Source organism: Carcharhinus amblyrhynchos, unplaced genomic scaffold, assembly GCF_965287045.1.
Source record: "Carcharhinus amblyrhynchos unplaced genomic scaffold, sCarAmb.v2.hapA chromosome_291, whole genome shotgun sequence".
Lineage (NCBI taxonomy): Eukaryota > Metazoa > Chordata > Chondrichthyes > Carcharhiniformes > Carcharhinidae > Carcharhinus > Carcharhinus amblyrhynchos.
Window position 1 is genome coordinate 1 of NW_027650031.1, and position 115,529 is coordinate 115,529.

At 48.0% G+C, this 115,529-nt stretch overlaps 3 protein-coding genes across 3 annotated transcripts; 2 read left to right on the forward strand and 1 right to left on the reverse strand.

Moving 5' to 3' along the window:
• The first annotated feature begins 1,311 nt into the window (after positions 1 to 1,311).
• LOC145339025 (bridge-like lipid transfer protein family member 2) lies at positions 1,312 to 62,109 on the forward strand. Its single transcript, XM_080183451.1, has 34 exons — positions 1,312 to 1,369; positions 5,807 to 6,032; positions 8,121 to 8,241; positions 9,155 to 9,267; positions 10,245 to 10,312; positions 12,252 to 12,379; positions 13,313 to 13,431; positions 15,192 to 15,355; positions 16,577 to 16,868; positions 18,582 to 18,787; positions 19,396 to 20,434; positions 22,772 to 22,963; positions 23,046 to 23,248; positions 23,686 to 23,804; positions 24,662 to 24,882; positions 27,733 to 27,923; positions 28,052 to 28,151; positions 32,028 to 32,227; positions 33,049 to 33,319; positions 35,318 to 35,475; positions 37,351 to 37,557; positions 38,929 to 39,028; positions 40,773 to 40,952; positions 42,450 to 42,571; positions 43,644 to 43,799; positions 44,173 to 44,294; positions 45,306 to 45,486; positions 47,182 to 47,268; positions 52,204 to 52,314; positions 54,946 to 55,084; positions 55,328 to 55,461; positions 56,801 to 56,902; positions 57,698 to 57,832; positions 61,354 to 62,109. The coding sequence occupies exons 1-34, from the start codon at positions 1,352 to 1,354 to the stop codon at positions 61,543 to 61,545; spliced, it is 6,117 nt and encodes a 2,038-aa protein (XP_080039577.1). The 5' UTR covers positions 1,312 to 1,351; the 3' UTR covers positions 61,546 to 62,109.
• Positions 62,110 to 65,839: 3,730 nt separating this feature from the next.
• Positions 65,840 to 69,568, reverse strand: emc6 (ER membrane protein complex subunit 6). The gene is made up of 2 exons (XM_080183452.1): positions 69,483 to 69,568; positions 65,840 to 67,451 (listed from the first exon to the last, which is right to left on the reverse strand). The coding sequence occupies exon 2, from the start codon at positions 67,424 to 67,426 to the stop codon at positions 67,094 to 67,096; it is 333 nt and encodes a 110-aa protein (XP_080039578.1). The 5' UTR covers positions 67,427 to 67,451; positions 69,483 to 69,568; the 3' UTR covers positions 65,840 to 67,093.
• Positions 69,569 to 70,142: 574 nt separating this feature from the next.
• shpk (sedoheptulokinase) lies at positions 70,143 to 101,749 on the forward strand. The gene is made up of 8 exons (XM_080183453.1): positions 70,143 to 70,197; positions 74,258 to 74,419; positions 81,445 to 81,586; positions 84,830 to 85,013; positions 88,036 to 88,188; positions 88,996 to 89,171; positions 93,417 to 93,617; positions 100,459 to 101,749. Exons 2-8 carry the CDS (start codon positions 74,264 to 74,266, stop codon positions 100,851 to 100,853), a joined length of 1,407 nt encoding a protein of 468 aa, XP_080039579.1. The 5' UTR covers positions 70,143 to 70,197; positions 74,258 to 74,263; the 3' UTR covers positions 100,854 to 101,749.
• Positions 101,750 to 115,529: the final 13,780 nt, after the last annotated feature.

The following is a 115,529-nucleotide window of genomic DNA, read 5'->3' on the forward strand; positions in this document are numbered from 1 at the left end:
ATGGTGAGTGACTCGGAGCAGAACTTCTGGGTTGTGGTGTTCCCGGGTATATTCTGCTCTTCTCCTTTTAAATGGTAGCGATGGTGGGTTTGGAAGCTGCTGCCGATGGCGCCTTGGTGAGTTGCTGCAATGCATCTTGTAGATGGTGCACACTGCTGCCACTTTTCACCAGTGGTGAAAAGATTGGATGTTTGATGAGTGGTAGTAATCAAGCAGGCTGCTTAATCCTGGGTGGTGTTGACTTTCTTGAGTGTTGTTGGAGCTGCATTCATCCAGGCAAATAGAAATTATTCCATCACATTCCTGACTTGTGCCTTGTAGGTGGTGGACAGACTTTGGGGAATTGGGAGGTGAGTTATCCACTGCAGGATTCCTAGCCTTTGACTTGCCCTTGTAGCCACAATTTTTATATCACTGGTCAAGTTCAGGTTTCTGGGAAATGGTAACTACCAGGATGTTGATAGTGGGGGGATTGGGTGATAGTAATCCCATTGAATGTCAAAGTGAGATGGTTACTCTCTTGTTGGAGATGGTCATTGCCTGGCACTTGTGTGGTGCGAATGACACTTGTCACTTATCAGCCCAAGCTTGGATATTGTCCAGGTCTTGCTGTATTTAGACATGGACTGTTTCAATATCTGAGGAGTCACGACTGTTACTGAACATTGTGCAATCATCGGTGAATATCCCCACTTGTTATGATGTAGGGAAGGTCACTGATGAAGCAGCTAAAGTTGGTTGGACCTAGAACACTACCCTGAGGAAGTCCAGCAGTGACGCGTCTTAAAAATATTTAGCGAGGAAGTGGTGGAGGCTGCCTCGCTAAATATTTTTAAGACGCGGGTTGATGGGTTTTTGATAAGAGAGGGGATTAAGGGTTATGGGGAGAGGGCGGGAAAGTGGAACTGAGCAGCGACAGATCAGCCATGATCTTATTGAATGGCGGGGCAGGCTCGAAGGGCTAGATGGCCTACTCCTGCTCCTATTTCTTATGTTCTTATGTCCTGGAGCTGGACTTCCAACCACCACAACCATCTTCCTGTGTGGACTCTGACCAGCATATCTGTGTGTGCGTGCGCCGGACTGTGTGATTGTGCCTCTGAGTGTTTATGTATACAGATATTGAGTATGTGAGTGCGCACATTTTGAGCTTGTGAATGTCAGTGTCCACGTGCGGGTGTCTGTGCGCATGGATGTGGGAACTTCTTGATCTGTACTGGGGAAACTCAAAGGATCACCGGGGTGGATCTAACAGGAATTGTTAACGGCTGAATGAAAGGGTTTAACAAAGGGCTGTGTGTTTTTCAGCATCAAGTGCGAGAGCAGCGTGAGTAAACTGAACAGCAAGATAATGAAGAGCAGTGAGATGGTGAGTGCCAGCTGCCCACTGAGACAGAGCCCACAGCGAACCGGCAAACACTTGCTGCAAATACACAGCAGGACTGGCAACAGAAAGAGAAACTGAGTTAATGGGATGAATATTCCTGTTCAGCCCGCCACAGAAATGGGAATGGGCGAGGGACAGACCAGGGAAAGGTCCGTTGACCTCGGATAGGATTTGGGATGGTGCAGCTGGAAAGTCTCAGCCAGTGTTTCAGGCCAAGGTGACCTTTCAGAACAGTTTCCAGGTTCCCCAGCAGCAGCTGGGAGCTCTGTGGCTGAATGTTGGAACATTGGGATCCCAGCAGCTTAGCCCAGTGTGGGGGAGTTCTCTCTCTCTCTCTCTCTCTCCCCCTCGCTCTCTGCCTGTCTGTGTCTCTGAAACTCTCTCTTTGTCTCTCTCTTCCCCCGGCTTGCCCTCCCGTCTGTGTCCTCCCCCGCCCTGCCTCCCCGCCCTCTGCCCCTCCCCCTGCCTCTCCTGCTTCCCCCCCTCTCTTTTCCTCGTTCTCACTTTCTCCCTCTTATGCATTCAGCCTCTCTAATCCATCTTTCACTGGGAATAGTGCCGGTGAGTGGAGCAGATTCGAAGCTATCTGGAAATTTGGATTGTTACTCTTTATTCTTTCATGGGATAGGGGTGCCATTGGCGAGGCCAACATCTATTGCCCATTCCTAATTGCCCTAATACCGAGTGTCTCATTCAGCCGTTTCTGAAGCCATTTAAGAGTCACCCACATTGCTGTGTGTCTGGAGTTACATGTAGGCCAGACTGGGTAAGGACAACAGATTTCATGGTCACCATATAAAGAATTTATATTCCAGTAGTTGCCATGGTGGGTTTTGAACCCAGTGCATTAGCCTGGATCTCAGAATTAGTAGTCCAGTGACATCACCACAACACTGCCTGTGCTGTGTCAGCAAGAATCTCACTCGCTGATGGGCAGGCAGACTGAGGGAGTTTGAGATGGTGGATGCAGAGGCTGAGCTGGAGAGGCCTGTAGGAACACGCCTCAGACCAGTCTGTCACTCCGTACTCAGGGTCTGCAGCAGGATTCCCAATGGAGAACATGCGTCGCCTGTAATAACACATCTCAACTTCCCACCATATTCCTCTGCTAGCGTCCTGTCAGCTTGGATCATTCTCTGATGGAAGTTCTCTGTTTCTTTATTAAAACACGAAAGTACCAACCTGATGACCAGGAACCGATAGGCTGCTCAATGCTGTCTGGCTTCACATTGATGGTTGGAGCATTGTATCTGAACACCTCTCACCCAATCCTTCTAAACAAGTTACCCCAGTACAAATTCAACATTGGCCACCACTGGGGAATGTGGAAAGCTGCCCAGTCCTGTACACAGAAAACAGGACAAATCCAAACCAGCTAGTCTCTGCCCCATCAGTCTACTCTCAATCAACAGCAAAATGATGGAACGGGTCATCAACAGCACTTACTCAGCAATAACCTGCTCAGTAATGCCCAGTTTGGGTTCCACCAGGTCACTCAGCTCACTACAGCCTTGGTTCAAACATGGACAAAAGAACTAAATTCCAGAGCGAGGTGAGAATGACAGCCCTTAACATCAAGGCCACATTCGATTGAGTGTGGCATCAAGGATCCTAGAGAAACTGGAGTCAATGGGAATTTCCGCTGATTGAAGTCATGCCTGGCACAAAGGAGGATGGTTGTGGTGGTTGGAAGTCATCATCTCCGTCTCAGGACATCACTGCAGGAGTTCCTTCAGGGTTAGTGTCCTAGACCCAACTATCTTCAGCTGCTTCATCAATGACCTTCCTTCCATCATAAGGTCAGAAGTGGGGATGTTTGCCGAGGATTGCACAATGTTCAGCACCATTCTCCACTCCTCGGATACTGAAGTAGTCCATATCCAAATGTAGCAAGACTTGGACAATATCCAGGCTTGGGCTGATAAGTGGCGAGTGTAATTTGTGCTGCCCAAGTGCCAGGCAGTGACCATCTCGAACAAGAGAAGATTTAACCATCATCCCTTGACATTCAAACAGCATTATCATTGCTGAATCCCCCTCTCTCAACATCCTGGGGGTTACCATTGACCAGAAACTGAAGTGGGTCAGTCATATAAATACAGTGGCTACCAGAGGCTGGGAATTTAGTCGAGAATAACTCATCTTGTGATTCCCCAAAGCCATCTACAAGGCACAAGTCAGGAGAGTGATGGAAGACTCTCCAACACTTGGATGGAACATCCAACTCTTGCTGGGTGTAGCAGCAGCACTTGAAGTTCAACCCCATCGAGGACAAAGCAGCCCTCTCTATTGGTGCCCCATTAACAAACATTCACACCCTTTACCGCCTGTGTGTAGTGGCATGCACAAGATACACTGCAGGAACTCACCAAGGTTCCTTAGACAGCACCTTCCACATCAGTGAGCTCTGCCATCTAGATACGTGGGGACACTAGCACCTGGAGGTTCCCCTCCAAGCCACTCACCATCCTGACTTGGAGATATATCACCGTTGCTGGGTCAAAATCCTGGAACTCCCTCCCTAACAGCACTATGGGTGTACCTACACCACATGGACTGCCGTGACTCACCACCACCTTCTCAAGAGCAATTAGGGTGGGGTGATAAATGCTGGCCTAGTCGACAAAGCCCACGCCCTGATAAAGAATAAAAGAAATTCATGCAATCTCCTGGTGGGTGGAAAATCCAAGGGTAATAAGAGAAAAAACTCTCAGGGTGAATCCAATTCCATTTTGAAAGTTCCTGTTGAATCAGTTTCCAGACTGTAACACTACGTTCTCTACTCTCTCTCGTTTCCTTCTCTGTGAACGGTATACTTTGTCCGTATAGCGCGCAAGAAACAATACTTTTCACTGTATACTAACTCATGTAGAAAAATGCAACTAATATAACTAGAAAAATGGGCTGAAAAATGGCAAATTTAATTTAACGCAGACAAATGTGAGGTATTGCACTTTGGAAGGACAAACCAAAGTAGAACATACAGGGTAAATGGTAGGACTCTGAAGAGTGCAGAAGAACAGAGGGAGCTGGGAATACAAGTACAGAATTCCCTAAAAGTGATGTCACAGGTGGATAGGGTCGTAAAGAGTGCTTTTGGTACATTGGCCTTTATAAATCGGAGTATCGAGTATAAAAGTTGGAGTGTTATGGTGAGGTCATATAAGGCATTGGTGAGGCCGAATTTAGAGTATTGTGTAGAGTTTTGGTCATCTAGTTACAGGAAGGATATAAATAAGGTAGAAAAAGTGCGGAGAAGGTTCACAAGGATGTTGCCGGGACTTGAGAAGCTGAGTTACAGAGAGATTGAATAGGTTAGGACTTTATTCCCTGGAGTGTAGAAGAATGAGGGGAGATTTGATAGAGGTGTATAAGATTTTGATGGGTATAGATAGAGTGAATGCAAGCAGGCTTTTCCCACTGAGGCGAGGGGAGAAAAAGACCAGAGGGCATGGGTTAAGGGTGAAAGCAGAAAAGTTTAAAGGGAATATTACGGGGGGGCTTCTTCATGCAGAGAGTGGTGGGAGTGTGGAATGAGCTGCCGGATAAAGTGGTAAATGCGGGGTCACTTTTAACATTTAAGAGAAACTTGGACGGGTTCATGGATGAGAGGGGGTGTGGAGGGATATGGTCCAAGTGCAGGTCAGTGGGACTAGGCAAAAAATGGTTCAGCACAGACAAGAAGGGCCAAAAGGCCTGTTTCTGAGCTGTAAATTTTCTATGGCTCTTTTCTATGGTTCTATGTGACAGTAATAAATCAAAGCAAAAATCAAATAGTTCAGTACATTGCAGATCAGTCGCTGCATAAAAATCATTCACTGAAATTGTCCCACTCTAGTTCCTTTGTTGATTAGTTTAAATCTGTGTCCAACCTCCTGACGTTGGAAATTAATTAACCTTTTTTACTTTGCCTTTTATTTTGAACACCTTGATGAAATTTCCCTCTCTGCTGGAACGGGAACAATTTCAGTTTCTCTGGTCTCTCCACATAAATGAAGCTCCTCAACCCTGATCCTTCTGGTAAATCTTCTCTGCACCAAAACAGTGATATCTGAGGGCAGCACAGTGGTTAGCACTGATGCCTCACAGCACCAGGGAACTGGGTTCGATTCCCGAAATGGGTCACTGTGTGGAGTTTGCACGTTCTCCCCATATCTGCATGGGTTTCTTCCGGGTGCTCCAGTTTCCTCCCACACTCCAAAGTCAACATGGTTAAGTGGATTGGCCGTGCTAAATTCTCCTTTGGTATATCCAAACAGGTGCTGGAATGTGGCAACTGGGGGTTTTCACAGTAACTTCATTGCAGTGTTAATGTAAGCCTACTTGTGACACTAATAAATAAACATGAAGCTGCTTGCGTGATCGCTGAGGCCCCGCTGTGTCTTTCACTGATTTTGTTTCTCCTGCTGTGCATTGCAGGAGGATTTCTGTCTGGTTGACCTGTCTCTGAGCCTGACTGCCACAGTGGACATTGGCTTGGCAGACATGAAGGCCCTCGGAGCGGAGGTGGACGTGCAGACTCTGCAGACCGAGCTACATGAGGGTTTCTTCAGTGCAAACATACTGCAGGCAGTGTTGCCACCATCCAATTTATCATCAAGCAGCACCGAGTCACAGCGGGAAGATACTGAATCTGCCGAATTGGGTAAGAGAAAGCCCCACCCGAAACATCGCCGATACAATCGTGAACACCACCCCCTCTATCACTCACAAGCCTGAATATTGACTGACCCTGGTGCTCGTCCATACCCCCCCCCCCCCCCCACACACACACACACACACACACACACACACACTGCCTGCCCCCCCCCACCACCACCACCACCCACCCACCCCATGTACTGCCTTCAGGTTCTGATGCAGTCAATCCCCTTCACACCAGATCAGTTATTATAGAATGCAGCCCACAGCGATCAGTCAGCATGTGCTGCAGACACTGGGTGCACAGCAAGACCCTGAAAACTACACTGAGGCAAATAACCAATTCCATAGATTTTATTTGGTGAAGTAAGGGAAGAATATTGACTGCAGGACATCAGGTGAAATCCTCAGTATCGCCCCTCTGACAGTGCGGCGCTCCCTCGGCGCTGACCCCCTGACAGTGCGGCGCTCCCTCGGCGCTGACCCCCTGACAGTGCGGCGCTCCCTCGGCGCTGACCCCCTGACAGTGCGGCGCTCCCTCGGCGCTGACCCCCTGACAGTGCGGCGCTCCCTTGGCGCTGACCCCCTGACAGTGCGGCGCTCCCTCGGCGCTGACCCCCTGACAGTGTGGCTCTCCCTCGGCGCTGACCCCCTGACAGTGCGGCGCTCCCTCGGCGCTGACCCCCTGACTCCCCATCAAAACTAATTATAGATTTGAGATTAAGTTAAAACTTAACATTGTTTTTCAGACTGAAACAATTTATCTTTGATGTATAATGGGCGGTTTAAACATAAGTTTTTCAGCTAAAGCAGCTGTCAATCCCTGGTCATCTTAAAATGCTTCACCGCCAGCTATCCAAAATCACAGAATTATTGCAGGGCAGAAGGAGGCCATTCAGTCCATCGTGTCTGCATTGGCCCTCCAAACAAGCATCATGACTTTGTGCCATTCTCCTGTCTTTCCCCCAAAATCTGCACATTGTTCCTATTCAAATTATCAGCTAACACCCTATCAAACGCCTCGATTGAACCTGCCTTCTAGGCAGTGCATTCCAGACCCAAACCACTCGCTATATGAAAAAGATTTTTCTATGAACGGTATGCTTTGCCTGTATAGCGCTCAAGAAACAATTCTTTTCACTGTATGTTGATAGATGTGACAGTAATAAATCACAGATAGGTTTTGATTGATTGGGGAGTTGAGGGATATGGAGAAACGGAAAGGAAAGTGGAGTTCAGGCCACACACAGATTAGTCATAGAGCATGGAAACAGGCCCTTCGGCCCAACTGGTCCATGCTCACCATGATGCCCTCCCAGCTAGTCTCAACGCCCCATGTTTGGCCCACATCCCTCTAATCCTTTCCCATCCATGTACTTATCCAAACGCTCTTTAAATGTTACTATTAAACCTGCCTCAACCACTTTCTCCGGCAGCTCATTCCACATCTGCACCACCCTCTGTGTGAAGTGGTTACCCCTCGGGTCCTTTTAATTCTTTCCCCTCTCACCTTAAACCTGTGCCCTCTAGTTTTCAGTTCCCCTTCCCTGGCAAAAAGGCTCCGTGCGTGTATCCTATCTGTGCCCCTCATGATTTTGGACACCCCAGTAAGGTCACCCCTCACTCTCCTACATTCCATGGAGTAAAGCCCTAGCCTGGCCAATCACTCCCTCTAACTCAGGCCCAGTCGTCCTGACAACATCCTCGTAAATCTTTCCAGTTTCCCAATGTCTTTCCCGTAACACAGTGACCAAAACTGTACACAGATGGAGAGTGACAATACTGTGCATTACTGAGGAGTGCCCTTGGTACAGTAATCACCTTGAACTCAGCAAGCGCGGAGGCTGTCACACCCAATTTCAGGGATTCACTGCCATGATCTTACTGCATGGTGCAGCATGTTCAAAGGGCTGAATGGCCTTTTCCTGACCCTAAATTCTAGTATACCCATTGATTAGACAATGCTTTATAAAGCGTTAATGAGAGATGTTTTGTGTGTGATTGATCCAGCGTATAAGGATTCTGTTCCTTGATGTTTATGACATGTTTGTTGAGGACCTGATTCCTTACACCTCTTGTCTCCCTTGAACAGAAGGTGACAGAACAGCTGGTGTCATAGCGACCAGACCTGCCTTCATGGACTATTTACCACAAGTCATTTCCCTGCAGATGGAGGACACCAGCATCACCCTATCTTTGAACAGTCAACAGAGGTACAACGCTCAGGGCACCGCCTTGCATTTCTATAGCACCTTTCACAACCTCAGCACATCCCAAGGCATTTTACAGCCAATCAAGTATGTCTGAAGTCTAATCATTGTTATGATGCAGGAAACTCAGCAGCCAATCTGTGCACAGTCAGATCCCACAAGCAGCAATGTGATCATGACCAGATCATTTTGATATTTTTAAGGCTGAGTTAGATAGATTCCAGGAGTCAAAGCGTATAAGGGGCAATTGGGAATGCGGAGTTGAGGCAACAGTCTGATCAGCTGTGATCTTATCGAATGGTGGAGCAGGCTCGATGGGCTGAATGGCCTACTTCTCCTAGTTTGTATGTTAATATGATTTTGAGAGAACTGCCCTGCTCTTCCAAATATGTCACGGGTTCATCAATCCCCACCTGAGAGACCATTCAGAACCTAGGATTAATATCTCATCTGAAAGAGGTGGCACCAACAACGCAGCACTCCCCCGGTACTGCAGCGCCCCCACAGTATTGCAGTGCTCCCCCACTCCTGCAGCATTCCCTCGGTATTCCAACACCCACCTGGCGCACACCACACCCTCCGTGTGGCCGCTGCGCTGCCCCTGGCTGGCCCCCCCCCACCGCTGCACTGTCCCCAAGCCTGCCCCGGTACTGCGGCACTGCACTGGGAGCGTTGGCCTGGATTATGTCCTCATCAATGATGTGGGCATTTGAACCCAGCACCTGCTGGGGAGTGTGCTGAGCACTGGGTGATGGTGACAGGTTATTATCGATATGGATTATCCCGGTCTCTCTCTCTCTCTCTCCCCCTTCCTCCTCCTCCTCCTCCCCCTCTCCCCACCCCCTGGTGTAAGGGGAGTTTACTGTCTGCTGCCAGTGCTGTTGGATTTGATTTTTGGCTTTCTCCTTTCTCCCAGACACCTCCATTGGAACTTGAAGTTGCTTAATTTCCACTACGAGCCTGAAGACTTTTATCGGATAATGCCACATCTCATCCTGCCTCCTATAAGCATCCAGCTTAGCCTAGAAGGTGAGGAGCATTGTTGGAGCAGTAATCTGCCTCACTACATGGCAGGGCCTGCTACAATACCCACTGAAGGTGGGTCTTATCACCATGGACCCAGCGTGATAATATTTCCTGCTGCTTTAAAGCATCAGCTGGATTGGCCATGTGTAGGTTAGGGAAATTAGTGGGGTAAATACATGTGGTAATGGGATAGGACCCTGGATGGCATGCTGTGTTGGAGAGTTGGTGCGGATGGGATGGGCCGAATGGCCTCCTTGTGCACTAGTGATTCTGTGATTCTCAGACCCTGAGTGGAGGGGCTGGGGGGGGAGCGGTCTGTGATATTGCCCCTCGAGTGGGGCTGGCCTGAGGGATAGGAGTGATTTTCCAGGGGGCGGGGTGATCAGTGAGTGAATGCAGTGGAGAGCAGGCTGATTCTGTCACTAGCTCTGACTGATATCTGTGAGTAAAAGCCTGTATTCTTAAAAGCATTATTCAGACACCCTTTACAGGCAGTTCAGATTATGGATTTGTATACAGTTGTAATTTCAAATGGGTGGGGGTCCTTGATTATTTAAAATGGGTTCTTTATCCAATAAAGTTCCAGAACCACTGCTTTAAAGGAACAAGGCTGTTTATTGACTAATCCTCTCTTTCTTTCCTTCTTCCTGTCTCATTCTCCCTCTTCCTCTCTCCCACTCCCTCCCCCTCCCTCTCACTCACTGTGCTTCTCCCTCTCTCTGTCGCTCCCTCTCTCTGTCGCTCCCTCTCTCTGTCGCTCCCTCCCCTCCCCTTTCCGTTTTTCTCTACCTCTCTCTCTCTCCCCCACCCTAATTCCTCCCCCTGTCTCTCTCCCTCTCTCTCCCCTCTTCCCCTTCTCTATCTCGCCCCTGCGCTCCCCCTCTCTTCCCACCTCTCTCTCTTCCCCCTTCTCTCCTCCCCCTCTCTCTTCTCTCTCTCTCTTCCCCTCCCCGCCTTCCCCTCTCGCCCTCTGCCTCCAGATGGACTGCTCTTGTCCCAGAGTCGGCAGCGCATTGTGAGTCTGAGCCAGCTCAGCAGCTCTCTACAGGTGAGTGAAGCTTCTGGGTGAGAGCAGTGACTCACTGAGGCCACGGGAACATCCTGACCTTCAGTTCGTAACCTGTGCTGAGGCTGCTGGATTTTGCCTCGCTGAACTGGCAGCAACAACAAGCACCTACATTTATGTAGCACCTGTAGGGAAACATGTTACGGTATTTCACCGAGGGTGATCAAACTGGTTTTGACACTGAACCATTTCAGGGGATATTACAGTCAACGACCAAAAGCTTGGAGCATCTCAAAATTGGAGGGTTTTATGGAGAGAATTACAGAACCTAGAGCCCAGGCACGGTCACTAACTGTGGAGAGATTAAATCTGAGACACTCCTTAGAGGCCAGTGCCCTTGGGATACAGGGATGTCAGCGGGTTGTAGGCTGTGTTTACAGAGATAGGGAAGGGGTGAGGAAATGATTTAGAGATTCCTCCTCCTCTGGATCGGAAGGGGAAGTTGATGACCGCGGGCACCAGTTGGATTGCTCCATAATTATATCTGCAGTGGTTTGCCGTTTCCTTCTGCAGTGTGGCTGAGTAGGAAACTCTCCCACTCTTACCACCCCCAGTCAGGGCTATTAGCCATAGAGGTTTACAGTATGGAAACAGACCCTTGGGCCCAACTTGCCCATACTGCCCAGTTTTTAACCACTAAGCTAATTCCAATTGGCTGCATTTGGCCCAAATCCCTCTATACCCATCGTACCCGTGTAACTGTCTGAATGGTTCTCAGCCAAAAAGCAATCAGTTTGGCCACATTCTGAACACACACACCCCAAATGGCCATCAGGTCCTGAAATAGGACTCAGAGCCTCAGGCCCAGGAGTAGGGACACAAGACCCCCCCAGTTAGATATTACATCTTCTGAATATGACAGGGACAAGAGGGTGCCCAGACTGATTGTCCCAGTTTAATTTCTCCTGTCTCTTGAAGACAAAGTGAGAATTAGGAGAACAGTCCGTGGGGCAGCACGGTGGCACAGTGGTTAGCACTGCTGCCGCATAGTGCCAGGGACGTGTGTTCAATTCCCGATTTGTGTCTGTGCGGAGGTTGCACATTCTCCCCATGTCTGTGTGGGTTTCCTCTGGAAGCTCCGGTTTCCTCCCACAATCCAAAAAAATGTGCAGGTTAGGTAGATTGGCCATGATAAATTGCTCCTTAGTGTCAGAGGACTAGCTAGGACAAATGCATGGGGCTAGGGCCTGGGTGGGATTGTGGTTGGTGCAACCTTGATGGGCCGAATGGCCTCCTTCTGCGCGGTAGTGATTCTATGATTATTATCTATGATCCTTGGATAGGTTTTGAACGCAGGTTGGATGGCAGAATATTTTCTGAAGGGAAGCAAGTCCATTATAACATCAGCAGCTAAAACTGATCAGTGATCTCAGTTACTCCCTGCTGAGTGAATTGTGCAATGACAGAGCACATGTGGCCATTCAGCCCACATTGGCTGTGCCAGCTCTTTGTAGGAGCTATCCAGTATATCCAACTCTTTGTAGGAGCAATCCAGTATATCCAACTCTTTGTAGGAGCTATCCAGTATATCCAACTCTTTGTAGGAGCAATCCAGTATATCCAACTCTTTGTAGGAGCAATCCAGTATATCCAACTCTTTGTAGGAGCTATCCAGTATATCCAACTCTTTGTAGGAGCTATCCAGTATATCCAACTCTTTGTAGGAGCTATCCAGTATGTCCAACTCTTTGTAGGAGCTATCCAGTATATCCAACTCTTGCCAGTTGCCCCTACAAAGGTTTCCTTTCAAGCATCTCTGATCCAGTTTATCCAGTTTCTCTTTGAAAGGTACAGTTGAATCTGTTCCAATGTCCTTTCAGTCAGTGCGTTCCAGATCACGGTAACTCACTGGCTGGTTGCTGAGAGTTGTTCAGCGTGCACGGGAGCTGAAGTTGTTTCCTTGTTTTCTCTTTTGTTTTAGATCACGGGCATTGATCTTTCTGCTTCTGTCACAGTCCATACTTGCACTGTTCACTATCGACACTCCGAGTTTTCACATTGGCTGCACCTATCAGAAAAATCAGCAGATTCTCAGCTTACAACTGAAAGGTTTGTGTCAGCTCCCACTTAGCCAATGTTTCCATATTCTTTATTTCTAAACAACACCACCAACACACCACTCCCCCACCACCCCCCACATCCTGTCTTAATGACTGATGTTAATTCAGCTCCCTCACACTGTCACTCAGTAACCCCTCTCCCCAGCACCCTGTGTTACTGACTGTATCTCTGTTAATGTTAATATCCAGCTCCTTCACCCTGTCACTCAGTAGCCCCACTCCTCCAGCACCCTGTGTTATTGACTGTACCTCTATTGATGTTAATCCAGCTCCCTCACACTGTGGGCTGCAGGGTGTCACAGTGGTTAGCACTGTTGCCTCACGGTACCAGGGACCCTTGTTCGATTTCTGGCTTGGGTCACTGTCTGTGTGGAGTTTGCATGTTCTCCCCATGTCTGCATGGCTTTCCTCCCACAGTCTGAAAGACATGCTGGTTCGGTGCATTGGCTGTGCTAAATTCTCCCTCAGTGTACCCAAACAGCTGGCAGAGTGTGGCAACTAGGAGAGTTTCACAATAATTTCATTGCAGTGATAAGGTAAACCTTACTTGTAACTAATAAATAAACTTTAAATAAAACTTTAAGTAACCCCCTCTTCCCCAGCACCCTGTGTTACTGACTGTATCTGTACTGATATTAATCCAGCTCCCTCACACTGTCACTCAGTAATCTCTCTCCCCCCAGCACCTTATGTTACTGACTATACCTCTACTAATGTTAATCCAGCTCCCTCTCACCATCACTCAGTAACCCCTGTCCCCCAACACCCTTTGTTACCTACTATAACTGCACTGATGTTAATCCAGCTCTGTCAGACAGCGGGACTGGATAACTGCTCTCTAGTATGGTGCGATGTGACTGATCCCTGATGTGTTCTCTGGGAGTGCCCAGCTTCACTCTGGTTTTATTTGATGTTGAATCAGGCAGTTTCCTTGGCTGAGAATCCCTATCGCAATCACTTGTTCGTTGACAAATGTGAGCAGTACTCTGCAGTTCCTCGATGCTCCAGCTTTTGCCCTGGGCTTTGGGTCTATAATTGCAGGTAAGGATAATTGTTAAGATGCTTTTATTTGAACTCTGCTGCATCAGCCCATTGACCTTACCCCCTTACTAACACTGTCTCTTTGCATCAAATCAGTTAGAAAGGGAAATATTGATTTGTTTATATCTCAGAGCCTTTCATATACCAGTGGAGCTTCTTTATTGACCACAGTATATCCAGGGGCTATCGCTTTTTCCTTAGATGTAGTTGACAGGTCTCTTTTAATTCATTCGCAGGAGGTGGGTATTAGTGCCAAGACCAACATTTAGTGCCTTACCCTAATTGCCCTTGAGAAGATGGTGATGAGCTGTCATTTGTTAACCAAATTGAAACTTCCTCAGCTGCTGTTGTGGGTCTTGAACTTGTATCTCCAGGTCATTAGTGTTAGGATTACTAGCTGAGTATCATAACCGTTGTGCTATCATGCCGTTTAGGTGAACCGTGTTTGCCTGGGTTTCCCCCGGGTGCTCCAGTTTCCTCTCACAATCCAAAGATGTACGGGTTAGGTGGATTGGCCATGCTAAATTGCCCCTTAGTGTCAGGGGGACTAGATAGGGTAAATGCATGGGGCTATACATGGGTAGGATTGTGTTGGTGTAGATTTGATGGGCCGAATGGCCTCCTTCTGCACTGTATGATTCTGGATTGGGTTGAGTAAATGAACGCAAACCACACATTAATCCTCATTATGCTGCAAATGGCAGAGTCCACATTAATAATGGCAGCTGCCAATGTAAACTATCACACTATAATTACACTGCCCTATCAATAACAGCACTGTACCTTTGACAGAGTTTGTCAAGGAACAGTTTCTACTGGCGGGGCCCTGGCATGGAGAGATTTTTTTTTAAATTCACTCGTGGGGCATCACTGGCTGGGTCAGAATTTATTGCCCATCTCCAGTTGCCCCTTGGAGGGCAGTTGAGAGTCAACCACATTGCTGTGGCTCTGGAGTTACATGTAGGTCAGACTGGGTAAGGATGGCAGATTTTCTTACCTAAAGGTCATCAGTGAATCAGATGGGTTTTTCCGACAATCAACAATGATTTCGTGGTCATCAGTAGATTCTTTATTCCAGATTTTTTTTATTGAATTCAAATTCCACCGTCTGCCGCAGTGGGATTCGAACCCGGGTCCCCAGAACATCAGCTGAGTTTTTGGATTAATAACCTAGTGATAATGCCACTAGGCCATCACCCCTTGTTGAAATAATTTAGAAAAGAATCAGAGGGGTAAACAAGGAGAATATTTTTTCCATGAGTTGTTGTGATGTGGAACAGAACATAGAACAGTACAAGCCTTCAGCCCTTGATGTTGTGCCGAGCTTTGTCCAAAACTAAGATCAAGCTATCCCACCCCCTATCATTCTGGAATGTGCTGCCTAAAAGTGTGATGGAAACAGATTCAACTTCCACATGGAAATTTGTAAATATCTGCAAATTGCAGGCCTTTGGGAATGGGCTGGGAAAGTAGAGAGAATGAGACTAATTGGACTCTTTCGAAAGAGTCAGCACAGGCCACAATGGGCTGAATGGTCTAGTTAGTTCTCTGTTGTAAGATTGTGTACGCGGTTAAGATTAATTGGAAACACTGGCATCCTGAGAGAACACAGTGAATTGGTATCATGGGAGAGATACAGTGTGGATTGTGGATGGTTTGGTTTCTGAGTTTCAATGTTTAATGGCCTGTTTTTACCATCTGGCTTCAGTCTAGCCTGTGAGACCACGGTGATAACAATGGGTCCTTCTGTCACCACACAGACACCCAGCACCTGAAGACCCACAGCTCTCACTGGCGTGGGAACGTGGCGGTGAAGAATCTTTGGTGGCGGGCAGGGGATGGGTCACAGATCCCGCGAGCCCCCCCTCTGGCCAATACACACGTGTGGGGTGATGCCCTTTTTCTGGAGTCATTGAGTTTGCAGGTAAGCTGCTAAAGCTGCCTCCTGTGCTGGAACCATCCTTTCAGAGCAGGGTGAGGGTGAGCAGCGCAGAGTTCAGAGAATCACCCCCTCATTGGAGAGAGCACAGGGTGTGTTCAGTACATGATTGGCTAGTGACTGGGGGTATCACAACATGATTGGACAGTGACTAGGGGTATCACAACATGATTGGACAGTGACTGGGGGTATCACAACATGATTGGACAGTGACTGGGGGTATCACAACATGATTGGACAGTGACTGGGGGTATCACTACATGATTGGCTAGTGACTGGGGGTATCACTACATGATTGGCTAGTGATTAGGGCGTATCACTACATGATTGGACAGTGACCGGGCTATAAGTAAGTAAGTCCTGCCCTGGTTCAATCTACCAAAATGCATCACCTCGCATTTATCTAAATTAAACTCCATCTGCCACTCGTCAGCCCACTGGCCCAATTGATCAAGATCCCGTTGCAATTGGAGATAACTTTCCTCACTGTCCACTATGCCACCAATCTTAGTGTCATCTGCAGACTTACTAACCATGCCCCCTATAGTCTCATCCAAATCATTAATATAAATGACAAATAACAGTGGGCCCAGCGCTGATCTCTGAGGCATACCACTGGTTACAGGCTTCCCGTTTGAAAAGTAACTCTCTACAATCACCCTCGGACCTCTGTCAAGAAGCCAATTTTGTATCCATTTAGATACCTCACCCTGGATCCCGTGAGATTTTAATTTTATGCAACAACCTACCATGCGGTACCTTGTCAAAGGACTTTGTAAAGTCCATGTAGAAAACATCAACCGCACTTCTTGGTTACTCTTCAAAAAACTCAATCAAATTAGTGAGACATGATTTTCCACTCACAAAGCAATACTGACTGTCCCTAATCAGTCCTTGTGTCTCTAAATGCCTGTAGCTCCTGTCTCACAAAATACCTTCCAGTGGCTGGAAGTGATTGGGCGTATCACCCCATGATTGGCTAGTGATGGGAGTGGATCACTAATGATTGGCTATTGACCAGGTGTATCATGCCATACGATTGGATAGTGACCTGGTATTGCCCTCTGAGAGGTTGTGATTGGTGGATGAGTGACTGGCTACAGTGTGTGGCAGGATTACAGGGGTTGAGGATTGGATGAATTGCCTGAAGTTGGGGATTGTCCTATTTTCAGGGCCAGCCTCTGATTCTCCCGTCTCTGGTCCTAGGGCAGTTACAGTTACGCACAGTCCTTCAGTAGGGATTTTGCAACCACTCTGAACCTGGACGGCACGGTGAATGAACTGCAGGTGGAGTTATCGGATGCTGCGGTGGAGTGCTTGTCCAAAGTGCTGTCCCTGATCCATAGAAACTGGGGTCAAGATAAGGGAGAGAGGCTGAAGATCGAACCCATGTCTGAAGACATGGAATTGGATACCCGTATTGGATCAGAGATCAACCTGTATAAGACAAATATTAAGCTGGAATGTATCACTCTGTTCTTCCTTTCCAGTGTGACAGGTGGGTTGCAGCCGATCTCGCTTCCTTTATTGTCCATAGTTTGATCTTTGGGAAAAGGCATTGGCCATTTCATCTGTTCAACTTGCTCTTTCCTTGGAGAAGAGACAGTTGAGAGGAGATTTGATAGAAGTGTTCCAAATCATAAAGAATCTGACAGGCTAGGGAGAAACTGCCCTGTGAGTGGAAAGGCCGGGAATCAGAGGAAGACACAGATTTAAGGTGATTGGTAGGAATGGTGACATGAGGGAAACTATTTTAACGTAGTGAGTGGCTAGGGTTTGGAATTTACTACGTGGGAGGATGGTGGAGGGAGGGTTAATTGTGGTTTACGAAAGGGAATTTGAATTCGAAGACCATAAAGATCATGGCTACAGAGAAAGAGCAGCAGTGTGAGTACATTGCTGCTGCAGTGGGCTGAATGGCCTCCTGTGCTGTGAACAGTCTGGGGTTCTATATGAACATTCCCCAGTTAGATCCGGGTTAGCCTGTAGCTTAACTCTATGAGCAGGATTTTCTGGCCATGTTCGCCCCGAGGCTGGAAAATCCCACTCAAGGCCAGTGGACCTTTGCATGGCCCAGGTCCCACTGGATCTGGTTCCCGTGGCAGGCAGGATGGGAGAATTCCACCCAATATCTCATAGTCCCCTTACCCGATGAAAATCCACCCACCTCACTCCTGAAAGCTAGCTTCAGCAACCTGTCAGGGGTAAGAGTATGGTTCTTATTGTGTGATGAAGCAGGCTAAAGGGGCCAAATGTCCTCTTTCTGCCACAATATCCGATGTCCTTATGATCTTCTTGTGCTTTCTGGTTTCACCGCCTGTACAGCCAGCTCAAATTCCTTCTGGATTTACCCAACAGAAGGAATAGTTTCTCTGTTGAATCCCGTTAAACTCGCCAATCAGGTGATCATCATAACTCAAATGTTCCTGTATAATATAACCCTCTGTGCTTTGATTCTCTCTTATAATTCCATTCGATAATTCCATTCATTCCAGGAGGTCCCGTTCTGTCTATAGCAGGGAATGACTGGATACTGAGCAGTGGCAGGGACGCTGGCTGATTTCCCTCAGTCCTCAGCCGAGAGCCCTGTCTGCCAGTTTTCTTTGAGATAACATTTTGGCTTAGGGGTGTTCCATACATGGTCACTATTTATTGCCCATCCATAATTGCCCTTTGAGAAGGTGGTGGTGAGCTGCTTTCTTGAACCGCTGCAGTCCGTAAGGTGTAGGTACACCCAAAATGCTGTTAGGGAGTAGCAGGATTTTGACCCAGTGACAGTGAAAGAATGGCAATATATTTCCAAGGCTGGGGAGTGAGTTGGAGAGGAACCTCCAGTTGGTGGTGTCCCCATTGTACTTCTCATTGGTGGCGTTGGGAGATATTTCAGGGCCCTTTGGCCAAACATTGGGAAGATTAGAGAGAGTATTTGCCCCTGATCGCTATCCATTCACCCTGCCTGAGAGAACGGGTGCTCAGCCAGGAAAGGTTTGGGCTCAATTACAATATTTTCCCATCTTTTCTACTGGCTGGAAATAATCAAATAATCACTATTTGCTCACATCTGAATGAGGGGATGCCTGGCTGCAGCAATCTGACATCAGGGGAAACCAAAGCACACCAAAGGGAGGAAATGAGTCCGAGTCAGGGTGCCTGTTGGAATCTAGTGCTCAGTATGTGATCAGTACACTGTGATCTCTCCTCTGACACACAGGTGCCAGTATTTTACAGGTCAAAGCCTTATCCATTGACAAAGGCACAGAGAACTTAATTTGCGAGGTGGAGATGCTCTCTCTGATAGTGATGAAGACATTAAAAGACATCATGGATCTCCGGGCCAGTGCCTCGGACACTGCCAAGCCTGTCCTCACCATGTCTCACTTCTCCACAGCTTTCTTTGCCCACAGCTGGTCATTCGAGGTAAGAAATCCAAGATTGCAAGCGTCAGGTTATTTAATAGCTGACAAGCCATTAAAGTCAGGTACACAGGAAATTTATGAACTAAAGATCAAAACCATTGATAAAAGTGAGTTCGAAATTGTCTTTTTGGTTCATCCTCTATTCATGTTAGTACTGGCCCTCTGACAGTGCGGCGCTCCCTCAGCGCTGACCCTCTGACGGGCGGCGCTCCCTCAGCGCTGACCCTCTGACAGGGCGGCGCTCCCTCAGCGCTGACCCTCTGACAGGGCGGCGCTCCCTCAGCGCTGACCCTCTGACGGGCGACGCTCCCTCAGCGCTGACCCTCTGACAGTGCGGCACTCCCTCAGCGCTGACCCTCTGACGGGCGGCGCTCCCTCAGCACTGACCCTCTGACGGGGCGGCACTCCCTCAGCGCTGGCCCTCTGATAGAGTTTGAATTTGTCCTTGCCTTCAGAATGAGGTTGAAATCCCATTGTTACAGCTCGGCAACAAGTGAGGGAGTGTATGCCACCCATTGAGACGTTACTGACAGCTGGGGTTGGGAGGTTTGATTGGGGAGCCTGTGGAAAGTGATAACTTTTGCGTCTGTTTTCTGGGTTCTGTTTCAGCTGAGCTCCTTTGAGGACATCAGTGTGCACTGGGATCCTGTGAGCCACATGAACCTCTATCAGCACACCAAGGAGGCATTGTTACTGCACGAGACCCTGCAGAAGGCCATAGGGTCTTCGAACCGGAGTGGTCAGGTGCTGGGAGGAGAGGGGAGAAGGCCCCTGGACCTTGAGCTGGAGTTGAAGAGTGTGACATTCCGAGCACTCGTGGCTCCCAAGAAGGTGGTGCAGCTGCAGGTGGAGAACCTTGTTAGCTCGGTCAATGCAGTTCACCACACGCTGCAGTCATCGCAGCTGGTGCTCAACTTTGATGGGCATGACATCTTCATTTTGAAGGGGCTGAATGGACGTGTGGTGGAAGACCGGGCCCAGCGCGGCCGAAGGGATTCTCAGCAGTGGGCCAAGAACCAACTGTGGATCATCAAGATCTTCAGCATCAGCGTGGAGTTCCCCTTCCGCTACGATTTCTCCCAAACCTTTGACTGGTGTGTGACCATGCAGAAGTGGCTGAAAGCTCTCCACAGACCGAGAAAGGCTGGAAACCTTCACTCGACCCTGGAGCCGCTGCCCCCTGACCTGGAAATCCACATCACCCACTTCTCCTTCGTCTTCCTGGACAGTGTCTTTGAGGTTAAGCTGCGTGACGACTACGAGCTGATGAAGGACGAGAGCAAAGAAAGTGCCAAGAGGTTGCAGCTGCTGGACGCCCGGGTGACAGCGCTCAGGAAGCAGCATGGTGAATTGTTGCCTGCCCGCAAGATCGAGGAGCTGTACGCAGCCCTGGAACAGACCAACATTAACATGTATGTGCAGCGCTCACAACGACTGTACGCCAACACGCCCATGCGCAAGGCCCTGCTGACCTGGGCGGTGTCGGACCTGGAGTTCACGGCCTCTGTTGACCCCTTCGTGTATGGAGCTGAGAATGTGATGAAGCAGATGCAGACAATAGATCCCTCCAGCAGCTTCCCTCGGGATGGTCTCCAGCTCACCATCCAGTGGTTCCGCAACATTAAGTTTGCAGCCAGAGCATTTCTGGGTGAGTCCCGGTGGAGGATTGGGGTCTGTAACAATAAAGCAAGGCTGCACTTCTCATTCCGCACCATTAACCCACTGCTAGAGCAAGCTTTCTCTGGTATTTGAATCACATTAATAGGTTCACATCCCAAACAACGCATGGCCACATAATCCAGGATGGCAGTGTAGTACAGTACTGAGGGAGTGCCGCACTGTCAGAGGGTCAGTGCTGAGGGAGTGCCGCACTGTCAGAGGGTCAGTGCTGAGGGAGTGCCGCACTGTCAGAGGGTCAGTGCTGAGGGAGTGCCGCACTGTCAGAGGGTCAGTACTGAGGGAATGCTGCACTGTCAGAGGGTCAGTACTGAGGGAGTGCCGCACTGTCAGAGGGTCAGTGCTGCGGGAGTGCTGCACTGTCAGAGGGTCAGTGCTGCGGGAGTGCTGCATTATCAAAGTTGAACCGGGAGCACTGCACTGTTGGAGGGTCAGTACTCCCTTGGTACTGACCTGCTGACAGTGCGGCACTCCCTCGGTACTGACCCTCTGACAGTGCGGCACTCCCTCGGTGCTGACCTGCTGACAGTGCGGCACTCCCTCAGCACTGACCCTCTGACAGCGCGGCACTCCCTCGGCGCTGACCGTCTGACAGTGCGGCACTCCCTCGGCACTGACCCTCTGACAGTGCGGCACTCCCTCAGCACTGACCCTCTGACAGTGCGGCACTCCCTCAGCACTGACCCTCTGACAGTGCGGCACTCCCTCAGCACTGACCCTCTGACAGTGCGGCACTCCCTCAGCACTGACCCTCTGACAGTGCGGCACTCCCTCAGCACTGACCCTCTGACAGTGCGGCACTCCCTCAGCACTGACCCTCTGACAGTGCGGCACTCCCTCAGCACTGACCCTCTGACAGTGCGGCACTCCCTCAGCACTGACCCTCTGACAGTGTAATACTCGATTAATTCTGCATGTACTGTATCAGCCTGTATTTTGTTCTTAAACCTCTTGAATCCTCTGACTCCGGTGAGAAAGTTACTAGCCGAGCCTTGGCTGACATTCATACCCACATATATTCATATTGTTGCCATTTTAGATTGCTTTATTTGTCCTTGGAATTTGAGCCAGAATCCCAGCATGTGTCTAGCCGCACACTCTGGGAAGAGCTGCAGTTTGATTCTTGGCTACTGATGAAACACACAGGGGCATTAAGATGAGTTAGACAGGAAACTAAATCAGGCAGTGTTTCAGCGTTCTTTACCATTGCCCAGTGAGGATAACACCTTGAATTTATATAGCACCTTTATCACCGTGAAAAATCCCAAGTCCCTTCACAAGAGCAAAGTCCAAAGAAAGTTGACACTTCCCTGCCTGAGGTGATTTTAGGCAGGTAGTCAAAGTGACAGAAACAGAAAAATGCTGGAAAATCTCAGCAGATGGCACAGTGGTCCACACTGCTGCCTCACAGTGCCAAGGATCGGGGTTTGATTCCCAGCTTGGGTCACCGTCTGTGTGTAGTCTGCACATTCTCCCTGCGTCTGCGTGGATTTCCTCCGGGTTCTCTGATTTCCTCCCACATTCCAAAGATCTGCAGGTTAGGTGGATTGACCAGGCCAAATTGCCCCTTAGTGGCCCAAGACGTGTAGTTTAGGGGGTTTAATGGGATAAGTACTTGCGGTTACGGGGAATAGATCTGGGTGGGATTGCCCCTTAGTGTCAGGGGAATTACTTGGCGTGATGGGGATGGGGCCTGGGTGGGATTGTTGCTGGTGCAGACTCGATGGGCCGAACAGCCTCCTCCTGCAGTGGAATTCTCTGATTCTACGAAGGGACAGTATCTGTGGAGAGAGAAGAGAACTGTGACATAGGGTCACCCTGACTCAAAACGTTGGCTCTATTCTCTCTTCACAGACACTGTCAGACCGGCTGAGATTTTCCAGCATTTCCTGTTTTTGTTTCAGATTCCAGCGTCTGTAGTATTTTGCTTTTACCTTGGTCAAAGAGGTGGGTTTTAAACAGCTTCTTCCAGGAAGAGACAGAAATAGAGGGGCTCGGAGAGGGAATGCCAGAGCTTATGGATCAGGTAGCGAGAGGCAAAGGGAGGCTGCTCAAGAGGCCAGAATCGGAGGAGCGCCGATATCTCAGGTGGTTATAATGATTTTGGGAAATTCCTTCTGTGGAATTTGACAGATTTGGATTGTGATTGGATCTTGTAATGTCCTCACAGCTGAAAAGCTTTCAGGGAAGAATGATCGCTTGGTTGAGGAAGCAGACCGGACTCTGGCAGGTGGGGAGGGGGAGGAGGAGGGTGGGGGAGTGAGCAAGGCCTCCGGATCACTAATACCAGTGTTGCTTGTGTCTTCAGTTCGAATCCGGGATTACCCTCGCTACCTGTTTGAGATTCGGGACTGGAAGTTGTCCGGGAAACTGATCGGAGCTGAGGAGGATGGCCGCCCACTTGCTCGGCGGAAGGTGAAAATTTCTCTTGGGGAGCCCTGGGGGGACGTCCTGGTGGAGAGGAACATGCCCCCTTTGAAATGGTACCACGAGTTTGAATGTAAGTGCCAGCGTGTTTGGGCTGATGAGAACTCTGGCCTGCTTGGCTCATCCTCTTCACTCTCTTCTCCTTTCCCTCCCAGCCCAAATCTCTCTCTTCACCATCGTTTGGGGCCCCTGCTGGGACCCGGCCTGGACTCTGATTGGCCAGGCCGTTGACCTGCTCACCAAACCCTCGACTGACCCGAGCCCACCACTCAACTGGTGGGACAAAAGCCGCCTCCTCTTCCATGGATCCTGGAACATGGACATCGAACAAGCCAATTTACATCAGCTTGCCACCGAGGTACTGGCTGGAGAGGGAGGGAGGGAGGGGTGGGGTGGGGGAGAGAATGGGACAAGGAGAGGAAAAGGTGGGGAAAGAGGGCAGAGGTAGGGGAGAGGTAGAGGGGGATGGGGGAGGGAGAGGGGGAGGAGAGAGGGAGAGGGGGCGGGGGACCAGGGGAGGGGGTGGGCGAGAAGGGAGAGGGGGTGGGGGGCCTGGGGAGAGAATGGAGAGGGGAGGGGTGGGGAAAGGGGAGGGAGGGGGTTAGGGAGTGGAGCAGTGAGGAGGGGGTGAAAGATGAAACAATGGCGGGGAGAGGAGAGAGGGTACAGGGTGCACATTGGCTAGTGGGGAGAGGGAGTGGAGGGGAGGGTAAATGAATGCAGGGCAATCTGCAGTGATCAAAATGGGAAAGGCCCCTGTGGGCACATTGAACATTTCCTCTTGTTATTAAACAGGATCCATACAACACAACCGAGAACATGCACTGGGAATGGAACAAGTTACAATTCAACTGGACCAACTGCCAGTTTGTTTTCAAAGGTGATCTTGACGTCAATGTTCGAACAGCATCCAAGTGAGTGACTAGGCAATGGAGTATTCCTCACTGTCCCTTCCTGGAACACATGAAAGAGGTTGTGAGCTATCACTCAATGGCTCTCACTCTCACCACTGAGCCAGAATGCCATGGATTCAAACCATAAGACTTGATCCAATAATCCATGCTGGCACACTCAGTGCAATACTGAGGGAGTGCCGCACTGTCAGAGGGTCAGTGCTGAGGGAGTGCCGCACTGTCAGAGGGTCAGTGCTGAGGGAGTGCCGCACTGTCAGAGGGTCAGTGCTGAGGGAGTGCCGCACTGTCAGAGAGTCAGTGCTGAGGGAGTGCCGCACTGTCAGAGGGTCAGTGCTGAGGGAGTGCCGCACTGTCAGAGGGTCAGTGCTGAGGGAGTGCCGCACTGTCAGAGGGTCAGTGCTGAGGGAGTGCCGCACTGTCAGAGGGTCAGTGCTGAGGGAGTGCCGCACTGTCAGAGGGTCAGTGCTGAGGGAGTGCCGCACTGTCAGAGGGTCAGTGCTGAGGGAGTGCCGCACTGTCAGAGGGTCAGTGCTGAGGGAGTGCCGCACTGTCAGAGGGTCAGTGCTGAGGGACTGCCACAGTGTTGGAGGTGCTATTTTTCAGACATCAAGCTGAGGCTTTGTTTACCTTCCGAGGAGGATGTAAAGATAAGGACTATGCAGAAGGCATGAGCACACTTTCACAGAGGAAGAACCTTAATGTCTGGGTCATGGGTCATGCAGAGGGAAGGAGGTGGAGTTGGGGGTAACTGTCCTTGGCAGGAGGAAGTATTAGCCAGACCCCAATCAGATGGAGATGGGGAGCAGTAATGAGTCTCGGCTATCAGTGATACTGCTGCTCTCTTATTTCCTACCCAGATATGACGATTGCTGCTTTCTTCACCTACCTGATCTCTGCATCATCATCGAACTCCAGTGGATCTGCCGTGGCAGCCCCTACGACCACTACAGTGTCAGCCTCTGTTCCCCAGACAACCTGAAAAAATTGCCAGACACAAAGATACATGATTCCTACGAACTCTTCCGATCGGAGAATCTTAACTTGTCAATCACCATGGACCTGAATCGGTCAGGCAGAGGTGAGTGACTGCGTTGACACTGCACTGTGATTACACAGGGTGGGGTTCTGCTCTTACACTGAACTCTGTGATTGCACAGGCTGGGATTCTGTGCTTATACTGTGCCCTGTGATTACACAGACTAGGGGAATTTCACAATAACTTCATTGCAGTGTTAATGTAAGTCTTATTTGTGACTCATAAATAAAATTTAAACAAAGGGTGGGATTCTGCACTTACACTATGCTCTGTGATTACACAGGCTAGGGCTGGTGTTTTTATGTTGCGCTGGTTACACAGGCTGGGATTGTGTGTATTTCCACTGTCTTGCGTAGTTTACATTGTGCTGTGTGGTTACACAGGCTGGGGTTCTGCACTGGCACTGTGCTGTGTTTCACCAATAATTTGAGATTGGCTACCATCTCATAGGAAACACTCACACCTCACTGTGACAATGCTGTTTTTCTAAGAAATGTATTTGAGTCGTGTTCTTGTTCTAGGAATTGTTCTATGCACACAGAGCCATCCTGTCTATAACCAGCATCCTGTATTGTTGCTGCAGCAGCATAATTGTTTAACCTGAATTCATCCTGTTCTGCTATTTTGAATGTTTTCCCCTGGGAATTTGCAGAGTAGGACTTGGTTGGGATGATTGACAGGCTAAAGCTAGACTTACATAGAATATTCAAGTTTAGAGATTGCTTTTGAGTTGAGAGAGAGGAGTGCGAGCTCTTTTCCTCTCTCTGAAGTCTGAAGACTGGGAACTGCCAGACACTAGGTTTACTTCTGTGAAGTTTTACTGTCTTGAGGCTTTATCCTTCTCTGAAAACTGCTGTCTGGATCTCTGTGCAGAAGTATTAAAAAGGCTGAAAATCTAGCATCACACAAGCATAAGAACATAAGAACATAAGAAATAGGAGCAGGAGTAGGCCATCTAGCCCCTCGAGCCTGCCCCGCCATTCAATAAGATCATGGCTGATCTGTCGTGGCTCAGTTCCACATTCCCGCCCTCTCCCCATAACCGTTAATCCCCTTGCCTATCAAAAACCTATCAACCCGCGTCTTAAAAATATTTAGCGAGGCAGCCTCCACCACTTCAACGGGCAGAGAATTCCAGAGATTCACCACCCTTTGAGTGAAGAAGTTCCTCCTCAACTCCGTTCTAAACCGCCCCCCCTTTATCTTGAGGCTGTGCCCTCTAGTCCTACTGTTCTTTCTGAGCGGGAAGAGCCTCTCCACCTCTATCCTATCCATCCCATTCATCATCTTATATGTCTCAATGAGATCTCCCCTCATTCTTCTAAACTCTAACGAGTACAAGCCTAGTTTATTCAGCCTCTCCTCATAGTTCAACCCCCTCAACTCCAGTATCAGCCTAGTAAACCTCCTCTGCACTCCCTCCAAGGCCAAAATATCCTTGCGTAAGTGCGGCGACCAAAACTGCACACAGTACTCCAGCTGCAGCCTCACCAGTGCCCTATACAGCTGTAGCAAGACCTCCCTACTTTAATATTCAATCCCCCTCGCTATGAAGGCCAGCATCCCATTCGCCTTCCTAACCACCTGCTGCACCTGCAGGCTGGGTTTCTGCGATTCATGCACAAGGACCCCAAGGTCCCTCTGCACCGTCGCATGCTGCAGTTTTTCGCCACGTAAGTAATAGTCCTTCCTACCATTATTCCTACCAAAGTGGACAACCTCACATTTGCCAACATTAAATTCCATTTGCCAGTTCCTGCAGACTCTCCACACCCTCTGCACAATTTGCCGTTCCACCAATCTTGGTGTCATCAGCAAATTTTGACACCATACACTCGGTTCCCTCCTCCAGATCACCTACATAAATGGTAAATAGCTAAGGCCCCAGCACCGACCCCTGGGGCACTCCACTAGTCACCAACCGCCAATCCGAATAGCACCCATTGACCCCCACTCTCTGCCTCCTATTTGACAGCCAATCCTCTATCCACGCTAGCACCCTACCCCCAACTCCATGCCCCCTGACCTTCTGTAATAACCTCTTGTGAGGTACCTTGTCAAACGCCTTCTGAAAATCAAGAAACACCACATCCACCGGCTCTCCTCTATCCACTGCCCTAGACACATCCTCATAGAACTCCAGTAAATTCGTCAGACACGACTTCCCCTTAATGAAACCGTGCTGCGTCTGCTCTATCAAACAATTCTCCTCATGATGCCTCGCTATTTCCTCCTTGATCACGGATTCTAACATTTTACCTACAACAGACGTTAAACTAACCGGCCTATAATTCCCTGCCTTTTGCCTGCCACCCTTTTTAAACAACGGCGTAACATTAGCCGTTTTCCAATCTTCTGGCACTTCCCCGGAATCCAGCGACGTTTGGAAAATAACCACCAAGGCATCCACTATCACCTCCGCCATTTCTTTCAGAAAACATCTTTGGTTGCTGTGCTAACTGGTTCTATAGAAGGGATGTTTGTCTATGGAGGATATTGCTGAATTGGAACAGTAGATATAGTTAGCTTTTAAGAATTATATTTTATCATGGTTTACTCTTTTAATTGGTAAAAGTTATGCTAATTCTATTTGTTATATCCTAAATGTGTTCTTAAATGAAATTTGTTTTGATTAAAAACTTCCTAGTGAGTCAATGGAATCAAACCTGGAGTGAAACCTATTTTGATTACCCTAATGCCAAAGTTAAATGTAAACGTTAGGGCCTAGGCTAACTGCATAATATACTTCAGATTTTCTGGTTTGATCCTAAACACCATCCACCATGAGTAAACCATGGGCATGCAGATCTCTACCCAATCATTGCTGCTGTTAGATTGAGGTTTTGGAGTGTGTGTTGGACTGCTCGAAAATCTGGTCTGTTTCTCTCTCAGAGACCACAGAGCCTCGGATCCTGCTGTATAGCAGCACTCTGCGCTGGATGCAGAACTTCTGGGCCACGTGGACAACTGTCTCCAGACCCATCTGTCGTGGGAAGCTCTTCCAAAACCTGAAACCCAGTAAGAAGAAGCTAAGCCAACATTACAAGCAGGTGTCCTTTAATCCAGTTTTCCCTCAAATCCAGGTAATCAAACTTCCCCCCCTCCACTACGGAGCGCTCACTCACTGACACTTTCCTCCATTTCCTCTTCAGTTGGAGTTATGAGCCGAGTATCTCCGGATGTTCTCTGATCCACTTTATTCTCCCGTCAGGTACATTACTGGGCATCATTCGCACAGCAGCGTGGGATTGAGGTGCAGTGCACCCAGGGACACGTGTTCACCCGAGGAACGCAAAGATCCATTCCGCAAGGTGAGAAAGATTTGCATTTCTGAAGCAACTTTCATAACACAGGCAGCTTTCAAAGTGTGCTCTTTGTTTTAATGTGGGAAATGCAGAAGCCAATCTGCACACAGCAGTACCAAACAATCTTTCTTTATTGGTGTGGACTGGGCTTAAGGATTGGCCAGGACAACAGGTAGACACTCTGTATTCTTTAAACAGTGCTGTGTGGTCTTTAAACAGTGCTGTGTGGTCTTTAACAGCTATCTGAACTCTGTGTAAGGTCCTATTCAAACCCTTCAGCAATGAAGCACTCTCTCTGTGGCTGTACAGCAGTATTAACCCAGACTGTTATGAGGCTGCACTCTGTTGCTTTTTCATGGTAAGATAAGCTTACATAATGCCTCTGATTCCATTTCTGAGTCTTTGTTGAGTTAGATGCTTCAAGTAACTCACCTCCTGCCTCCCCAAAGCTTGTCCACAATCCAGAAGGTCCAAGTTAAGAAGCTTGACAACATCCAGGACAAAGCAGATCAGCACCCCATCCTGCACTGTCACCGTCCACTCCCTCTGCCACTGCCGCACAATGGCAGCAGGGTGTACCATCTTCATGACGCACTGCAGAAACACACCAAGGCTCCTGTGACAATACCTTCCAAATCTACAACCTCCACCAACTGGAAGATCAAGGAACACCATCTGCAAGTTCCCCTCCAAATCACACTTCATCCTGACTTGCAAATAACTCACTGTTCCTTCACTGTCACTGGGTCAAAATCCTGGACCTTGGTCCCTAACAGCACAGGGATTATAGCAGTTTAAGTAGCTCAGCATCATGTTCTCAAGGACAGTTGGGGATGGACAACAAGCATTGGTCTTGCCAGTGATGCCCACATCCTATGAATCATTTTTGAAAAGGCTAATCCGATGGAAGCTAAAACTGACCCTGTTTCCCCAAGTCCATGCTTCCAGCAGACCAGCATTTCCATAAATGTAGCTGTGGAGAACACTGGGTTACAGGGTTGTAAACTGGATAGTATTGCAGTTGATAAGGAGGATGTGCTAGATATTCTTGAGGGTTTGAAAATAGATAAGTCCCCTGGGCCGAACGGGATTTACCCTAGGATTCTCTGGGAGGCAAGAGAGGCGATTGCAGAGCCTCTGGCTCTGATCTTCAGGTCGTCGTTGGTCACAGGTATAGTGCCAGAAGACTGGAGGATAGCGAGTGTTGTCCCATTGTTTAAGAAGGGGAACAGAGACTTCCCCGGGAATTATAGACCGGTGAGTCTTACTTCTGTTGTGGGCAAGGTTTTAGAAAAAATTATTAGGGATAGGATTTATAGTTAGAGAGTAATGAATTGATTAGAGATAGTCAGCATGGTTTTGTGGAGGGTAGGTCGTGCCTTACTAACCTTATTGAGTTTTTTGAGAAAGTGACCAAAGAGGTGGATGGGGGTAAGGCAGTTGACATGGTATATACGGACTTTAGTAAGGCGTTTGATAAGGTTCACCATGGAAGGCTTCTGCAGAAAATGCAGATGTATGGGATTGAGGGTGATTTAGTTAATTGGATCAGGAATTGGCTAGCAGATAGGAGACAGAGGGTGGTGGTTGATGGTAAGTATTCGTCATGGAGTTCGGTTACAAGTGGTGTGCCTCAGGGATCTGTTTTGGGGCCACTGCTGTTTGTAATTTTTATAAATGATCTGGATGAGGGTATAGTTGGGTGGATTAGTAAATTTGCTGATGACACCAAAGTCGGAGGTGTGGTAGATAGTGAGGAGGGGTGTCATAGTTTACAGAGAGACTTGGACAAGTTGCAGAGCTGGGCCGAGAGGTGGCGGATGGAATTTAATGCGGAAAAGTGTGAGGTAATTCACTTTGGCAGGAATAGCAGATGTGTAGAGTATAGGGCTAACGGTAGGACTCTGAATAGTGTTGATGAACAGAGGGATCTAGGTATATGTGTACATAGATCCCTGAAAGTTGGGAATCAAGTAGATAAGGTTGTTAGGAAGGCATACGGTGTCTTGGCGTTTATTGGTAGGGGGATTGAATTTAGGAGCCGCAGCGTCATGTTGCAACTGTACAAAACTGGTGCGGCCGCACTTGGAGTATTGTGTGCAGTTCTGGTCCCCACATTACAGGAAGGATGTGGAGGCATTGGAGAGGGTGCAGAGGAGGTTTACCAGGATGTTGCCTGGTATGGTGGGGAGGTTCTATGAGGAGAGACTGAGGGATTTGAGGTTGTTTTCATTAGAAAGAAGGCGGCTGTGAGGGGACCTTATTGAAACATATAAGATGATTAGAGGTTTAGATAGGGTGGACAGTGATAGCCTTTTTCCTCGGATGGAGAAAGCTAGCACGAGGGGGCATGGCTTTAAATTAAGGGGTGGTAGTTATAGGACGGATGTCAGGGGTAGGTTCTTTACCCAGAGGGTGGTGAGGGATTGGAATGCCCTGCCTGCTGCAGTTGTAGATGTGCCTAGTTTGGGGGCGTTTAAGAGATCCGTGGATAGGTTTATGGATGGAAAGGGATTCGTTTACGTTAGAGGATCATTGCTTTTTAATTGGTTGGTGCAACATCATGGGCCGAAGGGCCTGTTCTGCGCTGTAATGTTCTGTGTTCTATTTCTGATCCCTCTGTAGCTGAAAGTTGAGAGAGTTCAGGTTTGGATTCAGCTCTGACCTCCTCCCAACTAATATCCCTCCAGCAACTCACACCTGTGCTCATAGGTTCTGTCTGATCATTGAACCCGGGCACACTCTGTGGATCCCTCAGCCCATAAGTATCAACATATGTATTTTCAAATTCCCTAAATATTTAACTGGAGACCTTGATGTGAAATGCTGCCTGTTTGTTGGTGAAATGGAGGATCCCACCTCATCCCCATTTAACCAATACTTTGTTTGGTCACTTACAGTCGAGTCTACAGCACAGAATTAGAGCATTTGTCTGGATGTGTACATGTTGCTGTTTGTGCTTCACATCAGCCTCCTCCCACCTCACTTCCTGTCACTCTGTCACCAAACCCTTCTATCCTTTTCCCCTTAAATACCAAAGGTCGTGAATGTAGCCCAATCCATAACACAAACCAGCCTCCCATCCATTGACTCTGTCTACACTTCCCACTGCCTCAGCAAAGCAGCCAGCATAATTAAGGATCCCACGCACCCCGAACATTCTCTCTTCCATCTTCATCCGTCGGGGAAAAGGATACAAAAGTCTGAGGTTACGTACCGACTGGCTCAAGAATAGATTCATCCCTGCTGCTGTCAGACTTTTGAATGGACCTACCTTGCCTTAAGCTGATCTTTCTCTATACCCTAGCTATGACTGTAACTCTACATTCTGCACTCTTCGTTTCCTTCTCTGTGAACGGTATGCTTTGTCTGTATAGCGCGCAAGAAGCAATACTTTTCACTGTATGGTAATACATGTGACAAATCAAAATATATCAAATCAGTTGCTCCCTGTGGGAGTGAGCCCTGCATCCTGCTCCCTTTCTGGGAGACATTTCTCCTGAATTCCCAATTGGATTTATTAGTGATTGTCTTATATTAATGGCCTCTTAGTTTTTGTCTCCCCACAAATGGAGACATTGGCCAGGATTTTACAACTCTGCTTGGGCAAGGCTCGTAAGATCCTGCTCAAGGCCAATGGAAAATTCTGGTCTGGGAGCCTCGCCTGCCCTGATTCTGGGGCAAGTGTGCTGGTAAAATTCCAGCCGTTATATCCACTGTATCAAATTATAAGATCTTTTTCAGTTCTCCTTGCTAGAGGAAATTGCCCTGGCCAATTCAGTCTTTCCTGGTAATTGTACGTTCTTGATTGTGGGCTCATCCTCCTGGATCTCAGCTGCCGTGTAGTCTAGCAATTTAACTGAGTATGGCTTGTTTTGCTAGGGGACACGGTTCTCCGACGTCCCATCTCTGAGTGGAACATCACCGAGATGCGCAGTGACCTGAGTTTGGTGACAGTCTACCTGATGACATCAGCTTTGGAGGAGAGTGCGGAGCAGAGGCTAAACACTCAGGTCACCAAGACGCACCTACTCAGTCTGCAATCTCTCAGCTACCAGCGGCAGAGCGACAAAGTGGAGGAGGTAATCCTGTGTGCTGAGTCATAGCCCCTACAGTGCCAAAGAGGCCATCGAGTGTGCACCAACTCTGACAGAGCATCCCACTCAATCCCTCTCCCCCGTCCTATCCCCCTAACCCCACGCATTTTCCATGGCTCATCCAACTAACTACACAACCCTGAACAGGCACTTGAATGTGGTAACTAGGGGATTTTTACAGTAACTTCATTGCAATGTTAATGTAAGCCTACTTGTGGCACTAATAAATAAACTAAAACATCATGAGACATTAAGAGGCAATTTAGCATGGCCAATCCACCTAACCCGCACATCTTTGGACTGTGGGAGGAAACCGGAGCACCCGGAGGAAACCCACACAGACACGAGAAGAATGTGCACACAGACAGTGACCCGAGCTGGGAATTGAATCCGGGTAAAGTCAAGTTTATTTATTAGTCACAAGTTAAGCTTAAATTAACACTGCAATGAAGTTATTGTGAAAATTCCCTAGTCGCCACACTGCAGCACCTGTTCAGGTCAATGCCAGGGTCCCTGGCAGCAGTGCTAACAGCTGTGTTGCCATGCCACCCACTGTTTGGGGAGGGTTGTGGGGAGTGGGTGAGATGGGGAATGGGGGGAGTAGATGTAATGCTACTAGCCATGGGGCAAGTTTCTTATTTGAGACCTGTGTTACATCCCACAGAGTCTCGGTTATGGGAGAATTGATTCAAGGTGCTGTCCTTAATTCCCTGAGTTTTGTGTATTCTGGGTGAGTGCGCTTGGACTCTGGTCCCGATAGTTTCAGGTTGATTCTGAGTTACTAGTTTTCTTTGTGCTGTGGACAGGAGGGATCGTTGAAGGAGGAGAGGAGTTACACCCACAAGCTGTGCCTCGTCGACCTGAGAGCTTCGTGGACACCGACCAACCGCAACATCGCCTTTGGTCTCTACGACGGGTACAAGAAAGCGGCCGTCCTCAAACGCAACCTGTCAACCGAGGCACTGAAAGGGTTAAAGGTCGACACAGACCTGCAGACTAAGAAACCAAAGCGACCGCCAATGGTCACCCCCCCACCCACACCGGAGGAGGAGAAGCCTGAGCGGAAATCACTGGAAGGTGAGAGACACAGAACTGGGAGAGACAGAGAGGGGTGAGCTGTCAGAGCTGCAGCTTTACATTGCTTTGATGTTGCTGCCAATCTGACGGCAAAGATATGGCAGGGATACCAAGGACAGCATCGACTTGGGGGAGATTTCAATAAGAAGCACAGATTTCATTCAGACTCACCTGAGGGTGCGGAGTAAAGTTTTAATTAATTGGGTATGAGTTTTGATATTGTCTGCATGGTTTCTGCTTCAGGATACAAAGCTTTGATTTGATTTGATTTAAACTCAAACCTCCTGTTGATAAACACTAACACACTATAGGCTTGAGTCGGTTGGTATGTGACCTCAGATTTTTGAATCTTTTTCCTGACGGAAGAAGGTGGAAGAGACAATGTCCGGGGTGTGTGGGGTCCTTAATTGTGCTGGCTGCTTTGCCGAGGCAGCGGGAAGTGTAGACGGAGTCAATGGATGGGAGGCTGGTTTGTGTGATGGACTGGGCTAGATTCACGACCTTTTGTAATTTCTTGTGGTCTTGGGCAGAGCAGGAGCCCAGACCAAGTGGTGATGCAACCGGAAAGAATGCTTTCTGTGGTGCATCCGTAATGCTGAGGGGGGCGGTGAGCTGGGAGATAGCAGGACAGGTTGAGCCAGCTGCTTGTCTGTCTCTCCTGGGCTCCCAGTGTGGAATTCGCTTTCGGACGTCGGGTCAAGAACTGATGAGGCACAGGTTTCTCCGCAAACCTTCTTTATTGCATCGGAGGAGAGATCGCTAGACCATGCCCATCAAGCATGAGTTCGTGAGTCTATGTCTGGCTTACAAAACAGTTTCACAGTATACATGACGGAGATACATCCACATACTTCTGTTAGCCAGTAAGGGCATAGCTGTATTGTTACATTTTGATTAGATTACTTTCAAGAACAAGAGGCGATAGCCACGTAAGGACATGGCTATTAAAGTTTCTGATTAGATTACTTTCAAAGACAAAAGGCCAATTGATAGGGCCCTGCCCTCCGATGCCAGATCCACAGTTACCGATTCGCAGTTTCTTTAGGGTGATCATTAGTTTGGGTGAGGCTTGTCGCCATCGCCTCAGGCCCTTTCCATAACCAGTTTATCCCTCAACTGATTTCTAGTTACACATCCCAATTTTAACCCTTTCCTCTTCTCTATCTACCTCATACACATTCTCACCAGAACATAACTGCATCATCTGTGGCTCAAAGGTTAACACACACACCTCATAGACAGAAGGCCATGGCTTCCAGTCCCTCCAGAGACAGGAGTCCAGACTCCTGGTCTGACAGTGCAGTACAGGGGGGTGGGGGGGTGTTGCTGTATTGTCAGAGGTGTGCTGTCTGCACTCTCAGGTTGATGTAAAGGATCCCATGTCCAGTACGTTCTCACCAGTGCCCTGATCAATATTTACATCTCAACCAACATCATGAAAAAACAGATCACCTGATCACTATCACATTACTGCTTGTGGGATCTTGCTGTGCAAAACCCAGCTTCTACGTTTCCTACATTACAACAATGCCCGCACCGCAGAGGTATTTCATTGGCTGTAAAGTGCTTTGGGATGTCCTGAGGTGGTGATAGGCGCTATATAAATGTCAGCCTTCCATGAAAGGGGTGGCACAATGATTAGCACAACTGCCTCACAGCGCCAGGGACCTGGGTTCAATTCCCGCCTTGGGTCACTATGCAGAGTTTGCACATTCTCCCCGTGTCTACGTGGGTTTCCTCCAGGTATTCCAGTTTCCTCCCACTGTCCGAAAAATAGGTGGATTGGCCGTGCTAAATTGTCCTTTGGTGTCCGGGATGTGTAGGTTAGGGGGATTAGCCGTGGGAAATGTGTGGGGTTATGGGGATAGGGTGGGTTATCGGCCTGGGTGGGATGGTCTTTCAGAGATTTGGTGTGGACACAATGGGCTGAATGGCCTCCTACACTGCAGGGATTCAGTGAAGATTCCTCATGTGGTGTCCTCTCTGCCTCTGTTGCAGGTGCCTCCATGTTACAGAAGCTGATTGAAGAGACGGACAGGTTTGTGGTTTTCACAGAGGAAGATTCCGGAGTGTGTGATCAGTTGTACGGGAGCGCAGCGTGTCAAACAGACGATGTGATCAACCGGAACTGGCTGATTGAACTGGTGAACTCCCAGGTAATGCAGGGAGCTGAGGGGAACGTTTAATATTACAAAGTAAATCCTGACTCTTCCAGCCAGTTACAGCAGCAACTGCCCAGCACTGATTAAACCAGGAAACACCGGGGGGCTGGAAATTGTGCTCCATGCCCCACCCCCCACCCCCGTCTGACCCCTTCCTCCCACTCATTCTCTTCCCCCCCCCCAACCCATCCGCTCTTCCCCCCCCCCACCCATCCGCACTTCCCCTTCCTCACTCTCTCCTCTCGCCTGATGCTCTCCCTCCCACAACTCTCCTTCCCTCACTTCCCTTTTCCCTTTTTTCCCCTCTGTGTTGCTGTTAAAAAGACAATCAGCCTCTCTCCCTATCACCCCCCCCTTCTCTCTCCCTATCACCCCCCCTTCTCTCTCCCTATCACCCCCCCTTCTCTCTCCCTATCACCCCCCCGTTCTCTCTCCCCATCAAACCCCCTTCTCTCTCCCTATCACCCCCCCTTCTCTCTCCCTATCACCCCCCCTTCTCTCTCCCTATCACCCCCCCCTTCTCTCTCCCTATCACCCCCCCCTTCTCTCTCCCTATCACCCCCCCTTCTCTCTCCCTATCACCCCCCCCTTCTCTCTCCCTATCACCCCCCCCTTCTCTCTCCCTATCACCCCCCCCTTCTCTCTCCCTATCACCCCCCCCTTCTCTCTCCCTATCACCCCCCCTCTCTCTCCCTATCACCCCCCCTTCTCTCTCCCTATCACCCCCCCTTCTCTCTCCCTATCACCCCCCCTTCGCTCTCCCTATCACCCCCCCTTCGCTCTCCACATCAAACCCCCTTCTCTCTCCCCATCAAACCCCCTTCTCTCTCCCCATCAAACCCCCTTCTCTCTCCCCATCAAACCCCCTTCTCTCTCCCCATCAAACCCCCTTCTCTCTCCCTATCACCCCCCCTCTCTCTCCCTATCACCCCCCCTTCTCTCTCCCTATCACCCCCCCTCTCTCTCCCTATCACCCCCCCTTCTCTCTCCCTATCACCCCCCCCCTCTCTCCCTATCACCCCCCCTTCTCTCTCCCCATCAAACCCCCTTCTCTCTCCCCATCAAACCCCCTTCTCTCTCCCCATCAAACCCCCTTCTCTCTCCCCATCAAACCCCCTTCTCTCTCCCCATCAAACCCCCCTTCTCTCTCCCCATCAAACCCCCTTCTCTCTCCCCATCAAACCCCCTTCTCTCTCCCCATCAAACCCCCCCTCTCTCTCCCTATCACCCCCCCTTCTCTCTCCCTATCACCCCCCCTTCTCTCTCCCTATCACCCCCCCCTTCTCTCTCCCTATCACCCCCCCCTTCTCTCTCCCTATCACCCCCCCTTCTCTCTCCCTATCACCCCCCCTTCTCTCTCCCTATCACCCCCCCCTTCTCTCTCCCTATCACCCCCCCTTCTCTCTCCCCATCAAACCCCCTTCTCTCTCCCCATCAAACCCCCTTCTCTCTCCCCATCAAACCCCCTTCTCTCTCCCCATCAAACCCCCCTTCTCTCTCCCCATCAAACCCCCTTCTCTCTCCCCATCAAACCCCCTTCTCTCTCCCCATCAAACCCCCCCTCTCTCTCCCTATCACCCCCCCTTCTCTCTCCCTATCACCCCCCCTTCTCTCTCCCTATCACCCCCCCCTCTCTCTCCCTATCACCCCCCCTTCTCTCTCCCTATCACCCCCCCCTCTCCCTATCACCCCCCCTCTCTCTCCCTATCACCCCCCCTCTCTCTCCCTATCACCCCCCCTTCTCTCTCCCCCTCTCTCTCCTCCCTTGCTTCCTTTTCTTCTCCTCCCACCATCACTCTCACTCTTTCTTCCTCTCTCTCATTCTGCCTGCCCTCTGACTGCGCTCTCTCTCTCTCTCTCTGCCGTTAGGTGATGCTACGAGGTGCAGAGACTGTGGGCTGTGTTTTTGTCAGTGCCACCAAGGCCCAGCTGCTGCAGTGCCTGCACCACCCGGCCTGGTACAGCGACACTCTCAAACAGAAAACTACCTGGACCTGTCTGCTGGATGGCATGCAGTACTTCGCTACCATGGAAACCAACCCTGCGGAGAAGGAGCAGTGTCAGCTATGGTTAGAGGTGAGTTCAGTGGTCATCTCCTCCATCATTGTCATTCCCAGGGGGCCTGGTCTGTTCCTGGGAATACTCTCGCTGAGACTCCAAGCCTCTCTCTCTCTCCTTTAAAACGCTTCTCAAAACTTTCCCCTTTTGGCCAGGTTTTTGATCACCTGCCCTGTTACCTCATTATATGACTCATTGTCAAACTGTGTTTGATCATTGCCTCTGTGAAGCATCTCGAGATGTTTTACTGCGTTAAAAATGCCACCTAAATGCAAGTTGTTGTTTTATATATAATGCTAGTGTAAAATAATAAAGTTTATTTACTAATATCACAAGTATGGTTTACATTAACACTGCAATGAAGTTACTGTGAAATTCCCCTAGTCGCCACACTCTGGCACCTGTTCAGGTCAATGCACCCTAACCAGCACGTCTCTCAGACTGGGAGGAAACCAGAGCACCCGGAAGAAACACACACAGACACAGGGAGAACATGCAGACTCCACACAGACAGTGATTCAAGCCAGGAATGGAACCTAGCAGCAGTGCTAACCACTGTGCTACTGTGCCACCCAATGGTTCAAGCCTGCTCCCACACAAGGAGTGTTTGTAGTTCAGCTATTGAGCCACAAAGATCATCGCAAAATGGCCCAGTCCCTCTGCATGTGATGCCCCTGTAGAGCGGTGCTCTCTGGACAGTGGGGAGGTCAGTCCCTCTTTCACTGGTTCAGTGTACAGTGTGCAACTGTGTACAGTTCTGGTCATCCTATTACAGAAAGGATATTATTAAACTAGAAAGAGAGCAGAAAAGATTTACTAGGATGCTACCGGGACTTGATAGTTTGAGTTATAAGGAGAGGTTGGATGGATTGGGACCTATTTCTCTGGAGTGTAGGAGCTGAGGGGTGATCTTATAGAGGTCTATAAAATAATGAGGGGCCTAGATCAGCTAGATAGTCAATATCTTTTCCCAAAGATAGGGGAGTCTAAAACTAGAGGGCATAGGTCTAAGGTGAGAGGGGAAGAGATACAAAAGGGGCAATTTTTTAACACAGATGCGGGCCTCTGGTGAGTGTCTGGAACAAGCTGCCAGAGGTAGTGGTAGAGGTGGGTACAATTTTGCCTTTTAAAAAGCATTTAGACAGTTACATGGGTAAGATGGATATTGAGGGATATGGGCCAAACGCAGGCAATTGGGATTAACTTAGTGGTTTAAAAAGAAGGGGCGGCATGGAGAAGTTGGGCCAAAGGGCCTGTTTCCATACTGTAAACCTCTCTGACTCTGTGATAGGGGCATTCCTGGTAAAGTTGCTGCTTGAAGCTCGTCCCTGACTACCCAGAGCAGGGACAGTGCAATTCCGTTCCTGACGCTATGACATGTCCCTTCAGGTCAAGAACATTGAGGAACATCGGTCGCGTAACCTGGACTCAGTGGCAGAGCTGATGGAGAGTGGACAGGCTGTGGGTGGGATGGTCAGCACTACCACAGGTAAGAGCAAACAGTCTCTGGGGGGTGGGGGGTGGGGGAGGCAGCGAGCTGGAGCAGTGCAGCATCGAGCCATGTCAGGCAGACCAAAACTCTGATCCCCCAGCCACTATCCAAATCATAACAACACCACATTGTCTCCAACAGCTAACTGAGCTTCCTAAGCCTGCAGACACAGAGCCAGTGTCAGGCACCCACTCCGGCTCTATGGCAGACACTTGCTCCTGATCTGAGAGATTCCACATTCAGGACCTGCAACTCCATCCTGGACTGCGCTGAGGGTGACTCACACGCAAGGACTACAGCGGTTGAAGAAGGCAGCTCACCCCCACATTCTCATGGGCATGTTAGCAATGGGCAATAAATGCTAGCCAAGCCAGAGAGGCCCTCATCTAATAAAAGAAGAAGGAAAAATCCCAGTCCAGGGATTTCAGCACAGAACCTAAGTTGCCACTCCCAGTACAGTACTGAGGGAGTGCCGCACTGTCAGAGGGTCAGTGCTGAGGGAGTGCCGCACTGTCAGAGGGTCAGTGCTGAGGGAGTGCCGCACTGTCAGAGGGTCAGTGCAGAGGGAGTGCCGCACTGTCAGAGGGTCAGTGCCGAGGGAGTGCCGCACTGTCAGAGGGTCAGTGCCGAGGGAGTGCCGCACTGTCAGAGGGTCAGTGCCGAGGGAGTGCCGCACTGTCAGAGGGTCAGTGCCGAGGGAGTGCCGCACTGTCAGAGGGTCAGTGCCGAGGGAGTGCCGCACTGTCAGAGGGTCAGTGCCGAGGGAGTGCCGCACTGTCAGAGGGTCAGTGCCGAGGGAGTGCCGCACTGTCAGAGGGTCAGTGCCGAGGGAGTGCCGCACTGTCAGAGGGTCAGTGCTGAGGGAGTGCCGCACTGTCAGAGGGTCAGTGCTGAGGGAGTGCCTCACTGTCAGAGGGTCAGTGCTGAGGGAGTGCCGCACTGTCAGAGGGTCAGTGCTGAGGGAGCGCCACACTGTCAGAGGATCAGTGCTGAGGGAGCGCCACACTGTCAGAGGGTCAGTACTGAGGGAGCGCCGCACTGCCAGAGGGTCAGTGCTGAGGGAGTGCCGCACTTTCAGAGGATCAGTGCTGAGGGAGTGCCGCGCTGTCAGAGGGTCAGTGCTGAGGGAGTGTTACATTTTAGTAGGTGTCATCTTTCAGGCCCCATCGGCACTCTGGGTGGATATAAATTATAACAAGGCCAGTGTTGGAAAAGACAAGGCACTGCTGTCCCTCTCTCTCAGGCAAAATTTATTTCTCAAACAACATCACTAAAAATAGATAAACTGGCGTGTTATGTCATATTCTGTATCTAACCCCGTGCCGTACCTGTCCTGGGAGTGTTTGATGGGGACAGTGTAGAGGGAGCTTTACTCTGTATCTAACCCTGTGCTGTATCTGTCCTGGGAGTGTTTGATGGGGGGACAGTGTGGAGGGAGCTTTACTCTGTATCTAACCCCGTGCCGTACCTGTCCTGGGAGTGTTTGATGGGGACAGTGTAGAGGGAGCTTTACTCTGTGTCTAACCCCGTGCTGTACCTGTCCTGGGAGTGTTTGATGAGGGACAGTGTAGATGGAGTTTCAGTCTGTATCTAACCCTGTACTGTATCTATCCTGGGAGTGCGAACATTGAGTTACATTCCCATGCACAAACACAGGGATGAAACCCTTTACCCAGTGAGGTGTAATTGGGAATTATGAGGTCACAGCTTGATTGAAACTTGCTTTCTTGTTTCTGTTCAGACTGGAATCTGCCAGCCCAGGGCCACCAGACACAGCAGGTTCAGCGGATTATCTCTCGCTGCAGCTGCCGGATGTACTATGTTAGTTACAGCCACGATATCGAGCCCGAGCTGGCAACACAGATCAAACCACCCGAGATTCAGGAGGACCAGAAAGAGGATTTGCTGAAGAAACAAAACGGTGGGTGTGAGTGCTGAGGCATTTGCAGGGGATTATATACTCAGGCTAAAGCCTGCAGACTACAATAGGGTCATACAATCCCTACAATGCAAAAGGGGGCCATTCAGCCCATCAAGCCTGCATTGACCACAATCCCACCCAAGCCCTAACCCCATAACCCCATACATTTACCCTAGCTAGTTGCTCTAATACTAAGGGACAATTTAGCACCGTCAATCCACCTAACCTGCACATCTTTGGAATGTGGGAGGAAACTGGGGCATCCGGAGGAAACCCACGCAGACACGGGGAGAACGTGCAGACTCCACGTAGACAGTGACCCAAGACGGGAATTGAACCCGGATCTGTGCCAGCCTAGAAATCATTCATATAAATGAGCGATATAAGGCATGTTGCAAATTTAGAACAGGAACATTTCTGTCGCACTCTTGTAGAGATGGTATACGATTGACACTGGATGCAGGTGCTGGATGTGGGGAGTAGCTGGTCACTTTCAAAGAGGAACTGCACAGAATTCTGTCGAGATAGGGAAGCTGCCTCGAAGATGTGCAGGTTAGGTGGATTGGCCATGCTAAATTGCCCCTTAGTGTCCCAAGATGTTTAGTTTCAGGGGATTTGCCATGGTAAATGTGTGGGGTTGAGGGGATAGGGCAGGGGAAAGGTCCTGGCCTGGGCAAGGTACTCTTTTAGAGAGAGTCGGTGCAGACTCAATGGGTCGACTGGTCTCTTTCTGCATCGTAGGGATTCTATGATATAGTGACAGGATGAGATGAACAGGGGGTGGGAGGAACATGAAACAGAAACCCTCTGTGTTGTAAATTCTATGTAATGCGGAAAAGATGTGCTCAAATCACACATTTGTTGGAGGCAGAATTGGAACTGAGGTTTTGGGAAGCGTGGCCTTGAAGCTGCTTCATAAAAACCCATCTGGTTCACTAACATCCTTTAGGGAAGGAAATCTGCCATGCTTACCCAGTCTGACCACAGACTCACAGCAAGGTGACCAGCTCTCAGCTGCCCTCTGAAATGGCCACACAAGTTAGTCAGTTGTATTATACCCATTCAGGAAGGTAGCCCATTGCCACCCTCCCAGGAGAACGAGGGATGGGCGATAGATGGAGTGAACAGTGACAGCTGAGTTTTCTGAGCACAGAAGGATTAAACCTTCAGCTGAATGGAGGATAGTTACACAACCCGAATAAACCGCAGCAAATCAATCCCAGTTACTGAGGGTGGTTACAAAAGAAACTGGGATTGTCATAAAACACAGTTGGTTCCCCAGTGTCTCGTAGGAGAGGAGACCGGGAGGTGAATGTATGCAGTAATCTCCCCGAGCTTGGGATTGGTGATATCAGTTTCCCCACTCTCCCAGTCAGACACACAGGCTGGGCTCCCACCCTCAGCATGGCAGCCAGGCAGTGAGCAACCAGTGATTCTCTCTCCTTGTCTCAATGTACTAGTCTCTCTTTATTTGTGTTCTGTTTTCTCTGAATTTAGGTGCTGTGGACACGTTCACCTTGATCCATCACGACCTTGAGATATCCACCAACCCAGTCCAGTATGCCATGATCCTGGACATTGTAAATAACCTGCTGCTGCTGGTGGAACCAAAACGTAAAGTACGTCACCGCAGAGAGTGCTAACTCTGTACCGTTCATTCCTGGACTGTGTGTGTGTGTGTGTCCATGATGGTTAACTCCTGTGTGTGTGTACCAGGAATGATCCCTGTGATCAGCACTGTTAATTGCTGAGACAGACTGTCCATGCCAACAGTGTTAGCTGAGTGAATGCAGGGCTACATATTGCCTAATACAGTACCCAACACCCACCCCCACCTCCCCCAGTGAGAGTCAGTGTGTGTGGGACCCGTACCCCAGTGAGAGTCAGTGTGTGTGGGACCCGTACCCCAGTGAGAGTCAGTGTGTGTGGGACCCGTACCCCAGTGAGAGTCAGTGTGTGTGGGACCCGTACCCCAGTGAGAGTCAGTGTGTGTAGGACCCGTACCCCAGTGAGAGTCAGTGTGTGTGGGACCCCTACCCCAGTGGGAGTCAGTGTGTGTGGGACCCGTACCCCAGTGAGAGTCAGTGTGTGTGGGACCCGTACCCCAGTGAGAGTCAGTGTGTGTGGGACCCGTACCCCAGTGAGAGTCAGTGTGTGTGGGACCCGTACCCCAGTGAGAGTCAGTGTGTGTGGGACCCGTACCCCAGTGAGAGTCAGTGTGTGTGTGGGACCCGTACCCCAGTGAGAGTCAGTGTGTGTGAGACCCGTACCCCAGTGAGGGTCAGTGTGTGTGGGACCCGTACCCCAGTGAGAGTCAGTGTGTGTGGGACCCGTACCCCAGTGAGAGTCAGTGTGTGTGGGACCCGTACCCCAGTGAGAGTCAGTGTGTGTGAGACCCGTACCCCAGTGAGGGTCAGTGTGTGTGGGACCCGTACCCCAGTGAGAGTCAGTGTGTGTGAGACCCGTACCCCAGTGAGAGTCAGTGTGTGTGGGACCCGTACCCCAGTGAGAGTCAGTGTGTGTGGGACCCGTACCCCAGTGAGAGTCAGTGTGTGTGTGGGACCCGTACCCCAGTGAGAGTCAGTGTGTGTGGGACCTGTACCCCAGAGAGAGTCAGTGTGTGTGGGGAGGGAGGGCTGATGCTGCTGAGGTCACTATGCTGAGGTTTCTGTATCCTTTGTGCATTTGCAGGAACACAGTGAGCGGAAACAGAGGGTCCGTTTCCAGCTGGAGATTTCCAGCAATCCCGAGGAACAGAGGAACAGCATCCTGCATCTTCAGGACGCAGTGAGGAAGCATGTCACCCGCATTCGGCAACTTGAGAAACAGATCTACCTGATTGTGAAGGTAACCGAGCCTCTGACAGTCAGCATTAACACCGTCCCTGTCCCTGTCCCAACTCATTGTCTACAACGTCAGTCTTCAAGGATGTAAATGCACTGGGTGGTGGACTTACACTTTGTGGGGCCCCGCGCTCACCTTCATCAGTGGGGCCCATCAATGACATCACATCCTGCCCCAATGACATCACATCCTGCCTGCAAAGGTGTTCCACACCAATGACATCACACCCTGCCCCCGGGGACGCCGCGCCCTGCCCCACTGAGTGAGAATCCACCTCTGGACCTACTGATTTTGGGATGTGCGTGTAACCCACTGACCCTCACTGTTATTCTGGGATTTGTGATGTGTTGGCTGAAGATTATTGTTTTTTTTCAAGTCTCTACAGGATGACAGCCGGACCAACGTGCTGCTGAAACAGAGCCAGGAACTCCAGACACGGTTAAACCAGGAAAAGATGGATCTTCAGGCCAAGAGCGAGGAGCTTAATATCCTCATCAGGCAAGTGCAGAGTTCCCTCACTCACTGCTGGATTTAACTGGCTCTCCATTCCACTGGCCTCATTATATTGTCACGTTGTGCCGACTCCGTCACACCATCCCTGTGACACTGACCCCATTGCACTGGCTCCCCCTTCCACAATCCCATTACACAGACCCCCTTCCGCAGTCCCGTTACGCTGACCCAGTCATGTGTACTGAACCTATTACATAATCAGTTACACTGACTATACTGGCCCATTGCACAATCCTGTACGTGACCCCAGTTCTGTGTACTGAGTTCCGCACTAGCCACTGACTTCCCCACTGTTTGGTAATTCCTGTCAGTCCCGGGGGAGTTTGTGTATCAGCCGTGTCTCAGTTGGTAGCTCTCTCTCTCTCTCTCTCTCTCTCTCTCCCTGACGCACACAGTTCCAAGTTCCAGTCTCCCTCCAGGGTTTGAGTTCAGTGATCAAGGCTGAGTTTCCGTGCAGTACAGCAGGAATGCTGCAGTGTCACAGATACTACCTTTCCGATGCATCACCTCGTCATGCAGACGGATGTCAACGATTGCAGGGCCATTCTTTTGACGGGGTGGGGGCAGTTCTCTCCAGTGTCCCGGCCGATAGTTTATCCCTCAGTCACCGTCACGGAAAACACAATATCGGATCATTCTCACATTGCCGTTTGTGGGAGCTAGCTGAGTGCTGATTGGCTGCCACTTTCCATCTGAAAGTAAGAATCCTATTTCCCTCTTCACAATCTCAGGATGTCCCAAAGGATTGTACAGACTTTGAAAGACTTTTTGATGTGGAGTTGCTTTTGGAAACATAAATATACTTTACTAAATACCTCCTCAGCTGTAAGAGAGGTAAAGGCCAATTTGTGCACAGCAAGATCCCATTAACACTATCAGCAGCTCCTGCATCTTGTGCCATGTGACAGGATCTCGTTTCCCCCCCCCGTGTTCTCTCCCGTGACCTTTCCTGACCCTTTGTGACCCTGTCTGACCCCATGACCCTGTGCCTTTCAGATGCTTCAAGGATTTCCAGCTGCAACGAGCCAACAAGTTAGAGCTGCGTAAGCAGCAGGAGGATGTTAGTGTGGTGAGGCGCACGGAGATTTACTTTGCCCAGGCACGCTGGAGGCTGACAGAGGAGGATGGGCAGCTTGGCATTGCTGAGCTGGAGCTGCAGAGATTCCTGTACAGCAAGGTAATACAACCGGCGGGGGGAGCCAGAGACCTGAGTTGGGGGGTGGGGGGGGGGAGTTGGAGGCCTGGATGGGGGTGGAGGGGGAAGTTGGAGACCTGGGTGGAGGGGAAGCTGGAAACCTAGAACATAGAACAGTACAGCGCAGTACAGGCCCTTCGGCCCTCGATGTTGTGCTGACCTGTGAAACCAATCTAAAGCCCATCTAACCTACACTATTCCAATATCATCCATATGTTTATCCAGTGGCCATTTAAATGCTTTTAAAGTTGGCAAGTCCACTACTGTTGCAGGCAGGGTATTCCACGCCCTTACTGCTCTACCTCTGACATCCATCCTTTATCTATCACCCCTCAATTTAAAGTTATGTCCCCTCGTGTTAGCCATCTCCATCCAAGGAAAAAGGCTCTCACTGCCCACCCTATCTAATCCTCTGATCACCTTATATGCCTCTGTTAAGTCACCTCTTAACCTTCTTTTCTCTAACGAAAACAACCTGAAGTCCCTCAGCCTTTCCTCATAAGACCTTCCCACCGTACCAGGCAACATCCTGGTAAATCTCCTCTGCACCCTTTCCAATGCTTCCACATCCTTCCTATAATGCTTTGACCAGAACTGTACGCAATACTCCTAGTGCGGCTACACCAGAGTTTTGTACAGCTGCAACATGACCTCATGTCTCCGAAACTCAATCCCTCTCCCAATAAAAGCTAACACACCGTACGCCGTCTTCTTAACTCTATCAACCTGGGTGCCAACTTACAGGGATCTATGCACATGGACACCGAGATCTCTCTGCTCATCCACACTACTAAGTATCTTACCATTAGCCCAGTACTCTGTATTCCTGTTACTCCTTCCAAAGTGAATCATCTCACACTTTTCCACATTAAACTCCATTTGCCATCTCTCAGCCCAGCTCTGCAGCTTATCTATGTCCCTCTGTAACCTGCAACATCTTTCCACACTGTCCACAACTCCACCAACTTTAGTGTCATCCGCAAATTTACTAACCCATCCTTCTACACCCTCATCCAGGTAATTTATAAAAATGAGAAACAGCAGTGGCCCCAAAACAGATCCTTGCGGTACACCACTAGTAACTGAACTCCAGGATGAACATTTCCCATCAACAGCCACCCTCTGTCTTCTTACAGCTAGCCAATTTCTGATTCAAATCACTAAATCACCCTCAATCCCACACCTCTGTATCTTCTGCAATAGCTTCCTGTGGGGAACCTCATCAAATCTGGGTGATGGGGGGATGGGGTGGAATTGGAGACCAAATGTGTGGGGGTCAGCTGGAGAATATTCGGGGGGACTGGGAACCTAGGACACTCACAGTGACGGGTTTCCAATATATAAATATCAGGATTATTAGGATAATACGGGCCCATCAGTCCCAGAATTCTAAGCCCTATTTGACAGCTGAACCCGACCCCCCTAAATTCACCCCCTCACCTTCTACCCATCACTGATTACAAGGGAGGTTGCAGTAACTGTCCTACACACACATCACCCAGGGGGACCTGTTTCACTGAGCCTTGTTTATCAAGGCCGATCGAGGAAGGGGGGAGATCAGGCTGGTCACAGGGGTGTGTGTGTGTGTGTTGGGGCAGGGTGGTTCAGGGTGGATATGTGGGGGTCTGTCCACTCGGGCTCCATCAACCAGTGACTGAGTGCGACCTTTTCCTACAGGTGAATAAATCGGATGACACAGCAGAGCACCTGCTGGAACTGGGGGCTTTCACCATGAACAACCTGCTCCCAAGTTCCATGTACAAGGTAAGCAGAGAGCCCCGAGCAACACAATACCATGTACACAACTCCCTGTACAAGGTAAGCAGAGAGCCCCGAGCAACACAGCACCATGTACACAACTCCCTGTACAAGGTAAGCAGAGAGCCCCAAGCAACACAGTACCATGTACACAACTCCATGTACAAGGTAAGCAGAGAGCCCCGAGCAACACAGTACCATGTACACAACTCCATGTACAAGGTAAGCAGAGAGCCCCGAGCAACACAGCACCATGTACACAACTCCATGTACAAGGTAAACAGAGAGCCCCGAGCAACACAGCACCATGTACACAACTCCATGTACAAGGTAAGCAGAGAGCCCCGAGCAACACAGCACCATGTACACAACTCCATGTACAAGGTAAGCAGAGAGCCCCGAGCAACACAGCACCATGTACACAACTCCCTGTACAAGGTAAACAGGGAGCCCCGAGCAACACAGCACCATGTACACAACTCCATGTACAAGGTAAGCAGAGAGCCCCGAGCAACACAGCACCATGTACACAACTCCATGTACAAGGTAAACAGGGAGCCCCGAGCAACACAGCACCATGTACACAACTCCATGTACAAGGTAAGCAGAGAGCCCCGAGCAACACAGCACCATGTACACAACTCCATGTACAAGGTAAGCAGAGAGCCCCGAGCAACACAGCACCATGTACACAACTCCATGTACAAGGTAAGCAGAGAGCCCCGAGCAACACAGCACCATGTACACAACTCCATGTACAAGGTAAACAGAGAGCCCCGAGCAACACAGCACCATGTACACAACTCCATGTACAAGGTAAGCAGAGAGCCCCGAGCAACACAGCACCATGTACACAACTCCCTGTACAAGGTAAACAGAGAGCCCCGAGCAACACAGCACCATGTACACAACTCCATGTACAAGGTAAGCAGAGAGCCCCGAGCAACACAGCACCATGTACACAACTCCATGTACAAGGTAAGCAGAGAGCCCCGAGCAACACAGCACCATGTACACAACTCCATGTACAAGGTAAACAGAGAGCCCCGAGCAACACAGCACCATGTACACAACTCCCTGTACAAGGTAAACAGGGAGCCCCGAGCAACACAGCACCATGTACACAACTCCATGTACAAGGTAAGCAGAGAGCCCCGAGCAACACAGCACCGTGTACACAACTCCCTGTACAAGGTAAGCAGAGAGCCCCGAGCAACACAGCACCGTGTACACAACTCCCTGTACAAGCTCCATGTACAAGGTAAGCAGAGAGCCCCGATGATACAACGACAAGCCAACTGTGTGAGGAGCTGAGAGAATGTTCCCATGCAGTGAATGACTGGAAGAACACTCACTGTTATTATCTAGGGGCTGATTACTGCAGCAACAACTCCATTACAATCTGAACAGGCCTGTGCTCAAAACAAACTCAAACTATAATGCCTGGAATTTAGCAAATTACATTCATCAGATGATTAAAGGATTCAATGGGATGGACACACCCACTGACGCCCCTCCACCCACACACCCACCCACCGATGGATGCACTGACCGACCCATGATAAAGTAAAGTTTATCTATTAGTTAGAAGTAAAGATTACGTTAACACTGCAATGAAGTTAATGATGGCGATGGACAGGGAACGATCATTAGTGAATATCATCAACAAAAGGTGACACCGTGGTACAGTGGTTAGTGCTGCTGCCTCACAGCGCCAGGGACTCGGGATCGATTCCCGGCTCGGACCACTGTCTGTATAGAGTTTGCATGTTCTCCCCATGTCTGTGTGAGTTTCCTCCGGATACTCCGGTTTCCTCCCACAGTCCCAAAGATATGCGGGTTAGGGTGATTGGCCATGCTAAATTGATCCTAGTGTCAGGGGATTAGCAGAGTAAATATGTGGAGTTACTGGAATAAGGACTGAGTGGGATTGTTGTCCATGTGGACTCAATGGGCCAAATGGCCTCCTTCTGACTATAGGGATTCTATGATTCTAAAAGGTAAGTAATTAGGGCTGGTGTTTCTAAGCAGGAGAACTTACTGAAGGAGATGAGTGAAGGAAGATTAGAGGGAGAAAGAGGATGATGATTTTACACCTGTTGATGTTGAAATGAGGAAGTTTCTTTGAGCAGATGTAGAGGAAAAGTCTTGAGGTGAGGAGAAATGAGCAGTCGAGGTGACCTGGTGTAGATCATTTTAGACTGTACTTCACAGAGATAGTGAATCAGTTGTGGGTTCCTCAGGGAATTGAGTGGAGCTGTTCTTTCCATTCTCGTGTGATACTGAGCTTCAGAAAACAGGAAGACCCCCTCCAATCTCTGCTGATCTGAGCCACTGGCTCAGAGAATGCTTCAGTTACTGTGAGATCAGGAAGTGGAGAGTCAACCAATATCTCATCTGCGTCTGTGTGTGCCTCTGCGTCTGTGTCTGTGTGTGTGTGTCTGCATCTGTGTCTGTGTGTGCCTCTCTCTGGGCCCGATTTTACCAAAAATTCGCACCTGTTTTCAGGCACAAAATCGCGGTAAATTCAGGGTCGGGCCTGTAACACGATCTGCACCCGAAACTGAGCAGATCGCGCCTTTACCGACACCCAATTTGGGTGTGGATCCAGTCTGCGCCCCAATCGGGCGGTCCGATGATTTAAATACATTAGCTTGTATTTAAATTGATTTAATGAACCGCACGCCGAACTCTCCTGCCAAATCCCACTTTACCGCCTTTGGATCCGTTCTGGATCCGTGCTGTTATCCACCTGCAGAATAAAAATCCGAAGCAGATTCCTGTTCTGCAGGGGAGCCTCTGAAGCTCGTCCTCCTCAAACACCCTTCGCAGACCCCCAGCTAAGCACCCTGGCAGACCCCCCCACCCCCCTGGGAGACAGCCCCCCTCGGCTGAGCACACCCCAACCTACCTCGATCTCCCTCCACCATCCTTCTGACCTGCACTGGTTGGACAGCCTGCAGCATCTTCCTGACCTTCCGCTGGTGTCTGCCAGAGGAGGGGGACAGGCTCAGATGGACGTCTGGTTGGGGTGTGGAGGGGGGGTGGGGATGTGGAGGAGGATGGACTTGGGAGAATGTCCAAACCCCACCCCCCCCTCAACCAGAGATCCATCCGAGCCCACCCCCCTCCTCCAGCAGAAGGTCAGGGTGGTGCTGCAGGTTGTCCAACCAGTGCAGGTCAGAAGGATGGTGGAGGGAGATCGAGGTAGATTGGAGGTGTGCTCCGCTGAGGGCTCTGCCTTTCGGGGGGGGGGGGGTTCCGATTGCGTGCCCCCCCCACTCCCTTCCTCTGCTGTTTTAGTCTTTTGCGATGTGGAGATGCCAGTGTTGGACTGGGGTAAACACAGTAAGAAGTCTCACAACAGTTATTATATTATTTATAATAAACTTGTTGGACTATAAGAACATAAGAAATAGGAGCAGGAGTAGGCCATCTGGCCCTTCGAGCCTGCCCCGCCATTCAATAAGATCATGGCTGATCTGTCGTGGCTCAGTTCCACTTTCCAGCCCTCTCCACTCCCTCCAAGGCCAAAATATCTTTGCGCAGGTGCAGCGCCCAGAACTGCACACAGTACTCCAGCTGCGGCCTCACCAATGCCCTATACAGCTGCAGCAAGACCTCCCTACTTTTATATTCAATCCCCTTCGCTATGAAGGCCAGCATCCCATTCGCCTTCCTGACCACCTGCTGCACCTGCAAGCTGGGTTTTTGCGACTCATGCACAAGGACCCCGAGGTCCCTCTGGACCGTCGCCTGCTGCAGTTTTTCGCCCCGTAAGTAATAGTCCTTCCTACCATTCTTCCTACCAAAGTGGACCACCTCACACTTGCCAACATTAAATTCCATTTGCCATTTCCTGGCCCATTCGCCCAGCCTATCTAGATCCTTCTGCAGACTCTCCACACCCTCCGCACAATTTGCCGTTCCCCCAATCTTGGTGTCATCCGCAAATTTCGACACCCTACACTCGGTTCCCTCCTCCAGATCATCTATATAAATGGTAAAAAGCTGAGGCCCCAGCACCGACCCCTGGGGCACTCCACTAGTCACCATCCGCCAATCCGAATAGCACCCGTTGACCCCCACTCTCTGCCTCCTATTTGACAACCAATCCTCTATCCACGCTAACACCCTACCCCCAACTCCAAGTCCCCTGACCTTCTGCAATAACCTCTTGTGAGGTACTTTGTCAAACGCCTTCTGAAAATCTAGAAAGACCACATCCACCGGCTCTCCTCTATCGACCGCCCTAGACACATCCTCATAGAACTCCAGTAAATTTGTCAGACACGACTTCCCTTTAATGAAACCGTGCTGCATCTGCTCTATCAAGCAATTCCCTTCAAGATGCCTCGCAATTTCCTCCTTAATGACGGATTCTAACATTTTACCCACAACAGACGTTAAACTAACCGGCCTATAATTCCCTGCCTTTTGCCTGGCACCCTTCTTAAACAACGGCGTAACATTAGCCGTTTTCTTACCTGGTGTTGTGAGACTTCTTACTTTGTCTTTCGCTCCTGGGTGCGCTCTTTCAGATTTTTTTGAACAGTGCATGCCGCAGACTGATCAGAGCTGGCAAAAAGTGTATGGGCGCGCTGGAACAAGGATTCCGGGCTCGGATCCGTTTTATGTCCGGATCCGGCCCTTAGCTTCTGATTGGTAAAATCAGGCCCTCTGTCTCTATGTGTCTCTCTGTATCTGTGTGTGTGTGTGTGTGTCGGTGTCTGTGTGTGTTTTGGTATGTGTCTGTGTTTCTGCGTGTTTGTAGTATGTTTGTTTCATGCATGTTTCACGCACGTATCTGAACATCATTACCTTATTACTTTCTTTATCTCTCTGGTTTATTAGTTGGTTAACTTGGCTGTTTCACACTGAAATATGAGATGTTAAGGCCCAGATGGATTGCATTCTCAGGGTAGTGTGTGTTTTCTACAGGTGGTGTTACGGCCTCAGAATCTCTCTCAGTCAGCCCGGCAACTTGCTCTGAGAATCTTCAGCAAGGTCCGGCCACCCGTGGGTGGGATCTCCGTGAAGGAGCACTTTGAGGTAAGTTTTAACTCATCACTGGAGTCGCGTGGGAACCAATTGCAATCTGTGATCCAGTGGTCACGGAATCTCGGAATTGCAGAGAGTAAAAACAGATTGTGTCACTGTAGAACCCACTCCCACCCAGTGTCTCACACACACACACACAGCATTTAGTTTTGCTAACGGTGGGGCAATTAAAATTTGATACGTTCAAGAGCCAGAATTGGAGGGTTGTTGGTGGTCAGAGAGGAGGGAGATGATGGAGGGATTTGAGCACGTAGATGAAAATGTAGCTCAGTGGGCACAGGGTGATGGGTGAAATGGATTTGGTGCAAGTTAGGATACAGTCAGAATCCCAGCTGCAGCCTGTTGTGGATAGATTGACCAAATAATCTCTCACCTTCCCCTGGTATCTGGGAGGGGAAGCTGTTTCAGTGATGACCCTCCCAATCCACACCCCTGGTTTTATCACCGCTGGAATCGTGCGGTGCTCAGACTGTGCTGCTTTATCTGGCTGATTCCAATGTTCCCCAGCTCCCCTCACCCCCTCCATAAACTTCACCCTAAACCCTTCGGCCTGCACACTCCATCCTATTCCGTTCCAGAGCAGAAACAGAGCATGCAGCCCAACCATTCTCTGTCCAAGTCTCCCTCCCATTCTATCTCCCCATCTCACTTTACCTTTCTATCCCCTTCTCTCTCATGTACTTGTCTACGTTCCATTTGAAAATACCAAAGCTGTTCCATCCACTTCCTGTGGTAGCGACTTCCACCGGCTAACCACTGAGTGAAGAGCTCAAGTTTAACACAATTTCATTCCTTTAGAATTTGCTTTGTGTTGTTTTTAGTGACTCATGCATCTATTTACTGGAATCTCTTTGACCTTCTCCATCACTCAGATTCTTATTTTTGAAGTTGTTTCTGCTTTTTGGTGAACACCTCAGAGTGGAGAGGGGCTGGAGAGTGTGTCTCAGGGTTAGGCAGGACTACTGGCTGCTGGGAAAATGCCAGCGAGATCCTGAACAAGGAGAGAATATTGGCTGGTGATAGCAGGGAGACAGCGGGGGGGTGGGGTCAGAGTGGCAGGGAGACAGCGAGGGGGTGGGGTCAGAGTGGCAGGGAGACAGCAGGGGGGTGGGGTCAGAGTAGCAGGGAGACAGCAGGGGGGTGGGGTCAGAGTAGCAGGGAGACAGCGAGGGGGTGGGGTCAGAGTGGCAGGGAGACAGCAGGGGGGTGGGGTCAGAGTAGCAGGGAGACAGCAGGGGGGTGGGGTCAGAGTAGCAGGGAGACAGCGAGGGGGTGGGGTCAGAGTAGCAGGGAGACAGCGAGGGGGTGGGGTCAGAGTGGCAGGGAGACAGCAGGGGGGTGGGGTCAGAGTAGCAGGGAGACAGCGAGGGGGTGGGGTCAGAGTAGCAGGGAGACAGCGGGGGGGTGGGGTCAGAGTGGCAGGGAGACAGCGGGGGGGTGGGGTCAGAGTAGCAGGGAGACAGCGGGGGGTGGGGTCAGAGTGGCAGGGAGACAGCGGGGGGGTGGGGTCAGAGTAGCAGGGAGACAGCGGGGGGTGGGGTCAGAGTGGCAGGGAGACAGCGGGGGGGTGGGGTCAGAGTGGCAGGGAGACAGCGGGGGGGTGGGGTCAGAGTGGCAGGGAGACAGCGGGGGGGTGGGGTCAGAGTGGCAGGGAGACAGCGGGGGGTGGGGTCAGAGTAGCAGGGAGACAGCGGGGGGGGTGGGGACAGAGTGGCAGGGAGACAGCGGGGGGGTGGGGTCAGAGTGGCAGAGAGACAGCGGGGGGGTGGGGTCAGAGTGGCAGGGAGACAGCGGGGGGGTGGGGTCAGAGTGGCAGAGAGACAGCGGGGGGGTGGGGTCAGAGTGGCAGGGAGACAGCGGGGGGGTGGGGTCAGAGTGGCAGGGAGACAGCGGGGGGGTGGGGTCAGAGTGGCAGAGAGACAGCGGGGGGGTGGGGTCAGAGTGGCAGAGAGACAGCGGGGGGGTGGGGTCAGAGTGGCAGGGAGACAGCGGGGGGGTGGGGTCAGAGTGGCAGGGAGACAGCGGGGGGGTGGGGTCAGAGTGGCAGAGAGACAGCGGGGGGGTGGGGTCAGAGTAGCAGGGAGACAGCGGGGGGGTGGGGTCAGAGTAGCGGAGAGACAGCGGGGGGGTGGGGTCAGAGTGGCAGAGAGACAGCGGGGGGGTGGGGTCAGAGTGGCAGGGAGACAGCGGGGGGTTGGGGTCAGAGTGGCAGAGAGACAGCGGGGGGGTGGGGTCAGAGTAGCAGGGAGACAGCGGGGGGGTGGGGTCAGAGTAGCGGAGAGACAGCGGGGGGGTGGGGTCAGAGTGGCAGAGAGACAGCGGGGGGGTGGGGTCAGAGTGGCAGGGAGACAGCGGGGGGTTGGGGTCAGAGTGGCAGGGAGACAGCGGGGGGGTGGGGTCAGAGTGGCAGAGAGACAGCGGGGGGGTGGGGTCAGAGTGGCAGAGAGACAGCAGGGGGGTGGGGTCAGAGTGGCAGAGAGATGGGGGACAGGGTTGGGGTGGCAGTGAAACAGCAGGGGGGTGGGGTCAGGATAGTGGACAGTCAGCCCGATGGCAGTGAGGTTGGGGTCGGGGTCGGAGTGTCTGTCTCCTCTGACGAACACCCTCTGACCCGGGTTTCAGGTGAATGTTGTCCCGTTGACCATCCAGTTGACCATCCAGTTCTTCAGACGGATGATGGGATTCTTCTTTCCCGGGCGGAATGTGGAAGAGGATGAATCGGGAGCGGACGAGGAAGATAAATCCAAACTGGTGACAACAGGTAAAGCTGGCGAGCTCTTGGAGAACACAGCGGGGGGTGGGGGGCCAGGAAGGAGTAAGGGTGAGTGTTCGAGGGTGCTGGGGCTTGGGGGGGGCGGTTGGTGTGAGTACACGGGCGTCGCAGGGCAGGTGAATGCGTGGGCATCGCGGGGCGGGTGAGTGCGTGTATATCGGAGTTGTTGGTCCCTGTGTGTTGGTGCCCTGTGCTGGTTTTGATACGAGGCCTGTTTATTGTGTGGAGCAGGGATCCCCGTCAACGTAAAATCCCGTCAGCTGATGGTGTCGGAGGAATCTGTTACCCTGGGATCTGCCAAAGGAGTCTCTGCTGGACTAAACAGGGGTTCGGGAGTAAGAAGATCCTTCAGGAAGCTTCCCGAGGTAGGCCAGCTTCCCCTGTGAGGTGATTTGAGATGTTCTGGAAGGAGCTATGTGCCTGTTCTGTTTGGTGGTGGGTAGGTGGCTTCACTGGCCAGAGGAAGAGGGGCACAGGGAGGTCAGTGGATGGCAGTTTAGGGGCTATGAAGTTCCTCCATCCACAAAGGCAGCCCACTTGAACTACGCTGGTTCCCAGTCCAGCAATGCCTCAGTTGTAAAATTCTCATCCTTCTTTTCATATCCCATCCATGTCCTCACCCCTCCCTATCTCTGTAATCTCCTTCAACCTCATAACCCTCCCAGATCTCTGATCTCCTCTAGTTCCAGCCTCCTGAACAATCCCAATTTTAATTGCTCCATCATTTGCAACCATTCCTTCAGCTGCCTGGGTCCCAAGCTCTGGAATTCTCTCCCTAAATCCCACTATCCCTCTCTGAATCCCACTATCCCTCTCTGAATCCCACTATCCCTCTCTAAATCCCACTATCCCTCTCTCTCCACTCAGACCAAGCTTTTGGACTGGAATCACTCTGGTGATTGCTCCTGGGAGGTTTTACTTTGTGAAGATGTTGTATAAATGATGGAAGGTCACACATCTGAAACATTAACTCCATGTTTCTCTCTCCACAGACCTGCTGAGTATTTCCACCAGTTTCTGTTTTTGTTTTTCCGGTGATTTGCTCTGAGGAGTGAGTTACTGTTGTTGACGTTAGAACCCAGGCAACAGGGATTCCCCCAGTCTCCCAACTTGGAGAAGCCTCAGCTCCCTAGGGTCCAAGGGCTAATGAGTGGCCCAGACTGAGCCTCTCACACTCTGACTGGCTTCAGCAACTGGGGCCAAAGGCACCACATCCCAAAATCCTGCCAGAATTCCCATCTCCACTGGGCTTTCAGCCCCTAGGACAGAATTAAGGTTTCCATCTATGATCTTCTATCATTTACTCACCAGAGTGGCCTGTGTGAATTGGAGGCAATGGGATTGTTCCACACTCATAGAATCCCTGCAGTGCAGAAGGAAACCATTCAGCCCATCAAGTCTGCAATGACCACAATCTCACCCAGGCCCTATCCCTATAACCCCATGCATTTACCCTAGCTAGTCCCCCTGACACCTAAGCAGCAATTTAGCATGGCCAATCCACCTAACCTGCACAGCTTTCGGGGTGGGGCATGGAGTGACCTGATAGGGCGGGGGTGGGTCTGTCACCGGAGAGCAGGAAACTCTGGAAGTTCTCACTCCCTCCTCATAAGGTTTAATGCAGATTTCCCTCGTTAGTTGCCCAGCCAATCAGGAACAGGGTCTTGAGATCATTCACATTGTGAGTTTATCCATTTCCGACAGCATCCAGTGGATGATATCGACAAGATGAAGGAGAGAGCGGCCATGAACAATTCCTTCATCTATGTGAAGATTCCACAGGTCCCTCTCTGCGTCAGCTACAAGGTGAGGCTACTGTCAAAACAGTGTAGAGAGAGCTTTACTCTGTATCTAACCCTGTGCTGTACCTGTCCTGGGAGTGTTTGATGGGGACAGTGTAGAGGGAGCTTTATTCTGTATCTAACACCGTGCTGTACGTGTCCTGGGAGTGTTTAATGGGGACAGTGTAGAGGGAGCTTTACTCTGTATCTAACCCCGTGCTGTATCTGTCCTGGGAGTGTTTCTTGGGGTAAGAAGTCTGACAACACCAGGTTTAAATCCAACCGATTTATTCGATAGTAAACTCAAAAGCTTTCAGGTTTGCCCTTCGTCAGGTGAATGGAGAGTTCTGGCCTCAGACAGAGCATATAACAGCACAGACAGTTTACAGATTACTGATTAGAATGTGAGTCTTTACAATCATTCTAATTCTACTCAGTAATCTGTAAACTGTCTGTGCTGTTATATGTTCTGTCTGAGGCCAGAACTCTCCATTCACCTGATGAAGGGCAAACCCCGAAAGCTTGTAACTTTACTGTCAAATAAATCGGTTGGACTTAAACCTGGTGTTGTCAGACTTCTTACTGTGTTTACCCCAGTCCAACACCGGCATCTCCACATCGTGTTTGATGGGGACAGTGTAGAGGGAGCTTTACTCTGTATCTAACCCTGTGCTGTACCTGTCCTGGGAGTGTTTGATGGGGACAGTGTAAACTCTACGATGTATCTTTGGATTCCCAGTGCTGGAATCCTCTTGGTCATTCTGCCTCCCTCTGGCCTTCAGATGTAATGCGTAAAATTTCTAGAATGTGTCTGTTTCAGGGTGAGAAGAACATTGAGGACTGGAAGGATTTCAATCTGGTTTTGCCGTGCCTGGAATATCACAACAACACGTGGACCTGGCTGGACTTTGCAATGGCAGTGAAGAGGGACAGTCGCAAGGCCCTGCTTGCTCAGGTTTGTCCTCATTCTAAATGGTCCCTTTCCCACCTGTCAGCAGAATTTGGCTCAGAGAGAGTTCCATCTGGGCTCTTAGTCCTATCTGCATTTTGACTCTGACACAACCGTCTCCCTTCCATCAGCCCCTTAAATCCCATTCCAACAGTCAGATTCCCTGAGTACGGAGATTCAGATCAAACAAAGGTTTTGCTCAGTGTCTCTCCTGGTCCTTTGCCCAGACAACCCTGTTAGAATGGGCAGATTAGCTCTGAGTTGTGCCCTCCCCCACCCTGTGCTCCACCTGCCTTGTGTGAATCATCGTGACCTGTACAGAGTTCACACAAATTTCCAAAAATGAGAAACAGGCCAAAAGTCCCTGGTTTATTCAGCCTTTGCTTAAAGCTGTGAGATACAGAGACACCTCCCCAATCCACTCAGAGCCTCCTGGAACAAGAGAAAAAAAATAGATAAAACCCCAGGTGTATCAGGGAAAACAATCTGCAAAATTTCCCCATGACAACTGACACTGGTCCAGATCTCTCTGAATTTATTTACGTTACAGGATACCTACTCCTTGTACAAAATGATTTTCATTTCACTCAGTAACAGGCCCAGCTTTCTCTCGAAGCAATTCAGAGAATCACATTCACTGTTCTTGTCAGCAGTCCATTCCAGAGGGAGTGCTGTTCTCTGCAGTAAAACAACACCTGACATCTAACATAGTCCTGCCCTTAACCCTGACCCTGGTCCCTCCTCAACCTGTCCAGCTGCATTCATTATCACACATAACATCCTTTATAACACAATAATATATTAATGGTTTGGATGAGGGAACAAAATGTAACATCTCGAAGTGATACCAAGTTGGATGAGAAGGTGAACTGTGATGAGGATGCAGAGATCATTCACAATGATCTGGAGAGGCTGGGTGAGTGGGCAAATCAATGGCAGATGCAGTATAATTTGGATAAATGTGAGGTTATTCACTTTGGAAGCAAAAACAAGGCAGCAGTTACTACCTGAATGGCTGTAAATTGGGAGTGGGGAGTGTGCAGAGGGACCTGGGTGTCCTTGTGCACCAGTCACTGAAGGTAAGCATGTAGGGGCAGCAGGTGGTAAAGAAGGTAAATGATATGTTGACCTTCATTGCGAGAGGTTTCGAGTACAGGAGCAGGGATGTGTTGTTGCAATTATTCAGGGCCTTGGTGAGGCCACACCTAGAGTATTGTGTGCAGTTTTGGTCTCCTCTTCTGAGGAAGGATGTTCTTGCTGTTGAGGGAGTGCAGCGAATGTTTACCGGGCTGATTCCGAGGATGGCGGGACTGATGTATGATGGGAGATTGACCAGGTTAGGATTATTTTCATGGGAGTTCTGACGAATGACGGGGAATCTCATAGAGACTTATAAAATTCTAATAGGACGAGACAGGGTAGATACAGGGAGGATGTTCCCAATGGTGGGGGAGTTCAGAACCAGGGGTCATGGTCTGAGGATTCAGGGTAAATCATTTATGACGGAGATGAGGAATTTCTTAACCCAAAGAGTGGTGAGCCTGTGGAATTCATTACTACAGGAAGTAGATGATGCCAAAGCATTGAATGTATTCAAGAGGCATCTGGATATAGCACTTAAGGCGAATGGGATCAAAGACTATGGGGAGAAAGCAGGATTAGGCTACTGAGTTGGACGATCAGCCATGATCATAATGAATGGCAGAGCAGGCTCAAAGGGCTGAATGGCCTCCTCCTGCTCCTATCTTCTATGCTTCTTTTATAAACCCTGATCCAATCATCCATAATTCTTCGTTGAAGCTTACAACCGAGCTCTAAACATCTTTACCCACAGAGTGGTGAGAATGTAAATCTCGCTACTGCAGGGAATGTTTAAGGCGAATAGCGTACATCCATTTGAAAGATAAGGAGATAAACAAATAAGGGCGAATGGATTAGAAGGATATGTTGATAGGGTGAAGCTAAGTTAGAGGAGGCTCATATGCAGCATAAACACCAGCATAGATCTGAAGAAGAGACATAGTCAACTGGGAGAAATAATCCTGGGGGCTACCATTAGAATCATAGAGGTTGACAGCATGAAAACAGGCCCTTCAGCCCAACTTGTCCATGCGTCCTTTTTATTCAACCATTAAGCTAGTCCCAATTGCCCATGTCTGGCCCATATCCCTCTATACCCATCTTATCCATGTAACTGTCTAAATGCTTTTTAAAAGACAAAATTGTACCCGCCTCTACTACTACCTCTGGCAGCTTGTACCAGACACTCACCACCCTCTGTGTGAGAAAAATTGTAGTAAGAAGTCTCACAACACCAGGTTTAAGTCCAACCAGTTTGATAGTAATCCCACAAGCTTTCAGAAATAGTGTTCCTTTGTCAGGTGTGTGGAAGGTTCTGATCAGAGAAGGGCATATAAAGACACACACAGTTTACAGAATACTGATTAGAACGCAAGTCTTTATTTTTGCATTCTACTCAGTATTCTGTAAACTGTGTGTGTCTTTATACGCCCTTCTCTGATCAGAACCTTCCACACACCTGACGACGGAACACTGTTTCCGAAAGCTTGTGGGATTACTATCAAATAAACTGGTTGGACTTAAACCTGGTGTTGTGAGATTTCTTACTGCGTTTACCCTAGTCCAACGCCGGCATCTCTACATCATGAGAAAAATTGCCCGTTGACCAGAAACTGAACTGGACTAGTCATAGAAATACTGTGGTTATAAGAACAGATCAGAGGTTGGGAATTCTGTGCCAGCGAGTAACTCACCTCCTGACTCCTGTCTGCCATCTACAAGGCACAAGTCAGGAGTGTGATGGGATACTCCCCACTTGCCTGGATGGGTGCAGCTCCAACAACACTCAAGAAGCTCAACACCATCCAGGATAAAGCAGCCTGTTTGATTGGCACCACATCCACAAACATTCACTCCCTTGACGTTCAGTAGCAGCAGTGTGTACCATCTACAAGGTGCACTGCAGCAATTCACCAAAGATCCTTAGACAGCACCTTCCAACCCCATGACCACTTCCATCTAGAAGAACAAGGACAGCAGATACCTGGGAGCACCACCACCTGGAGGTTCCCTTCCAACCTACTCCATCATCCAAACATGGGAATATATCACCGCTGCTTCACTGTCACTGGGGTCAAAATCCTGGACTTGCTTCCCTAACAGCAGGGTGGATGTACCTATAGCACATGGACTGCAGCAGTTCAGGAAGGCAGCTCACCACCAGGATGGGTAATTAATGCCTCTCCACAGATACTGACAGAATTGCTGAACGTTTCCAGCATTTTCTGTTTGTATTTCAGATTTCCAGTATCTGCTTTGTTCTGGTTTCATTAAACCAGCAGAGATAGTTTGGGCTGATCGGCCAGTTTCTGTGCTGTAAATACTTGACAATTCCCTGAGTCTGTATTTGGCTAGAAAAGGAGTTTGAAAGTGAGAATTAATCTCCCTGGGATGATCAGTTATAAAAACACCAAGTCTCCTTTCATCCCATACCCAACCCTGTACAGGTAATAAAAGAGAAACTGCGTCTGAAACCAACCTCGGGACTGGAAGCAAGGGGCAAGAACACCGAGCTTAAAACAGACGGAAGCGTCCAGCAACAAGAGGAGGATGAGAAAGCCCGTATGCTGATCGGGTCAAAACTGATCTCTGGTGATAAAACCTCAGGCAAGAAGTCACTGTTCGGGAAACGCAAATGAGCATGGAGATGGGTGGTCAATTCTCTCTCTGACTTCATGGTGACCACACGGTGGGTTCAGGGAAAAGAGGTCAGATATTATACAACCGCTTACCCACCACCCCCCCACCACTCCCCAGATTCCTAAATATAACCCTAGGCACTTTCACACTGCTGTAAAATTGTGTAAAAAAAATTATTAAAAGCTTAATAAACTGTGATGTAATTAATATTCACACTAAATGCTGTTTTGTAGTAACTGTAAAATTTGTAATTTACTTTTTTTCTGTCTTTCGGCTATAATCGTGACTTATTTTTAAATAATTGAGCATCAAATGCAGTCCTTCCTACTTTACCAAAAGTAAGACTTCAGCCAAATGATTGTGAAATTGGGACTGAATGAATCAGTTAACACAGCCATGTCCCTGACTCTGTCGGCTCCTTCACCCGCCCTGGGGGTGCTTTCTGCTGGGACCTGTTCATGAGCAGTCCCTGGATGGCACAGGTTTCTGTCAACCCAGGTTTCTCTCACCACCCCACCACATCCTTCCCCCCTCTCCTCTCCCCATTCCAACCCCACCCTCATGTCCCCATTCCAACCCCACCCCCCTGTGTCTCCCCCCCCCACCCCATTCCAACCCCACCCCCGTGTCTCCCCCCCACCCCGGAGACAGAAACAGAAGCTAGGACCCTCCCGATGTTACTGAATGTGCAACACAGTTTGAACCGGGGGCTGCAATTCTGAGAAGTGACAAGAAGTAATCTTGACTCAAGCGCCAGCTCCTGTCTTCAAACAAAACCATTACCTTTGTTTAACACTGTAGAAACCTGCACAAACAAAACCAGGAACACAGCCAATCACTGAGAATAAATGCTACGCAATTGGTGTCTGTTAATTCAGTGTTTTATTATTTAACTGTGGGAGTGTTGTGAAAATCTTTGCAGGGAAAATGTTGAGCTTATTTGATCATGGCAGGGAGGGGACACTTTTGTTTTCATGGTGTTTGAGTTGGTGATTTTGGGGAAAATAGTTTCACTGTCCCTCGTTCAGATTTCCTCCTCTCCAGGCTGGCAGGTAAACCTGGAAATGTCAAATTTGGGGAGGGGGGCTCTGAAAAACACCCTATTACCTCACTTTAAGTTGTAGCAGTGTTACCATTGTGCTTATTTTGGCCAACAGTTCAGCACTGTGACTGGAGTTACAGCCTCGAGCACAAACTCTCAGTTAGCACTGCCCCTGTTGTTCCCCCCCGCCTGCCCCATTTCCCTTTCAGTTCTGTTGCAGTTTCAGCTCTGAGCACAGATGAGCGAGCCACAGGTACTCAGGACATGTTAGTGGAAGTTTCACATTGATTACACCAACAATGTGTTGCTTTTTATAAAGAATTATTGTTCTTATTAAGTAGGTGCTGCTCTCAGTTGCAGAGTCCACTGGAACAGGTTCATGAACGTAAATTTTACTGTGTGTAAAGAAATAAATTTGCCAAAAGCAAAGAATAAATTTGTTTTGTAACAACTTCTTGGCCATTGTTTCTGATTCAGACCACATCACTTGACTTTCACTGGGCATGAAAGATTTTCATTTCTATAGCACCTTTCACAACCTCAGGCCTTTACTGTCAGTGAAACCTTCTTGAACTGTGACCATTACAAACAGCAGTCTGAATGAAATTGGTTAAAGGTGAAATGACTTTCTGGTTTCCTGACCAGAGTTCCTCTGCAACATAACATCTTTTCTGTGCACCTGATAAGGGGGTGGTAGGGACTTGCCCAAAGCTCTGCTACCTCACCCTCCTGACAGTCATTTGTACGTTGCACCAAACAGCCTTTTCCTTTCATTTCATGCCCACTTTCTGTGGAGTAATGTAGTCCCATTCCACACACCCCCTGTCTGAAAATTCCATCTCACATCATCAGATGTCACATACATGGTTAAACTCTTTGGATAGCTCAGTATTTTTAATCCTGGGATGAAGACAACACATGGAGGGCATTCTGTTTTTCATGGGCAGCACAGTGGTTAGCATAAGAACAGAAGAAATAGGAGGAGGAGTAGGCCAACTAGCCCTTCGAGCCTGCCCTGCCATTCAATAAGATCATGGCTGATCTGTCGTGGCTCAGTTCCACATTCCCGCCCTCTCCCCATAACCCTTAATCCCCTCTCTTATCAAAAACCCATCAACCCGCGTCTTAAAAATATTTAGCGAGGTAGCCTCCACCACTTCAACGGGCAGAGAATTCCAGAGATTCAACACCCTTTGAGTGAAGAAGTTCCTCCTCAACTCCGTTCTAAACCACCCCCCCTTTATCTTGAGGCTGTGCCCCCTAGTCCTACTATCCTTTGAGCAGGAAGAGTCTCTCCACCTCTATCCTATCCATCCCATTCATCATCTTATACCTTTCAATGAGATCTCCCCTCATTCTTCTAAACTCTAAACGAGTACAAGCCTAATTTATTCAGCCTCTCCTCATAGCTCAACCCCCTCAACTCCAGCATCAGCCTAGTAAACCTCCTCTGCACTCCCTCCAAGGCCAAAATATCCTTGCGTAAGTACGGCGCCCAAAACTGCACACAGTACTCCAGCTGCAGCCTCACCAATGCCCTATACAGCCGCAGCAAGACCTCCCTACTTTCATATTCAATCCCCCTCGCGATGAAGGCCAGCATCCCATTCACCTTCCTGACCACCTGCAAGCTGGGTTTTTGCGACTCATGCACAAGGACCCCGAGGTCCCTCTGCACCATCGCCTGCTGCAGTTTTTCTCCACGTAAGTAATAATCCTCCCTACCATTATTCCTACCAAAGTGGACCACCTCGCACTTGCCAACATTAAATTCCATTTGCCATTTCCTGGCCCATTCGCCCAGCCTATCTAGATCCTTCTGCAGACTCTCCCCACCCTCCGCACAATTTGCCTTTCCACCAATTTTGATGTCATCAGCAAATTTCAACACCATACACTCGGTTCCCTCCACCAGATCATCTATATAAATGGTAAATAGCTGAGGCCCCAGCACCGACCCCCGGGGGCACTCCACTAGTCACCATCCGCCAATCCGAATAGCACCCATTGACCCCCCATTCTCTGCCTCCTATTTGACAACCAGTCCTCTATCCACGCTAACACCCTACCCCCAACTCCATGCCCCCTGACCTTCTGCAATAACCTCTTGTGAGGTACCTTGTCAAGAAGGGTCCCAACTTCAATTCTGGACTCAGGTCACTGTCAGTGTGGAGTTTGCACTTTCTTCTGTGTCCATGTGGGTTTTCTCCCACACACCAAAGATACATGAGCTTTCAGAGCACTGCCCCTTCATCAGGTGAGTCACTTGATGATGGAGCAGTGCTCCAAAAGCTTGTGCTACCAAATAAACCGGTTGGATTTTAACCTGGTATTCTGAGACTACTTACTGTGCCTACTCCAGTCCAATGCTGCAACACCACAACACACTCCAAAGGTGTGCAGGTTAGGTGGATTGGCTACAGCAACTTGCTCCTTAGCGTCAGGGGTATATCTGTGGGGTTATAGGGATAGGGCTTGGGTGGGATTGTTGTTGCTGCAGACTCAATGGACCGAATGGCCTCCTTCACTCTAGAGATTCTGACACTGAAAATCTGTATATATATCATGCAAGAAAATAACAGGCTAACTGGGAGAGTAAACATGACTGCTTCAGCCAGAGATAAACACAGCACCTTCTGGCACAGTTTAGAAATTGATGTTAATGTAAGTTGCTTTTTAGTGATTTGTGTTTTAAACATTTACATTAGATGTCAGGCTCAGTAAAGCATAGGCACTGCATCAAATAAAAAATCTTCCTAGTAACCTGCAAACACTGCTGGTGGTCTCTGAGGGGAGGGGGATGTCTAGTTGTGAGAGACAATTTTTACCAGTTACCATGCTGGGATTCAAGTTGTGATTTAGCAATGGAGACGTATGAGACAGAGTTTTTGAAGAGAGTGGTGGGTGCCTGGAACTCACTGCTGGGGAAGGTAGTGGAAGCAGATACGATAAGAGTTTTAAGGGGTGTCTGGACAAATACATGAACAGGACGGGAATAGAAGGATATGGTCCCCGAAGGGTGGGAGGTTTTAGTCCAGTCGGGCAGCATGGTTGGTGCAGGGTCAGAGGGACAAAAAGCCTGTTCCTGTGCTCTAATTTTCTTTGTTCAATGCCATGAGCTAGGCCACAGCAGGAAACCAAACAGATGGCTCAGCACAGTCTCTACTAATAAGTTGCACTGAACAGACAGCAGGAAGTGAAACCCAGTGAGTTCCTGTCAGACTTCTAAAGAAAGATTTCATCAGAATAAATTTGAGTGGATCTAAAGGTTTAGTTTATTTTTTTCTAAAAAGCAGGCAATTGGCCTGAAAACACAAATTAAGACAAGGTTATTTGCTACTTTTCTCAAACATTCACTGGTTCCCACAAAACAGCCAAAGGTCTCCTGTTTAAAAACATACCAATTCCCATCAGCAGTGCCAAAATTGTTTAAATTGTAAATCCCTGATTCAGGTTTTGAATGTGTTACAGCCTATTTTACAGTGAAAGTGACTCCAGCCCTCCCTGACTATGCTGCAGGCCCATTTTTTTTAAAAAAATGTCTGGACTCAAAACACTTCTGCATCTTCCAGGCCTTTCAGTTTGACAAGTAAATAGCATGAGGCACAGTGTAAGCCAAGTCTGACTATAGAAACTGCCAAACTCTGACTGTGGCAGGCTTTGCTGCAAACTATCCCTTCTCTCTGCAAACACTCACTCCCAAGGGAGCCCCTCAGTCAGGCTGTTACTCCAGCTGTTAGCCGCTGGGATTTGAAAAGCCCAGTGAGTGAGGTCAGCCCACATTCAGCAAATGATGCTGCAAGCAGAAGCCCCAGTCTGCATGGCAATGCCAGGCAGGCAGGAACTGCTCTGCCAGTTACTTTATACAGGACCCACCAGCCAGGTAGCAGGGAACATGAACAGAGCTACTGCCCTCTGTTCCTGAACTCCGACCTGTGGATCCTGCACAGGGGGAAGGGGCAGTGCCATCAACGATCGAGGGAGGGATACATGTAGCATGCAGTAACGTGAGGAGTTGTGCTTTATACACTCAGCAGCAGGAGTTGGTGATTGGCTCTGGACACAGCAGGTTTTAACCAGCAGGGCAGGTGAGGGTGGAAACATACTCCCTTTCCAATAAACACATTTCACAACCTGGTAAAAGACTTGGAAAGCTGTACCCTCTGGGAAAACTGGCCTCTTCACCAACCCTCTGACCAGTTCTAGTGAAGAAGTGAGGAACACAATGGCTGGCAGACTCTCCAATCCCTTGGTTGCTTTTCCAGATTTATAACAGGATGGAAACATTCCCACAGCATTTGAAAACATACAGCCACACACTGATCAACGTAAAACTTAATGACAACAGAACCTGAAGCCAAATTTGACTCTACAACTGGAGAGTGTATCTGTGCAGCCTGTAACTATTGATGGGTTTAAATAGGAAGATTCAATATGCAGACGCGGTAGGTGTGAGTATTTGTACCGCTCCAATTGTTCGAGGGAGGCAGTGGTGCTCTCCCACCTCAGTACACATGCACCATGCCGTACAGAAAGGTCCAGAACAGGATGTAAGTGAAGAGGCCACCGACCAGGCCTCCAGTGAAGAGAGGACGACGAGACTTGAAGTATTTGCTCCAGCAACGGCCAGCTTTAACAATCAGCAGCACAGAGAGCAGGAAGGAGGCAACAAAGTAGAAGATGAAACCAGTCAGTGCTGTCAGACCCAGGATCCCAGCGGTGGCTCCAGACAGAGCAGACACAGACGTGCGGCAGTAGTCCAGGATGGCAGCGTTCCCTCGTACCGCCAGCTCACTGATAAACTGTGGACCTTCCCGTTTAAATCCCATCGTAGCCATTACAAACCCAGGAATACAGGAGAGCCTACAAGTGAACAAAGGGATGAATACTGGGATATAATAACAGCTTGCATTTACAAAATGCCTCTGACAGTAAATTATCATCAAGGTGCTGCACAGCTTTTACACATGGTATGGCTTCTGCTCTGCCCAAAACCGCAAGAAACTACAAAAGGTCACAAATGTAGCTCAGTCCATTACACAAACCAGCCTCCCATCCATTTACTCTATCTACATTTTCCGCTGCCTCGGCAAAGCAGCCAACATAGTTAAGGACACCACACACCCCGGACATTCTCTCTTCCACTTTCTTCCTTTGGGAAAATGATACAAAAGTCTGAGGTCATGTACCAAGTGACTCAAGTCTGCTGCTGTCAGACTTTTAAATGGACTTACCTTGCGTTAAATTGATCTTTCTCTACACCCTAGCTATGACCGTAACACTATGTTCTGCACTCTATGAATGGTATGTTTTGTCCATATAGTGTGCGAGAAACAACACTTTCACTTTATACTAAAACATGTGACAATAATAAATCAATCATCCCCAAAGTGCTACACAGGAGCTTTGATCTAACACAGTTTGAGACTGAGCCTCATAAGGAGATATATACTGTGGCACACTGGTTAGCACCGCTGTCTCAGTACCAGGGGCCCAGGTTCAATTCCCAGCTTGGGTTACTGTCTGTGCAGAGTTTGCACATTCTCCCTGTGTCAGCATGGATTTCCTCCAGGTGCTCCAGTTTCCTCCCACAGTCCAAAGATGTGCAGATTAGGTTGATTGGCCAGGATAAATTGGCCCTAGTGTGGTAAATTTTCATACTCCATCTGTAGCAAGGACATCCTGCCTCAGATAAGGACACCTAAACTGTGCACACACAGGTGTGATCTCACCAATGCCCTATATAATTGCAGTAAAACATCCCCATCCCTATATTCAAATCCTCTCACTATGAAGGTCAACATACTATTTGCCTTCTTTCTGCCTGCAGTACCTGTGATGCACAAGGACACCAAGGTCTTGCTGACTACCACCTCTCTCAAATTTACACCAATTCAAGTAATAATCTGTCTTCCTATTATTGCTACCAAAGTGGATAACCTCACGTTTATCCACATTATACTGCATCTGCCATACACATGCCCACACTCAGCCAGTCCAAACAACACCAAAGCATCTCTGCATCCTCCTCAAAGCTCACCCTCCCACCCAACTTTGTATCATCTGCAAATGTGGAGATAATACATTCCATTCCCTCTTATAAATCATTAATATATAATGTGAACAGTTGGGATCCTAGCACAGATCTATGCAGACCCCCAATAGTCACTAACCACCAATCAGGAAAAGGCCCATTTATGCCAACTCTTTGCTTCCCATCTGCTAACCAGCTTTCCATTCATCGCAAGACATTACCTGCAATCCCATGTACTTTAACTTTACATAGTTTATGAGAGACTTGGTGAAAAGCCTTCTGAAAGTCTAAATAAACCACACCCACTGGTTTGCCACAGTCAACTCTACTAGTTGCATCAAAGAATTCCAACAGATTCATCAAGCATGATTTCCATTTTGTAAATCCATGCTGACTTTGTCCAATTATCCCACTGCATTCCAAATGCTGACTTATGAAATCCTTGATAATGGACTCCAGCAACTTCCCCAGTACCAAAATTAGGGTCACTGGTCTATAGTTCCCTGTTTTCTCTCTACCTCCTTTTTTGAATTAGCTCCCAGTACAGATAGAGCACAGGTTTTACAGACTGGGTTGCAGTTCTAAGGGATGAGACAGAGAGTACTCTGTTCTATACTATCTATAGTGTTCACACTCTGCACTGCCGCTCAGTGTGGTGACAGCGCCCTCTGCTGTTCACTGGGTAAAGCAGCACCCTCAGCCAGGGTCCTTCCTCCCACGGAGCAGTCCAATGCACTGCCAGACCGGGAGCAGCAATGTGCCTCAAACGCGCGGCTCCCCCTCCGGCCGTCATCGCTAATCCTGAGCCGGGACCCAGTCGCCCCTTCTTCATTATCAATACTGGGCAGCGATTGACTCACCGGCGCGAACCGCAGCTTCTCCTTCCCTCACACAGACAGACAGACAGCCGCTTCCCCCGAAGCAGCCGCCATTAGCCAGGGAGCCCCGCCCCTTCCGCTCACCTTTCACCTCCACCGTCCCGTCAGAAAGAAAAAACAAATAAAAATTCCTCAAATAAAACCGAACAGATTCAAATTAAATTATAATCAGTGCCGGAAGGGACAGATATAAAAATATTACCGCGCTCAGGCAGACACTCTTACACCCGCGAGGTTTGATTGACAGCTGCTGCCGGCGACCGCGCCCCTTCCATCTCCGCGTGAGGGGCGGGGCAAAGCGGGAGTAACAGCCTCGCCTCTTACGCAGTTACTCACGAGCAGCCCCGCCCCTCACGCTGCCCCGCCCCCTAAGCAGTTATTCACTCTCTGCCCCCCCTCCCGCCGCCCGCTACGCAGTTAATCACGCGCAGCCCCCGCCCACTACCCAGTTACGCGCGCTCCCATCCCGCCCCTCAACGACCTCAAGCCCGTCCTTTTAGCTCTGCCCACACAGGCGGCCGCGCCCTTACGCAGTCACGCACCCTCCAGCCCCGCCTCCCCGAAAAGGTACTGCTCCGCTCCCGCACGCAGCCTCGCCTCCACGCAGTTACGCACGCTCCCGCTCCGCCCCTGACGTAGTGACGCATCCTCCTGCCCCGCCTCCTGGTGATTGGAGAAGTTGCCGCCTGCGGCTCGAGTAGGTAATAGTTTTTCTGACCGTTCTTGGAATTCAAATCCCTTCAGTGTACTTTCTTAACGGGTCAGACCTCCATTTTGATCCCTTACAGATTTTCTTTCAATAAATCATCGCAATGTTTCAAACTAAATTGCGGTTGGTGTGTCAACGATCAGAACGCAGCGCCTTAATTTATGCAGACCACACCCTTCATGAATATGCTAATCTGGCAGAGGAACGAAGAGCAAAGAAAATTACGGATGAAGGCAAATTACTGCAGATGCTGGAATCCGAAACAAAAACAGAAAATGCTGGAAAGTCTCAGCTGGTCTGACAGCATCTGTAGGAAGAGAATAGACATGATGTGGGTATGCCGGCGTTGGACTGGCGTAAACACAGTAAAAAGTCTGACAACACCAGGTTTTAGTCCAACCTATTTATTTGATAATACTCACAAGCTTTCGGGGTTAGTCCCTTCGTCAGGTGAATCACTGACGAAGGGACTAACCCCGAAAGCTTGTGAGTATATTATCAAATAAATAGGTTGGACTAAAACCTGGTGTTGTCAGACTTTTGGAAGAGAATAGAGCCAGTGTATCATTGACTGTATTCTCGCCCAATGGATGCTGTCAGACGTGTTGGGATTTTCCAGCATTTTTTATTTCTAAGAAAAATATTGCACAGAAATAGACCCTTCGACCCTTGAAGCTTTTGCCGATCATGATGCCTTAACTAAATTGAAAAGAAACCTTCTGCCCTTATTTGGCCTGTATCCCTCTATTTCTTCCCTACTCCAGAAATGTGCAGGTTATGTTGATTGGCTGTGATTTTTTTGACCCATAGGGTGGGATTGAGGCCCATGCAGACTTAATGGACCAAATGGCCTCCTGCTACACTGTAGAGATTCTATGATTCATGTACCTATTCAATGCCTCTTAAATGTTGCTAATGTGTCTGCTTCCACCACCTCTGATTTTGGGAGGAACTTCTTCACCCAGTGGGTTGTGAATTTGTAGAATTTCTTGCCCAATGAAGCAGTTGAGGCTATCTCATTGAATGTTTTAAAGGCAAAGGTAGATAGATTTTTGAACAGTAAAGGAATTAAGGGTTATGATGAGTGGGCGGGTAAGTGGAGCTGAGTCCACAAAAAGATCAGTAATGATCTTATTGAATGGCGGAGCAGGCTCGAGGAGCCAGATGGCTTACTCCTGCTTCTTATTCTTATGTATCTCCTCTGGCAGCGTGTTCCATGCACCCACCAGTCCCAGTATGTAAAAATTCCCTCCATATCTCTCTTAAACCTCTCACCTTGAACCTGTCCCCGTTGTAACTGACACTTCCACTCTGGGAAAAAGCCTCTGATTATCCATCCTGTCTGTGTGTCTCATAATTTTATAGACCTTTATCAGGTCTCCCCTGAGCCTCAGTCTTTCCAGTGAAAATAACCCCAGTTTTTTCAATCTATCTTCATAACCAACACCCTCGAGACCATGCAACATCCTGGTGAACCTTCTTTGCATTCTCTTCAAAGCTTCTATGTCTTTTTGGTAGTGTGGCGACCAGGACTGCACGCAATACTCCAAACACAGCCTAACCATGGTTTTATAAAGCTGCAACATGATTTCCCAATTCTTGTACTCAGTCCCCCAGCTGATGAAGGCAAGCATATCATATACCTTCTTAATTACCTTGGCCATCTGCGTTGCCACTTTTAAGGAACTGTGGACCTGCACACTCAGATCCCTCTGCATGTTAATGTTCCTAAGGGTTCTGCCATTTTCAGTACAATTCACACCTAAATTTGATCTTCCAAAATGCATTACCTCGCATTTGTTCGGATTAAATGTCATCTGTCATTTCTGTGCCCAAGTTTCCAATCTATCTATATCCTGTTGAATCCTCTGACAATCCTCGGCACTATCCGCAACTCCACCAACTTTTTGTATCATCCGCAAACTTACTAATCAAACCGTCCACATTTTCCTCTAGATTATTTATATATTCTACAAACAACAGAGGTCCCAGCACTGATCCCTGCAGAACCACCACTAGCTGCAGATCTCCATTCTGAAAAGCACCCTTCCACTGCTACTCTCTGCCTTCTATAAACAAGCCATGTATCCATTTAGCCAGCCCACCCCAAATCCCATGTGATTTTAGTTTTTGTACCAGTCCACATGTGGGACCATGTCAAATGCCGTACTACAGTGCATTTAACTACATAGCCTCTTCAAAAAACTCAGTCAAGTTGGTGAGATATGGATTCTGTTGTTGTATCAAAAGTAAAAGTGGAATGTTTTGTTCTGTAATTTAAAGTATAAGTTCTTCACAAACATAATGTTTAGACAATAGTGTTTTTAGTTAAAAGTTCTATAAGTCCTGGAAGTTTAATTTTGTTTTAAGCTCCCCATCTGTATGGAGATTGTAACACAAGGTTCATGGAGTCAAATGAAATTGTTTCATTTCAAACCACTGCACTGGTAAGGACCTACATCACTCAGAGTGCGTTAAGGTCACCTACAAAACCATGCTGTCTGTCACTAACTAGCCCATTTTCTTCTAAATGTTCATATATCCTGTCCCTCAGTATCTCCTCCAAAAGCTTTCCCACCACTGATGTCAGGCTCATCAGCCTATAATTTCCTGGATTATCTCTGCTACCTTTCTTAAACAAGGGAACAACACTGTCTATTCTCCAGTCCCTGGAACCTCAGCTGTGGTCAAAGAGGATGTGAAGGTATCTGTTAAGGCCCAAGCTATTTCTTCCCTTGCCTCCCGCAGTAACCTGGGATAGATCCCATCCGGCCCTGGAGATTTATCTAACTTAATGCAATTTAAGATACCCAACACTTGCACATAGAGCCCATCCTTCCACCTGATACAGTGCCCATCCTTCCACTTGATACAGTAGGGGTCAATTCTGGTACGTTGCCCAGAATTGGCCCCTATTCCAGCTGTTTAATAAACTAGTTCAGAAACATGATTTTTCAGGGGAAGTCCAGTAGCTTTGTTTCTGTGATATATCTGTTTTATCTAATTATGATGCTCTTGTTTACATTTCTTTGGTCTCAGATTTTAGTCTCACCAATCCTGTTTACAATTGGAGAAGATTAATTCTTGTAATCCCCATGATGGAGGCCTCTTCACTTTGTGTTCAAATTCCTCCATGATCCCTCTATGTAAAAGCAAATTACTGCAGATGCTGGAATCTGAAACCAAAAGAGAAAACATTGGAAAATCTCAGCAGGTCTGGCAGCATCTGGAAGGAGAGAAAAGAGCTGATGTTAAGGCCCCGGGGATAGATCCCACCCGGCCCTGGGGATCTGTGCCTCTATGTAACCTCCTCCATCCCTACCACCTACCCAAGGTTTCTGCGCTCCTCTGATTCTGGCCTCTTCAATTCCTGATTTTAATCACTGGTCACTACTGGCATTGTCTTCAGCTGCCTGGCCCCCACCCTCTGGAATTTCCTCCCTAAACCTGCCCACCTATCTCTCCTTAAGTACACTCTTTAAAACCTCCCTCTTTAACCAAGCTTTTCTTTTTAACATTATCTCCCCCAGTGACTTAGAACATAGAACATAGAACACTACAGCACAAACAGGCCCTTCGGCCCACGAGTTGCGCCGATCACATCAACACCTATCTATAACCCCCAATCCCATAAAACCCCATATACTCATCCAGAAGTCTTTTAAAAGACCCCAGCGAGTTCGCCTCCACCACCACTGACGGCAGCCGATTCCATTCACTCACCACCCTCTGAGTGAAAAACTTACCCCTAACATCACTTCTGTACTTTCCTCCCCGCACCTTAAACCTGTGTCCTCTCGTAGCGACCATTTCAACCTTGTGCCAGAATTTTATCACCTTGCCCACCCGAGGCTCGTAAGATCCCACCCGGAGAATGCCATTCTGCACGCCTCGCCCGCTTCGATTCCGGGGCAGATACGCCAGTAGAATTCCAGTGTCAGTTTTTGATAATGCTGCTGTGAGACACTTTGGGATGTTTTACCATGTTGAAGGTGCTATAGGAATGCAGGTTTTTGTCAACTGTTTTTGTGTGTGTGTGTTTTTGCAGTTGAAAATGAGTTTGCCAGCTCCTTCTGCCCAATACGTATTGGGTCTGGATCTTGGTACCAGCTCAGTGAAGGCGGTGTTGTTAGATACCGAGAGCCGGACAGTGGTCGACAGCCAGATCCAGGAAACCAAGGCAGAGGTTAGCAGCACGGAAGGAGACAAGGTAAAGGAAGTGTACTGTCTTGCTTTGATTTTGCACTGGTTATTCATTGAATTTCATGGAAAAGTAGCCACTTTTACCAATAAAGAAAATCCTCGTATTTCTATTGCACCTCTCATGATCTCAGGACATCCCAAAGCACATCATAGAATCAAGGAATCCTGTAGTGCAGAAGGAGGCCATTTGGCCCATCGAGTCTGTACTGAACTCAATCCCACCCAGACCCTATCCCCACAATACCAGGCATTTACCCGAGCTACTCCCCGACACCAAAGGGCAATTTAGTACGGCCAATCCACCTAACCTGCACATTTTTGGACTGTGGGAGGAAACCAGAGCACCCAAGCAAACCCACGCGGACATGGAGAGAATGTGCAAACTCCACACAGACAGTGACCCAAGGCTGGAATCAAACCCAAAGCCCTGGCGCTGTGAGCCAACAGTTGCTGATGTTACGCCGTTGTTTAAGAAGGGTGGCAAGCAAAAGGCGGGGAATTATAGGCCGGTTAGTTTAATGTCTGTTGTAGGAAAAATGTTAGAATCTGTGATCAAGGAGAAAATAGCGAGGCATCTTGAGGAGAATTGTTTGGTAGAGCAGACACAGCACGGCTTCATTAAGGGGAAGTCGTGTCTGACAAATTTATTGGAGTTCTATGAGGATGTGTCTCGGGCGGTGGATAGAGGAGAGCTGGTGGATGTGGTCTTTCTTGATTTTCAGAAGGCGTTTGACAAGGTGCCTCACAAGAGGTTATTGCAGAAAGTCAGGGGGCATGGAGTTGGGGGTAGGGTCTTAGCGTGGATAGAGGATTGGCTGTCAAATAGGAAGCAGAGAGTGGGGGTCAATGGGTGCTAGTCGGATTAGCGGTTGGTGACTAGTGGAGTGCCCCAGGGGTCGGTGCTGGGGCCTCAGCTATTCACCATTTATATAGATGATCTGGAGGAGGGAACCGAGTATATGGTGTCGAAATTTGCTGATGACACCAAGATTGGTGGAACGGCAAATTGCGCGGAGGGTGTAGAGAGTCTGCAGAAGGATCTAGATAGGCTGAGCGAATGGGCCAGGAACTGGCAAATGGAATTTAATGTTGGCAAATGTGAGGTTGTCCATTTTGGTAGGAATAGTGGTAGGAAGGACTATTACTTACGTGGCAAAAAACTGCAGCATGCGATGGTGCAGAGGGACCTCGGGGTCCTTGTGCGTGAGTCGCAAAAACCCAGCCTGCAGGTGCAGCAGGTGGTCAGGAAGGTGAATGGGATGCTGGCCTTCATAGCGAGGGGGATTGAATATAAAAGTAGGGAGGTCTTGCTGCAGCTGTATAGGGCGCTGGTGAGGCCGCAGCTGGAGCACTGTGTGCAGTTTTGGTCGCCGCACTTACGCAAAGATATTTTGGCCTTGGAGGGAGTGCAGAGGAGGTTTACTAGGCTGATTCCGGAGTTGAGGGGGTTGAACTATGAGGAGCGGCTGAATAAACTAGGCTTGTACTCGTTAGAGTTTTGAAGAATGAGGGGGGATCTCATTGAGACGTTTAAGATGTTGAATGGGATGGATAGGATAGAGGTGGAGAGGCTCTTCCCGCTCAGAAAGGACAGTAGGACTAGAGGGCACAGCCTCAGGATAAAGGGGGGACGGTTTAGAACGGAGTTGAGGAGGAACTTCTTCACTCAAAGGGTGGTGAATCTCTGGAATTCTCTGCCCATTGAAGTGGTGGAGGCTGCCTCGCTCAATATTTTTAAGACACGGGTTGATAGGTTTTTGATAGGCAAGGGGATTAAGGGTTATGGGGAGAGGGCAGGAAAGTGGAACTGAGCCACGACAGATCAGCCATGATCTTATTGAATGGCGGGGCAGGCTCGAGGGGCTAGATGGCCTACTCCTGCTCCTATTTCTTATGTTCTTATGTTCTTATGCTAAGCAAGGGGGTGAAAGGTTATCCAGAGTAGATGGGAATGAGGCCATAATTAAATCAGCTGTAATCTCAGGGGATGGCGAAGCAGGCTTGATGAGCTGAGTGGCCTACTGTCTCCTAATTATGCATGTTCGTATGTAGTGTAGGAAACACTACATACATAGTGATGGGGGAGGCGATGGCCTAGTGGTATTGTAACTAAACTATTAATCCAGAAACTCAGCTAATGTTCTGGGGTCCCAGGTTCGAATCCCGCCAGGGCAGGTGGTGGAATTTGAATTCAATAAAAAAAAATCTGGAATGAAGGATCTACTGATGACCATGAAACCATAACCAATTGTTGGAAAAACCCATCTGGTTCACTAATGGGAAGAAAATCTGCCGTCCTTACCTTGGTCTGGCCTACATGTGACTCCAGAGCCACAGCAATGTGGTTGACTCTCAGTTGCCCTTGGGCAATAAATGCTTGCCAGCCAGCATGCCCATGTCCCATAAATGAACAGCAGCCAATTCGCACAGCAAGCTCCCATGAATAACAATAATGTTTTGGTAATGTTGGCTCTTAAATAAATATTATCTAGGATATTGGGAAGATCTGCCCTGCTGTTCTTTGTCATAATCCCAGGGGTTCTTTCATCTGACAGATGGAGCCTAAGTTGAACATCTTGCCACTTCAGCAGTGCAGCACTCCCTCAGTCTGTACCGGCGCATTGGCCTAGCTTTGTCTGGGTCTTTGGTATGGAACTTCAGCCCAGAACCATCTGACTTAAGAGTGAGAGCGCTGCCCAGTGAGCCACACGCTGCAAACATCTGCATTTTGGGTCATTTACTAAGGAACCCAAGCTGACTCATAGCGTCATCGAGTCCCTACAGTGCAGAAGGAGCCCATCGAGTCTGCACCGACCACCATCCCACCAAGACCCTATTCCCGCAACCCCACATATTTACCCTGCTAATCCCCCTAACACTAGGGCCAATTTATCATGGCCAATTAACCTAACCTGCACATCTTTGGAGTGTGGGAGGAAACCAGAGCACCCAGAGGAAACCCACGCAGACGTGAGGAGAACATGCAAACCCCACACAGACAGTGACCCAAGCCAGGAATCGAACCTGGGTCCCTGGCACTGTGAGACATCAGTGCTAACCACTGTGCCACTGTGCATCCTGTATGGAAAAGAGGTTTTTTTTACATGGCGAGTTAGGATTTAGAGAGACTGACAGGGTGGTAGAAACAAGGTCAGTGGTAATTTTCCAAAGGGAATTGGATAAATACTTGAAAAGAAAACATTTGCCGGTCTCTGGGGAAAGAGCCTGGGGACTAATTAGACAGCTCTGCCCATGTGCTGGCACAGGTTTGATGGGCTAAATGGCCTTTGTCTGAGTTGTAGGTCTGTTGTGATTTTACGCATCAGAATTAACTGTTAAATTGAATCTGAAAAAGTGCAAAAATAATTTCTGGGGCTGTTTTATCCAGAGAATTTGCACAGTTAAGATAATCATGTAGCATTTTAACAGGAATCTGCCTGCGCTCAGTAACTTACACAATGTTTTCCCTGCTGGGTAAAATATTTTGTAAAAGCCTCAAACGGTAGACATCCATCCCTCCCTCCCCATCCCATCCAACCTCCCTATCCCACTTCCCGAGTTTTCTGGGATTTCTTTCTGCAATCTTCAGGGTGGTGCCTCAGGATCATTTTTTTCAGCTGATCCTAAGACCCGGGATATCCAGTTTTGTCACTGCTTTGCGAGCAGACTAAGCAATTTAACATTGAGAATACTGGGGAGGCAGTGATGTTGAACATTGGACTAACAATCCAAAGGCCCAGGCTTGAATCTTCTATTGTGAGAAAGTAGAAGGCACTTACCCAGGAGGCTACAGATACAGAATGAATTGAGGTGTTTGAAAGTAAAAGCACAGAGATACATACATAACAACATAATTAATTTCCTCCGGGTGCTCCGGTGTCCTCCCACAATCCAAAGATGTGCAGGTTAGGTTGATTGGCCATGCTAAATTAACCCTAGTGTTAGGGGGACGTATATTGTCATGTGTCTGGAGTGGCACGGTGGCACAGTGGTTAGCACTGCTGCCTCACAGCTGCAGGGACCTGGGTTTGATTCTGCCTTGGATGACTGTGTGGAGTTTACACATTCCCCCCGTGTCTGTGTGAGTTTCCTCCGGGTGCTCCAGTTTCCTCTCATAATTCAAAAATGTATAGATTAGGTTGATTGCTCATGCTAAATTGCCCATAGTGTCTTGGGATGTGTAGGCTAAAGGGCTTAGTGGGGTAAATCTGTGCGTTTGTGGGGATAGGGTCTGGGGGGGATTGTTGTTGGTGCAGACTCGATGGGCTAAATGGCCTCCTGTACTGTAGGGGTTCTATGATCATGATGGCCTGAAGGAAAATGCACTAATTCAAGTTAAAAAGATGGGAAGGTCTTCGGAGTATGGCCAAATGGCTAAGCTGAGGTCCCGATGGTTCACCTTGCAGGTGGGTCAATCCCAGCCACCTCATTACCTGAGAGCATTCAAAATCCTTTTTCGTTTTTTTGATTTGATTCATTATTGTCACATGCATTAATATACAGTGAAAAGTATTGTTTTTTCTGCACTACACAGACAAAGCATACCGTTCATAGAGAAGGAAACAAGAGAATGCAGAATGTATTATTACAGTTGTAGCTAGGGTGTAGAGAAAGATCAACTTAATGCAAGGTAGGTCCATTCAAAAGTCTGACAGCAGCAGGGAAGAAGCGGTTCTTGAGTCAGTTGATACGTGTCCTCAGACTTTTGTGCCATTTTCCCCATGGAAGAAGGTAGAAGAGAGAATGTCCAGGGTGCGTGGGGCCCTTAATTGTGCTGGCTGCTTTGCCGAGGCAGCGGGAAGCATAGACAGAGTCAGTGGATGGGAGGCTGGTTTGTGTGATGGATTGGGCTACATTCACGACCTTTTATAGTTTCTTGCGGTCTTGGGTGGAGCAGGAGCCAAACTAAGCTGTCTATAACTGAACTAGCAACAAACAAGACAGCACGGATTTAAGGTGAGAGGGGAAAGATTTAAAAGGGACCAGAGGGACAACTTTTTCACACAGAGGGTGGTGCGTATATGGGATGAGCTGCCAGAGAAGGCAGTAGAGGTGGGTACAATTATTACATTTACAATACATTTGGACAGGTACATGGATGGGAAAGGTTCAGAGAGATACAGGTCAAATGCTGACGAATGGGACTAATTCAGTTTAGGAAACCTGGTTAGCATGTACGAGTTGGGCCGAAGTTTCCATGCTGCTTATCTCTATGACTATGTCTTCTCTATTAAATGTAGTACCTTCTGGGTGTTATCAGCTGTGAGGAAGGAACAGGTGGAAGAAGGTAAAAGGGAGTTTTAGGGCAGCGTGGATTAGTACGTATATCTGTGATATTGTTGCTATTACAGGGACTTGGTTGAAAGAGGGACAAGACTGGCAACTTAAAGTTCCAAGATTTAGAAGTGTCAGGTGTGATAGAGAATGATGTAAAAGAGGTGGGGGAGTTGTGTCATTGATCAGGCAGAATATCACAGCTGTAGTGAGGGAGAACACCTTGGAGAGCTCATCCAGCGAGACCATATGGGTAGAGCTCAGGAATAGGAAGGGTGCAGTCGCTTTGATAGGGTTGTATTACAGGCCTCCCAACAGCCAGCAGGAGGTGGAGGAACAGGAATGTGGAAAGATTATGGAAAAATATAAAAACAACAGGGTTGTTATGGTGGGTGATCTTTCCTTCCCCTATATTGACTGGGACTCCCAGGGGCTTGGCTGGGGGGTGGGATTTGTTAGATGCGTCCAGGAGGGTTTCTTGAAGCAATATGTAAATAGTCCAATTAGGGAAGGGGCCGTACTGGACCTGGTATTGGAGAATGGGCCTCGTCAGGTGATCAAAGTTCCAGTGGGGGAGCGTTTCGAGAACAGCGACCATAATTCTGTAATTTTAAAGTTATTTATGGATAGGGGTAATAGTAGTCCTTGGGTGAAAGTACTAAACTGGGGGAAGGCCAATTGATACAGAAGGTGAAGTCACATGGGATTCATCTTGAACTAGTAGGATGGATACAGAACTGGCTTGGTCATAGAAGACAGGGAGTAGTAGTGGAAGGGTGTTTTTCTGACTGGAGATCTGTGACCAGTGGTGTTCCGCAGCGCTGGGACCCCGATTGTTTACAATATATATAAATGATTTGGAAGAAAAAGTGGATGGTCTGATGAGTAAGTTTGCGGATGAGATACAAATTGGGGGAGCTGCAGATAGTGAGGAGGATTGTCTGAGGATACAGCAGGACATAGATAGGCTGGAGACCTGGATGGAGAAATGGCAGATGGAATTCAATCTGGAGGTGATGTATTTTGGAAGATCTAATGCAGGAGGGAAGTATAGAGTAAATCGCAGAACCCTTCGAAGCATTAACATACAGAGGGATCTAGGTGTACATGTCCTCACTTCCCTGAAAGTGACAATACAAGTGAACATGGTGGTCAGAAGGCGTGTGGCATGCTTGCATTCATCAGTCAGGGCGTAGAGTACAAAAATTGGCAAGTCATGTTGCAACTCTGTAGAAGTTTAGTTTGGCCACATTTGGAATTTTTTACACAGTTCTGGTTGCCACCCTACCAGAGGATATGGAGGCTTTGGAGAGGGTACAGAAAAGATTTACCAGGATGTTGCCTGGTTTGGACGGTACTAGCTATGAATAGAATGGATAATAAGAGTCTTTTTCCCAGGGTAGAAACATCAATAACTCGGGAGCATAGGTTGAAGGTAAAAGAGGGAAAGTTTAAAGGAGATGTGAAAGGCAAGTTTTTTCACACCGAAGGTGGTAAGTGCCTAGAATGTGCTGCCACAGATACAATAGCAACGTATAAGAGGCATCTTGACAGATAAATGAATAAACAGGGAATAGAGGGATATGGACCACGTAGAGGCAAAAGGTCTTGAATTTAGAAAGGCATCATGTGTCAGCACAGGCCTGGTGGGCCGAATGGCCTGTTCCTGCGCTGTTGATCTCTTTGTTCTTTGAGATTAAGGAAGAGGTGAAGGCTCAGCAATTCAGGACAGGTTTGTCACCTTGATGTTCATTCCAGGGCCAGGAGCAGGACGTTGCTCAGATTGTGTCAGCCCTTCACCACTGCGTTGCTGCATTGCCCAGGGAGCACCTCCGCAAGGTGGCCCGGATCGGTGTCTCAGGACAGATGCATGGAGTGATGTTGTGGAAAAGCCAGGAAGGTAAGTGCAGAAAGGCAGAGGTGGAAATATGCCCCTTCACTGTTGCTCTTTAGGATTCAGAACAGAGGCAGAACCTGGGACAGTGCAGCACTCCCTCAGTACTGACCCTCTGACAGTGCGGCAGTCCCTCAGCACTAACCCTCTGACTCTGTGGCACTCCCTCAGAACTGACCCTCTGACAATGCAGCACTCCCTCAGTACTGACCCTCTGACAGTGAGGCACTCCCTCAGTACTGACCCTCTGACAGCGCGGCACTCCCTCAGTGCTGATCCTCTGACAGTGCGGCACTCCCTCAGTACTGACCCTCCGACAGTGAAGCACTCCCTCAGTACTGACCCTCCGACAGTGAGGCACTCCCTCAGTACTGACCCTCTGACAGTGCAGCACTCCCTCAGCACTGACCCTCTGACAGTGAAGCACTCCCTCAGTACTGACCCTCCGACAGTGAGGCACTCCCTCAGTACTGACCCTCTGACAGTGAGGCACTCCCTCAGTACTGACCCTCTGACAGTGCGGCACTCCCTCAGTACTGACCCTCTGACAGTGAGGCACTCCCTCAGTACTGACCCTCTGACAGTGAAGCACTCCCTCAGTACTGACCCTCCGACAGTGAGGCACTCCCTCAGTACTGACCCTCTGACAGTGCAGCACTCCCTCAGCACTGACCCTCTGACAGTGAAGCACTCCCTCAGTACTGACCCTCCGACAGTGAGGCACTCCCTCAGTACTGACCCTCTGACAGTGAGGCACTCCCTCAGTACTGACCCTCTGACAGTGCGGCACTCCCTCAGTACTGACCCTCTGACAGTGAGGCACTCCCTCAGTACTGACCCTCTGACAGCGCGGCACTCCCTCAGCACTGACCCTCTGACAGCGCGGCACTCCCTCAGCACTGACCCTCTGACAGTGAAGCACTCCCTCAGTACTGACCCTCCGACAGTGAGGCACTCCCTCAGTACTGACCCTCTGACAGTGCGGCACTCCCTCAGTACTGACCCTCTGACAGTGCGGCACTCCCTCAGTACTGACCCTCTGACAGTGAGGCACTCCCTCAGTACTGACCCTCTGACAGCGCGGCACTCCCTCAGCACTGACCCTCTGACAGCGCGGCACTCCCTCAGTGCTGATCCTCTGAGAGTGCAAATACCATCCCGACAAATACTCCCCACTCTTTAGGATGAATGCAGCTCTAACAACACTCAACAACATTGATACGGCAGGACAATGCAGCCCACTTTCACATTCTCTCCCTCCAGCACCAGAGTACCATTGGAGCCATTTACAAGATGCACCACCATATTTCCAGGGGGCTTTCTACAGATTCTACAGTAAGATGTTACTTACAACACAAGCAGGTGAATCCCTCCCTTTGCATCTTCCAGAGTTTCTCTGGGCCATGTAAAGGAATGCTCTCCATTTGCCGGATGAGTTCACTAAAAGCAACTTTCAAGCAGCACAGTTGATTGGCATCCCAGCTGCCAGCTTAAACATCCACTCCCTCCACCACTGACGCTCAGTGGCAGCAGTGTGTACCATCTGAAAGATGCACTGCAGAAACTCACCAAGCCTCCTGAGACAGCACCTTCCAATCTTGTGACCTCTACTGCCTAGAAGAACAAGGCCAGCACATACTTTACCATTACCTCCACTCGCCATCCTGACTTGGAAATATATCAGCTCTTCCTTCACTGTCTCTGGATCAAATTCCTGGAATTCCCCCCCTAATGGCACGGTGGGTGCACCTACACCAAAGGACTGCAGCGGTTCAAGAAGGCAGCTCAGCACCAACTTCTTGAGGGCAATTAGGGATGGACAATAAATGCTGGCCTAGCCAGCAATACTTACATCTTATGAAATAATTTTAAAAAGTATACTTACATTTTGAATAAGATCTTGGCATTTCCTCAATCACACTGATACCTAAGAACATAAGAAATAGGAGTAGGCCATCTAGCCCTTCGAGCCTGCCCCGCCATTCAATAAGATCATGGCTGATCTGAAGTGGATCGGTTCCACTCTCCCGCTTTCTCCCCATAACCCTTAATTCCCTTGTCTGTCAAAAACCTATCTACCCGTGACTTAAATATATTTAGCGAGGTAGCCTCCACCACTTCAACGGGCAGAGAATTCCAGAGATTCACCACCCTTTGAGTGAAGAAGCTCCTCCTCAACTCTGATCTAAACTGCCCCCCTCTTATCTTGAGGCTGTGCCCTCTAGTCCTGCTATCCTTTCTAAGCGGGAAGAATCTCTCTACCTCTACCCTATCCATCCCTTTCATTATCTTATACTTCTCTATAAGATCCCCCCTCATCCTTCTAAACTCCAACGAGTACAGACCCAGTCCATTTAGTCTCTCTTCATAGTCCAACCCCCTCATCTCCGGTATCAGCTTAGTGAACCTCCTCTGCACTCCCTCCAAGGCCAAAATATCCTTGCGCAAGTGTGGCGACCAAAACTGCACACAGTACTCCAGCTGCGGCCTCACCAGTGCCCTGTACAGTTGCAGCAAGACCTCCCTACTTTTATATTCTATCCCCCTTGCTATGAAGGCCAGCATCCCATTCGCCTTCCTGACCACCTGCTGCACCTGCAGACTGGGTTTCTGTGACTCATGCTCAAGGACCCCCAGGTCCCTCTGCACCATAGCATGCTGCAGCTTTTCACCCTTTAAATAGTGATACCTCCTACTATTAATTCTGCCAAAGTGGATACCTGTAAACTTTTGAAGATTTCAGTGACTTGATTTCGATCACAAACCAAACCAGGATATAAGCAGAGAAATTGCTTAGCATTTAGCACACAGGGTTTTACTTTTGAACTCAACTCATTTTACCTATAACTCATATAATATTTGCTGCAATTAAAGCAGAGCAACTAATCTGGGACAGGAATAGATTGTACTATTTTTGCAGTCCAAAGATGTGCGGGCTAAGTGGATTGCCCCTTAGTGTTCCGGGATGCATAGGTTAGAGGGATTAACGGGATAAATATGTGTGGTTACAGGGATAGAGCCTGGGTGGGATTGTTGTCAGTGCAGACCCGATGGGCCAAATGGCCTCCTTCTGCACTGTTGGGATTCAATGGATTCTATGCACCCTAACTAAAGGTGATGATTAGGGTGTGAGAAGCTGGAACAGCCACATTTAATGACCAGACGTAGCTGGAAGAAGAAGTGGGTGTAGCTTGGTTCACCTTGGGAGATGGAGATTAGATATTTTCTCTTGTTTCTCCTCTGTTTTAGGCTGTATTTGGCAGAAGGCTGAAGCAGGTCACACATTCCAACCCCGGGGAACGAGTCACCTGGTCACTTGGCAAGACAGTCGCTGCAGCCGCGAGTTTCTCGATTCACTCACACAGCCCGATTCCCATCTTAGCCTAGCCACTGGCTTTGGCTGTGCCACCATTTTCTGGTTCTTGAGGAACAGGTAGACATCTCCAAACTTCTTTGTAAACACAACAAAACCACCACAGCAGCTTTGATAAAATTGCTGCTGATGCATTGCTGGGTCAACATATTGCTAAATTCACCATCATCCAGCAGGGCTGGGGAAGGTAATGGGGCTTACCCCATCATGTCATCACTAATCTGAAGCCAGGACAATCTGTTGGAAACACTTGGGATGTATTTTGTTGGGGCAATTTCATGGAATTTAGAAGCTTAAGTGGGGTTTGGTTGAGGTTTTCAAGCTATTAAGGGGAACCGATGGAATGATAGAAACTTTCCACTGGCTGGAGAGTCTAGGATTCAGGGACAGAGTCTAAAACTTAGAACCAAACTTTTCAGGAGTGAAATTAGGAAACACTTCTCCGCACACACAGCGTGGTAAGAGTTTGGAATTCTCCTCCACTAGATCAATTGTTAACTTTATATCTTGGATTGAGAGATTGTTGTTAGCTAAAGGAATTTAAAGAGATCAGGTAAAGGTGCGTAGATGCAGTTAATGACATCCCTAATCTCATTAAGTGGTAGAACAGACAGGATGTTACTTTGATCAGTGCTATAGTAATATAGAAATGTAAGTTTTTGTGACTCCCTCCCTCTGCTGGCAGAGAGAGTTCCTGCAGTTGGATGAGAGACAATGAGCCCACATCTCAAAATCCCATTTTTGTTACGTATCTGTAAGATTTATTCAGAACCTTCCACATTCCCGAACTTCACAAGTATTATCACTGTTGTTTGGTAAACAAAAATAGCAGTTAATTTGTTCTTTGTTAATGGGAAGAGTTTGATTTGATTTGATTTATTATTGTCACATGTATTAAGATACAGTGAAAAGTGTTGTTTCTTGTGCGCTATACAGACAAAACATACTGTTCATAGAGAAGGAAACAAGAGAGTGCAGAATGTGGTGTTACAGTCATAGCAGGGGTGTAGAGAAAGATCAACTTAATGCAAGGTAACTCCATTCAAAAGTCTGATGACAGCAGGAAAGAAGCTGTTCTTGAGTCGGTTGGTACGTGACCTCAGATTTTTGTATCTTTTTCCCGAAGGAAGGTGGTGGAAGAGAGAATGTCCGGGGTGCATGGGGTCCTTAATTATGCCGGCTGCTTTGCCGAGGCATTGAGAAGTGTAGACAGAGTCAATAGATGGGAGGCTGGTTTGCATGATGGATTGGGCTACATTCACCACCTTTTGTAGTTCCTTGCTCCCTATTGCTTCTCCTCATTTACACTGTCTAGGCCCTCAGGATTTGAACATCTCCATCAAATCTTCTCTCAACTTTCTGTCCCCCAAGCAAAGTAACCTCAGCTTCTCTAATCCATCCACCTAATCGGAGTCTCTCAAACCTGGAATTGTTCTTGTGAATCTCTTCTGCACTCTCTCCAACACCTTTACATCCTTTGTGAAGTGTGGCACCCAGAATTGGAGATTATACTCCAGTTGAGGCTGAACCAGTGTTTCATAAGTGTTCATTATAACTTTGGAGAGAGAATAGTGTTAACGTTTCAAGTCTGAACAACCCACATCAGACTCGAAATGTTAGCTCTGTACTCTCTCCATGGATACTGTCAGACCTGCTGAGATTTTCCAGCATCTTCTGTTTTTGTTTCAGATTCCAGTGTCCGCTGTGATTTGCTTTCATTATAACTTATTTGTTTTTGAACTATATGCCTCTATCAAACCCAATGAAACCAATGCAATTCTCAGGAAATCCAATCTAAATATCAGCAGCAGCGAGCTGTGACCACTACAAGTCACATTGATGCAATACAAAGCGTCTTTGAAAGAATTCCTTATATTTCTGTTGTGCAACCTCAGGACACCCCAGATCACTTCATGGCTAATAAATTACTGTTAAAGTACACTCTCTGTTCAGACAAATGGCAGTGTGGACTAGTCATGATTATTGGTTGATCCATATTCTGTACAGAACTGAATTGAGGCTGTTTCTTATCCATAGAATCCATACAATTCCCTGTGGTGCAGAAGGATGCCACTCAGCTCATCGAGTCTGTACCTACTACAATCCCACCCAGGCCTTATCCCCATAACCCCACACATTTACCCTGCTAATCCCCTGGCACCAGCGTCAACTTAGCACGACCAATCAACCTAACCCGCATATCTTTGGAGTGTGGGAGGAAACCAGAGCACCCGGAGGAAATCCATGCAGATATGGGGAGAATGTGCAAACTCCACACAGACAGTGACTCAAGGCCGGAACTGAACCTGGTCCCTGGCACTATGAGGCAGCGGTGCCAACCACTGTGCCACCATGCCACCCAAAGTTCAGTGCTGTACTCTTGTGACTTAACGTGTGTTCCTTAAAAATCAGTTGGAATCAAGAATTATTTACACACTTTATTTTGAACACAAATTTAGAACATATTAATCAGTATTTTACTGGCATGCCCACCTGAGGCTTGTAAGATTGTGCCTGAGAGCAACAGAGAATGCCATTCTGTGAGTCTTGTCTGCCCCAATTTCAGGATGGGCCTGCCGGTAAAATCAGGGCCTTTCTGATTACAATAACTCCACGGAGGCAAAAGTCCCGTCACCAAGTTACTTTATTCACACCATACATCTGTACACAGCCAGCTCTCCAGTTGCTCCCTGCTGAATGCAGGCTGGGAGTCTGACACACCTGCTTTAAATAGAGAGCATGAGGCTCCCTGGTTTAACCATCAATTAGGATTCATCTGATACCTGTTTTAGTGTACCAACTAAATCAAATTAACTGAGGGACAACTCAAAAAGGGCAGCTCCCTAAAAGGAGGGGGAACTGCCCAAACCAAAAAACAAAGCAGAAAGAAAACATTGAACATCAAATTAAAATGTGGTTATCAGGGTCAATAATACACCCCAGCCCCGGCGGTGCCCAGTGGGCACAAAGTCAAGACTCATCAGGTAGTTCATACACAAGCAAGCGAACCTCATTAGCCTGGCTGAAGTCATCACACTGTTGTATATTTATTAGTGAAAGTCCTGTGATTCTTGTTTTCTAGGCCCCAGTTTTTGGAGTCCTTTAATGCTTCAGGGACCATCCACGATTATATTGTTGCTGTCTTGTGTGGGCTTAAGAAGCCATTGATGTCATTCCAGAACGCTGCCAGTTGGGGTTACTTTAATACCAGATGTGGAAGTTGGAATCTGTCAATGTAAGCCTGCATTTAATTCTGTGTTAGAAAATTTCTCCAGGAGTTGGGAGCACATCCCACGCTGTCACCAGGTGAAATCTGCAGCTTGCCCTGTTAGTGCTGGGGAATAGACAACTTCACACATCAGCATAATGTCTGAGTCATTTACAGCTAATGTTAAAAGTTTATTTATTATTTATTTATTTATTAGTCACAGGTAAGGCTGACATTAACACTGCATTGAAGTTAGTATGACAGTCCCCTAGTTGCCACACTCCGGCGCCTGTTCGGGTCAGTGCCCCTGTCCAGTCTTTCAGACTGTGGGAGGAAACTGGAGTACCCAGAGGAAACCCATGCAGACATGGGGAGTACATGCAAACTCCACACAGACAGTGACCCAAGCTGGGAATTGAACACGGGTCCCTGGCGCTGTGAGGCAGCAATGCTAACTACTATGCCACTGTCCCTAGGCACAGAGTAAAACTCCTTCTAGTCTGCCCCCAAACCTTGTATAACGAGTGGGCCTCAGTATGGTGATGCAGAGCAACACCAACAGCATGGGTTCAATTCTCATCCCAGCTGAGGTTATTCATGAAGGCCCCGCCTTCTCAACCTAGCTAATGAAAGGGGCCCCTACACGCTACAGCACCTATCATCATCCCTCTCATCCCCATGAGTGGGATTCACAAATCGAATTAGAAGCAGATTTGTGCTGTGGGAACTGCTTTGAGAGTGAGATGTTAAAACAGCTCAGTCGCACCCAGCTGTTTTTGTTCCATCTCTGGAGTTTAAAGGCCTCTCTCACCGGGCTTTCCTTATCTCTTCCAGATTGCGGGATTCTGGATTTCCCACTTGCTTGCTGCCTGCAATCGCAAAACCTGGCGTAATCGCCGGGAAGACGGTTCACGAGTGGTATGGTGTGCCAGAGGGTACAGAGGTCGGTGTGGCTCTGGGTGATTTCCAATGCTCTGTGTACGCCTGTATGACGGAGAAGACAGATGCGGGTAAGGGCTTGGTTTCACTTGATGGATCAAATCATATGTCTGACTGCTCATACAGGTCCAGTGCTTCTGACGCTACCTGGAAGACAGTTTGTCAGACACAAAACTACAACCTAATTGATTGTTGTTCTAGGGCAGACCACAGAAAGCTGAAAGTGGGACACTTCTATTCAGGAAAGGATGGAACCTATAGGTCAGCTGGTCTAACATCTGTCAATGATGCAGAAACATCATGCCTTTATGAAAAGAAAATCAGGTTTGACAAATTTATTAGAGTTCTTTGAGGATGTAACAATCAGAATGGACATAGAGGAACCAGTAGATGTAGAGTATTGGGTTTCCAAAAGGCATTCAAAAAGGTGCCACATAAAAGACAAGATAGCACCTTACGTTGTTGAGGGTAATTTATTAACATGGATTGGCAAACAAACAAGGAACAGGATAAATGGGTCATTTTCAGACTAACAAACTGTAACTATCACACAGGGATCAGTGGGTAAAAGCAAATTACTGCGGATGCTGGAATCTGAAACCAAAAGAGAAAATGCTGGAAAATCTCAGCAGGTCTGGCAGCATCTGTGAGGAAAGAAAAGAGCTGACGTTTCGAGTCCAGATGACCCTTTATCAAAGCTTTGACAAAGAGATATCTGGACTCGAAACACCAGCTCCATCTGTGCTGAGGCCTCAACTATTTACCATCTCTGATAATGATTTGGATGAAGGATCTTAGTGTTTTGTAGTCATGCTGATGATACAAAGATACAAAATAGGAAAGCAAGCTGTAAGGAGGATACAAAGAGACTACAAAGGGAATTAGAAAAGGGGTGAAGTGATTGAGAAAGTAATCAGCAGGTAGAGTATGATGTGGGAAAATGTGAAGTTGTCTACTTTGATGGGAAGAATAGAAAGACAGATTATTATTTAAATGGAAAGAGACCACAGAAATCTGTGGGACAGAGGGGAGTGGGTGTCCTTATACGTGAATCACAGAAAGCGCTCATGCAAGTACAGCAAATATTAGGAGGGCAAATGGAATTTATTGCAAGGGGGTGGAGTATACAAAGAGGTGTGTCTTTCTCCAGCTATACAGAGCTTTGATGAGACCACAGCTAGAGTAGTAATGTGTATGGGTTTGGTCTCCATATTTAGGGCAGGATATACTGGCATTGGAAGGCATTCAGAGATGGTTCACCAAGTTGATTCCTGGGAGGAACAGAGTTGTCTTATGAGGAAGGGTTGTGCAGATTAGACTTTTACTCATTGGAGATTGGAAGAATGAGTGGTGATCTTATTAAAATATATAAAATTCTGAAGGCGCTTGACAGGGTAGGTTCTGATCACATGGAGGAACTTCGACAGTGGCACAGTGGTTAGCACCGCTGCCTCACAATGCCAGGGACCTGGCTTCGATTCCTGGCTTTGGGTCACTGTCTGTGTGGAGTTTGCACATTTTCTCTGTGTCTGCGTGGGTTTCCTCTGGATGCTCCAGTTTCCTCCCACAATTCAAAGATGTGTCGGTTTGGTTGATTGGTCATGCTAAATTGACCCTAGTGTCAGGTGATTAGCAGAGTAAATATGTGGGATTACGGGAATAGAGCCTGGGAGAGATTGTGGTTGGTGCAGACTCGATGGGCTGAATGGCCTCCTTTTGTACTGTAGGGATTCTATGATTGTATGACCTAGAAGACACAGTTTCAGAATAAGAGGGTCTCCCATTTAAGATGGAAATGAGAAGGAATTAATTTTTGAAATTCTCATCCCCAGAGAGCGTTGGAGACAGGGTAGTTGAAGACATTCAATGCTGAGTTAGACAGATTTTGATCTATAAGGGAGTCAGGAATTCTGGTGGACAGACAGGAAAGTGGAGTTGAGACCATGATCAGATCAGCCATCATCTTATTGAATTGTGAAGCAGAGGTGATGGTGGAATGACATAAGAACATAAGAACATAAGAAATAGGAGCAGGAGTAGGCCATCTGGCCCTTCGAGCCTGCCCCGCCATTCAATAAGATCATGGCTGATCTGTCGTGGCTCAGTTCCACTTTCCCGCCCTCTCCCCATAACCCTTAATCCCCTCTCTTATCAAAAACCCATCAACCCGCTTCTTAAAAATATTTAGCGAGGCAGCCTCCACCACTTCAACGGGCAGAGAATTCCAGAGATTCACCACCCTTTGAGTGAAGAAGTTCCTCCTCAACTCCGTTCTGAACCGCCCCCCCTTTATCTTGAGGCTGTGCCCCCTAGTCCTACTGTCTTTTTTGAGCGGGAAGAGTCTTTCCACCTCTATCCTATCCATCCCATTCATCATCTTATACGTCTCAATGAGATCTCCCCTCATTCTTCTAAACTCTAACGAGTACAAGCCTAGTTTATTCAGCCTCTCCTCATAGCTCAACCCCCTCAACTCCGGTATCAGCCTAGTAAACCTCCTCTGCACTCCCTCCAAGGCCAAAATATCCTTGCGCAGGTGCGGCGCCCAAAACTGCACACAGTACTCCAGCTGCGGCCTCACCAGTGCCCTATACAGCTGCAGCAAGACCTCCCTACTTTTATATTCAATCCCCCTCGCTATGAAGGCCAGCATCCCATTCGCCTTCCTGACCACCTGCTGCACCTGCAGGCTGGGTTTTTGCGACTCATGCACAAGGACCCCGAGGTCCCTCTGCACCGTCGCCTGCTGCAGTTTTTCGCCACGTAAGTAATAGTCCTTCCTACCATTCTTCCTACCAAAGTGGACCACCTCACACTTGCCAACATTAAATTCCATTTGCCATTTCCTGGCCCATTCGCCCAGCCTATCTAGATCCTTCTGCAGACTCTCCACACCCTCCGCACAATTTGCCTTTCCCCCAATCTTGGTGTCATCAGCAAATTTCGACACCCTACACTCGGTTCCCTCCTCCAGATCATCTATATAAATGGTAAATAGCTGAGGCCCCAGCACCGACCCCTGGGGCACCCCACTAGTCACCAACCGCCAATCTGAATAGCACCCATTGACCCCCACTCTCTGCCTCCTATTTGACAACCAATCCTCTATCCACGCTAACACCCTACCCCCAACTCCATGTCCTCTGACCTTCTGCAGTAACCTCTTGTGAGGTACCTTATCAAACGCCTTCTGAAAATCCAGAAAGACCACATCCACCGGCTCTCCTCTATCCACCGCCCTAGACACATCCTCATAGAACTCCAGTAACTCCTGCTCCTGTTTCTTATGTGACACAGAAAAAGGCCATTTGGCCAACTGGACTCTGCTGTCCCTTCAGAAGAGCTGTCCAATTAATTCCATCTCCCCTGCTCTTTCTCCAGAGTTCTGCATATCTTTCACTTTTAAGTATTTATCCAGTTCCCTTCTGAAAGTTACAACTGGACCTGTTTCGACCGCCCATTCAGGCAGTACATTCAAGACCACTGGATGGCACTGCTGCCTCACAGCGCCAGGGACCCAGGTTCGATTCCCGGCTTGGGTCACTGTCTGCATGGAGTTTGCACATTCTTCCCGTGTCTGTGTAGGTTTCCTCTGGGTGCTCCGGTTTCCTCCCACAGTCTGAAAGACGTGCTCGTTAAGGTGCATTGGCTGTGCTAAATTCTCTCTCATTGACCCAAACAGGTACCAGAGTGTAGTGACTAGGGGATTTTCACAGAAACTTCACTGAAGTTTAATGTAAGCCAGTTTGTGACACTAATAAATTAACTCTGGGCCAGCATTTATTGCACATTCCTAATTGTCCTTGAGAAGGTGGTGGTGAGCTGCCCCCTTGAATACAACAGAGTATCTCACTTGGCCATCTCAGTGGCTGGTTTAGAATTATCCACATTGCTGTGGGTCTGGAGTCACATGTAGGCCAGACTGGGTAAGGACGGCAGATTTCCTTCCCTAAAGAGGGCATTAGTGAACCAGATGGCTTTCTACCAATTGGGCAGTTCTTGGTCACCATCACTGAGAAACGTTTTCTAATCCCGATTTATTTAAATTTACTGGCTGCCATGAAGGGACATAAAGTCATGTCCCTAGTTCATTGGTCCATTCCTCAGGATTATAGTCCAGTAGCATAACCACAATGCTTTCAAACCACTAAATTTGGTTCCCTGGCCGCAACATCGTGTAGTTCTGCAGGGTCAATGATAAACAGCTTAAGTTGATCCCAGAGAAAGTTCCAGCTTTTTAAATGTCAGATGTGAAGGATAAAGTGTTCACACAATCTCCCCACAGGTTACTGACCAGGATCTTTCTTACTCTGTAGTTTTGAACATCAGCACTTCTGCCCAGCTGACCTTTGCCCTGACGCCAGCCTTCCTGCCACCGGCTCAACCCAATCCCAATGCTAGTGTCACGTACTTCCCGTACTTTGATGGGATATACTTGGCTGTGGCAGCTGCTTTGAATGGTGGCAACGTGCTGGCTTCCTTCGTTGAGATGTTGAAACAGTGGACACAGGAGTTGGGTAAGACATTTTTGGCATTGTGAAAGATGCAAATCACTTCCCAGAACTCTGGATGCAAAAGAAAACAAGACATTTCATTGCAGGCATCCATTCCTCCATCTCTGTTCTCTTATTGTCTATCCCTCCATCTCTGACCTCTTACTATCTACTCTTCCGTCTCTGTCCCTTTGCTATCTGTCTCTCCATCTCTTTTCCCTTCACTGTCTGGTAGAAGTTTGGAACTCTTGGTTTGATTTGATTTAGTATTGTCACATGTATTAACATACAGTGAAAAGTGTTGTTTTTTGCGCGCTATACAGACAAAGCATACCGTTGAAAGAGAAGGAAATGAGAGAGTGCAGTCATAGCTAGGGTGTTACAGTCATAGCTAGGGTGTAGAGAAAGATCAACTTAGTGCAAGGTAAGTCCATTCAAAAGTCTGACAGCAGCAGGGAAGAAGCTGTTCTTGAGTCAGTTGGTACGTGATCTCAGACTTTTGCCTCTTTCACAAATGACAGTTGATGCTGCATCAGTTGCTAATTTTAGATCTGAGATTGATATATTTTTGGTAAGTAAAGGTTTGAGGGTTATGGGCCAAAGGCAGGTGAATGGAGTTAGGCTACTGATAACCATGATCTCATTGAATAGTGGAACAGGCTCGAAGGGCTGAATGGCCTAGTCCTGCTCCTATGTTCCTATTATCTATCCTTCCATCTCTGTCCCTTCACTGTCTGTCTATCCATCTCCCTCAGTAAGTACATATCCTCTGCCTGTCTTTTCAGTTGATCCATAGATTTTTATCCTTCAGTGTGTAATCCTGTGAGTGTCTTCAATTTGTTTGTCCCTCCATTTCCATTGCTTCAATCTGTTTATTAGCCCTTTCTCCATCCACCTCACTTGCCTATACTTTCAGTTTCACCTCTTCAGTCTTTCTATCCTCCCTCATCCCTTAAGGTTGCCTATCTATTCATTATCACCCTTTCAGCATGTCTGTCCACACCCTCCAATCCATCAGCATGTCTGTCTCTCAGTCTCTGATTATTTCATCTTTTCCATTTCTTTTAGTTAGAATTTTGTAAAGTATAGGATAACAGTAGAAAATATTTCAAAAACAATATTTTAGAAACACCCAGTTTTCGAGTACTACCTGTCTCAGAATCATTGCCAAAGGAAGAGTTTACACAACAACCCTCCAATCTGGAATTCTTGGGACCAAGTCGTTTGTGGATTTTGGAATTTTCTGAGTATAGACTGACGTTAGACTCTCTGACCGTAAATGTGTGTATGAACATCATAGATACAAATATTTATCTGAACCGTTAAACAGTGATAAAACATAACCAAGTAGTAATAAAAGTTATTTTACTGATCCCAACACTGTATTTCCCATGTTTCTGCCCTTTGTGCTAAAATGATGCCGAGTTGCTTGGGTCTGCTGGATAAATTGGAGTTTCCGAAGAATAGTTTTCCAGATTGCAGAGTTTACAATCTATAGTGAGAAAAACAACAAAAAAATCAAGTTATCAAAGAATTACTAGAAACTATCTATTTTTAAAAGCTGATTTCTCTAAAGATTGGGTACTGTTGAAGTTTCACCTTCCTTCTCCAGACTGTCTTTAAAAACCTCCAGGCCGGAATTTCACCCCTTCCCCCCCCCCCGGAAAGGATCAGGGCAGGCGAGGCTCACAGAACAGCATTCTGTCTTGGCTTCGGGCAGGGCCGTAAAATTCTGGCACAGCAATAAGTCTTTGGTCTCCAAACCAAATATCATCCAACATTGTGTTTCTCCAGAAGTAACTCTTCAAATGCAGACAGTAAAAATCCAGCAACACTTACTTATAAATCAAAGAAAGGGTTTAATAAAGAACCTTCATTACTCCAAACTTGAGGCCTCACCCTGGGCCACTCCAAGCTTCCCGCACAATTCCCAACAGGTTCTTATTTATAAAGAGTCAGCTGACCATTGCATCATTCTGTAATTGGTTCCATGGGTTTATTGGATCAGCTGACCCTCACAGCTTGTTATCATTGGTCACATTACACCCAATACAAAGTTGTCACCAGTTACATTCTAACACATTGTTTGATAACATACTTTGGCAATGTTCCTGTGAAGTGCCTCAAGATGATTTATTATTTTAAAGATGCCCACTAGATATAAGCTATTATTGTCTTCAGTCCAGATGTCTTAGAATGGCAAAGGCTGAAGGAAGTACTTTATGCCATAGTTATATCACGATGTACAGCTGCTTGTATGGAGAAGCTTGGGGGCCCATTCCAAATGTCAGTGTCCCCTGCGAGATTCGCAGAACAGGATTCTTCAGTGGCCTTGGGCGCGATTTTACGACCTTGGGCGGGCCTGCCGATAAAACTCCGGCCTGTTACTCTTCAGTATCCACTGTCCATGTTTCTAAACAAAAAATAAAAGTTAGGAACTGCTCAGCCTAGTTCCACTCTAGGATATAACTTGTTCAGTAATAACACCAACTGTTATGATGAGCCTTGCTGTCAAGGCCATTTGTTATCTCCTTGATACGTTTATGTGTGGACGACTGTGAGATGCCTCATAGATATCCTCATAGATACCCTATGGATCTCTGGAACAAACCACAGGCAAACGAGTTGACTGCAGGCGTGACTCTCAGGCACACTGGCAGGGACTGTCCTCCCACTCCGTGGGGTGTTTGATCATGCCAAAGAACATTATAGGTATGATCCACCACATCTCTTGACAAGCGCAAAGCACACATCATTGTTTCTTGCTCATCTCCAGATAGGGCACCTCTGTGGGATGACTCCAACCATCTCATTCTCTGGTTCTTGCTGGGCCTCCCCTGGACCATGGACCTCAGTTGGTATCTCCTCCCAAAGTTGTGCATGGTGGCATCAAGCCCGTCTCCTCCTCCTCAATCTGATCTGCACCATTATGAAGACAGCATTGAGCTCCATTATTCTTTTTTCCTTCTCCCTGTGGAATCAGGAATATAATAGATTAATGAATAACCAGAAAAATAGCAAAGTTCCCACCAGCAAGCAGCCACTGTCGTGCCCTAGTGCAGGACAGCCTTGCAGCTGAGGCACTAGCTCACAGATCCAGGTGACCGAGCTGCCAATCCTGATATGTGATGTCCCAATCCTGCAGAGGTTGGAAGAGGTTTGCAGACACCTCCCATAGCCAAGACTATCCCATGTTCAGCCCAGTACTGAGCCAGACAGCCTATCACTGCCGACTGTAAAACAATAAACATACTCTGCACACCAAACTGTGCCTCACCCCCTGATCACACTGGCCTGGTCCATCTCTGGAGTGGGAGAATGCCGTATGTGCCCTGTAGCCTGACCCACAAAGCCTCATGGCCCCACAGTCTCACTCTGACTCCACAGAGGTCCACAGAATCCCAGGACTGTCCTTACTGTCTCATTTTGACCTGTTGGCCCCGACCAGGGACTTTGACTGTCCTCCTGTGAGCTCCCCTTTAAAGTTTATTTATTAGTCACAAGTAAGGCTTACATTAACAGTGCAATGAAGTTACAGTGAAATCCCCTAGTGGCCACAGTCCGGTGCCTTTTTAGGTCAAGCCACCTAACCAGTATTCTTTCAGACTGTGTGATGAAACCAGAGCACCCAGAGGAAACCCACGCAGACACGGTGAGAATGTGAAAACTCCACAGACAGTGACCTGAGGTTGGGAATCGAACCCAGGTCCTTGGCACAGTGAGGCAGCAGGGCTAAACACTGTGGCACCGTGTCGCCCTGTTCCCACATGATTGATCACAATACAGTCTCCATCCATCCCCATGAGTCTCTGTGCAACACTGACACCAATCCTCACCCCCTATTCCTATTCCAAAGTCCGAGTACACCCCATCCCATTCAAATAGTTTGATTCCTATCCATCCCCATGTGTGCCTGCAATCCAGTTTTCTTTGTGAGTTTCCAGCTTCCCCAGCTTTGGTCCCTCCCTCTACCTGCCATCATTGCCCCTCCCCCTTACCTCCTTTCTATCCTTTTCTACCCTATTGCCCCCCCATGCATCTGCTTCCCCTCCTGTCCCTCCCCTCCCCTACCATTGCAATCCCAACAAATCCATTGCCCCCCATGAGCCTTTCATCCTCCCCCCAGGTACAATGCTGGTTCTGGAGGTGTGCGTGCTGCACAACGGTATTCTCCCAGAGTATGGAGCCACTCACCAGAAGCAAGCCAAACTCTCCATGCCCGCAGTGTGGCATTGCGCTGCCATCTCACCAAAACCAGAGCAGTATAGATGCAGATAACTTCGAGTGTTGCGTTCACCTCAAAGCCATGAGCGAAATGAGGGCTGACTGATGCATGCCACTCATTTCCAAACATGTTTCACACCAGTGTGAATCCCCACTGGCATGACGCAGGATAGGAAGATGGAATGTAATTCTGGCAAGCAGCATATTTAATGAGCATTTATGTGATGGTAATGAATGTAAATAGCTTTCCGGACACTGATCAGTGAGATACTCCACTGCCATCAACCGGCTGTGAAAGAGGGGAGGGGAAAATTGCAAACTATTTTCCCACCAGCAGGAATCTGAATTTTAGCCTCTCTGCAAAGTTTTCGCTTCCTCTCATCTCGAAACCCACCACAAACAGGCAATTCTACCCTTTCTTTTCAGCTACACCCAATGCAGCTCTTGACATGCTCTCCCACATTCTTCATTGAACCAGGGTTGACGCCCCAGGTGGATAGTAATGGTGGAGATTGGGATATGCCGGGCGATGAGGATGACACTAACTTTTACAGATGCACCAGGGAAAGCATTCTTTCTGGTTGTATCACAGCTTGGTATGGCTCCTGCTCTGCCCAAGACCGCAAGGACCTACAAAAGGTCGTGAATGTAGCCCAATCTATTACAAACCAGCCTCCCATCCATTGACTCTGTCTACACTTCCCACTGCCTCGACAAAGCAGCCAGCATAATTAAGGACCCCACGCACCCCAGACATTCTCTCTTCCACTTTCTTACATCAGGAAAAAGATACAAAAATCTGAGGTCACATACCAACTGACTCAAGAACAGCTTCTTCCCTGAATTCCCTTTTGAATGGACTTATCTTGCAATAAGTTGATCTTTCTCTACACCCTAACTGTGATTGTAACACTACATTTTGCACTCTCTCATTTCATTCTCTATGTATGGTATGCTTTGTCTGTATAGCACACAAGAAACAATACTTTTCACTGTATAAGAACATAAGAAATAGGAGCAGGAGTAGGCCATCTAGCCCTTCGAGCCTGCCCCGCCATTCAATAAGATCATGGCTGATCTGTTGTGGCTCAGTTCCACTTTCCCGCCCTCTCCCCATAACCCTTAATCCCCTCTCTTATCAAGAACCCATCAACCCGCTTCTTAAAAATATTTAGCGAGGCAGCCTCCACCACTTCAACGGGCAGAGAATTCCAGAGATTCACCACCCTTTGAGTGAAGAAGTTCCTCCTCAACTCCGTTCTAAACCGCCTCCCCTTTATCTTGAGGCTGTGCCCCCTAGTCCTACTGTCTTTTTTGAGCGGGAAGAGTCTCTCCACCTCTATCCTATCCATCCCATTCATCATCTTATACGTCTCAATGAGATCTCCCCTCATTCTTCTAAACTCTAACGAGTACAAGCCTAGTTTATTCAGCCTCTCCTCATAGCTCAATCCCCTCAACTCCGGTATCAGCCTAGTAAACCTCCTCTGCACTCCCTCCAGGGCCAAAATATCCTTGCGCAGGTGCGGCGCCCAAAACTGCACACAGTACTCCAGCTGCGGCCTCACCAATGCCCTATACAGCTGCAGCAAGACCTCCCTACTTTTATATTCAATCCCCCTCGCTATGAAGGCCAGCATCCCATTCGCCTTCCTGACCACCTGCTGCACCTGCAAGCTGGGTTTTTGCGACTCATGCACAAGGACCCCGAGGTCCCTCTGGACCGTCGCCTGCTGCAGTTTTTCGCCACGTAAGTAATAGTCCTTCCTACCATTCTTCCTACCAAAGTGGACCACCTCACACTTGCCAACATTAAATTCCATTTGCCATTTCCTGGCCCATTCGCCCAGCCTATCTAGATCCTTCTGCAGACTAATGTGACAATAATAAAACAAATCAAATCAAATGAAGTTGTGGTTGAGTACAATTCCACTGCTGCTGATGGTCCACAACACCTCCTGGATGCCCAGTCTTGAATTGGTAGGACTGATTTAAATCTATCCCATTGAGCACGGTGGTAGTGCCACACAAGACAATGGAGGGTATCTTCAACAAGACAGGACTTTGCCTCCCAAGGACCATGCGGTGGTCACTCCTACCAGTACTGGCATGGACAGATTTACCTGCAACAGGTAGATTGGTGAGGATGAGGTGGAGTGGATTAACTGGATTGACAGCTCTCTCTATTTTGGGACAAGCCTCCCCAGATGTTCGTAAGGAGGGTTTTGTAGGGTCAGCAGGGTTGGAGGTTGCTGTTGCTGGTGCCTAGGTTAATGGCGGGTGGTCTGGGTGGTTTCATTCCTTTTTGGACTTTCTGAGTGTCTCGCTAGGTCATTTCAGAAGGCAGTTAAGAGTCAACCACATTGCTGTGGGTCTCGAGTCACATGTAGGCCAGACCAGATAAGAACGGCAGATTTCCTTCCCTAAACGACATTAGTGACGACAATCGACACTAGTTTAATTACTGGGACTACCTTTTGTCTTTTGTGAATTAATCGGACTTAAATTCCACCAGCTGCTGTGGTAGGATTCAAACCCATGCTTCAGAGCGTGAGACCTCTGGATTATTATTGCAGCTTCATTACCACTCATGTCCCTGTCTCCCCATAATACTAATGCTGGTTTTTCTTCACTTCTGCAGGGCAGGAGATTCCAGAATCCACCATCTATTCCCAATCAATGTGTGCTGCTTTGAACATTGACCACATTGACCTTGTGGTGCAGCCCACCATATTTGGAGAGAGACACTTGCCTGACCAGCTAGCCTCAGTGACCCACATCTCCCCGTCCAGCCTCTCGCTGGGTCATGTAACCAGGGCGCTATGCCGTGGCATTGTGGAGAACCTCCATTCCATGTTACCCTGCCAGCAGCTGATTGAATCTGGGGTGCAGAGGATTATGGGCAGCGGAAGTGCACTGACCAAGAACAAGGTGTTGCAGCAGGAAGTGGCAAGAGTTTTCACCCTCCCCATTGTGTACGGGAAGACCGTTGATTCTGCCGTCGGTGTTGCTATGGTGATGCTGGACCAGAAATAGCTGGGGGGGGGGGAGGGGGAAGAAATTCCCAAATGTGAAGGCAGAAGAAAGTAAATCAACATCCAATCAGTATGTGTGTACCTGATCTGATCACAATGTTTTCCCAATGATTAAGGGGAGAATATGAACAAATTGGCAGGAGCTATCTCCCAGCACTTTCTCATCCATCCCTTCCCCAGTGTAATCAACCATTGGGTGTAACTGGAGAGAATGAATTATGGATCCAGAGTTAGCGCTGCCTTGGCAACGTCGCAGCTTGTCTAGTTACTGACCGAGCATCAAAGCAAAGTTGGACCAGGATTCTACTGGAGAAGCGATGTTCCAAGCTGCTCTCTTTCTCTCAGTAGTGAGCAGTGGAAGAAGAAGGAGATCCCCCCCCCACTCCAAAACAAGAGCCAGTTCTCACCCTCTGTGAAAAAATCAAAGCAGAGAGAAAGGCGGCAAAGGTCAGTGTTAGATCGCTGGAGTTTTAACATCAGGCAGCAGTCACCTACTCTGAAACACCACAAATTGACCCAGTCCTATTGTCTCTACACAGTCCTCCCCATTCCCAAGTGCCCCCACATCCCACACAGATGGCATTTGCTATTCCAAGCGAGTCTCCCGCTCCTGTAAGGGATGAGGTGACTCTGAGCTCAGTGTCTTACAGGATGGAGCTTGAGTTTCATCTGCATTGTTCTGCCTGATTTCGGCCGACCCGTCTGTCAGTCCTGTGTCATTCTCAACAAGAGGAAGAGCAGATTGCCTATCAGCCTTTGTATTTGTGTTTTCAGCTACATGTGGGTACTGACCCACAGACAGAATCTATAACTGATCTCAGGTTATTGATCACAGTTGATTGTTTACATGTATGAGTGAATATTAATCAACATCAACAAATAAAACATACAAAAACATGTATTTGACATAGTTCCTATAATTCCAAAACAATAAGGAAGATTTTTAAGGTGTTTAAACATTTGTTGTGGTCTATGTATATTCATTATGGTGTGTAAATATTCATTGTGCACTTTACAATGTGTTATGATTATAGAAGAGGCCCTTCGAGTCTGCACTGACACGTGAGAAACACCTGAACTCCCATCTAATGCCACTTCAGGGCCATAGCCCTGAATGTTATGATGTGCCAAGTGCTCACCCAGGTACTTTTTAAAGAATGTGAGGCATCCCGCCTCTACCACCCACTCGGTGCATTCCAGACCGTCACCACCCTCTGGATAAAAAGGTTTTTCCTCACATTCCCTCAAACCTCCCGTCCCTCACTTTGAACCTATGTCCCCTCTTGACTGACCCTTCAGCTAAGAGGAACAGCTGTTCCTCATCCACTCTGTCCATGCCCCTCATAACCCTGGAAGTCACAAGCAGGTCTCCCCCCACCCCATCTTCTCTACTCCAATGAAAACAACCCAAGCCTACGCAACTTCTTCATAAATATTCCATCCCGGGCGACATCCTGATGAATCTTCTCTGCACCTGTCTTGTACAATCACATCCTTCTGATAATGTGGCGACCAGAACAGTACACAGTGGTCTAGCTGTGGCCTAACCAATATTTTATATAACTCCAGCATAGATTGTGCTTTTGTAATCTATGCCTTGATCGATAAAGGCAAGTGTCCATATGCCTTTTTCACTACCCTGCTAACATGTCCTTTCAGAGATCTAAACACCAACGTCCCATTGTTCTACAGAACTTCCTGGTGTCCTACCATTCATTGAGCGCTTCTTTGTCAAATTACTCCTTCCGCTTTTCACCTCACACTTTTCAGGGTTAAATTCCATTTGCCACTCATCTGCCCATTTGACCATTCCATGTTTTTGTAGCCCGAGACACTCTGTCTCACTGTTAACCACCCAGCCAATCTTTGTGTCATCCACAAACTTACTGATCCTACCCCTCACATAGTCATTTATGGCATTTATATAAATGACGAATAATAGGGGGCCCAACACACATCCCTGCGGTACGCCACTGGACACTAGCTTCCAGTCACTAAAGCAGCCTTCTGTCATCACTCTCTGTCTCCTAAAACTGAGCCAATTTTGAATCCACTTTATCTAATTATACTATGTGCATTTACTTTCTTTGCAAGTCTCCCATGTGGAACCTTGTCAAAGGCTTTGCTGAAGTCCATATAAATTACATCAACTGCATTACCCTCATCTACACACCTGGTCACCGCAAAAAATTCAAATTTCTGACAAAGCCATGCTGACTATCATAGAGTCCCTACACTGTAGAAGGAGGCAATTCGATCCATTGATTCTGCACCGACTACAATCCCACCCAGACCCTATCCCCGTAACCCCACATATTTAACCTTATAATCTCCCTGAAACTGAGGGGCAATTTAGCATGGCTAGTCAACCTAATCCGCACATATTTGGAATGTCAGAGGAAACCCGAGCACCCGGAAGAAACCCCTGACTAAGCCTTGCCTCTCCAAGTGGAGAGTGATGCTCTCCTTCAGAAGTTTCTTCAGTAGTTCCCTACTACTGACGTGAGACTCACTGGTCTGTAGTCCCTGGTTTATCTCTCTAACCCTCCTTAAGTGGCAGAACCACATTAACTGTTGTCCAGTCATCTGGCACCTCCTCCATGGCCAGAAGGGAATTGAAAATTTGGATCAGAGCTCTCTCTTGCCTCCCATAGCAGCCTAGCATACAATTCATCTGGACCTGGAAATTTATCCATTGTTAAGGCTGCCAATACCTTGACCTTGCCTGTGTTCATTTGCTCAAGAACTTCACAGTCTCTCCCTTGAATTCCATATCTTCTTCCTCATTGGGTGAAGACGGATGTTCAGTATTCATTCAACATTCTACCAATGTCCTCTGGCTCCACCCACAGATTGCCCCCTTAGTTCCGAATGGACCCTACTCTCTCCCTGGTTATCCTCTTTCCATTGATATACTTGCAGAATATCTTGGGATTTTTCTACTTTTACCAGCCAGAGCTTTCTCATATCCCCTCTTTGCATTCCTAAATGCTTTCTTAAGTTCCACCCTAAGTTCCACCTCACTAGTGCCTCCACTGATTTGCTTCCCTTGTACTTGTTAAAAGCCTTTCCTTCTCATTGTATCCTGAGTACTTCTGGTCATCCATGGCTCTCTGTGCTTGTTACTCCTTCCAATCACCCACAGGGAACATGCTGGGCTTGCACCCTCCCTATTTTCTTTTTGAATGCTCCTACTGCACTTCTATAGATTTTCCCATTAGTAACTGTTGCCAGTCTTGGCCAAATCCTGCCTTATTTTACTAAAGTCCACTCTCCCCAATCCAATGGGTTTCCTCTGGGTGCTCCAGTTTCCTCCCACAGTGCAAAGATGTGCAGGTTACGTGGATTGGCAATGATAAATTACCCCTTCGTGTTGGGATTGACAGGGTAAATATGTGGGGTTACAGGGATTGAACTTGGGTGGGGTTGTTATCAGTGCAGGCTCAATGGGCTGAATGGCTTCCTTCTGCACTGTTGGGATTCTGTGAAAGTTTTTTTTTTGCATCTTGCCTATTTCCTTGTCCATAACATATTTGCTGGAGTTCAGAAGAATGAAGGGGGATCTCATAGAAGTCTATAAAATTCTGACAGGACCAAACAGGGTAGATGCAGGAATGGTGTTCCCGATGGTGGGGGTGACCTGAACCAGGGGTCAGGATAAAGGGTAAACCTTTTAGGACTGAGATGAGGAGAAGCTTCTTCACCAGAGAGTGGTGAACCTGTGGAATTTGCTGTTTAAGAAAGCAGTTGAGGCCAGAACATTATATGTTTTCAAGGAGTTAGATATAAAGTTTATTTATTAATCACAAGTAAGGCTTACATTAACACTGCAATGAAGTTACTGCGAAATTTCCCTAGTTGCCTCCCTCCGGTGCCTGTTTGGGTCAATGTGCCTAACCAGCACATCTTTCAGACTGTGGGAGGAAACCAGAGCACCTGAAGGAAACCCACACAGACAAAGGAGAACATGCAAACATCACACAGACCCAAGCCGGGAATCGAACCCGGGTCCCTGACGCTGTGAGGCAGCAGCGCTAACCACTGTGCCACTTGGAGCAAAGGGAACCTCAGGATGTGGGGGAGAAGGGGGGTATCAGGTTATTGAATTTGATGATAATGGATAGCAGCGCAGGCTCGAAGGACCAAATGGCCTCCTCCTGCCCCTATTTTCTGTTTCTAATACGTATCTGATCGATAAGGGAATTAAGGGTTATGGGGAGCAGGCGGGTAAGTGGAACTGATCCACCTCAGATCAGCCATGATCTTATTGAATGGCAGGGCAGGCTCGAAGGGCTAGATGGCCTACTCCTGCTCCTATTTCTTATGTACAATCTAAGTACATGAATTGCGGTGTATGAATATTCATAGTGCTGTGTGAATATTTATTGTACTGTATTGAGTTTGTAAATTTATATTACTCCATAAATTTTTATTATGCTGTTTATTGCTCAGTAATAATATTCATAACCTATGTGAACACTTAATGTCTCCACTAAACTGAGAGACAAAGGGACATTGCCTGAATACATTAAGCACAGATATTCATACTCCACAATTTAAAGATCTTACTCTTTTAACTCCACTCACTTCATGATCAGAATTTAATTGTACTTTAATCGGAGATATCACCCAGAGTCTGCACTTAGATCACTGACAATTACTCAGTATGCAGTCACATACCCATAAGCTTCTTGTGGGATGCTAATAGCCTATATCTGTGACTAAATGAGCCCATTAGTTCTCCAGCAGTCCTTCAGTGCGTATTGCATTACGCTGATCAAAGAGCTTTCTCTGATAGCTTCTTTAGGCAAAATCCCAGTTATCGAACTTGGTACTAACTCGCTGAAGGCTGTGCTGGAGCCTCCTGATACACCCAGGGGACTCCCTGCAAGATCGCTCAATTTCCTGCATTCTGTTATCTCTCTCCTTTTCTATTTTAGGCAAATAACATCATGTTCCATGTTAAAAGGCAAACAGATGGACCAGGGAGTTACCCTCCCTGAGTCCAGTCTCTTTCTAGTCAGTTCCTCCCTTGCGATGAAGATACCTGAACTCTGCTCCGACTCTGCCTGCTTTGGGAGAGGAAGCCCTTAAAAAGAAAAGGCAATTTTGGATTGATTGATCGATTGTTGTCGCGCCAGAGGACGTCCACAAGGACAATCTAAGTCACAGGTGCGCCCTATGAGAGGTGTAAGTATACAGACAGGTAAGAAGCAGTCTCCCCGGCCCTCTGTCTTCTCTTGGTTGTCCTTCTGATTTTTCTGTGCATGTTTGCACGTTCGGGATGTTCGAGTTTAGGGTGGTGGAAGCACCTTAATTTAGAAGGGCTTTGTCAGGTTTTTTTTGCATCCTCAGTTTCAGCTGCAGAGAAATCAATCTCACGGATGGAATGGCCGCAGACCAAACTCAGTTGTGTACTTGTGTTTTGCCTCCATTCTCGTGCTCCCAGATTCCTTAAGTGTGGAATCTCCACAGTACCTCCCACATTTTAAGAATCTCTCCCACCCATTCACTCCCTGCCAGGCTCCCCTGTAAATGGAATTAAATAATGCCAATCAGGCATGATTGGCCAAATGGCTTCCTCCTTGCTGTGTCATTCTTGTGTCTCCCTTGCATCAAGGCGCCTGGAAACAATTTTTAAACAAAAAATGTTATATAGAAAACCTTTCTGTTTATAGTGGAATCTGTGCTATGTGCCCTTAGAAAATGAACTCCATGTTTACCAGATAAGCCATGCTGACACAATGGTTAGCACTGCTGCCTCAGCGGCAGAGACCCAGGTTCGATTCCTGGCTTGGTCACTGTCCATGTGGAGTACAAAGAACAAAGATAGTTACTGCACAGGAACAGGCCCTTCGGCCCTCCAAGCCTGCATCGACCATGCTGCCCGACTGAACTAAAACCCCCTACCTTTCTGGGAACCATCTCCCTCCATTCCCATCCTATTAAAGAACAAAGCAAAAGAATCCTCACGTTCTTCCCATGTCTGCGTGGGTTTCCTCCAGGTGCTCCTGTTTTTCCTCCCACAATCCGAAAGACCTGTTGGTTAGGTGGATTGGTCATGCCAAATTCTCCCTCAATGTACCCGAACAGGTGCCGGACTGTGGCAACTAGGGGATTTTCACAGTATCTTCGTTGCAGTGTTAATGTAAGCCTATTTGTGACTAATAAATGAATAAACTATAAATTAAACCATGCTTTCCTCATCAACGTATCTCTCATTAGAGTAGCAATGGAGTGCAATGGACCCAGATCCTCTGAAGAATGAGAGGTGATCACGTTGAGACACATAAAATTCTTTGAGGACTTGGCAGGACAGGTGCTGAGAGGCTGTTTTCCCTTGACTGACGAGTCTAGAATGAGGGGATATGGTCTCAGGGTTAGGGATCAGCCATTTAGGACCATGACAGTGAGAAATTTCTACCCCAGACTGTTGTGGATACTTGGCCACTGAGTCTGCTCAGGACTGAGATCAGTATCTTTTTGGCTACTAATAGAATCAAGGGACATGTTGATAAAATGGAAAGGGGTTGCTGATTGAGAAGATTAGCCACAATCCAATTGGATGCCAACCAGGCTCAAGGAGCTGTGTGGAATACTCCAATGTTTCATGTTCTTATGCTACAATCAGCATGGAGGTGGGATTAATGACAAAGTGATGGGAACAGAGATGTGTATGTACAGTCCAAGATGGGTGGAAAGTATAAGGATAGAAGCTTTTCCCTCCCAAAGTTGAAAGCATTCTTATCAATAGTCAAATGTCCGGTAACCCACAAAGGAAATGAGGAACATTTAAGGACTGGCTAGAAGAGGAGATGACTTTAACTAAGACATTGAAACAAAGAGTGAACCAGTGCCTGAAGTGGAGGCTTCAAACAGCAACAGGGGAACCAAGGTACTGCTGGAGACACCACAGACCCAGATTCACATGACTGAAGGGAGCTGATGGAGAGTTGAAAGTAAAAGAAAGGCATAAAAGCAAATTACTGCAGATGCTGGAATCTGAAACCAAAAGATAAAATGCTGTTTTCTCTTTTGTTTGGAGTTCAGATGATCCTTTGCCAAAGCTTTGATCTTTTTTTCATCAGCTCTTTTCTCTCCTTACAGATACTGCCAGACCTGCTGAGACTTTCCAACATTTTCTCTTTTGGTAAGAGAAAGGCATGTTGCATTTACCCATAAAGTAATGAGATCTGTAGTTACTCATGCAAAGACCTCTTGGGAACTAGCAGAGGATGTTGGCAAATTCTCAAAACAAAGAAAAACAATTTCTTTAATGACTCATGATTGTTTCCCTGGGTTTCTTGCAATGATAGCCTTTAATTCCCAGAGATTCTATTAGCAACCCGTCTAATCACCCGATAGGACCAGTAAAACAATCCTGCTAATGCTCAGAGACTGTCCAAACTCAAATAGATCAGTAAAGGTTCTGTCGTTTAATTGAATGAGACACATTCAGAATTCAGTTGGTGGCTGTTCAACAACTCAACAAGTAACTGGCTCAGAAGAAATGCAGATTTTGAGTCTAAAAGGATTAAATTATGCACCTCAAGCAAGTTTGATTGGCCTTGGACAGGACAGCAGATGTTCAGTAGAATGATACTGGGGTGAAAAAGGTTACATGATGAGGTGGCTTACATAAACTAGGCTTGTATTCCCTTGAGTTTAGAGGATTAAGGGGTGATCTAATGGAGGGGGGTTTAAGATGATTAAAAGCTTTGATCAGATAGATTGAAATGTTTACCCTGGTGGGGGAATACAGAACAAGAGGCAGTAACCTGAAAATTGGAATAATTCAGGGGTGACGTTGGGAAGCATTTCTTCACATGGAGGAGAGTGGAAGTGTGGAACTCTCTCTCCTTCCAAAAGATACTGAGTTTGGGACCAAGTGAAAATTCAGAACTGAGACGTTATGGTTGGTTAAGAATGATTATGGAACCTGATGGAGTTCAGCTTCAGATTAGCACATGGTCTATTTAAATGGCTGGAGTAACTGAACTGAGCCTTCTCCTTGCTTCAGATGTTCCGAATCAACTCCTTTAAGTGAAGATGTTTCTCGCCAATACCTGTCTGTTTTAAATGAATCCCCATTGGCTTCAGTCTGTTAGCTTTGATTTGATGAGACCCATTTTGAATCACTCAGCTTGCAACAATGACAACACTTCAAAACTAATGCATTGACTGCAAAGCACTTTGGGACATCCTGAAATACAGTATTCCACCAAAATATCAACCTCCGTTTATCAAAATTGGCACTGCCAAACCCCCGTTCTCAGTTGAAATGGCTTATGGAGAAGGACAAGGGATTGGGAACACCCCATTTTGTTCCAACTTGCACAGCGGAACCAAGGTGGATTTGCTGAAATCAATGCCTGTATTCCCTTGAGTTTGGAAAGTGAAAAGATGGTTAGATCAGAGTGTTATAAAAACATTCACTGGGTAAATAGATACATAGAAGCTAGGAGCAGGAGGACCGTTCAGCCCTTTGAGCCTGCTCCACCAATCATTTTGATCATGGATGATCATCAAATTCAATATCCTGACCCCCTCCCCTTCCTCCCATAGCCCCGAGAGCAATATCTAATTTCTTCTTGAAATTGAGCAACATTTTGGCCTCAACTACTTTCTGTGGGAGTGAATTCCACACATTCACTACCAAGGGTGAAGAAATTTCTCCTCACCTCAGTTCTAAAAGCTTTTCCCCCTCATCCTCAAACTATAAGCCCCTAATTCTGGATGAACATAAGAACATAAAAGAACATAAGAAGCAGGAGTAGGCCATCTAGCCCTTCGAGCCTGCCCCGCCATTCAATAAGATCATGGCTGATCTGTCGTGGCTCAGTTCCACATTCCCGCCCTCTCCCCATATCCCTTAATCCCCTCTCTTATCAAAAACCCATCAACCCGCGTCTTAAAAATATTTAGCAAGGTAGCCTCCACCACTTCAACGGGCAGAGAATTCCAGAGATTCACCACCCTTTGAGTGAAGAAGTTCCTCCTCAACTCCGTTCTAAACCGCCCCCCCTTTATCTTGAGGCTGTGCCCCCTAGTCCTACTGTCCTTTCTGAGCGGGAAGAGTCTCTCCACCTCTATCCTATCCATCCCATTCATCATCTTATATGTCTCAATGAGATCTCCCCTCATTCTTCTAAACTCTAACGAGTACAAGCCTAGTTTATTCAGCCTCTCCTCATAGCTCAACCCCCTCAACTCCAGCATCAGCCTAGTAAACCTCCTCTGCACTCCCTCCAAGGCCAAAATATCCTTGTGTAAGTACGACGTCCAAAACTGCACACAGTACTCCAGCTGCGGCCTCATCAATGCCCTATATAGCCGCAGCAAGACTTCCCTACTTTTATATTCAACCCCCCTTGAAGGGTCATAAAAACTATTTCCTCTGTTGGGGTAATCTAGGACAAAGAAGGCACATTCTTAAAATTACAGCTAGTCTGTTCACACAAAGGTCATGGAAACCTGGGACACTTCCCCCAACATGGCTGTGGATAGAACTTCCAAGAATTGAGATGGATAGATTTTTGATGGATAAAGGCATCAAGAGATGTGGAGGTAAAGTAGGGAAATTCCTCCTTCCAATTCCATTCCTCCTTCCAAAGTTATGCACTTTGGAAAGAGGAATGGAGGCATAGACTATTTCTAAATGGGAAAATACTTAAGAAATCAGGAGCACAAAGGGACTTGAGAGTCCTTGTTCAAGATTCTCTTAAGGTTAACATGCAGATTTAATCGACAGTTAAGGCAAATGCAATGTTCTCATTTATGTCGAGAAAGCTCGAATATAAGAGCAGGGATGTCCTTCTAAGGGTGTATAAGGCTCTGGTCAGACCCTGTTTGGAGAATTGTGAGCAGTTCTGTACCCTGTATCGAAGGAAAGATGTGCTGGGCTTGGAAAGGGTGCGGAGGAGGTTCTCAAGAATGACCCCTGGAATGAAGAGCTTGTCGTATGAGGAATGGTTGAGGACTCTGGGTCTGTACTTGTTGGAGTTTAAAAGGATGAGGGGGGATCTCATTAAAACTTACAGGATACTGCGAGGCCTGGATACAGAGGGGATGGAGAGGGTGTTTCCACTGGTAGGAAAAACTTGAACCAGGGGCACAACCTCAGGCTAAAGGGACAATCCTTTAAAGCAGAATTGAGGAGAAATTTCTTCAGCCAGTGCGTGGTGAATCTGTGGAACTCTTTGCCGCAGAAAGTGGAGGCCGGGTCATTGAGTGTCTTTAAGACAGAGATGGATAGGTTCTGGATTAATGAGGGGATCAGAGATTATGGGGAAAAGGCAGGAGAATGGGAATGAGAAAAGTATCAGCTGATTAAATGATAGAGCAGACTTGATGGACTGAGTGGCCTAATTCTGCTCCAATGTCTTATGGTCTTATAGTCTAATTGAAGTGCATTTCGGCCGTGATATAATAGATTGGGAGAATAGATTCAAGGGGCTGAATGGCTTCCTCCTGTTCCTGTGGAAAATATTACTGGACAGGGTCTCAAACAGGCGTTCTCCATCGGTTCTGCTGCTAGAACATAAGAAATAGGAGCAGGAGTAGGCCATCTAGCCCTTCGAGCCTGCTAGTTGTAACTTGTTTTCGGATATGCTGAATGTCTTTGTTAAAAAAAATGAACTCATGTTCTGAGTGTTGAAGGATTTTGAGGACACTGAGAGACATTGTTCTAGACAAGGGAAGTAGTTGAGAGATGCAGCACAGAACCAGTGAACAGTGCTGATGGCATTAAGTTTTGAAAGCAGATTGGTGCATCACATGCCACAGTAACAAGGCAGGGGCAGGGGGAGGCTTGTGAAAGGGGAACTGGTCAAACATCCCTACTCCAGGACACACAACAGGCTGGTTCAAGCCAGTAACCCAGAATCAGAGCTTCCTTCACTCTGACCCTGAGGGCACGTGTAGTTGATTCCAAGGTAAGAAGAAACGCACAGTCTGGCTGGTAGTTGGAGAATTTGAATTTTGTCTGAAGTCAAGGGGGGAATCTCAGTTTTGGGAAGTGAAGTTTCATGTTCGTTACCACTGGCAGTGTTCGTACAAACCTTGTCTCCCTCAGCACAGTGGTTAGCACTGCTGCCTCACAGCGCCAGTGACTGGGTTCGATTCCTGGCTTGGGTCACTGTCTGCGTGGAGTCTCAGAAGTAGTCTCACAGCACTAGGTTAAAGTCCAACAGGTTATTTGGTAGCACAAGCTTTCAGAGTATTGCCCCTTCATCAGGTGATGAGGGAGCAGCGCTCCAAAAGCTCATGCTGCTAAATAAACCTGTTGGACTTTAACCTGGTATTGTGAGACTACTTACTGTGCCCATCCCAGTCCAACGCCAGCAACTCCACATCATGTGTGGAGTCTGCATGTTCTCCCCGTGTCTGCTTGGTTTCCTCCAAGTGCTCTGGTTTCCTCCCACAATCCAAAAGACATGCTGGTTAGGTGCATTGGCCATGCTAAGTTCTCCCTCAGTGTGTCCAAACAGGTGCTGAAATGTAGTGACTAGGGGATTTTCACAGTAACTTCATTGCAGTGTAAGGTTTTTGGGGTCAGACAGAGAGAGGACAGGTCCCCATTTCTTCATACTGCGCCACTTTTCGGTTCACATCCCACCCTTGTTGCCCCCTGTGATCCCTTGCCCTTATCTTGTGGCTTGTTCTCTCCTTGTCTTCTGGTCTTTCTCTTAAATGTTATTATTTGCGTTAGTTTTTTCTTGTGCGGGCTGGTGAATGGGGGGGGCGGGTACCCTCGTGTGGCAGAAGAAAAAAGGGGGAGTTGGGGGGAGGGAAACAAAGGAAAACAGGGTGATGGTCTGCTTCTATTGTATTTTAGGAGGTTGGGCGGTGGGGCAATCCCAGCAATGGGCGAGGTCGGAGATTCCCAGCCTAGATCTCCAGGGTGATCGTAAGTGCAATAGAAAATTCCTGTGTGACCAAGAACCAACATGTCACGCAAGATACCTTTCACATGATGTTGGGTACAAAATAGGATTTGATTTGACTTGATTTCATTTATTATTGTCATATGTATTAGTATACAGTGAAAAATATTGTTTCTTGCGTGCTATACAAAGCATATCGTTCATAGAGAAGGAAACAAGACCATGCAGAGTGTAGTTAGGGTGTAGAGAAAGATCAACTTATCAGGACTAGATCAGGACTAGATCAGGACTAGAGGGCACAGCCTCAAGATAAAGGGGGGACAGTTTAGAACGGAGTTGAGGAGGAACTTCTTCACTCAAAGGGTGGTGAATCTCTGGAATTCTCTGCCCGTTGAAGTGGTTGAGGCTTCCTCGCTAAATATATTTAAGACGCGGGTTGATAGGTTTTTGATAGGCAAGGGGATTAAGGGTTATGGGGAGAGGGCGGGAATGTGGAACTGATCCACTTCAGATCAGCCATGATCTTATTGAATGGCGGGGCAGGCTCGAAGGGCTAGATGGCCTACTCCTGCTCCTATTTCTTATGTTCTTACGTTCTTATTAACTTATTGCAAGGTAAGTCCGTTCAAAAGTCTGTCAGCAGCAGGAAAGAAGCTGTTCTTGAGTTGGTTGGTACGTGACTTCAGACTTTTGTATCTTTTTGCTGACGGAAGAAGGTGGAAGAGAGAATGTCCGGGTGCGTGGTGTTCTTAATTGTGCTGGCTGCTTTGCCGAGGCGGCGGGAAGTGTAGACAGAGTCAATGGATGGGAGGCTGGTTTGCGTGATGGGTTGGGCTACATTCACAACCTTTTGTAGTTCCTTGCAGTTTTGGGCAGAAACTGATTTAGTTGGGGGTTTGTTAAACTGGGTGTGTTTCCTGCAAGAAGGATGTTGTATCAATGAATGTTACAATGAAGTTAGTTTTTGTGGAGGGTGTTTTATAGAGGGGTTGTTTTTAAAATCTGTTCATTAATTTGTCACCAAATACAAGCTTACATCATCCTATCTAAGAGGCAAAATCAATAGCTCACTGCACACTGAGAAAGATTAACATAATTCCTGTGTTACTGATAGACCAATAACAAAGTATAATCAGAAAATGTTATGGATTGGAATAAATGTGCGTGTATTTTATAGAAGAGAATGTTGTGGGAAGATCATCTTAAGTGATGCAAACATTATCTCACACAACCCTTTTGGTTAGATTCCAGCCTGTAATTCACTCCTGGGGCATCCATTATTATACACGTGAAGCAATTGATGCTCTTGATTAGATTCCAGACCCACTCCCTGGTGTTCATTACAGGGATAGGACCTGGGTAAGATGTGCTGTCGGAGGGTCAGTGCAGACTCAATGGGCAGAGTGGCCTCCTTCAGCACTGTAGGGATTCTATGATTATTCTGTATCAGCTGCATTGTCAGAAGTGGCACCTTTCAATTGAGATGTAAACACAAAGCTCCATCTGCCTTCTCGGGTAAAAGGTCTCATGACTGATTCAAGGATTAGCAAAAAGAGTTCTCCCCAGTGTCCAGGCCAACATTCGTCTCAAATTACACCACAAAAATGGATTATCTGAATAGTATCACACTGCAATCTGGGATCTTGCTGTGCATAAATTTGATGTGTTTCCTACATCAGTGACTACATCTCAAAATTACTTCATTGGCCATTGGAAGTGCTTTGAAAGGTGCTACATAAATGCAAGTTCTTATTTTGAATGGTGCATTCTGAATTGGAACTCCGGAGACTCTGTACTGGGAATGGGATTCTGCTCTGTATATATTCAGTACTAGGGTACCAGAACATAATCAGGTTAACCAAATCCCTCATTCTGTGGCTGAAATGACTTTCCTCCTGTGAAAATTCCCTCGTGGAAAACAGTGAGGAGAAGCCTCACTGAGTGTTTTGTGAGCAGACCCTGGCTGTGTGGATATTCAGTGTAGATATCATGCCAGATTCCTGGTTTGAATTGCATTCTGATCTAATTCTGTACTGGAGCAAGATTTTACAATGAAAGTGTCTGCACAATTCTCACGCTCATTCAGCAGCCCCACTGTGCTGTTCTGATCTGTCATCCCAAATAGTTTGTCACTGACCCCAGGCAACATTTAAAAAACACAAGCTTTATTTTCTTTCTTAAGAATCACATGTCCAGCCTGCTTTTTTTTCTACAGTCTTTCCCAGCAGACCTCTCCTTTCGGCACCACACCATGGTTGTGGGTGTGATGTGTATGGTAAGAAGTCTCACAACACCAGGTCAAGTCCAACAGGTTTATTTGGAAGCACGAGCTTTTGGTGATGAAGGGGCAGCGCTCCAAAAGCTCTTGATTCCAAATAAACCTGTTGGACTTTAACTTGGTGTTGTGAGACTTTGGGGCAGTACAGTGGCACAGCGGTTAGCACTGCTGCCTCACAGCTCCAGGGACCCGGATTCAATTGCCAGATTGGGTCACTGTCTGTGTGGAGTTTGCACCTTCTCCCCATGTCTGCATGGGTTTCCTCCGGGCGCTCCGGTTTCCTCTCACAGTTGAAAAATGTGCGGATTGGGTTGATTGGCCATGCTAAATTGATCCTAGTATCAGGGGGATTAACAGGGTAAATATGTGTGGTGATGGGAATAGGGCCTGGGTGGGATTGTGGTCGATGCAGACTTATTGTTGAATATATCCATCTGAAGCCCTCTTGCATGTGTTTTCACATTAAAGACCTGACAGAAATGCAAGGTTCTGTTAGCATTTCCTTCATCACTCG

Bases quoted from the DNA above. Each gene is read 5' to 3' on its own strand.
- emc6 (XM_080183452.1), bottom strand. From the start codon at position 67,426: ATGGCTACGATGGGATTTAAACGGGAAGGTCCACAGTTTATCAGTGAG.
- shpk (XM_080183453.1), top strand. From the start codon at position 74,264: ATGAGTTTGCCAGCTCCTTCTGCCCAATACGTATTGGGTCTGGATCTT. The intron at 81,587-84,829 runs GTAAGTGCAGAA...CCTCTGTTTTAG, and splicing joins GTTGTGGAAAAGCCAGGAAG to GCTGTATTTGGCAGAAGGCT. The intron at 89,172-93,416 runs GTAAGGGCTTGG...CTTACTCTGTAG, and splicing joins GACGGAGAAGACAGATGCGG to TTTTGAACATCAGCACTTCT.
- LOC145339025 (XM_080183451.1), top strand. The intron at 43,800-44,172 runs GTAACCGAGCCT...TTTTTTTTCAAG, and splicing joins AGATCTACCTGATTGTGAAG to TCTCTACAGGATGACAGCCG. The intron at 52,315-54,945 runs GTAAGTTTTAAC...CCCGGGTTTCAG, and splicing joins CCGTGAAGGAGCACTTTGAG to GTGAATGTTGTCCCGTTGAC.